At 45.3% G+C, this 121,896-nt stretch overlaps 1 protein-coding gene across 5 annotated transcripts; it reads left to right on the top strand.

The window, feature by feature from the left end:
* Window positions 1–426: 426 nt before the first annotated feature.
* NIN (ninein) lies at window positions 427–101,813 on the top strand. Of its 5 annotated transcripts, XM_083166209.1 has the most exons (31): window positions 427–666; window positions 15,801–15,995; window positions 19,706–19,787; window positions 35,233–35,402; window positions 44,136–44,175; window positions 47,278–47,465; window positions 50,141–50,287; window positions 50,443–50,610; window positions 60,044–60,180; window positions 60,728–60,868; window positions 62,251–62,425; window positions 63,962–64,072; window positions 64,335–64,424; window positions 64,523–64,661; window positions 65,975–66,096; window positions 67,854–68,377; window positions 70,352–73,348; window positions 75,644–75,769; window positions 76,437–76,506; window positions 77,900–78,115; window positions 78,821–78,919; window positions 79,066–79,188; window positions 80,435–80,548; window positions 81,743–81,889; window positions 82,795–82,974; window positions 83,450–83,599; window positions 84,013–84,105; window positions 89,423–89,602; window positions 97,897–97,974; window positions 98,546–98,659; window positions 99,321–101,813. In XM_083166209.1, the coding sequence occupies exons 2-31, from the start codon at window positions 15,822–15,824 to the stop codon at window positions 99,534–99,536; spliced, it is 7,311 nt and encodes a 2,436-aa protein (XP_083022335.1). In that variant the 5' UTR covers window positions 427–666; window positions 15,801–15,821; the 3' UTR covers window positions 99,537–101,813. The 5 variants fall into 5 exon arrangements, with proteins under 5 accessions (XP_083022335.1, XP_083022336.1, XP_083022339.1 ...); XM_083166210.1 differs by lacking the exon at window positions 97,897–97,974; XM_083166213.1 differs by lacking the exon at window positions 70,352–73,348 and having other exon boundaries at window positions 99,321–101,808.
* The last annotated feature ends 20,083 nt before the right edge of the window (window positions 101,814–121,896 follow it).

The raw sequence follows: 121,896 nt of genomic DNA, 5'->3' as shown, positions 1-121,896 counted from the left end.
CTGTTATTTCAGTGAGTATCCTGCAGAATAGTAGGGAGCTATGCTTATAAGGTCTCATTATTATGACCTTGATTATTCTAGGTTTTATTTGTCCTATGAAACAATAGAAATACGCAACAAGGGCCAATTGGGAGACCCCATAACTGTATAAAACAAACGCCATTCTACAATAGTGTGTATATATATATATATATATATATATATATATATATCACATCACCACCCCCCCCCCATATTGTCCAAATATCCTCTTACAGTAAATAACTCAGTAAACCTTATGGGTAGCAGGCTTAAGCTAGATACCCTCTGTGCCACTTATGGGTACCTGGCACGGCAGTGGCACCCTTGTCGTTATCACACAGCTGGTGTGGTGAGACACGACAAGAACCGTTAGCAGGACTGAAGGCTGCTGCTGTTACCGGTACTTGCCACCAGAGGGCGCGTCCGGGACACGGCCGCTGTGAGCATATGACGGATATAGGCGTCATCCCTCCTCCTCCTCCTCCTCCCACCACTACAGACCATTCAAACCTCCCAGTAAGAGATCAGTGAGGCCGGGGGAGCTGGGAGAAGAGACTCGGGGATCCGGCTTTTCCAGCAGCCATTGTACACCCAGCACCCCGGGACCCCCAGCATGAGACATCCCCAGACACTGTGACTATCGGGGTGAGTAACGGTCCTAGCATCCGGGGCAGGGAAGGAGGGGGCCTCCATGTCCACATCACAGGGAGCTGGGCACAGGCTTGGTGTCTGGTGGCGGGTACTGAACTTGTCACATGCACAATGGGGGGCATTCAGCTGCTGAAAGGCAAAGTGGTCATCACAGAATTGGTAATAGGGTAGTTTACTGCACTGGGCACTGAATGGGTTAAGGTGCGATGCACAAGGAGCGTCCCTGAATGGGTTAAAGGCTCAGGGGCGTCCCTGAATGGGTTAAAGGCTCAGGGGCGTCCCTGAATGGGTTAAATGCACACAGGACGGCACTGAATGGGTTAAATGCACACAGGACGGCACTGAATGGGTTAAATGCACACAGGACGGCACTGAATGGGTTAAATGCATAGGGGGTGGCACTGAAAGGGTTAAATGCAGAGGATGGTGCTGATTGGGTTAATTGCACAGACAATGCAAGTAAACTTGTTACAATGCCATCCCCTTGGCACTGAACTTGACACAGTGCCACCCTCTTGGTACTACATTGTAAATGCATGTTCGCTGTACCAGCTGAGTGATCACAGCGAGGGGGAGAGTCAGTGCCATGGGGGCTTCCTAGTGTCAGATACTGGCTTCCATTATTCCAGACTAATTATACTTTTAAACCAGTTTGATGCCTCTTGTCCACATAAGATGCCCCCCCCCCCCCTTGCCCATCCCCCCTAGCCCAGCCAATCCTTAGCACTACTGCCCAGTGCCACCACAGTCCCATTCTGTCATTGGTTTCCTATGTGATGACCATAATGCGGTGTCACATTAGCTGGTGAGGAATAATCACACCGTGACTTGTGCCATTAGTAAGTGGTACCCCGGGTGCAGCTATAATTGGGGAACCTTTATACCACAGTACTGGGGGCGGTGCAGGGCTATTGCTGCTGGTATAGATGGGTTAGAACTTGCATCATGGGTTTATCATGTGCTTGCTGACAGCACCCTGCCCGGGGAGAATCAGTCTTCCCCAGGAGGAGGTGTCTGCACAAGGTTTGGTTTGTGTGTCTGGTTGCCTAGGCTGTGCATGAAGTCTGTAGTGATGCTTGTGTGACAATAGCTCAGGTGCCCCAGCTGTCCTGTCAGTGTCTCAGGGGCCTAGAAAGTGGATTGAGGTTATCTTCTACCCTTTGTCACACCACCAAACTCCTGGTAGCGAGTGGATCCTTCTGTCGTTCTGAAATGTTTCTTTGTAGAACATAAGCTGTTTGTTATACGTTTAGTTATTTTCCGTTTATATTAGATGAAGGCTATAAGGAAATATTTCCCCACTGCGGCCCTGGTGGTCATAATAAAACGCTCTCTATGATACATAACCTGCAAATATTGACCCACTTACCTCCTCTGAGTGTACACATTGCTCTCAGTCATATACACACTACACGGAATTGTTCTGTTTCACATGGGATGCTATTTAGCACTTGTCTAGGTTGCCTATAGCAACCCAGAAGTTGCTATAGGCAACCTAGATAAGTGCTAAATAAATACTTCGGTACTCTTTACCTATCACGGCGTCCATCGCGGGTACATTTATGTCTGGCCGCGACGCGATGCCCGCGATTTCCCATTGAAACCCATGTTAAACATGGAAATCGCGTCGGTCGCGTCGCGGCCGGCCATAAATGTACCCGCGATGCCCGCGACGCGATGCACCCGATTTCCCATAGCAATCAATGTTAAATGGCCCGACCGACGCGATTTTACTGTTAAATGCCTCAATGGACCCGATGTGGCCATAGGAAACAATGTTAAATGGGCCACAGAGGCCAAATAGGCAACCTTGACTGGGAAATGGCCCCCCCAATTGTTACCGCCACCCCACGATCAACGTCAACCCGAAGCGTGGCGAGCGCAGCAGTACGCGTCCTCCGACCTTTTCATGCCCTACTATCCACGTCGGCGTGGAGTTGAGAATAGAATAGTGTGGCGAGCGCAGCGAGCCACCGAGCCCGAAGCGTGGCGAGCGGACGCGGATACCTTCACAGGTAAACGCGTCCCCTCGCGGGCTTCACAGGTGTCCGCGTCGCAACTGTGAAGGTATCCGCGTCCCCTCGCGGGGCTCGCTGCGCTCGCCACGCTTCGGGCTCGGTGGCTCGCTGCGCTCGCCACACTATTCTATTCTCAACTCCACGCCGACGTGGATAGTAGGGCATGAAAAGGTCGGAGGACGCGTACCGCCGACCCTCGCGGGCTCGCTGCGCTCGCCACGCTTCGGGTTGACGTTGATCGTGGGGTGGCGTAAACAATTGGGGTGGCCATTTCAGAGTTCAGGGTAAGTATTTAGGCTCTAAGGCCCATTTAACATTGTTTCCTATGCTAAAATCGGGTCCATTCAGCCATTTAACATGAAAATCGTGTCCATCGGGCCTTTTAACATTGATTCCTATGGCAAATCGTGGGCATCGCGTCGCGGCCATCGTGTGCACATTTATGGCCGGCCGCGACGCGACCGACGCGATGTCCATGTTTAACATGGTTTTCAATGGGAAATCGTGGACATCGCGTCGATTTACAAGATCGTGGGCGCCGTGCTAGGTAAAGAGTACCAATACTTCTTATTTATTTAGCACCTATCTATTCTCTTCTAGAAGGTGCTAAATAAATAATAAGTTGTTTCTGATTGGTTGCCTATAGCAACATCCCATTTGAAATCCCATTGAATCTTAGTAAATTCCCCTCTCTTAACCACAGCAATTACATTTTCATGTAGTTCTCCAGCTTCACTATATCCTGTCGAAGTGATCATCATGCAGACCTGGACATAATGATGACATGGTTTTCCTGTCGACAAACATTTTCTATCTAACAGTGATTCTATACTATTGTCAACATTTGTCCACTGTGTCGACATCCGAGTAAAAAAACGGTGAAAAACCCATGTCGACCGAAAGTCATGTTGACTGTTTCACCTGTACATTCTATATGTCGGTATTTTGACCTTGTCGGGATTTTGACCCTGTCGGGATTTCATACCGAATCTGTGTAATCCGCTGCATTTTGGGTGTGAGACTGCGGCTCGAACGTTCTGCCCTGTCCTCTTTATATGGGTGCTGCGGGCACCCAAAACAGTTGAATTGGCCCCATTGCACCCAAAAGTCTCTGGAAAGCTATTGGGGACACAGAAGGGGGTAAATGCTATTATTAAGCGCTATGGCGTCTGCTGGCACAATATAAATAAGTATTCATAATATTAGGCCTTATAAAGCAGCTAAATGGGCAAAACCATGTTGCAGTGCCGCTAGGTCTGATGTATTTATATTTGGGTGGGTTATATTTTTTCTGTGCAGGGTAAATACAGGCTGCACATCAAAGCCCCACCTGCACTGCTACGTGGTTTTGTCCAGTTGTGAGCTTTTTCATGCTTTGCTAACATCCGAATCAGGCCCAATGTGTCGTAAAAGTTGCAGTAGGCCGCACAGCGGGCAATAAATGAGTCCTCTGATGAGGGAAAGCCCTTTATGGACAATACGGCCGGAGGGACTTGTGTGTTCACGGTGTACAATGAAGGAATACTGGAAATGAGAGGTGTTTAATGTGGATCTGCCCTAATTCTTTACAGATTCGCTCTGACGCTCCTGTTGTTGCAATGAAAGGTTGTTGTTTATCTTTGGTTAACTTGTAGCGCACATTATACTGAGCTGTGTCAATGGAAGGGCTTAGCTGGCTTGCCTATAATTAAACAGTGTGCAATCCTATTAAGTACCGGTCCGCCTGCCTGAGTCTAGGTCTGAGTGCTGCGGGCTGGGTGTGTAATGTTTGTAGCAGGTAAATGCTTTTCTTACGGCTCACGAGCATTGCTCTGTTGCTAAGCGATACGATGCCTTGTTTTGTCCCTGTAGACAGCAGCTATGGCCCAGGTTGACAATGGAGTGTCCATGGTGCTGTCCTTGCTCTGGGGGCAGTGTGCTGGGACCTCCCAGCTGTGCTTGTGTGGCCTTGTTCCTGCTTTGACAATGTCTAAGTCGACCACCAATAGTCGGCACCTAAGAATGGACGACATACCATAGGTCAACAATGACAGAAAGTCAACAAAAGCTTAAGGTCGACATGAATATTGTCCTCGGGAGTTTAAAAAAAACCCTTTACTTTACTTTACTGTCCAAGTGGGGCATAGAGTGAGAGTATAAGGACATGTGGTACTTACACGTTATCCATGTCGACATAGACAAAAAAACACGTGAAAAACTCATGTCAACCTAAACCGTGTCGACTTTCTGTCAATGATGACCTAGGGTATGTGGACCATTCTTAGGTGTCGACAAAGTGACTGTCAACCTAGACTTTGTCTATCATCTATACCGGGGGTCGGGGAACCTTCGGCCCTCCAGCTGTTGTTGAACTACATATCCCAGCATGCCCTGCTACAGTTTTGCTATTTGGTCATGCTTAAACTGTTGCAGGGCATTCTGGGATGTGTAGTTCAACAACGGCCGGAGGGCCAAAGGTTCTATACCGTAACGTTCCGGCAGTAGCAGTAATACATACTTGCTGTTTAATGGTTTTCTCATGAAATCCGCCCCAGTGAATGTAACTGGTTTGGAAATGGACCGGTGTTCGGGACACATCTATTCGGCGCTGTTCCCACACCTCAGCGGTGGGTGTGGGTAAGAACAGGAAAATAAATGGTTAAATTATCTTTTTCACAGGTGCCCTATAGTCCCCAGCATGCTCATGGCTATTTTAATGCACGTGTCGACAGGAACAGCAATTTCCTATCCTTTTAATAAACCTTTCTAGTGTGTATGTATGGGCAATCAGGCTCAATAAAATCTTCCCTTAATTCATTCCGATTGCCTGTAGCTGCAGTGTGTACCCCATTTGAGACCACTAGTCCTACAGCGGGAGTGTTCAACATGTGGCCTTCCAGCTGCTCTAGAACACTACATATCCCAGCATCCCTTGCAGTGAATGTTGAGTACCCCTACCCTACAGTTATCACGTATCTTGTGCCTCATTCAAACTTGACCGCTAAGAGAATTTGTATTAGACTGTGAGGAGAAAGCCGCCGCCCAGAGGGTAAGAGAAAACGCCCCTTGCTAAATTGCGAGAGAATTGCGTATGGATCGCTAAGCGCAATCTTATCGCAATTCCCGCACCACTCTTGGTCGAACGCGTCTAGTTAGACGCCTAAAGAATTTCGAGAGCATCTACATCGGCAGTAATGAAAGTTAGACGCAAGTCTTAGATCAACGGGGGCGTTATCGAGTTACTAGGTTACAAGTTTTTCACGTTTTTTTTTATGGTCCCTATGTTGAGATTGTACACTTATTTGGTTACCATGTTGAACTATGTCCCCTCGCATGGCTCCATACACTATGATCATCTAACTGCCCACTTGGATGGCAAAGTGTGAACCAAATTAGTCTAAAGCAAAAAAGAAACCACTTGTGTCGACCTTCTGATTGTCAATTAGATTCCCGTCTAACGCTTGTGTCTACTTTTGTTACTAGACTCCTTAAATACAGTATATAGGAGTCCTTTATAATATACAACTTTTCTTAGTGTAAAATAAATGACATTAATTGGGGGGAGGGCTAAAAATATCCATGTCAACCCAAAGACAAAATGTAGACCGTTGCCGTCTGCTGACGGCGTTGGGCTATTTAAAGACCTTTGCACTGAGAAATAGACTAATCCTGATTATTTCTAAATATTCCAGTGTCTCCAAACGTAACGGCAGAAGTCGCGCTGCGTTCTTTATCCCGTATAACCCGAGCAAGGCGCGAGTGCTGCACAATATCGCCCGCAGAGCAGCCTCCTGATAATTGCTGTTTATTATCGCACGTCTTATTCATGACGACGCCGGTTACATGTGTCAGTCCCTACTTAGTAATTACGCCACGTCGATGACATTGGCTCATTAGAGCGGCATTGTGCTGCCTTCTCCGTTTTGTCTTCTCTATGCTTTAGGCATTTTACTATAAATATGTTGCATGTCTTAAATGTCATTTTATTGTTTAATGTGCAGTTTCCAGAATTCAGTTGTACGGTTATGTGCCTTTTATAACCCGCTCCGTAACGGGTAATGGGTGTCGGAAATAATGAATGTTTTGTGTATTTGGTTACCGCTTTAAAGATTTGGTGGATAATGTGTTTGTGATGCATTTTTCGTTATATATTTGTAAATTAAATGAAGAATGTAAATAAAGAGGAAAGCAGAGATTCAGGGGCCCCGATGTCAAAAAAATATTTGTTGATATTTCCCCTAAAACACCTGTTTTCAGGGGTTAGCCGCAAATAATTATCTGTGAATGTAGGTAGCATCCACGATACTAGGAACAGTTGTGGCCTATTGCCGGCAGAGGGTTCCCCTGTGATTGGGTGCCGGTTGGTTTGCAAGCCCTGATTGGCTTATAGGTGTGCCTAATTTAAACTTCTGCTGCCCTGTCACGATCAGAAGTAAGTCCCATTGGGCGACACATCACTGCTGTTGGTGTTCTGCAATTGCTGGGACCTTACTTTCAGTTCCAGCATTGACAGCCGGTTTAGACATCCTCTTAAGTGGGCAGTAGTAGTGTTCATTCTAGCACCCGCTATCTTTGAAAACCCATGCAGTTCCTCTGCCCTGCCTGGGGTGTCACTGTCTACTGTGGTGTTTCTAGCACAAGTCTGGTTTGCATATCAGTGCTGATATACAGACCACACTGTGCTAGAAGCACTACAGCAGACAGCGACACCCCAGGCAGGGAAGAGGAACTGCATGGGTTTTCAAAGATAGTGGGTGCTAGAATGAACACTATGAGTAGCATTCTAAATGATGGGTTTGGGGAATCCCAGCTTGGCGCTCGCCAAGAGTTCTCACAATGTGTAGACGGCAGAACCACTGGCACCAGATGTTGGCAACTGGTCCAATACGAGATACTTCTAAGATCTATTTGCTGCCGGGGAAATAATCTGCTGGTTGTTTAGCCTGAAAGAGATGTGAAAATAACTGTAATGATGTTTACTTTCCGGCTAATGCCTGATTAGTGTTTTGGCTTTTTGGGTTCTATTAAGCGCTTAGAACGCCGGCTAATTGCTGAGGATGGCGGCTTCCTAGAGCTGCGCAGGTTGCCACAATTGACTATAAATATGCAAATACTGGAGCTACTTATTTATTTATTTCATTCTTTTTTTTTTTTCCCAATCCACAATTCATATTCTTAAGGGTGTTTAAATATTCAAGAGAACGCAGTTAATTCGGCGCTATTAGCATTCATTCACAGCTGTTTATTTTGTTTGGGTATTGCTGCCAAGGGGGGTAAATCACTTATTATACAGTTCTTTGTTGGGAAAATGCTTTAGATAATTTAGCCTTAAACACAAGAGTTCATTTAGTACTTAGAGGCGGAATGGGCCTTACACATCCCTGGCAGTCTGCAGCTAATATGTCTGATGTTTGTGCTGTCTAGGCTAAAGTATACACCAGATATACAGCTAAAGCGTAAACACCCAGATAGACACCCGGTTTGGCAGCTGAAGCGTAAACACCCAGATAGACACTCGGTTTGGCAGCTAATGCATAAATACCCAGATAGACACCCGGTTGGGCAGCTGAAGCATGCACACCCGGTTCGGCAGCTGAAGCATAGACACCCAGATAGACACAAGTTTTTGCTGCTGAACTGGGTTTCTATCTAGGTGTTTATGCTTTAACTGGGAACCGGGTGCTTATCTGGGTGTTTATGCATTGGCCGTCTGTCTAGGTGTTTATGCATTGGCCATTTGTCTGGGTCTTTACGCATTGGCCGTCTGTCTGGGTCTTTACGCATTGGCCGTCTGTCTGGGTCTTTACGCATTGGCCGTCTGTCTGGGTCTTTACGCATTGGCCGTCTGTCTGGGTCTTTACGCATTGGCCGTCTGTCTGGGTCTTTACGCATTGGCCGTCTGTCTGGGTCTTTATGCATTGTTCATCTATCTGGGTCTTTATGCATTTGCCATCTTCTGTCTGGGTATTTATGCATTGGCCATCTTCTGTCTGGGTCTTTATGCATTGGCCATCTTCTGTCTGGGTCTTTATGCATTGGCCATCTTCTGTCTGGGTATTTATGCATTGGCCGTCTTCTGTCTGGGTCTTTATGCATTGGCCGTCTTCTGTCTGGGTCTTTATGCATTGGCCGTCTTCTGTCTGGGTCTTTATGCATTGGCCGTCTTCTGTCTGGGTCTTTATGCATTGGCCGTCTTCTGTCTGGGTATTTATGCATTGGCCATCTTCTGTCTGGGTCTTTATGCATTGGCCGTCTTCTGTCTGGGTATTTATGCATTGGCCGTCTTCTGTCTGGGTATTTATGCATTGGCCGTCTTCTGTCTGGGTATTTATGCATTGGCCGTCTTCTGTCTGGGTATTTATGCATTGGCCGTCTTCTGTCTGGGTATTTATGCATTGGCCGTCTTCTGTCTGGGTCTTTATGCATTGGCCGTCTTCTGTCTGGGTCTTTATGCATTGGCCATCTTCTGTCTGGGTCTTTATGCATTGGCCATCTTCTGTCTGGGTATTTATGCATTGGCCGTCTTCTGTCTGGGTATTTATGAATTGGCCGTCTTCTGTCTGGGTCTTTATGCATTGGCCGTCTTCTGTCTGGGTATTTATGCATTGGCCGTCTTCTGTCTGGGTATTTATGCATTGGCTGTCTTCTGTCTGGGTATTTATGCATTGGCCGTCTTCTGTCTGGGTATTTATGCATTGGCCGTCTTCTGTCTGGGTATTTATGCATTGGCCGTCTTCTGTCTGGGTCTTTATGCATTGGCCGTCTTCTGTCTGGGTCTTTATGCATTGGCCATCTTCTGTCTGGGTCTTTATGCATTGGCCATCTTCTGTCTGGGTATTTATGCATTGGCCGTCTTCTGTCTGGGTATTTATGAATTGGCCGTCTTCTGTCTGGGTCTTTATGCATTGGCCGTCTTCTGTCTGGGTATTTATGCATTGGCCGTCTTCTGTCTGGGTATTTATGCATTGGCTGTCTTCTGTCTGGGTATTTATGCATTGGCCGTCTTCTGTCTGGGTATTTATGCATTGGCCGTCTTCTGTCTGGGTATTTATGCATTGGCCGTCTTCTGTCTGGGTATTTATGCATTGGCCGTCTTTTGTCTGGGTATTTATGCATTGGCCGTCTTCTGTCTGGGTCTTTATGCATTGGCCATCTTCTGTCTGGGTATTTATGCATTGGCCGTCTTCTGTCTGGGTGTTAAAAAAAAAAAAAAAAAAAAAAATAAAAAAAAAAATAACTTTCATGTTCTGATCCCATGTTGATGCTTCTCTATAGCGGTCTACGTACTTGGAGAGAGTTAAAGTGTATGGCGAAAAGGTAACTCCTAACTGCCATGTTATATTCTGGTTTGAAAAGTGAAAATTGACAGCTAATTGGCTGAACATTTATCACTCTTTATCACTCTTGCGTTTATCTCTTTTTAAGGCTGAATACATCTGGCCCACAGCCTGTAATGTGACAGTTAGAGGCTGTTGGCTGCTACCTTATCTTCCTCCACTTTATCTCTCTCCAAGGCTTAGTACATAGACCCCTTATTAAGTTCACATATTATAATATTTTGATTGGTCCAAGTCATGGTCATGCTTTGTGTGCCCACACACTGCGAGATGTGTACTAGGTGTGATTTGAGCTATACAATGTGTGCTATGCCATAGACTACACTACAATACACTGTGCGATTCTGACTACACTACAATAGCAGGCGATACAGTACAGATATAATACCTTCATGTGTCATGTTATTATTTTATTGGGATAGTACTTACAGGGGTGGAGAATGGTCCATAGCTAAAACCAAATCTTTGCAGCTTTTTTTAGTGACCTAATTACGTCTCTCGTTGGCAGTAGCCACCCAAAATCAGCCGATGGGAACCGCAGCCCCCCTTTTTTTAATTTCTTCATTCATATTCTGGTCATGTCAGTCATGTCAGTCATAGCAGAACCTTCCTGTCTGTAATCTCGGCAAATGCCACTTATGCAAAGGAATTGCCATCTACATAAATGTGTGCTGCCCTGGGGCTTGTTTGTATTGGCAGCTGAAGCGGTTGCCTGCCGCACACTGCTAATTTATCTGGAACGTGAGCACAAAATTGACCGATATATGCACAGTACAGAGGCCTTAGGGGGCTGTAGACCCCCACGCGACAAGAGCCGAATGCTCAGCGGGATGGAAAACGGCACCTATTTATTCACCATACTGTCTGTATTTGCCACTTGTAATAGAAGCTTAATGTCGCTACTACCGGGTAAATGCTCAGCGGTTCTAATATTGGGGCAGATGAATTAAGCCTTAAAAAGAGATAAACACGAGGGTGATAGTGATAACCATTCAGCCCCCAACTGTCATTTTTCGGTACTTGTGTAGTTTTGCGGCAGCTTATGCTACGTTTGAAGCTACGTTATTAGCGTAGCCCAACGGCTGCCTTACTTGTGTAGTTTCACGGCAGCAGCCTAAGCTACGTTATCAGCATAGCCCAACGTAGTGACTCAGCGGCAACCCTGCGTAGTCAGCGTAGTGTCCCCGTGAGGCAGCGACTCACCGTACTGTTGCTGGGAACTGCATCTCTGTTCCCGGTGTCCCTGGCAAGCCTAGTGAGCGCCTCTCACACAGCGCCGGTGCCCGCATGATCCCCTCTCTGGCAGAGAGGGGATCATGCAGACGCTGCGGAGAGGCGCTCCATCTGTCTGAGACGCATGTAAAATTATCCGCGGGGCTTGGCGCGCTCGCCACACTTTATAAAATCAACTCCACACCGACGTGCATAGTGGGGGTATCAAAAGGTCAGGAGGACGCGTTACGCGTCCGCTCGCCACGCTTCGGGCTGCCGTGGATAGTGGGGGTTTTTCAGGAACACATTCACACTGCCATATCATAGATCTGAGACAGTAATGACAACATGTGTTAACTGGTAACTGGATTTTAGTAGATAATAATAATAATAATAAGAATAATAAGAAAGAAACTGTACTGACAGGCTGGCTCTGACAGGGACGCTGGCTACGTTAAGTGGCCGTGGGAACACTAAGCAAAGCTGATTCTGACAGGGACGCTTGTGGAAACACTATGCTACTTTTAACTACGCTGGCCGCGGGAACACTACGCTAGCCTCGGGAACACTACGCTAACTACGCTGGCCTCGGGAACACTACGCTAACTACGCTGGCCGCGGGAACACTACGCTCATTCTGACATGGATGCTACGCTGTCTGCATAACTGCCCCTGTGACACTACACAAGTACCCATTTTTCAAACACAACCTATGATGCACCAGTTAAGAGCTGATTGGCTGGACACGGACCATGTCTAGGTTCACATGCGCAAAGTCGACATTTTTAAAAGGTTGACACATCAAAGAGGCCAACATGAATTTTGGGGGATTTTTTTCCATACACGTGTACTCCAACTGGGAAAGATGTGCTTAGCGCAACGTGGCTCCTGTCCTGAAGCGTTTCAAGGGACGCGGTGCACTAATTGGGGGTCCGCGGCCTCAGATGTCAACAGTTATGCAAAAAAAATAAAAAAACTCCATGTCATGTTCTCTGTTTTGCCGACCTTTTGTCAATGTCAACCTTTTGCCTGTCGACCTAGGCATTGTCTGTCAGCTACACCATGCCCCACAGTCTTCTTGGGCATCCAACTCCCATTGCATTGCATTGCATTTAAGACGTATTTTCAGCTAAAAAAAAAAAAGATGCCGACATTAGCAGAAACACTGTCATTACCCGTCACCTTCTCTCGGATGGTCAGAAACGCCGTCATTACCAGTCACCTCCTGTCAGGTGGGCAGAAACGCCGTCCTTACCTGTTGCCTCTTGTTGGTTGTGCATGAACGCCGTCCTTACCTGTTACCTCTTGTCGGTTGTGCATGAACGCCGTCCTTACCTGTTGCCTCTTGTCGGTTGTGCATGAACGCCGTCCTTACCTGTTACCTCCTGTTGGGTGGGCAGAAACGCCGTCCTTACCTGTTACCTCCAGTTGGGTGGGCAGAAACGCCGTCCTTACCTGTTACCTCTTGTCGGTTGTGCATGAACGCCGTCCTTACCTGTTACCTCCTGTTGGGTGGGTAGAAACACCGTAATTTCCTGTTACCTTCTCTCGGGTGGGCAGAAGCGCCGTCCTTACCCGTTACCTCCTGTCGGGTGGGCAGCAACTCTGTCCTTACCTGTTACCTCCTGTTGGATGTGCAGGAATGGCATCATTACCCATTACCTCCTGTTGGGTGGGCAGAAACACCGTCATTACCCATCACCTTCTGTCGGGTGGGCAGAAACACAGTAATTTCCTGTTACCTTCTCTCCGGTGGGCAGGAGCGCTGTCATTACCCGTTACCGTCTCTCGGTTGGGCAGAAGCGCCGTCATTACCCGTTACCGTCTCTCGGGTGGGCAGAAGCGCCGTCATTACCCGTTACCGTCTCTCGGGTGGGAAAAAACGCTGCGTTATTCAGTTTTCTGTATCCTGATATTGCGTGACCCGGATTGTGGCTTGGTTGATGTTTATCATATTAGCAGAAAAAACTGTAAAATCTATTATCAGTCATAGAAGAAAAACAAACAATTTATTTTTTCCTTTCTGGTCACAATAACAGAAGACAAAGACGCGACTATTTCCGTGCTATGACTTAATCATGGTTGCTAATTACGCAGCGCTCATTGGCAGCCATTCAACCTTCGCTCGCAGACAGCCGGGGAGTAAAGGGTAATGCAATCACACGGGTTGGGGAAAACCTCTTTTGATTTTTTTCAAATAGAGTTGATTAAATTAACCCCCTAGTGCACCTGCCAGACCTTCGCCGTAATCCTTTATATCCCCCCTCCTCCTTAAGAAGCCAAAATAATGGAACCAACCCTGCTGCAAAACATTGAATAGGTCTATGCGTAAAATAGCTTTGTATTGGCCCATACCGCAGAGATAAATCTATATAATGCATAAATGTAATTTTTTTTTTTTTTTTATGGGAAGGTATTCAATCCCGGACAATTTTATTCGCCAGGTGAACAATCTGCGCTTTTAGTCCCAATTCAATCCTAGTAGAAAAATAGACCTAGGTAGAAAAATCCAGCACCTGCGAAAACCACGTAAATCTGTAAAATGTCTCCAAGTCCATGTGTTTTTGGTCAATTTGACGCCATTTTCGCCTGTTTTTGTGGCCGTTTTCACACCCTCCAAAAAAGTGAAATGGCATGGGCGAAAATGTACCTGAAAATGCCCGCGATTGAATACCGATAGGCCGTTTTTTTCACCTGGCAAAAAATTCTGCCGGAATTGAATACCACTTGTACCTGGGGTAGCCAACTCCAGTCCTCGAGAGCTACCAACAGTTAATGTTTTCCAGATCTCCTCACAGAATCACAAGTGAAGTAATTAGCTCCACCTGTGGATCTCTTAAAATGTGTCAGTGAGTAATGAGTGCACCTGTGCAGCAGCTAGGTTGTCTGGAGAATGTGAACTGTTGGTAGCTCTCGAGGACCGGGGTTGGCTACCACTGCCTTATACCATCTTAATCTCCAGACATTGGGTGTCCTCCTGTGTACATTGGGATTGCTTGGGGGTATATTTATATGTTACATACTCAGAAAGCTCGCTAGAAGGGTATTTATCATGGATAAAATAGAGATTGGATGAGGGAACCGATAACTGGGTAAATTGGAGTAACTGCGGGCTCTGCACCTCCTGGCGAGCTGTAGCCATGACAGCGGCGGGTGTATTATAATATATTGGTGTTTCTTTCTCTCCGCTACCCACTTAATATCCGGCCTCACATCGCAGCATTGTGTTGTCAGACTGAGAACAAATGATCGGGTGGCGATGGCCTAATTTACTGCGGCTGCAGACTGGTGCTCTATCTCTGTGATACATTGTGGTGGGGTGGTGGCAGCTGGGGGGTGGGGGTGCGGGGAAACCATCCATAAACCACCCATAAACCACCTTCTCCCTCAAGTTAGTCACGGTCCTGTTGGGATAGAAAGGATACCCAATACTCTAATAACAGCCCCAATTAATTGATCATCTCTTACAGTAATTGCTGGAATGTTACTGGTGTGATTTGAACATTGTTATACGCGTAATAAAACACTGACGCCTGAGTGGAGGTGCGCCACGTCCCAGTGCATTCCCTCCGCTTCCAGTCAGGGTCCTCACGCTGTCCGGGAAGATGAGCATCTGTCTTACTATTTGGGTTCTCCCGATCACTGGGTTGCGGGTTATGCAGGCCTGGATGACGCCACTGAACAATATCGTTCATGTATATGCACTTTATCATTCATCGGGAAAACATTGGCGATATCGTTTAAACACTATAGTCTAGTGTGTATGTGGCTAAGGTAAATATGCTGCATAATACTTACAGCAGTGTTTTGATGTGATATTTATGTGTAAACTATCCGGTCACCAGGAACCAGAATTGGTCTGCCGTAGGAATATCCGTGGTAAAATATGGAGATGTATCAAGAAGTGAAACGAGGGAACCAGTCATAGCAACCAATCAGCTTCTATTGTTCATTCTAGCACCCTGCATCTGTGGTTCTAGCACAGTGTGGGTTTGTATTTCAGCACTGATATACAGACCAGACCTGTGCTAGAAGCTCCGTAGCAGAAAGCGACACCCCAGGCAGGGAAGAGGAACTGCATGGGTTTTGGAAGATGCAGGGTGTTAAAATGATCACTACCTATCATTTTATGGAATGCAGTTAATAAATGCTACCTCAAAGCTGATTGGTTGCTATGACACTTTTCACTGACTGATACATGAATCTCTAAAAACGACACACTACGTACCTACAAAGGTTTGTGGTATTGTAAATCGGGGATGAGCGAGTGATAAACAACCAACCAATCAGCTCCTGCCTGACATTTTTAAAACACAGTCCGCGACATAGCAGGTAGGAGCTGATTGGCTGGCTGTTTATCACACTCCATTTTATCACTTTTGAAGCTTAGTGCATCTGGCCCATAGTGTTAATAACAGAGACAGAGACTGGAATAAATAAATAAATCCTTTTCAATGCAGCAATGTATATATGGATAATGCTGTTGTACTTTTTTTTATGAGGCGCCACAGTGTTCTGCAGCGCCGACCAAGCAGGGAAATGTTCTATATGATTAACATGCTGCCTCATTGTTGTGTTCCAGGACAGACCTGGCGGCTATGGGATGGAGCAGGACCAGTATGAAGCTCGCCTTAAGGAACTGTTTGATAGCTTCGACGCCACGGGCACCGGCTCGCTGGGACAGGAAGAGCTGACGGACCTCTGTCACATGCTACAGCTGGAGGAAGTTGCCCCGTCTCTACAGCAGGCCCTTCTGCAGGACAACCCGCTCGGCAGAGTAAGGAGCCCGCTCACGTAACACTAATGGGTAGTGACAGGAGTGGGGGCTGTGAGGAAGGGCAGGCAGCATGTCAGCCTTGCAGGAATGTATTATAGGGAGATTAATGCCCATTATTTCACCACAACAATCAAGTGATCGGTCAAGTGGGAACTATCCCTGGTGATCTGACTGCAAATAACTCTCACGCTGTTTATTGTGTATCATCTGCGTAACGTTCATGTTACTCTTTGTGAACGCTGCAATACTGTCCACTCAATATATTTAGTCACCGACCTTGAATCTATAAATATATTTCCTTATTACTAGTAGTATATGTGTCTGATAACTGGCAGTGACAGCAGGAAACCACAGACTGAGAGTTATATAGTGGGAAGAGCAGGGACCCCTGCAGCACAGAGTATATCAGGAGATGGGGGATGTGCCAGTAAGGACAAGGCTGCATGTGACAGGTGCAGTGACATGATGTGAGGAGGGGAATGGACACAGCAGGTAGATTGTAAGCTTGCGAGCAGGGCCCTCCTACATTTTGACTGTCTGTAAATACCCTGTTTTGTTGTATCACTGTCCCCTTTGTAAAGCGCAACGGAATATGCTGCGCTATATAAGAAACTGTTGATAAATAATAAATAAATAAACCAGACTGATAGTTATATAGTGGGAGGAGCAGGGTCCCAGCAGCACAGAGTATGTCAGGATGTGTCAGTGAGGACAGGGCTGCATGTGACAGGGGCAGTAACATGATGTGAGGAGGGGCAATAGACGTAGCAGGAAGCCACAGGCTTATATAGTGTGAGGAGCAGGGTCCCCCCAGCAGCACAGAGTATATCAGGAGATAAGGGATGTTAGTGAGGACAGGGCTGCGTGTGATATGATGTGAGGAGGAGAATGGAGACAGCGGGAAGTAACAGACTGAGAGTTATATTGTAGGAGAAGCAGGATCTCCAGCAGCACAGAATATAGTCTTGTGAGGTTCCTACTAAACTGATACAGATAAATTTAAGGGACAAAAGTAATCACTTCTGAGTTCTTCGGCCGTGCCGGATGGCGGACAAACTCTAATTTTTTTTTTTAAAGAGGCAATCCTTTACAAAGCAAAACTATGGCATGTAAATGATTTGCTACTTTACAGAAGCCTTCAGGGTTTGGGCGCCATCCCGCATGGCCAACCATATTGGAGGTGATTACTTTTGGCCGCAAGTATCGAACCTTTCATTATCCAAGTCTCTAAGAACGCTGGAAGCGGAGCAAATGCACTGGGAAGTGCCGCTTCTCCTATAGAACTACTATACGTCTTACTATGGGCCTGGCATATGTGGGCCACATGTAAAAGCAGCAAGTATTTAACCTGCATGCAAAAACAAATAAAAAAAAAAGTTTTGCACCCCTTCCATTGGAAGGGAGCACATTCTAAAACAGTGCCCGCAATAAATACATGTACCACTAAAATAGTGCATTTTTTTGTGTATGTATTATAAGTCTCCAACAGGCTGTATTGTAGAGGATTGGTGATGCTCCCTTCTTCGTGTGTGTGTGTGTTCCGGCCACACGTTCTAAGTGCGCCTCGGAGATTTATCCATTGCTGTTATGTTAGAGGTCACCTGAGCCGGTGCATCCATCCTACATAGGTCCCCAGAGAGGGTCAGCTACAGCTACTGTCAGTCCTAAATGAATAGGGGTAGATATACCGTTAGATTGCCATTGACATGAGTAAGTTCCACATCGGGATCCGTGATTTATTAATAGAAATATGAGAGACGGGGGCAGCACCCCGCTGATGGCAACAGCAATAATCCATTGCTATGTCATGTTACAGCTGCCGTACCTCTGATACAGTGTTGCCCTCTGTAACCCCCCCATCCCCCCCCCCCCCCCCACTCACACACACAGACTCCCACCCCCTTCCCACTGTCCTCATTTTGTCATCTTCTGTGCTAATACATATTCATGAGCTGTCTTGACAAATGCTTGCGTTATCCATGCGGCTGAGTGACATGTCTGTAAAAACAAAGAAATAAGGTTGCAGACTACGACGCTGGAAGGCGGAACGCTAGGCCGCTTGTAGTGTAGCTACATCAAGCAAAAATAAAGTGCTGCTGTTTCTTTAAATTTCCTTAAACATCCCCCCCCCCCAAACCTATCATCGCTTTCATAGAAAGCGTTTCATGAACCCTATATTCATCCAGGCTGGGTGCAATGGATAGGCAGGACAGGCTCCTGCATACGGCTGCACGTTCCACGGGGCACACAGATCTTACGTTCTCTTTCGGATCACACAGATTTTATTCCGGTTATGCAGAGTGAATGTGTGTTTTGTGGGGCAGTTTTATATGCGAGTCTCCTCCCTGTTACGTCGATATTATACAACATGATCCAACCCGCTGGGGATGCAGAACTACGTAGGCAAATGACCAGTGCCTGAGCGGGTACATGTGATCAAAGTGCTGTAATGTGTCAGGCTGGTTCTGGTATAACGGATCAACCGCATCTAGTTAGATGCCTGAAGATAGTCGACGGCGTCTAGATCAACAGTAATGGGAGTTAGACGAGCATTAGATCGATGGGACTGTGATTGACGGTCACAATGTCGACACGGGTTTTTCATGGTTTTTTGAGGCCTACGTTGACCTAGGTCAACATGGAGCCCAAATAAGTGCACAGTATCCCCTCGCAATGCACGTCATGCTTCGGGCACAGTATCTCACGGCACTCAGAGCACTATCCTAATCTAACTATGCCCACTTGGATGGTAAAGTATGAACCAAGTTGGTCTAAAGCAAAAAAAAAATGTGAAAAACTCTTGTCCACCTTGTGACCATCGATCACGTTCCCGCCGATCTATCGCTTGCCTCAAACTTTAATTGCTGTGGACTATCTTTAGACGTCTAACTAGATGTGCTCGGCCAAGAAATTGTCGCGCAATCAGCAGGCAAGTAGGTGGCAGCGGTGGTATGCAAACTGATGCAGCTGTTTCCAGAAGACACCCCCCCCCCCCCCCCCCAATACGTTCCTATGTTCACTTCTCACCTCTTGTCTGTCTGAAGTCGCAGCGTTAAGCTGTACTAATAGACTCCGAATACGGGCAGATAGCGTCAGCGCTCATTGTCTTTCCCTTCCAGCTGCACTTCTGCCGCGCTCCGCACCGTTGCATCTTGTATTAAACAGATTAGATTGCGCGCCTAATTTATGGCTGCCTCCATGTTATCAGGCGCTTGCCATGTAGTATAATCCCTTTGGGCTGTATCTGATCTGGTCACGGTGAAATAGCTCCAGGACTCATGAGGAGGCGCCATCTGTCTTTACGCACGCAGCTGTGTGACGCCGAGCCAGTGCCCAGATTGCATGGGGAGACATTCCAGCGTTGTCGCGCTCTGTCCAACACCCCAGCAATTACCGCGTTTCGTGAAGAATCTTGTATTATTGTTTTTTTAAATTTATTTATTAATAAGTTTGCATTTAAAAATAATGAGGATTGAGTTAATTATCTATCTATCTATCTATCTATCTATCTATCTATCTATCTATCTGTCATGACTGTAACCTATACTTGTGTGTAGTGACAAGTTATCCCCTTATGGTAACTGTTGCTGCTCTGTGGGTTTGTAGCCAGTATGTAGAGACACTTGGGTTCTGATAATCAGACCCCTGAGAACAATATTCCGGAAGGGAAGATGCAATGTACAGTAACAATGTCTTCTTTCTATTCGTAGATTCACTTTGACCAGTTTAAAGAAGCCCTCATCGACGCATTGTCCAACACGCTGTCCGGTAAAGAGAGCGGCCCCGATTCAGGTAACTTATCTGCCGATCGGTTTAAACGATGGCTTCTGATTGGCCACCATGACTTTTTCAATCCTTCCAGTGACGTTAAAGGGGAGACATCGCTCCGATTTTAACGATTATCTGGCACAGTCTGTAAGATGATAGCCGTAAGCTAATTGGGGGACGTCTCCACTTTATCGCTTTGAGTGGTGATAAAACACTTAAGGCCCCATGGCCTGGGCAGTTTGGGCTCTTTTCCCGGGTTTGCAGCAATTAATTAGAGGAAAAGTTCCCGATTGCAGTGAATGACCGCAGGTGCGACGCAAAGTCCCGCGCACCGGATGCAGAAGCTAACTCCATCTCTGAATAAGCATTCGGTCAACAATGGGAAGGTTGACAGTCAAAAGGTCAACATGACTTGTGTTGACAGGTGGTATTTATTACCCTCCCATCCACTATGGCATAGAGGGACATTATAGCAGTGTGCCGAGAGCAGCGAGGCACCATGCCAGAAGCAAGGGGACGCTGTACACTTACGTTGGCTTATGTCCACATTAGGGACAAAAATAGTGAAAACCTCATGTCGGCCTTTGAACTGTTGACCGCCCCATTGCCGGCCCATCCCGGGGTATGGTGCGGAGTAAACGGGTAATCCGGGTCCATCGACTCTGGTCCCTTCAAAGTATGGAGGAGGCAGCGCTGTCAGCTCCAAGCGCTGCCTCCTCCCCCTCATCTCGACGATGCGCCGTCACTCCCCTCTCCTGGGTGACATCACAAGGGGAACTTGCATACCACAAATGCCGGGTCGCTACTGGAATGGACTTGGGTCCTAATTCCGGGTGCGACACCAGTATTGGTGGTATGCATGGGCAACACCTATACAGTCCAAATCGAATGCGTTGTGCTTGCTGTTCCATTCAATCCCAATCGAATCAAGATCGAATTTAGGGCAAAATCGCACCGTGATGCATTGTAATACATTGTATTTATTTCTGGTATTGCACTTCTTGCCGGAACAAGTGAAATCAGCCCAAATCAAGTTAGTGTATGGGAGCCTTATGACTTTTGAAAGATCCGATGCAGAGGTGGTTTGCTGCACGTGTGTGTGTGTGTGTGTGTGTGTGTCTGTGTGTGTGTTACTGAAATGGACCAGAAGTATTTGGAATGTTTGCCATACTGAGCTATCCTTGGGATGGGTACAAGTCTAAACATGAAATACATGTGCGTTTTATATGCACCTTGTACGCACAGCCTTAGGGTCACATACAATACTAGTTACCTGCCCGTCAAAATGACAGAACAAAGTAACAGCCTGTTTATTAATATTGGAGGTTTTTAAAGCTCTGTACAGAATATATTTATCCGTCTTAATGGAGCTTTAAAAAAAAAACAAACAACAAAAACAAATATATATATTTCATTTTTTTTTTACTTTTTATGTATTTGTGCTATGTATCTTTGTTCTGCTTGCGCGGTTTCCTGGCTCCAGGTACTGGATGCTCTCCGGTCGGGCTCCCCAGCTGCTGGATAATTATTGACTTTTCCAATTAAACGTGCAAGCTGTTTGCATTGCAATGACTGAGTGAGTTTGGTTTACGTGTGTTGCCTGGCGACCAGGACTCATTAATGGTTACATATAGAACACGCGTCAGCCCGTGTTGTGTTCTCAGAAATGAATTGCAGGGATTTAATCTTTTGGCTGTTGTACATACAGTAATGGCTACGCATGGGGGGGGGGGGGGGGTTCTAGGAGGAAGTGTCAGGGCTGTGTGTGTCCCATCTGTGCCGCATTCATAGCACTGGTGATTACATAGGGAGTAGCCAAATGGAGGAAGTCAATTTGTGCGACACTCGCAGTGTCGACTATAACATTGTCGGCACCGTACAATATGCCGACACGGTACTAATCTTAGTTAAGCGACCTCTGAAGTTCATAACAAAAAAAAAATAGAAAAGTGAAAAACTCATGTCGACTTTTTGACTGTCGACCTTCCCATTGTTGACCTAATGTATGTTGACCTTCATACAGTCAACCCATACCTGTCAGCCCCCTTCTTACCAATCCCATGCCAATGAGGAGAGGCAGTGTGGCCTAAGACCCACAGGGCAGCCAGCACTCAGTGTGTGGGTACCGGGGAGACAATGGCACCCCCTGATCTCCACCCATGTACCGTATGTTCCCGTTTACTATATTTTCTGTGTGTGCCCCTCACACGGACTGTTTCGCAGTCTTGTATGATGACCCATGTTGATGTCATCTGCTGTCACTTGAAACGGTAGTAGGTGGCATAGCGGGTGCAGACGGGTCTAGTAATAGTGTGGGGTAATGTTCATTGTAACACAGATTGGTCTGTAGCTCTGAAATACAGTCCAGACTGTGCTAGAAGCACCACAGCAGAAAGTAACCAGAACAAGGGCCACTAGGTAAGTTGGTGGAAACACTGCAGTAAAAAGTTAGGAAATAGTTTCCTTAGCTGTTATGTAGTCCCGGGTATCCAGCCTCTGCTCTCATCCTGCAGTGGGGGGGGGGTTTATGTAGTCCCGGGTGTCCAGCCTCTGCTCTCGTCCTGTGGTTGGGGGGGGGTTACGTAGTCCCGGGTGTCCAGCCTCTGCTCTCGTCCTGTGGTTGGGGGGGGGGGTTATGTAGTCCCGGGTATCCAGCCTCTGCTCTCGTCCTGTGGTTGGGGGGGTTATGTAGTCCCGGGTACCCAGCCTCTGCTCTCGTCCTGTGGTTGGGGGGGGGGGGGTTTATGTAGTCCCGGGTATCCAGCCTCTGCTCTCGTCCTGTGGTTGGGGGGGTTTATGTAGTCCCGGGTATCCAGCCTCTGCTCTCGTCCTGCAGTGTGGGGGGGGGGGGGTTTATGTAGTCCCGGGTGTCCAGCCTCTGCTCTCGTCCTGTGGTTGGGGGGGTTATGAAGTCCCGGGTGTCCAGCCTCTGCTCTCGTCCTGTGGTTGGGGGGGTTATGAAGTCCCGGGTGTCCAGCCTCTGCTCTCGTCCTGTGGTTGGGGGGGTTATGTAGTCCCGGGTGTCCAGCCTCTGCGCTCGTCCTGTGGTTGGGGGGGTTATGTAGTCCCGGGTATCCAGCCTCTGCTCTCGTCCTGTAGTTGGGGGGGTTATGTAGTCCAGGGTATCCAGCCTCTGCTCTCGTCCTGTGGTTGGGCGGGTTTATGTAGTCCCAGGTGTCCAGCCTCTGCTCTTGTCCTGTGGTTGGGGGGGTTATGTAGTCCAGGGTATCCAGCCTCTGCTCTCGTCCTGTGGTTGGGGGGGGGGTTTATGTAGTCCCGGGTATCCAGCCTCTGCTCTCGTCCTGTGGTTGGGGGGGGGGGGGGGGGGGGTTATGTAGTCCAGGGTATCCAGCCTCTGCTCTCGTCCTGTGGTTGGGGGGGGGGGGGGGGTTATGTAGTCCAGGGTATCCAGCCTCTGCTCTCGTCCTGTGGTTGGGGGGGGGGGTTTATGTAGTCCCGGGTATCCAGCCTCTGCTCTCGTCCTGTGGTTGGGGGGGTTTATGTAGTCCCGGGTGTCCAGCCTCTGCTCTCATCCTGTGGTTGGGGGGGGTTATGTAGTCCCGGGTATCCAGCCTCTGCTCTCGTCCTGTGGTTGGGGGGGTTTATGTAGTCCCGGGTATCCAGCCTCTGCTCTCGTCCTGTGGTTGGGGGGGTTTATGTAGTCCCAGGTGTCCAGCCTCTGCTCTCGTCCTGTGGTTGGGGGGGTTTATGTAGTCCCAGGTGTCCAGCCTCTGCTCTCGTCCTGTGGTTGGGGGGGTTTTCCTTCTACAACAAGAACGGCTCACCCCCACGCAGGTGCTTGTTCACTGCACAGCTGCCTCCTGTAAGGCTATAGTGTGCTGCATTATAGTGATACCCTGCTACAGTACTCTGCAGAGACCGGCTCTCGTTGTGAAGAGGCCACTTACCCTCAGACAGCCAGGATAGATGGACACGCACAAGCTCTTCAGCTGATTGCAAGCTGTGAGCTCGCACACCGGCTGCCCCATGAATACAGGGCTTAGGGGCTGTTCTCACACACATTTCCCAGCCTAATCAGTGGTCCCCAATTAGGTGCATCCTGAAATAATAGGCGTCTGGTGTAATGATTTATATTGTAGGCCAGGAAATCATTTAAGGAGTACATGGGAGCCTCAGCGGCTATTCCCCCAGTCACAAGAGGACTCCTGTATAGAAGCCTTGCAGAATAGGAGCGCGGATACTTCCCAGCTGCCCCCCCTAAGTGCTAGCTCCGGTATAGAAGTGCCGGCTGCAGATAATGATTGCATAGAACTAACATACAAATAAGAGATATCACTGTTATATACATCAAGAAATATAGCAACCTATTAAGCAGTTGGTTATCAGTAATGCCCTGTCAATTATTGCTGCATTGTCTTAGATTGCAATTCTGATATCTCAGTCCTGAAGGTAAAATGCATTATTCTGATGTATATGAATGTAAGCTCTCAGGAGCAGGGCCCTCTGCCCCCATGTGCTTTTCTTTGTCGTACTTCAACCATCTTCTATGGCACCAAATCCTGCAGTTTTCTGCCACCCTGATACTTATGTCAGTGCCCTCTGCTGATGCAGCTGTGGTTATGTGCCCTGTACTTGTCCTCTATTGTATACAGCTGTAAGTCACTGTCTCCTGGGTTATGTACTATGTAATAGGGTACTGCGGATCCCTTGTTCTCTCCCACAATAATACTTATGTCAGTGCCCTCTGCTGATGCAGCTGTGGTTATGTGCCCTGTACTTGTCCTCTGTTGTATATAACTGTAAGTCACTGTCTCCTGGGTTATATACTGTGTAATAGGGCACTGTGGATCCCTTGTTCTCTGCCCCCTGATACGTATGTCAGTGCCATCTGCTGATGCAGCTGTGGTTATGTGCCCTGTACTTGTCCTCTATTGTATATAGCTGTAAGTCACTGTCTCCTGGGTTATGTACTATGTAATAGGGCGCTGCGGATCCCTTGTTCTCTGCCACCCTAATACTTATGTCAGTGCCATTGGCTTATGCAGCTGTGGTTATGTGCCCTGTACTTGTCCTCTATTGTATTCAGCTGTCAGTCACTGTCTCCTGGGTTATATACTCTGTAATGGGGCGCAGCGGATCCCTTGTTCTCTGCCCCCTGATACTTATGTCAGTGTCCTCTGCTGATGCAGCTATGGTTATGTGCCCTGTACTTGTCCTCTATTGTATTCAGCTGTAAGTCACTGTCTCCTGGGTTATATACTCTGTAATGGGGCGCAGCGGATCCCTTGTTCTCTGCCCCCTGATACTTATGTCAGTGTCCTCTGCTGATGCAGCTATGGTTATGTGCCCTGTACTTGTCCTCTATTGTATTCAGCTGTCAGTCACTGTCTCCTGGGTTATATACTATGTAATAGGGCGCTGCGGATCCCTTGTTCTCTGCCCCCTGATACGTATGTCAGTGCCATCTGCTGATGCAGCTGTGGTTATGTGCCCTGTACTTGTCCTCTATTGTATATAGCTGTAAGTCACTGTCTCCTGGGTTATGTACTATGTAATAGGGCGCTGCGGATCCCTTGTTCTCTGCCACCCTAATACTTATGTCAGTGCCATTGGCTTATGCAGCTGTGGTTATGTGCCCTGTACTTATCCTCTATTGTATACAGCTGTAAGTCACTGTCTCCTGGGTTATATACTATGTAATAGGGCGCTGCGGATCCCTTGTTCTCTGCCCCCTGATACTTATGTCAGTGCCCTCTGCTGATGCAGCTGTGGTTATGTGCCCTGTACTTGTCCTCTATTGTATTCAGCTGTCAGTCACTGTCTCCTGGGTTATATACTCTGTAATGGGGCGCTGCGGATCCCTTGTTCTCTGCCCCCTGATACGTATGTCAGTGTCCTCTGCTGATGCAGCTGTGGTTATGTGCCCTGTACTTGTCCTCTATGTATTCAACTATAGTCACTATGTTGCTTATTCTTTTGTGTACTCTGTCATTGGGCGCTGTGGATCCCTTGTGGTGCCATATAAAGAAAGAATAATGATAATAATACATATAGGCAATCAATATTATTATTAGTATTTATATACATCAGTATTTTACAGTGTAAGAGGTTTACTGGTCAGATGGTTCCATCCAGAGTGAGCAATGCTGGGGCCAGGACCATCAGGATACCTGGTTTGTGGCATAAAAATAGCTTGATTTAGAGGTGAGAGGTGGGAGGGGGGGGGGGGGGGTAGTGAGCTTTATTTATTTTTTTATCGCAGTCCCATCTCCAGGACCCTTCCGCTGCAGGAAACTTTGATGCTGTTATGACCTCACCAGGTGTCCGGGTAGTCCCCCACCCAAATCGAACACTCTCTGCACATGTTACATCTGCCCCACCTGCAGTGCAGCATGGTTTTGTTCACTTTGATAGCAAATTTGTCCCGTGATCAGGTCTGAATCCGGACTTTAGCTCCATGCACACGGTGTGAGCGTAATTACGGACAAGATGAGTCTCCTTCATCCATTCCAGGAGTGACAGCCGCCTCCTCTCCTCTCCCGCTGTCCGAGATTACAGGAGCCTCAGCTGGTACTTTGTTGAATACGCACCATAGTCCATTACATTTTAGATGTTCATCACCCAACTATCGGCTTCTTCGTTCCGCAGCGTGAAGCCAGCAGATTAAACTGTAATATGTATTTGATTCCTCCCCCCCCCCCCCCTCGTTATTGAGACTGCTGGAAACTCTACAAACACTTCAGTGAGGCCTCTCCTAGAAATACTGAGTATAATAGACCAAATCCCGCTGTCTGTCCTCGCCCCATCCTCCTAATGGTTACCATTAACGTTGTGCCTATAAAACAAGCACATTATTTGGGGATATTTATTTACAGCCGTTTAGCAGAGCCCGCCTGCACCCCGGGTCTGCGTTTTATGGGCCCCTGCACACGCTGCGGCTGGTGATCATGATTAAATTTGTTCATTGCTAATAAACGAGGGAGATTAATTTAAAGCTGAGAGGTGAGGGTTGCAGCTTGTGACCTCCCAGTAGCTTCGAGGGATCGGAGATTGAGGTAGGGAAGGGCGGGAGCTGGAAAATGGGTAGAATTTAATTTCGTACAAGGCTGCATGCTGCCTATAATTACAAATTAGTGTTTTGGCTCCGGCTGCACCTAGACTTTTTTTTTTCTTTCTCGAGCTGTAAAACCTTTTACTCCGCGATTAGCTGCGCCAGCCTGGGCCGCGTCTGCAACGCCACAGGAGATGTGTGCACGTACATCCAGTCTACTTTCACATTAAACAACCCTTGGCATGACTCGGTAGTGCCGCTTGTCTTTATTTATTTATTTTGTAACATTTTCTGTCAAGTAGCATCTTGTTTGCAAAGCAGAGCATAAAGGACACACAAGCAGCTTCTACGGATTAAAATGATAGTCTGTATTCGGTGTGTGCAGTTGTATCTGCGTAAGAAATGGAATGTTATTGTTTTCCAGGATAACACTGTCACATTCCATTTCTAATGCAGATACAGCCGCAGTCACACACACACATACACACACACATACACACACATACACACACACACATACATACACACACATACATACACACACACACATACACACACACACACATACACACACACACACACACATACACTCTCAGTATAGAGGGGTGTGGAGCATTAGGTCAACATGCTGAAAGGCTGACATGGGCATTGTCGACAGTCAAAAGATCGATATGGGGGTTTCACTGTTTTTTTACCCAAATGTTGACACAGTCGACATGGACACTGACGTGTAGCGCCGTGTCCCCTCGCATGGCCACACCCTAGTGGATGGTAGGTCATGAAATAATGCCTGTCGGCTCAAAAAACATGTAAAATCCCATGTTGACCTAATGCTTGTGTGGACCTAATGACCTGTAGACCTTGTCCCATGTCGACCTAATGACTGTTGACCAACACGCTGTCGACCAATTGACCGCATCCTGTATAGACATGGAACATTTTTTAATCAGCAGAAGCTGCTTTTGCACACTGGGCCTCGCTCACTCGCAAAAGCAAATTTTCACTGTAATGGAAAAAAAAATGTGCACTGCAGGTTGGGCAGATGTAACGTACAGAGAATGTTAGATTTGGGTGAGTTATTTTATTTCTGTGCAGGATAAATACTGGCTGCTTTATTTTTACACTGCAATATAGATTTCAGTTTAAAGTACAATCCCCACCGAAATCTTGTCTGCACATGTTACATCTGCCCCACCTGCTTTGCTTTTGCGAGTGAACCAGAATCGGTGGATCAAGATGTGCTCAGTTAATGAAGAGCTGCTGCCAATTGATACCAGTTTAGTACGAGGCAGCAAACACATTCGCACACCTTTGCATCATTACTGTACTCAGCCCGTGACTTAGTCCATGGAGTGTTCCACCTCTGTAAGCGGAGGGAGTAGCGAGCACGGACTATGGGGTATATTTAATAACGGTCGTTGTTCATCGATTTAAAATCACTCTTAATCGATGTTGGGCTTCCAGGTCTAAACAAAAACATTTACAGACTGATTAATTTTTTTAGATTCATTTTTTAATGTTAGTAAATGTAAATGTTCTAGACCTGGAAGTCCAACATCGATTAAGAGCGATTTTAAATCGACCTTCAGTATACACCACAATGCCAGTCATTTCCGATCGTAAAGCGCAACGGAATCTGCTGCGCTATATAAGAAACTGATAAAACTGACATTTAGAAATGTAGGGTTTTTTTATATATATATTTTTTAATTTATTTTAATTAGTGTTTTAATAATCTAGAAATTGTGGGGGGTCTGATGTTCTGGGTTTACCCATAATACCAGGATTTCTCCTACCAAATCTCCACGATTCCTGACTGTAAAATTCACTCTATAAAGTTGCAATAAAAGATGATTAAATCAGGATTTCCTGGGCTGCTCGCCGGCTTTGTTCCCACTCTGTAATGCTGTACAGCTATTATGAATTTGGATAAGGAAACACTAGTGTCACACCGAGCGCCTCCACGCGCCCCGCTGCTCACTATTTTATAGATACAATGTATTCCAGCCAAATAAAATACTTCTCAGTGTTGGATATTAAATAATGTATCTGGTGGCCTCTAGATAATACACTTCAAGCTCACATCTCACTATTAAAGGAATAGGTCGGCAGGAAGGGGTCTGATGGGTTTTTGAAGTGTTCTGTCCAAAGGGGGGGGGGGGCGCAATCTCCGCTCCCCATTGATGTGATAGCTGAATACATCTTTTGGTGGTTTTTTTTAATCACAATTAAACCTCAACCCCCTGCCCCCCTCCCCCTGCCAACACAGAAACACACTCAATCTTTTTTTTATCCAGGATCTTATTAATTTTCCATCGTCCAGACGTTTCTTTTGTCCTTGAAACTCACGGTGGGATAGAAATGAATATGAATGTGTAACGTGCATCACCTGCAGACAAAGCGGCTGATACAGAGTTGATTGACACGCGGATTTGCGGATGTATCTTGCGCCAGATCTGGCGCTGCCCGTATCCATCTACAGGCGATAGCACGAAGTAGGCCTGTCCTTTTTCATTTCTACTTTAGGATGAGTTATTACTGGTGGCTAATGGGGCACCCGCATGCATGCTAGGATGCTGAGGGTGGGTTGATGGAATGGTGGTCTGCGGCAGAGAGATTTGCGCACACATAATTAGACCTTTTTGCCGCACAAGACATAAGGCTGGCGCAAGTGCCCACAGATAATGGGCCAGATGCCCTAAGCTTCAAAAGTGATAAAATGGAGGGTGATAAACAGCCAGCCAAGCTCCTACCTGCCATGTCACAGACTGTGTTTGAAAAAATGTCAGGTAGAAGCTGATTGGCTGGTTGTTTATCACTCTCCATTTTATCACTTTTGAAGTTTAGTGCATTTGGACCAATGACTGCTATAAAAGCAAGGGGGCTGGCAGGGCGGCCCAGGACTGACAAAATTGGCAGGTCTCCCCATCCTCTGCTCGGACTCTGGCGTGCGGTTAACTTACTGCTTGCATTGGCCCATAGTACCCAGTCGTGTAGCTATAGCAGGGATGGGGACCCTCTGGCCCTCCCAGCATGCCCTGCAACAGTGTTGCTATTTGGCCATGCTAAACCTGTTGCAGGGCATGCTGGGATGGGTACTCTTTACCTAGCACGGCGCCCACGATTTTGATCGTGGGCATCGCAGGTAAAAAAATCGCAGGCATTGAATGCACTAAAAATCGGGTGCGACGCAATCGACGCGATGCCCGCGATTTCCCATAGGGAACAATGTTAAATGTCTCAATTGACCCGATTTTCATGTTCAATGCCTCAATTGACCCGATTTTTCCATAGGAAACAATGTCAAATGGCCCACAGAGGCCAAATAGCCACCCTGAAGTGTGAAATGTCCCCCACAATTGTTAACGCCACCCCACGATCAACATCAACCCAAAGCGTGGCGAGCGGCGGCGGTACGCGTCCTACGACCTTTTCATACCCCCACTATCCACGTCGGCGTGGAGTTGAGAATAGAATAGTGTGGCGAGCACAGCGAGCCACCGAGCCCGAAGCGTGGCGAGCGCACGCGGATACCTTCACAGGTATCCGCGTCCCCTCGCGGGGCTAGCTGCGCTGACGTCCATGAATTGTGTGGCGTTAGCCGTCAGTCTGGAGCCAGTGTGATCGATATCGCTGACCCGCTTGGTAAATGGAGCGTTATATCCGGTTTCTGAATTAACAACTGTGCGAAGATGAAGAGGTCGCGGCATCCTGTTGCCTGCACCAGGCACAGAGCACAAGGACAACCTCGCCAGTGTTCCGCTCCGGTGCAGCTGGATCCGATCTGTTATTATGGGATCATTCTGGTGACCGCTGATATAAGCACTCAGCGGTAGGAACCTGGTCAAAGTTCTGTCATCAGCAACAGTGGTACAATTACTACAATCACTTCTGAGAATAGTAATGTCAGTGTGTGCAGTGCAGATGGTACAGTAGTTACCATAGGTCCACCTTGTTAGACCATGTCCGGCCATGGGGTCACTCCAGTTACCCGCGGGTGCGACCAGAGCAGCACTCTATGGCAGTCTGACCTTGCACAGACCATCTTGCAGACCCTTAGGGCTATTTCACATGGTCCGGCTCCTGCCAGGCGGTGAAACCCCGCACAGCCAAGAAGTCGTGCCGCCCTCTGGAGTTTACAATGGAGGGGATGGCCACAGCCCGGCAGCCGTCCCTTCCAGTGGTGGGATGCAGCTGCAACCGGACGGCCGGGCCGTGGCCATCCCATGTGAATGACATTTGTGTCCATTATTAACTACTGTGTGCGGCTCGGCTTCCTGGCCGTGCGGGAATTTGCCGCCCGGCAGGAGCCAGAGCGTGTGAAATAGCCCATAGGGCTGCAAGTAAATATGTTCAAATTCGATGCAAGATACAGTGATGTCACCGCCACCGATGCATCAGCGGGTAATTAGGTTCACTAGCCACATTGGCACCGGTATGGGTCATAAGTTCGACTACAGTAAGTGAAGGTTGACCACTGAAGGTAGACAGGGCTCAGGTTAACAATGGGAAGGACGAAATTAGTTTTTCATGTTTTTTGTCCCAAATGTCGACATAGTTGGCATGGACACCGTCTAAGTGCACCACATCCCCTGCTTTGGGCGAGGTGCTTTGCTGCGATCGGCACGCTATTACCACGCCCTAGTGGATGGTAGGGTATGTAATGCCGCCTGTCGGCTAACAAAAAAAAACGTGAAACGTTTGGACTGTCTACCTTCCTACTCTGTTGACCTTAGCTACGTCGACCTATTTCAGGTGTCCATCTATGCACCTGATGACCTTTAGGGGTCTACCCAATGTATGTCGACCTTATTTGAGTTGACCGAATCCCTTTGCACCTTGGGTCTGATTTCAGATGTGGTTGGAATGAGCCATTGCTGCTGCTTACGTAGCGCTCCGATTGGGATGGGTAAAGTGTCCGGCGGGGCCTAGGCACCATGCCGGACGCACGACTAGCAAAGCGAGCTACACTAGTTGTCAACATTGGTACACAAAAACTGAAAATTATGTTGACATTTTGAGTGTCGACTTTGGTTGTAGACCTTTTCAATCCACACTCCTCGGAACAGGAATTGAATCGGACCCCCTGTTAGTACATAACCCTTTGATGCTCTCACACACCTGCTTGGTCTGAACTGTGTTTTATATCAGTCCTATGAGGTTTTATGTCTCCGATTAATATAGGCAGAAGTCATCTGGTCGGATTTTAGGACCTGGCTGTTTTATTTGTTCTCCGGTTGTCTTGTGATGGATGGGGTGGTGGTGGGGGGGGGGGGGGGCAGTTAGATATTTGCCTTGACCCAGAATAAGGACTCCCGCTTCTCATTACCGCTACGCAATTACTGTGGTGTCCGCTCCCATTTATTGTTCATGATGGATGTAAAGCTGTCTAGGTTACTAATGAATGTAATGCCCCTTCTCTTCCCGTCTCTTGTATCCTGTGTGATTAGTATTCTGGATTATATGCATGTCTGTTGTTATTTGTGCCTATACACCTGATTGTCCGCTAATTAGCGGGCTTGGAACATTTGTTTTTTTGTGCATGTGTAACAGTAATTACGCCCCTGCAGGATCAGACCCTTCCCCCATCATTCCTTTCCTATTTCCTGTTTTCTCCTAATTTCCTGCTAACTTTAGCTTAATCTTGTCTTCAGTAACCATGTGATAGACGGTAGTGGGAGTCTTTATGGTACAGAGCTATTATTTATTTATTAACAGTTTCTTCTATAGCGCACACATATCCGCAGCGCTGAATATTGAACAGTCACATCAGTCCCTGCCCCAGTGGAGCTTACAATCTATATTTCCTACCACATGTACATGCACACACAGACATTCTAGGGTTAATTTTGTTGGGATTAATTAGCCTACCAGTATATTTTTGGATTGTGGGAGGAAACCGGAGTACCCGGAGGAAACCCACGCAAGCACGGGGAGAATATACAAACTCTGCACAGTTAGGGCCATGGCCCCTACACCCGAAACGATTCCCTGACATTTTCTAAGCAATCTCACTAGATCGCTTAGAAAATACCCATACATCGCTCCGTGTGTAGGGGCCATGGCGATATCGATGTGCGGCGCTATCACCCGGCAATTAATGTCCAGCATTCTGGATAAATCTATAACCGCCAGAGTCAGTATTCTACATATAGAACACCGGCCCTGACAAATCGTTCAGCACACAGCGCTGACACAGCGCTGTGCGATCTTGCTGAGCGTTCTGAGTGATCTAGCATCGCTTCAGAACACCACTCAGCATCTCCCGTGTGTAGGCTCCTTTGCAAAACATGTTACATTAAGAAGGGATGTGGGTCATTAGGTTGACGCGTGAAAAAGGTCAACATGTGTTTTTTTGGTGTCTGTCATCGTGGACACCCATAAGTGCCCCGCGTCCGCTCGCCATGCCTGGGGCACACTATTATAATGTCCGCTTATGACCACTGGTTTGGTAAAGTATGAACAAATTGGTTTGACAAAAATAAAATCATGAAAAATTCATGTCGAAATTTTGACTGTCGACCAATAGTGGTGTAACTTTTGACTGTCGACCTAGACAGTCGCTCTAATGGCTGAATACCTTAAGAACCAGGTTTTATGCTTAATGTTACCGCAACATACTGGCCAGTAAATTTTCTAAAGCTTCTAAATTTTTTTAATGATGTTGCCCATAGCAACCAATCGGTTTCTATCATTTCTCTGTCTATACGGCAACAAGGAGCTCTCGCGATCTGACAGTTTTACATTCCCGCCGGTGCCTCCTTCTGGCCCGCCATATCACGCACTTGCGCTTTAACACAGATGCTTTGTTTGAAAGTAGCAGCAGGACGTGACGATGGCAGTGTGCATTTCACAAATATGTCCTTGTTGAATAATTTAGTATACGTGTGTAGGCCGTAAAGCAGGAATGTTCAAACTATGGCCCTCGAGCTGTTGTGAAACTACAAGTCCCATCATGCCTTGCCACATTTTTGCTATTAGGATAAGCTAAAACGAAGGCAAGGCATGCTGGGATGTGTAGTTTCACAACAGCTGGAGGGCCACAGTTTGGACATGCCTGCCATAAAATATGGAATCGCGCAGAATGGTTCTTTGCATGACGTTAAGTAAGCACATTGCCGACATCCATGGAGAGAACATGCACATGTAGTGTGACGCTTCAGCATGCTTCCACATTGAGGCGAGGAACTGGACAGCACAGAGTACAGAAACGGCGGTCAGGGGCAGAGCACGTAGGCAGGGGGTCTGACGCATGGTGGGAAGATCGTATGGGAAAAACAAAAATCATAAAAAAATGGTAGTGTAATGTTACACCCATAAGTGCCCCGCATAACATTGTTATTTATTCAATGTTATGCCAAGTTTTGTCTCCCTGTATTGTTCCATTGTACGGCGCTGAGAAACACTTGTGGCGCCTTATAAATAAAATTATAATAATAATAATATCCTCACAGCGCTAAGGTCAGAAGTGTAATTATGTTGTCTGTGTGGAGTTTGTATGTTTTCCAACATTTTTTCCAAATCCAATTAACCCGACTGATCTGAATGGCCTAGTCTCGGTGCTGCGATTCATACTTGGTGACGCTATATAAATGACACGAATAATAATGGCTGGTGCATAATTCATATACTGAATAGCAAATCGCTATGCTTTATGCATACTGTACACTAGCAGCCGTGGCAGAATTCTGATCCGAAGATACGTGGGTCAGCATGTTGGCGCAGATCCGTTATTTATGTATGCATTTTTTTCTCAAATTACACCCAGCTAAGCGTCTAGCCCTTTAAGGGATTCTTTACTGGAAAGTGGGCTGATACTGAGGGGGACAATTAATAGGATGAGAGAATCAGAAAGTGAGAGATTTGGTAAAACATCTCCAGTTTTATTTTAAAGCGGCAATCATTTACACTGCAAAACCAGTTTGATTTTGCAGTGTAAATGATTGTCGCTTTAAAATAAAACTGGAGATGTCTTACCAAATCTCTCACTTTGATTCTCTCATCCTATTAAATTTCACCCTTAGGGTTCTGGTTGCAAGCTTACTGGGCCTCACGTGTGAGTAGCCAAGTTGGGCGGCTGCACCTCTGTGGTCAGAGCACCTTGGAACGTTGGCATGGGGGATGGTAATCTTTTAGTAATGAAGTGATTATATTTATTCCATGTAACTGGAAAGTTCCTCTGAAGCTACTCTGGTACTGGAAGGTAGAAGTATTGGTACCACCTACAGAGCTGGTGGAGTTGCCTCCAGGGTAACCACACGGTCACCTTCTGAAAGTCGAGTGTTCTGTTTCATCAGTAACTTCCTTGTAATTAAACAACCTCCTTCTGAAGGGATTCTGCCTCATTATCTCTTTTTCCTGTTACAGAAACTCCGTTATCACCAAACGCCAGAGGTGCTTTCATCGATCTCCTTGAACCGCACTGAAACCTTTTTTTGTTTTGATTTCTGAATGTAGATTGCTCCCCTGAAGCCCAGCCCAAATATATCAAGGATGGGAAGCGGTACGGCAGGCGCTCCGTGCCGGAGCTGCAAGACTCCCTGGAAGAGTTTGATGAAGAGACTGTAATTAAACCTGAGGATGAAGGGACGAGGTCTGCGCAGGGCAGCCCCAGGAACTGCGATGAGGTAATGAATAGGGAGCGGGGGGAGGTTTGTCTTCATTTTGGGGGTGTACGTGGGGGGAGGGGAGGTTTCTTCTCTGAAATCTGGTTTCAGCTCGATTGCCATTGTAAAAAATAAAGGTCGCCACTTTGTGCTTTTTTTTTTCCCATCAATGCGCTTGAACTCTCCGAATTACTGGTGGTAATGTCTTGTAGCATAAAGGATGTGGGGCCTTATTCAGTAAGGATTGCAAATTATATAAGCTGCTCGCACAGGAAATTCCTGTCTGCATTTGCGATCCCCCGTTCGCTGTTTTGTGTAGCGATCGCAGGACCGGGTCCTGCACAGCCTCTTCTGGTTGCACCATACTTTGGTGCAACTGTTTTTTATTAAATAAATAGGACACACAAGCAGTTTCTGCTGATTAAAATATGTGGCATGTCTATATTCAGTGTGTGATGATGGCAGTATCTGCATATGAAATGTTATGTTACAGTGTTTTTCTTGGAAACGAACATTCCATTTCGTATGCAGATATAATTTTAGTCAGCAGAAAGTGCTTGTGCTTCCTATTCACTACGGAGTCACATGGGGCTCACATTACTGCTGTGTTATTGCAGCCATTTGCCTCGTACAAAGATGGCATGGCCACCAGACAGAATTACTGTCAACATCGAGTTAATATCATTAAACTTACTGAAACACTCAAGAAAAAATTAACATATGATGAATAATCGGTACTTGTTTCCTAGCACGGCGCCCATCGTATACCACTAATCAAGGTATGCGATTGGACCCGATTTTCGGGTCCTAAGAGCCGCACTGTACAATTTTAATATCGCATCGCATGCCATTACAATGGCATGTGATGCAATTTGTAATTGTACAGGCACCCTGATGAGTGATTACTATGTTAAATGCACCCCAATTGTTAATGCCACCCCACTATCAACGCCAACCCGAAGCGTGGCGAGCGCAGCAAGGCCGGGAGAGGCGGCGGTACGCGTCCTCCGACCTTTTCATACCCCCACTATCCGTGTCGCCGTGGAGTTGATTTTATATAGTGTGGCGAGCCGCCGAGCCCGAAGCGTGGTGAGGGGGCGCGGAACACATGTTAAGTAATCCGCGTCCGCTCGCCACACTATATAAAATCAACTCCACGCCGACGTGGATAGTGGGGGTATGAAAAGGTCGGAGGACGCGTACCGCCGCCCCTCGCGGGCTCGCTGCGCTTGCCACGCTTCGGGGTGGCGTTAACAATGGGGGCGCATTTAACATAATAATCACCCATCAGGATGCCTGTACAATCAAAAAATCGTTTTGATCGCATTGATTGCATCGCATGCGATCGGGTCACATGCGACGTCAAAACGGCATAAGATTAAAATCGTGGGCACCGTGCTAGGAAACAAGTACCGAATAATCTAATACATTCTGAATATTAAAGTATTAACCTGCAGATTTAATATATAAAAAGGAAGAAACTAAGGTTCAATCTCGTCCCTTCCCCCGACCCTGGCGCCACCCTCCCCCTCCCTCCATTCACACAGACCTTTGTAATGCTGTACACTGCACAGCGTCCATATACATTGTACCGTTCCCTTTAGTTTTCATTAAAAAAATAGTTTATCAACAAAAAGTCAGTCTTGGGGGATTATAATACTGTAAAAATGCACAATGTGCAGAAAATACACAGGTGGCAGCTGGAGTCAGGATGTGACTGCTGATTGGCTGCCTCTCCCATTGCGATATGCTGCGATTGGCCGTAGGGGGCCTCTGTATACTGCTGAATATTTGTTTTTGTTTTCTAGTGCGCTTTGTGTCGTACACAGCTGCTGCTCACACTGTGCTTAATTATGCTTCCTCTCCCGAGCTCGCTCGTCCCCGGATTGGCCTTTTTATAACAGGAAGGCTTGTGAGACTGTTCCTCTAACGGAGGGCCGGGTTTTAAATAACGTTAATTCTCCTGAACTAAATGACAGTCCTGACACGTGTTGTTTAATGTCTGTCGTTGATGTTATGCTACGCCATACTCTTCTGGCCAATGGGGAACTTGCCTGGCCATTCATCTACTGTGTGACTCATTAATATTGCAGCTTCTCGCACGCAGCGGGGTGAGAGGATTCCACGTCTCGCATTGCACGTATAATTCTTACGCTGTCCAACTGCAGACGTATCCAGTAATATGCCGGCACCAGCCGCATCTGCTGTGTACCCCATCCTCCCGGCCTAGCTCAGTGTCCACGTCGCAGCCTGCTTGATTAAAGCTTAGAGCAAGGCTTGTGTCACAGTTACAATAATGGACACCAGGCCGCCTCTTGCCCACTCCGTAAACGCCTCCTGTCTGCCGGACACGGTATAAAGGGTCGACCGGCAAAAGATGGAAAGTGTCTAGATTGATCCCAAATGGTCAAAATACTTGCCATAAGAAAAGGTTGACGTGTTTTTTATGGGGGTTAATTTTGGTGTCAATTTGTAGATTTGTGAACAAAAGGTGACCGCTCCCAATCGCATTCCGCATGTTAGTATGGTGTGGGGAAATTATAAAAAAACAACAATTTGGATTTTTTGTATGTCGACCATTGTCATGTCGGTATCCGGGTCCAGGGTTGACAATTTCTAGGTCGACCACTATTGGTCAGCAGTGACTAAGTCGACATCTAAGAATGGTTGACATATCTTAAGTCAACAATGATGGAAGGTTGACACAAGCTTAAAATGGACATGGTCGACACTAAAGGTCGGCATGAGTTTTTCATGTTTTTTTCTTCTTTAGATCAACTTGGTTCATACTTTACTCTCCAAGTGGTCATAGAGTAAGAATCTCATAGTGTGGCGGCACATGGAGGCATCGTGCCCTAAGCATGGCGCGGGCTGCAGTACACTTATACGGTGTCCAAGTTGACACAGACAGCAAAAACCGTGAAAAAATTTGATTGCCGACCTTAATCTTGTGTTCAGTTGTCAATGTTGACCGATGGTCTGTAGACCATTCTTCAGTGTTGACCCAGTCTCTGTCAGTCTAGATATTGTTGACCCCCCTATACCATACCCATCATGTCTCGGGATGCGGTCATTTGGTCTACAGCATGATGGTAGACAGTCATTAGGTTGACACCATTAGGTTGACATGGGTCTAGGTCGACATAGGAAAAGGTCGACATGGTTCTACGTCGAAAGTTCGACAGTGTCTAGGTCGACATTCAATGGGTCTACATGGGGTTTTTTCACTGTTTTTTGAGCCGACAGTCGGTATTTCATGCCCTACCATCCACTAGGGTAGGGCTGGGCAACACCGGCCCTCCAGATGTTGATCCCAGCATGCCTTGCATCAGTTTCAGCATGGCCACATAGCAAAACTAATGCAAAGCATCCTGGGATGTGTAGTTCATTAACATCTGGAGGGCCGGTGTTGCCCAGCCCTGTCCATGTCGACTGTGTTGCCATTCAGGTCAAAAAAACTATGAAAAACCCCATGTCGACCTTTTGACTGTCGACCTTTTGACTGTCGACCTTTTGACTGTCGACCTTTTGACTGTCGAACTAGTGACCTGTCGAACTAGTGACCTGTTGAACTAACGACCTTTCGACTTATAACCATGTCCACCTTTTCCCATGTTGACCTAACGGTGTCGAACTAATGACTGTCGACCATCATGCTGTAGACCAAATGATCCCAACCCCATGTCGGCTATATGGTGGTAACCTATTGACCCCCTCTTATTACTTGCGAATAAATAGTATTACCGTATCCCACGGAACGTCCACCCTTTGGTTTCTGCATTGTTCCATGTTGACAGGTGTTCAGGCCCCCCAACAGCCTCCCCCTCTAGGGGTGTAAAACCCTTTTTTAGTGGTGTTTTTGTCATACTCTTGATGGGTCACCCCCTCGCTTGTATCCATAGCGCCAGGCAATCACCGCACAATACACCGGCCGCACACCTGAAGCCGTGCGCCCAAGCTAATACCTATTGTATTCTGTGTCCTCTCCCGGTGAGAAGTGACTGACACTTATTGTGTTTCCACGCGGTGACTTTGATGTAATAGTAACGTCTATGTTACAGTGTAGGTGGAATCTCTTTCCTTAAAACGGTGAATCACACTTCAAACAACATTGGCTCTGTTCCAAGATGTGTCTCGTGTTCCATCGTTAATATTGCAGGGGTGGGGGGGGGGCGTTGGGCTGCTCATCAAGGCGCGGTGTTGAATTGCGCTCCCTTTAATTGTAACAAAATGGATTATGTAAGTAAGGGGGGGGGGGGGATAAAAGCCGTACCCCCCCCCCCCCCCCCCAGCTATTCCTGACTCGCAGCCATGCGGATCTGAAGCTGGAATTTTGTACAATAGGCATTTAACACTTGAGCGAGCCTTAAAGGAAAGTTGTCTCCATCAATTAACATATTGTAATTATATAGCACATTTTGAAAATACAGTTTTATATCATTCCAGCCATTTGTTCTAGTAATGATTACATGGTAAGTTATTTATATTGTCTTGTAACGGCGTTGGCGCTGAATACGAAGCGCGAGGGGGATTTGGGAGCTCAGGCGCACCAGGTAGTGACGGCAGCTTTCAATGTAACTTTGGAGCGGAGGATTGTAAAAGTAATTAAAGTTTTTTTTTTATGTTTAAAACACTAGAACGTCACATACAGAATGAGGCAGCATAATTACCCGGTTTGGGATCATTTGGTCTACAGCAGGATGGTCGACAGTCATTAGGTCGACATGGGAAAAGGTTGACGGGGGTCTAGATTGACATGGGAAAAGGTCGACATGGTTATAGGTCAAAAGGTCATTAGTTTGACAATGTCTAGGTCGACAGTCAAAAGGTCGACATGGGGTTTTTCTTACCTGAATGTCAACACAGTCGACATGGAAACAGTTTAAAGTGCACCGCATCCCCTCACAGTGCTCGCTATGCTCGGCACACTATTTTATTCTCCCACCACGCCCTAGTGGATGGTAGGGCATGAAATACCGCCTATCGGCCCATGTCGGCTCAAGAAAACAGTCAAAAACCCCATGTCGACCTTTTGACTGTCGACCTAATGACCTGTCGAACTAATGACCTTTCGACCTAGAACCATGTCGACCTTTTCCCATGTCAACCTAATGGTGTCGACCATCATGCTGTAGACCACATGACCGCATCCCAATTACCCTATCCTCCTAGCTATATAAAGGGGAGTAAATATACATCGGTACACGCAAGTGTCACTTTTAAACAATAAATTTATAATTATTGGGCGTGAGTTTGTAGAGACGGGGACGCCAGCTGTAACTGACACATTCCAATAGTAGCCTATTGCAGACTTTATTGTAAGTTTTTATATGTTGTATTTGTATCAATTTATGATTGTATCTCTGGTTAAAGTTGCTATTTGTTTGAAAGCGCTCAGGGCCCTGATTCAGTGTTGCAATATTGTGCAAGTAAAATTTTTGGGTCTGTTTAAAACAGACCCATTTTACTGTCCTTTTATCATTGCATTATTTATACCATTGTAGGTGTCATGTTGTGTTATTAATTGAATGCAATATTGCACAGGTTCTCAAACTCGGCCCTTCAGTGTACATTTTTTCAGTTCTCACAGAATCACAAGTGAAATATGATGCTGTAATCTCCCAGCGCTGGCTCAGACCCCGCCTCCGGTGACCTCACCCGCCGGCATTATGGGGACGCTGCGTAAAAGGAGTGAAAAGCCGGGTCCAAAAACCCTGGTGCAACGCGGTTTTTACATGTAAAAGGGGAATCATTAATGTGTTATTTGTTACTTCTAGCGACCCGCCCCGACTTCGCACGGGAAGCACTAATTATCTATAGCCAGGTGACTATGGTGGATGGATGGGGGCGGTCATGTGACGAAGTTTTAGCAGATATCTATAGGTACAGGGCCAATGGTCAATCTGGTTCCGTTGCACAACTTTGGTGCAAATAAGCATCACTGGTGATCCAACCTTCAATGTGTTAATACGTACGGTGGCATTCCGGGTGGTTCCAATGAATTTAAAAATTCAATCGGATAATTGACGGCTTGTTCTTCGTCCATTACTGTGGCGATCGATTTGTATTTGACTGTTTTGCCCGGCAGTTTCAATTGAATTTGCTCATTGAGCTTGTTGACATCATTTTTTGGTGCCAAAATTGCACGTTCGCACAGCCAATCCGGATATTTGTAGTTGGTTGTTAAATTTGGGAATACCTTGTCAACAACGGCTTGAATATTCAGTTGGCGCGATCAATTTATTGGCAAAAAACAGAAACAAAAATTCTGTTGATCCGGTCGCCACCAAACTTCACAGGATCTCCCGCTGGGCTAATCTGAAGATTGCCTGAAAATTTCATGAAAATCAGTCACGCCTTTTTGGAGTCCATAGGGAACATACACACATTGATTTATATATATATATATATATATATATATATATATATATATTACTTACATATGCCAGTTCCGCCTTTTCAGTGGTCACTAACGCTCGGCTACAGCAGTCGTTCATTTTAAATATGGAATTTATTACCTTCTCGCTAGCCAGACTAGTACTAGGCCGCCCATATTAATTTTGTTCATAAGCTAATAGTTATCCAGCTCCCCACGGGTGTACAGTCACCGACTGCATAATGAATGTGCTTGTGGCCCCGCTGTTTAATATTAATAGTCCACCCATCCTTATTTAATCAGCGAGAGCCAGCACACATTCATTATGTAGTCATTCCTATTTCTTACACCCATGGGGAAGATGCTTAGTAATAACTCGCTGGGATGCGCGCCTCGCATTCTGCTCGTCAACCTCCTTTAATTGCTTCCCGGTTTTATTTAAAGAATTTACGATTTATTTTGGATGGGGGTAAGTTAATGTGGCACGGGTGATAAGGAGCGATGGTGTCATTAAAGGCCTAGTTCCGCACGGATAAAATAGGTAAATACATATTAATAAAATGTCTAGAGGTGATTTGTACTCACAAGCTAAAACCTAATATGTCATTTCCAAATAATCATTATTATGATCTATTGAGTGGAAAATAGAAGAGCTGTATTGATTGGTTCATCCCTGTGTGCTGAGCGATCTTACTGAGCGATCTAGCATTGCACAGAAAGCTCAGCACATCTCCCCGTGTGTAGGCCCCTTAAGTGAATGCCTCTTCCTTCAGCTCCTTTATATAATGTCATCGGTGTGAGGGTGGATGCTTCACGTGCGACAGTGTAGGCGGCCATTTTGTTGTCTTCAATAGTATTGCAGCAGTGAATTTACTGGGAATCCGAGATACAAACATTACCTTGTAGGCGTCGCTAACGCCTACGGAATTTCTAGCCTTCGGGATTGGTTCAGTCCACAAAATGGCTGATTCTCATCCATGTCATGAGGAAAAGATGGACACATTATAGATGTAGGTTTTGTACGCAGCGGAGACCCCCCAAAAATGGGGATATCTTGGCAGTGAAAAAGTGGTGGGGATGTACCCTATTTCTCAAAATTGAGGCTTGTCGCCAGGGGATACAGTTACTAGGTTGATGGTCGAAAGGTCAGCATTAGTTTTTTGTTATTTTTCAGAAAACAGGCGGTATTTCATACCCTACCGTCCACTACGGCTTGGTGGAAGAATATAACAGTATGCCGAGTGCAGCGAGCCATGTGAGGGGACGGTGTTCATGTCCACTGTGTCGACATTTGGGGTGAAAAACTTGCGGCAACCTTTTGACTGTCGACCTTCAGTGGTCGACCCAATGTATGTCAACCTTCATTGAGTCGACCCTTTGACCCAAACCCGTCACCAGGGTGTAGGGGGAGGGAAGAGGCCGGGATCTCCATTGGAGGATGGAGCGCTCCGGCCTTCTTTCTTGTATCTGTGGCGGTCGGCACGCAGCCGGTGGATGGTGTTGGAGATGATCCGATACTTTGTCCTGGGACTCGGTTCTGATCAGTAATGTAGGAGGAGGTGCGAAGTCCTCCCGCTGCATTACCACATTAGTACTGTGGCTGCTGCCTCCATGTAACCAGCAGTCCTAGCTTCCACACCGCACTGTGGGTGAGGAAAAGAGAACGCGTGACCTGGGCCATAAGAACCGGCCGCTTACTTTACGCCCTAGTGAGTTCTTACATTAGTCTCCTGTCCTGCCGGGGAACAAAGGTCCAGTTCTTGGAGCAGATGGCAGAGCGCCTGTAACTTCTGGCTTGTCAGAGCGTGGAGCAGTGAGAAAATCACACGACGTTCAGATGCCGTCTTATACTACAATGGGGGGAGACCCCTGACCATCTGCTACGGAACGCTGCAAAGCCTGTGCGAGTCGCACAAAAGACCCTCAAAGCTCCCTCTCTTTTATGGTTGATCGATGTAATAAGAGTGACACACCCACCCCACCGATCCAGCTGCCGTGACAATAGCAGTGTGTGTGTGTTTGTAATATGTGTCGTCCTAGCAACCATTTCTGTTTGCCTTATGGTCTTGACACACTTTGGCGCCTTTTTTTTGTTGTTAGAACATCACTGACCTATGACCTTTTGAATCTTTTCTGTCAAGTAAAGAAAAAAAAAAGTGCCATCATGACCCGTCTATGGTAATATAGGGGGAAGAGCGTGCCTGTAGGATGAGGTCACCGAGGCAACCGGTGAGGGGGGTAATCTGTGATTATAGGGGGCTGGCTCAGTGAGCAGGTGCTCTCTGCCGGGGCACCACGCATAGCTTTTGCTGTTTTACTCACTGTCTGTAATGTTATAACATACGGGGGCTAATATTCTGCTTTGTTTCTGTTTCCAGCTTTGGAAGAATGAGGATGAGGAAGAATATGAGGCTGAAGGTGAGGACGTGGTAATGTGACACAACGCGCAATGCTATAAAGTCATTCAGTGACAAACATTAAGCCTCTTTTTATTATTTTCCTTTTCTTTAATGCACCGATTCATTGTAGCAGCCTTTTGGGGGGAGGGATGCACTAACATCTGCCGCCCCACATCGCCGCCATTCATAATAATCGCATATGTTAGTATTAGTAACGCAAAGGACAGCTCCTGCGATAAGAGCTGTCCTTTGCGATGCAGCTTCGGAGCTGGACCTCCGGTTCCGAGACAAGGGAATCCCTCTGCGCTGGTCGCAGGGTATGCTGGGAGGGATCCGCGACAAATCGCTCAAACAGCGCTGCGGAGAGAAACCCATAGGCTTCTATAGGGTGTCACCAGCATTTGCTGGCAATTCCCTCCGCAGCGGTACCCAGGCGGAGGACGTTTACTGCATTCGAAAATGCAGTAAAAAGCCTGAAAATGTGGTTCCGTTTAGAGGATCCCGCCCTTTGTTTGGATAACATCCTATATAATAAAAGGCTAACGGGGCTCCTCACCTCTATGGGGGGAATTCAAGTGTCAAGCGCCACTAGATGGTGATCGATGGAGCAATTTAAGAGTTGCTCCCTTCGGGTGCAAGCAGCCGCCCAATTACTACCTCAGAAGAAATTTCCGATAAATACCATTCGCGCCCTTTCTTCTCCTCACATGGCAAACACGGTCTACCCAAATCGGGCAAAACAAGGAATGATCAGGAAGCCCAACAATGGCACCATATTGACAAATCGGAATGTACAAGTCTTGTACATACAAAGTATGAACAAGTCGGTTTAAAAACAAAAATCATGAAAAACTCATGTCAGCATATTGCTTGTGTCGATCTTTTGACCATGTCGACTTATTTTTCATGTGGCGTCTGTCTGCCCATCGAACAATAGTGGTTGATGTATTGGCCATCGGCCAGGACACTGTATAGACCTAATGATGGAATAGCATTTAATGATGCCAGGGGGGAGGATTTAGGATTTCCTGACACATTCCCTATTATAGGCCTACTTGCCGATTTCGGTAAGATCCCTTCCGGGAGTGCCTAGAAGCGGAGAATCCAAGGGCGGAGTTGGGGCAAATCGCCATAAACGCATCACCACTACCCCAGTGTAGCAGTGATGGCACCGCGATAATGCGGAATGTAACAGATGACATCATCGCTGCCTTTCGTCCCACCACTAGTGTAGAATTGGAGGGGGTCCACCTTTGCTGGCGACCATGTACTAATATAGGCGATTAGTCTGGCGATCACCAGACAATCGCTACTAAGGGGGAGGTCACGTTGTTTGGAAGAGAAGGACTAGATCGACACTTTGATAATAATCAACAGGTAAAAGAATTATGAAATCAAAGCCAGCAGACTATTGTGTAACGACCTGGCCTGGGCTGTGTATATCTGTTGTATAAAAGAACAGGTTGGTCACATATTTGGCACCGGGACATTGCGGAGTGACGATAAAGCAAAGTGGCCATGAATAAAGCCACAATACACACCGTACGAGCCCAGCGCCGTTCCCATGCGCCACTGGTTACTTTGTAACATAAATACGTTCATGAGATTAGCGATAAAACCCATTGTGTTTGGAGTGTCCGGTGTTGCTGGGATATAAGAGCCGCCGTCCTCCCTGTTCCGAGTATCACTTTTCACACTGTTTACGGATTACAATTGGCCGCAATTATCCGCTCAAATAATTCCGTATTGTTATCGCTCTTGTATGTTTCATAAGACGGTAGCTCTCCGGTTACCGGGTGGCAGAGGATAATACTGTATGCTGCTTGTATCCGGCCCCTGGGTATCTGAGCTATGAAATATCATTGCGTCATTCTGTAAAGAGCATTAAGTGTATTTATAGAGCAGGATTTCGTTCGGATCAGCAAAGAGTAAATCACTAAGCAACTCTCTTGTAATGTATTGCTGGCTGCATCTTTTGTACCTCGCTTGTCCCAAGCCATCACCGGCGGTGCATGGTTTAGGGTTCCCCTTGCAGAAGAATATACTATTTGGCCATTAAATAGTCCTTGTACCATTGCTTATACATGTTAATAATGAGAAGTGTTGTTTAGCTGTCCCAAGGTGCTATGTTTAACATCAGTTGTGTTGATGGCGCCACCTGTGTGTCCACTTAAGTAACTGCACTCGCTTATTCCTAAAGAAATGCCTTTATTTTGCTGCACAATATTGGGTACTTGTGTAGTTTGGTGGCGCCCATCGCATACCATACCATAAGGCATGCGATGCGATATCGCGCGATATTGTACAATGCCATACAATTTTAAAATTGTATGACATTGTATATGGCATACAATGCCATGCGATGCGATTAAACATTGTATAAGCACCCTAATGGGTGCTTACAATGTTAAATGCACCCCCCACGCCACCCCCATAAACGTGAACCCGAAGCGTGGCGAGTGCAGCGAGCCCGCAAGGGGCGGTACGAGTCCTCCGACCTTTTCATACCCCCACTATCCACGTCGGCGTGGCGTTGAGAACGCGCAGCGAGCCACCGAGCCCGAAGCGTGGCGAGGAGACGCGGATACCTGTGAAGGCCGCGAGGGGACTCCGATACCTTCGGGCTCGGTGGCTCGCTGCGCTCGCCACACTTTCTATTCTCAACTCCACGCCGACGTGGATAGTGGGGGTATGAAAAGGTCGGAGGACGCGTACCGCCGCCCCTCGCGGGCTCGCTGCGCTCGCCATGCTTCGGGTTCACGTTTATAGTGGGGGGGGGTGGCGTGGGGGTGCATTTAACATTGTAAGCACCCATTTGGGTGCTTAAAAGCACCCTTTAGGGTGCTTATACAATCTTTCATCGCATAGGGGGCAAAAATCGCGTCGCATCGCATGCCATCGGGTGCATGGCATGCGATGCGATTAAAACATTGCGCGATGGAGATTGGGGGCGCCGCCAAAATACACAAGTACCCAATATTGTTACTCACATTTATTTTAAAGTGATTGTATTCAGCATGAGCAAGTTCTAATGGTTGTAGTCCAACCAGATTGTTAGTTTTCCTTAAATGGTGTCCTTTTCTTTCTGGACGACTTGACGTCTGTGTTTATCTTCCATCAGGCCAGTTACGGTTCTGGAATCCAGATGACCTCAGCGCTTCTCAGACGACGCCCGCGGAACAGGACTGGGTGGACGAGAAGCTGCAGCTCATCTGCGAAGATCTTGGCATCACCCGAGATGGGCACTTAAACAGGAAGAAGCTCATCTCAATCTGTGAGCAATATGGCTTCCAAAACCTGGGCAAGGAGGTGAGTCTTACCGACGCCTCGATTTTCTGGGTGAGCCTGGTAACGCATCCAAAATGGCCATGTCATTGTACCATCTACCACCACTCCCAGAATTCTCAGCTGGCCAATGGGAGTCTTGGCGTGGAATGGACAGTGGGCAGTAACCTTATAAGATATGTGTGCCCGAAGGCTAATTAGATTACAAATTGTGAGGGTGGGAATAGTTGCGATGCAGTAAACTGTGTAAAATGTACACAGATTTGGGGAATTTTTTATTTTTTGTGTCTGTAGTTCTGTAAAGTATTTTTTGCCTTTCTGCTATATTGCAAGCTTGGAAAACCAAGGTTTTACTAGTTCTCCTTTATTTGAGCAATGTTGAAAGTAACCTTTCCTGTTCGCGGTGGGGAGAGAATCATTCAAGGGGATGTTCAGAGACTACGCAGTGCTGTGGAGTTATTGACCCTGATAATTCAGTCGGAAAAAGCTGTTGCAAAACAGTTTGGTTCAGGTCAAAAGGAGCCCATACATGCTGCGTTCCCGCCAGCATCCCATCGCACAGTTCAAAAGGAATGTGCTACACAAACTTTTTTAACTAGCTTCGGATCGCATCGCACTCAAATCACATGCGATGCGATATAGCCTAAAACCCATGCGATAATCGCAGCATGCATGGGGACCTATAGAGGTGGGCAGCGCTGTTAAACTGGACACACATTAGACGATATCGTCAATGAACGATAACATTGATTTCCCTCGAACTGCCTGTTAACTCCCTGACAAATGATCTGGAACTAAATCGTTTAAGGATATCATCAGGGGCCACATCCAGGCGTGCAGCTGTCGTTAATGAGATATTCAGAATTTTGACTGCAATGTATCAATGATGTAGTGCAAACATAACTAATATGTCAGAAAATATTGTATTCATGCATATCGTCGCAAGCAGTGTTCTTTCACTGCTCAGCGAGCAAGTAAACGCGGCACACCGGGCAAGTGAACGCCCGCCCCCTGAGTGAGTGTCGGCACCTGCATGCAAATGGATGTGTATGTTTACACATCCATTTGTGTGCTGGTGAAAAAATTATTCGATCACCGACCATCGAATTATTTTTTATTTTTTTACCAGTTCACAAATAAGTCATGTGACGCCTGCCCCGTTTAGACTTCGACACGCCTGGGATCTCGTGGGGACACCCAGTGTTTTTCTGGGCACGCCCAGGAAACGCTCGTCATTCCCATGCGACAGTCCACTAACCGCCCCATTCCCACCTGGCTCTGTGCAGTTGCCTCGGGTCTGCGCGTGTGTATTTTCGCTGATAGGCATGCTCTGTAGTAGGGTCTTATTTCAGTCGCCATCCGAAGTTACACTTACTCAGCCAAAGATATGAGCTTCCCTTGCAAGTTTTATGTTTCATCATCTAAATAGATTGCAGTAATACTTTTCCCCACATTCAAAAAAAATGTGCTGCCCTCTAGTGGAAACGTGCATCATTGCAATATAGTTTTCTTTTGATCATACTAAATATTAACACGATGAAGTTATTTATGTAGCGCTACAGAATATTTAGTAATTCACACCGTTCCGTGCAACAGTGATGCTTACACTCTAATGCCTTGAAGCATGGGCGTATGGACCTAGCAGTAGGTTTTTGGATTGTGGGATAAAACCGTGGCACCTGATATAACATATGGGGGGGGGGGGGGACATACAAACTCCACAAATTTCCGACATTCGTTTGAATACATGCTATATCAACAGTGCTGTGAGGTAGCATTGCTAACCACTCTGCCGTCATGCACCATGGGATTATAATGAATATATCAGGGCTGTGAGACTATATTTTCCTCTGGGTTGGGTCCGCTGGTCCTTTTAATGCTGTTTAGACGTTCTATAAAAGGCATTGTGGAATCGGTACATCTGTCAGACCAGACTTAGGTCTACAGTCATTAGGTCGACCCCGGAAGGTCGACTGGCCCCACGGTCGACAGGGTTAAAGGTTGACATGGGTCAAGGTCGACGTGACTTAAGGTCGACATGGGCCAAGGTCGACATGAGTTTTTCACTGTTTTTTTACCCGAATGTCGACATGGAGACAGTTGGAGTTGAACTGCAGCCCCTCGCATCGCTCGCGATGCTTCGGGCACGGTGCCTCGCTACGCTTGGCACATTATTTTATTCTCCCACCACGCCCTAGTGGATGGTAGGGCATGAAATACCGCCTGTCGGCACATGTCGGCTCAAAAAACAGTGAAAAACTCATGTCGACCTAATGACTGTCGACCTAAACCCAGGTCGACAGTGGCCATGCCGACCTTTAACCCCGTCAACCTTGGGGCCAGTCGACCTTCCGGGGTCAACCTAATGACTTTCGACCTAAGTGTGGTTTGACAGATGACCGTCTCCCGGCATTGTACACCACACTGCTGACTGGGGGATGGGGGGGGGGGGGGGGTGTGATTTCACATACAGTGAGCACTTTCAATTCACCAAATGAAAGTGAAACCGTTTAGTTCCTAATATACAGACTTTTCTCTTAGAAATCTCCTATACTGTGAGTGTGACTATTATTATATAGATTTTACAGCAATAAATATATTTAGCTTGGATGAATTAAAGTTCTGTAATTGCATGCGGAACATGTTTGTTCCATTTCTAGCAACCCCCAATCTTCATTCCTCCCTATTGGTTATTCCAGGCCCTGGAGGACGCGTTGCAGAACTTGGATCACGACGACACGATGAGCCTACAGGATTTCTTCCATAAAGTCTGTAAAAACGCCAAATCGCTAACTCCGTCGTCTTCCACCCCATACCGTCAGCTCAAGAGACACCTATCTCTGCAGGTAAGTTTGCTGAGCTCTTCTAATGGGATTGAATATCTTTATTCATCTTAATTAATATCATGGTTACCGTGATGGTTTGGTGGCCTGAAGGGTCTCCTCCGTGACGCTGAGCTTCAGATTCCCACATGACGCCACCTCCGTCGCTTTAATTACAGCCTTATGATGAAAGCGGGAGGAGGACAGTGACTCCGTCTGCCATGGCTGGAACCATTGGCTTCCGCTTATTCTCCAAACTCGATGACGGAACAGGTTATGGGTCAGCGGAGGACATCGTAGACTTGTGGAATGAAGAAGGACTCGAGAACAGTCCAGCCATCCTCAAGGTATTATTTCATAGGAGCAACCGGTTTTATTCACTCTCTTTTATAAATATAAACGTAGCTCCTTTCATAGCCAAACAGGTGCTTTCCAGATGCATAACGACTAGTGATGAACACCTCTTGTACAACTATATTTATTTATTTATTAACAGTTTCTTATATAGCGCACACATATTCCACAGCGCTTTACAGAGAATATTTGAACATTCACATCAGTCCCTGCCCAAGTCAATTAACCTATCTGTATATTTTTGGATTGTGGGAGGAAACCGGAGTACCCGAAGTAAACCCACACAAGCACGGGGAGAATATACAAACTCTGCACAGTTAGTGCCATGGTGGGGATCGAGCCCATGATATATATCTATCTATATATCTATATCTATATATATATCTATATATATATATATATATATATATATATATATATATATATATATATATATATATATATATATATATATATATATATATATATATATACACAATGTAGAACTGAGCGCACAACACTCCCCAGCATAAACAGCCAACTGTGCCCGGTCAAAATAGCATATTCAGCACATCTCAAATAGAGAAAACCAGCAACAGTCTTTTTAAATAAAGAATGCAGTTTATTGTCCAATCAGGACATTTCCTTATAGATCATATCAATAATGCAACATGTTGAGCATGTACAAAACAACACCCAGCAGGCGATACTTATCGCACGTCGTCCTCGACGGCCCGTTTCGGTGCTCCCAGCACCTTTGTCAAGAGGGGTATCAATTACACAGCAATAGGAAATGCCTTATATTGAGTCTACCACGTAAACTCACCTGTCCACAATCAGGTCTAACGCCCGGTCACAGGTCCAGCGCTCCGCCTCACACCATCACATACTTACAGCGTGGCGCCGTGATGCCGGAAGTACCTCACGGCAGACGGAACCAACAACAGCAGTACTGTACGGCGGGGACTAGCACAGGGTTCCTATGTCCCGGAAGTCAACGCTGCAGCAGCGTGTATGTTACCATGGTAACCCGCTATCCTGGCTGCAATAATGAAGCATTAATAGTACATTGTTTATCGCTTGAGACTCACCATTAAGGTGCACGCCAATGGTGCACAAGCATTCAAATTATGATTGTCAACAGGAAAAAGAGGAAAGCAACAGTGTGCTGAAGCATTGTGTCACACCAGCAGCACATGCGCAGCCACATGAATATCGTAATCATGTACAGGCTGTCAATATCACTCGCTAAATAAACAAAGTCAATCAAATGCAAAATATACATGCAGACATATCTATATCTAAGCATCGGAGCAATGCAAATAATGAAATTAATAAGAAAATTAATTAATGAAAAAATCAATTAATAAAGAGAAGTAAAGAGTGAAAATTTTAAAAAGAGAAGTGAAAGGGTGAAAATTTTAAAAATTTTTTAAAAAAAATTATTCTAAACTTGGCAGACTGAAGCTGTTAAATGAATGGGGCCATTGTGAATTCCTCATTCAGTCCCATAGGTTGCATAGCACCCAATTCATATATCCAATAATTTTCTTTCTGTAACAAAGTCCTATGCCTATCACCTCCCCGTCGCATGGGGGGAACCTGATCAATAGGCATAAATGCAAAGTCTTTGATGGAATGTCCAGATTGTACAAAATGCCGTGCCACAGGCGGAGTAGTGGACTCAATGACTTTGTATGCTTTGTTAATAGACGACCGGTGCATGCCAATGCGTTCTTTAAGCATGCGTATCGTTTTCCCTATGTATATCCTGTTACAGGGACACCTGATGAGGTATACAACGTACTTAGATTCGCAGTCCATGCGGAATTTGACAAGATATTCTTTGCCTGTTGCTGGGTGTGTAAATTTGTCAGACCTGATTATATGGCGGCAATTGACGCAGCCAGAGCATTTAAACGAGCCATTGGATCTTGCAAGCCAATGTGCAGGGTGGTTGACCTTTGGGCTAACGTCTGAGTAGGTCAGCTTCTGTTTTAGATTTTGGCTACGTTTGTAGCAGAAGAGTGGTGGAGAACTGCAAGTAGAACCCAAAATTGGGTCTGTTCTGAGTATATGCCAGTGCCTCATAATTGACTCCTTGATGGACTTTGAGGCCACAGAATATGTACTGGCAAAATAGAGCCTCTCCTCACTCACTTCTTTTTGCTTAGGAAGCAACAACTCGTCCCTGCTCAGCTTCAAACATTTTTCTTTGGCATCGTATACCTCTTTCGGATCATACAATCGGTCAATAAAGCCTTGACACATAGCATCCAAGGCCTTATGCAAATCATCCGCATGTGACGTAATACGGACAGCACGTATGAGCTGCGAATAGGGCAACCCTCGTTTGAGGGGCTGGGGGTGAAAACTGGTCGCCAATAGCATAGTGTTTTTGTCCGTCGGTTTCTTATATAGTGAGGTAACAAAAGCACCATTGGATATAGAGATAGATACATCCAGGTATTGGATGCAACTGCTGCTACGGTTGCAAGTAAACCTAATCTTGCCAGGGATACAATTCAAAAGATTCACAAACTCATCGAGCATATCCCCAGTGCCAGTCCAAACAAAAAACAAATCATCTATGTATCTCACATAACAATTTACAAATTTAGAAAATTTCAAATTAGACAAAATGTACTGTGTTTCAAATTGATACATAAAAAGATTGGCGTACGATGGGGCCATGTTAGACCCCATCGCCGTTCCACGACGCTGCAAAAAAAATGAATTATTGAACAAAAAATAATTCTTGTTCAAAACCAAATCAATCAACAAAATCAAAAATTCGATGGGTGGACCTTTGTAAAACGGACTGGCACTGAGGATACCTCGAACTGCTCCGATGCCCTCCTCGTGAGTAATATTGGTGTATAAACTGGTGACGTCAAGGGTCACCAGTATACAATCCTTGGCTGGCTGGCCAAACAACTTGAGCTTGTTCAGAAAGTCAGTCGTGTCCCTAAGGAAATACGGACTTGCTTGCACTACCGGCTGCAAGAAGTAGTCTATGAATTGAGACACCGGCTGACTTAATGAACCCATGGAAGATATGATTGGCCTCCCAGGAGGGGAGACCAGCGACTTGTGCACCTTGGGGAGGCAATACAACAGAGGAACAATTGGAAAATCTTGTGTAAGAAAAGACATGGTATTCTCATCAATCCAATCGTTATCAAATCCCAATTTAATTATTGAATCAAATTCTTTTTTGTAACTTGATGTGGGATCATATGTGAGTTTGAGGTAGCAACTAGCATCCGCCAATTGCCCCTCAATCTCACCAATGTAATATTCTCTGTCTAAGATCACAATCCCCCCGCCTTTGTCGGCGGGGCGAATTATGATCTCAGAATTGTCACGTAGTGACCGTATAGCCAAGGTCTCATCTTTAGTCAAATTTGAGTAATACTTCTTAGGTTTTTTGAGAATAGGCATAACATCCTGTTTTACTAATCTCATAAATGTTTCAATCGAAGCATTCGGGGAGGGGGGGTCAAAATCACTTTTGGATTTAAATGGCAAAGTTGGGACCGATACAGGTCTATCAGGCTGACGTAGAAAGTAATCTTTAAGACGTAACTGTCTATGGAACCTGAACAATTCGGTTTCACATTCAAAGGGTTGTTGGCGATGTGTCTGCACAAAGGTTAACCCCTTGTTCAGTACTGACATTTCATGCTGCGTGGGGGAATACTTGGATAAATTGAAAACCATTATTTCGGCGGGCCTCTCCGACCTCTTCCCTTTTGATTTCCGATGTTTGATACCCCCTCTCCTGCAGCCCCCCTTGCGCCTTTTGATGCGTTCCTCGTGCCTGCCTTCCCACCTAAAAAAACGTTTTTATTGGACTGATCTGAATCAGATTGTGATGTCTGCGAATCCAAATCAGTGAAAATCACCTCCCTCCTTTTACGACTAGATACAAACTGCTCCCGCCAGGGGCGTCTGGTATTTTGCCCTGTCAACCAGGGATATACCCTCATATCACGATAATCATCCTTTACTTTCTTATATTTAGCCTTTTTAAAGGATAACAGCTCAGATTTGAAAACAGCTATCGATTCCTCAAGTTTGGCCAGCCAATCAACGGATGTGTCTGCTTTTAAAGTGACAATCCCTTCACCTTCACAAATTGCTATTTCTCTTTTGACACTTTCGATGTCAGTATTTACTTGTTGGACCACTAAAACAATTAAATCAAAGCTGCACTGATTCAGTATAGCGCACCAGCTTTTACAAAATTCCTTATTGGCCCGCCCTAGGGTTGGCTGGTTTTTTATTCTAAACCCCCTGGGTACAAAGCCTTCCCTATGATATTGAGACAGGGTTAGCCCATGCAATTCTAATTCGATCAGTCTCTTTTTTAGACGAAGTAGATCAGAATGGATCTCGGATGGACTGTCCACGTCAAAGGCTAACTCCCGTGTATCAGCAAAAAGAATTTTATTCACATCTTTGTCCAGGAACCTTTTTGTTCCAGTAAGATCACTAACATCAAAGTCCATAGTGTAGGTGGCAGATGGTAAAAAACCAACAATATAAGAAATAGTCTTGTAGAAAAAATTCCTTGTAGAATTCACAAAGCAACACAATATTTCATCCAGTGGTGCAGTCAGAAATCGCTCAAAAATGAACAGTATCCACAATGTAGAACTGAGCGCACAACACTCCCCAGCATAAACAGCCAACTGTGCCCGGTCAAAATAGCATATTCAGCACATCTCAAATAGAGAAAACCAGCAACAGTCTTTTTAAATAAAGAATGCAGTTTATTGTCCAATCAGGACATTTCCTTATAGATCATATCAATAATGCAACATGTTGAGCATGTACAAAACAACACCCAGCAGGCGATACTTATCGCACGTCGTCCTCGACGGCCCGTTTCGGTGCTCCCAGCACCTTTGTCAAGAGGGGTATCAATTACACAGCAATAGGAAATGCCTTATATTGAGTCTACCACGTAAACTCACCTGTCCACAATCAGGTCTAACGCCCGGTCACAGGTCCAGCGCTCCGCCTCACACCATCACATACTTACAGCGTGGCGCCGTGATGCCGGAAGTACCTCACGGCAGACGGAACCAACAACAGCAGTACTGTACGGCGGGGACTAGCACAGGGTTCCTATGTCCCGGAAGTCAACGCTGCAGCAGCGTGTATGTTACCATGGTAACCCGCTATCCTGGCTGCAATAATGAAGCATTAATAGTACATTGTTTATCGCTTGAGACTCACCATTAAAGTGCACGCCAATGGTGCACAAGCATTCAAATTATGATTGTCAACAGGAAAAAGAGGAAAGCAACAGTGTGCTGAAGCATTGTGTCACACCAGCAGCACATGCGCAGCCACATGAATATCGTAATCATGTACAGGCTGTCAATATCACTCGCTAAATAAACAAAGTCAATCAAATGCAAAATATATAAAATATATAATATAGAATTGCATGGGCTAACCCTGTCTCAATATCATAGGGAAGGCTTTGTACCCAGGGGGTTTAGAATAAAAAACCAGCCAACCCTAGGGCGGGCCAATAAGGAATTTTGTAAAAGCTGGTGCGCTATACTGAATCAGTGCAGCTTTGATTTAATTGTTTTAGTGGTCCAACAAGTAAATACTGACATCGAAAGTGTCAAAAGAGAAATAGCAATTTGTGAAGGTGAAGGGATTGTCACTTTAAAAGCAGACACATCCGTTGATTGGCTGGCCAAACTTGAGGAATCGATAGCTGTTTTCAAATCTGAGCTGTTATCCTTTAAAAAGGCTAAATATAAGAAAGTAAAGGATGATTATCGTGATATGAGGGTATATCCCTGGTTGACAGGGCAAAATACCAGACGCCCCTGGCGGGAGCAGTTTGTATCTAGTCGTAAAAGGAGGGAGGTGATTTTCACTGATTTGGATTCGCAGACATCACAATCTGATTCAGATCAGTCCAATAAAAACGTTTTTTTAGGTGGGAAGGCAGGCACGAGGAACGCATCAAAAGGCGCAAGGGGGGCTGCAGGAGAGGGGGTATCAAACATCGGAAATCAAAAGGGAAGAGGTCGGAGAGGCCCGCCGAAATAATGGTTTTCAATTTATCCAAGTATTCCCCCACGCAGCATGAAATGTCAGTACTGAACAAGGGGTTAACCTTTGTGCAGACACATCGCCAACAACCCTTTGAATGTGAAACCGAATTGTTCAGGTTCCATAGACAGTTACGTCTTAAAGATTACTTTCTACGTCAGCCTGATAGACCTGTATCGGTCCCAACTTTGCCATTTAAATCCAAAAGTGATTTTGACCCCCCCTCCCCGAATGCTTCGATTGAAACATTTATGAGATTAGTAAAACAGGATGTTATGCCTATTCTCAAAAAACCTAAGAAGTATTACTCAAATTTGACTAAAGATGAGACCTTGGCTATACGGTCACTACGTGACAATTCTGAGATCATAATTCGCCCCGCCGACAAAGGCGGGGGGATTGTGATCTTAGACAGAGAATATTACATTGGTGAGATTGAGGGGCAATTGGCGGATGCTAGTTGCTACCTCAAACTCACATATGATCCCACATCAAGTTACAAAAAAGAATTTGATTCAATAATTAAATTGGGATTTGATAACGATTGGATTGATGAGAATACCATGTCTTTTCTTACACAAGATTTTCCAATTGTTCCTCTGTTGTATTGCCTCCCCAAGGTGCACAAGTCGCTGGTCTCCCCTCCTGGGAGGCCAATCATATCTTCCATGGGTTCATTAAGTCAGCCGGTGTCTCAATTCATAGACTACTTCTTGCAGCCGGTAGTGCAAGCAAGTCCGTATTTCCTTAGGGACACGACTGACTTTCTGAACAAGCTCAAGTTGTTTGGCCAGCCAGCCAAGGATTGTATACTGGTGACCCTTGACGTCACCAGTTTATACACCAATATTACTCACGAGGAGGGCATCGGAGCAGTTCGAGGTATCCTCAGTGCCAGTCCGTTTTACAAAGGTCCACCCATCGAATTTTTGATTTTGTTGATTGATTTGGTTTTGAACAAGAATTATTTTTTGTTCAATAATTCATTTTTTTTGCAGCGTCGTGGAACGGCGATGGGGTCTAACATGGCCCCATCGTACGCCAATCTTTTTATGTATCAATTTGAAACACAGTACATTTTGTCTAATTTGAAATTTTCTAAATTTGTAAATTGTTATGTGAGATACATAGATGATTTGTTTTTTGTTTGGACTGGCACTGGGGATATGCTCGATGAGTTTGTGAATCTTTTGAATTGTATCCCTGGCAAGATTAGGTTTACTTGCAACCGTAGCAGCAGTTGCATCCAATACCTGGATGTATCTATCTCTATATCCAATGGTGCTTTTGTTACCTCACTATATAAGAAACCGACGGACAAAAACACTATGCTATTGGCGACCAGTTTTCACCCCCAGCCCCTCAAACGAGGGTTGCCCTATTCGCAGCTCATACGTGCTGTCCGTATTACGTCACATGCGGATGATTTGCATAAGGCCTTGGATGCTATGTGTCAAGGCTTTATTGACCGATTGTATGATCCGAAAGAGGTATACGATGCCAAAGAAAAATGTTTGAAGCTGAGCAGGGACGAGTTGTTGCTTCCTAAGCAAAAAGAAGTGAGTGAGGAGAGGCTCTATTTTGCCAGTACATATTCTGTGGCCTCAAAGTCCATCAAGGAGTCAATTATGAGGCACTGGCATATACTCAGAACAGACCCAATTTTGGGTTCTACTTGCAGTTCTCCACCACTCTTCTGCTACAAACGTAGCCAAAATCTAAAACAGAAGCTGACCTACTCAGACGTTAGCCCAAAGGTCAACCACCCTGCACATTGGCTTGCAAGATCCAATGGCTCGTTTAAATGCTCTGGCTGCGTCAATTGCCGCCATATAATCAGGTCTGACAAATTTACACACCCAGCAACAGGCAAAGAATATCTTGTCAAATTCCGCATGGACTGCGAATCTAAGTACGTTGTATACCTCATCAGGTGTCCCTGTAACAGGATATACATAGGGAAAACGATACGCATGCTTAAAGAACGCATTGGCATGCACCGGTCGTCTATTAACAAAGCATACAAAGTCATTGAGTCCACTACTCCGCCTGTGGCACGGCATTTTGTACAATCTGGACATTCCATCAAAGACTTTGCATTTATGCCTATTGATCAGGTTCCCCCCATGCGACGGGGAGGTGATAGGCATAGGACTTTGTTACAGAAAGAAAATTATTGGATATATGAATTGGGTGCTATGCAACCTATGGGACTGAATGAGGAATTCACAATGGCCCCATTCATTTAACAGCTTCAGTCTGCCAGGTTTAGAATAATTTTTTTAAAATTTTTTTAAAATTTTCACCCTTTCACTTCTCTTTTTAAAATTTTCACTCTTTACTTCTCTTTATTAATTGATTTTTTCATTAATTAATTTTCTTATTAATTTCATTATTTGCATTGCTCCGATGCTTAGATATAGATATGTCTGCATGTATATTTTGCATTTGATTGACTTTGTTTATTTAGCGAGTGATATTGACAGCCTGTACATGATTACGATATTCATGTGGCTGCGCATGTGCTGCTGGTGTGACACAATGCTTCAGCACACTGTTGCTTTCCTCTTTTTCCTGTTGACAATCATAATTTGAATGCTTGTGCACCATTGGCGTGCACCTTAATGGTGAGTCTCAAGCGATAAACAATGTACTATTAATGCTTCATTATTGCAGCCAGGATAGCGGGTTACCATGGTAACATACACGCTGCTGCAGCGTTGACTTCCGGGACATAGGAACCCTGTGCTAGTCCCCGCCGTACAGTACTGCTGTTGTTGGTTCCGTCTGCCGTGAGGTACTTCCGGCATCACGGCGCCACGCTGTAAGTATGTGATGGTGTGAGGCGGAGCGCTGGACCTGTGACCGGGCGTTAGACCTGATTGTGGACAGGTGAGTTTACGTGGTAGACTCAATATAAGGCATTTCCTATTGCTGTGTAATTGATACCCCTCTTGACAAAGGTGCTGGGAGCACCGAAACGGGCCGTCGAGGACGACGTGCGATAAGTATCGCCTGCTGGGTGTTGTTTTGTACATGCTCAACATGTTGCATTATTGATATGATCTATAAGGAAATGTCCTGATTGGACAATAAACTGCATTCTTTATTTAAAAAGACTGTTGCTGGTTTTCTCTATTTGAGATGTGCTGAATATATATATATATATATATATATCTATATATCTCTATCTATATATCTCTATCTATATATCTCTATCTATATATCTCTATCTATATATCTCTATCTATATATCTATATATATATATAAATCTATATATATATATATATATATATATAATTTGCTCTTTGCATGAACCCTTCGCTGGGCGCTAACTGGGTCCACTCTCCATCTTGTAGGCTCTTGATTTTGATTTAGAAGGGAAGATCAATCTGACGGAGTTGACCATGACGCTGGAGAACGAGCTTCTGATCACCAAGAATGAGATCTACCAGGCAGCGCTCATCAGCTTCCGCTCAGAGATACGGCACTTGGTGTAAGTTACGCCGCACCGGCCAGCGTTATCCAGCTACTGGCCAACGCACTTTACACCAAAAAAAAAAAGAAAATGTCCTTAAACCATTATTTAGTGCTGGTGTGGTATAGCTCACAGACAGTATCTAGGTCCTCGATGGTTAACCTTGACACTCCAGAACTACACATCCCAGCATGCTCTACTTCAGTTCTGCAATTTTGGCCATGCTAAATCTGGTGCAGAGCATGCTGGGATGTGTAGTTCAACAACAGCTGGAGTGTCAAGGTTAGCCATCAAGGATCTAGGTCAATAGGTTGATGGGAGTCCAAAAAGTATAAAACACTCCTGGGTTATCTGACATTATAATAACACAGAGCTCAGAAAGTGGACTTGTCATTTGAATTGGAGTAATCCTACATGGTCTTTAATGCTGGGAGATTATTCATTCTAGATGGAACATTATCTGGAAGGCGCGGTTTATACGTCCAGCCGGTAACACTGATTGGCATAGAACGCTTGTCTCGGATGATCCTACCATGGATTTTTAGCTGTTCTTCTCCCCCTACAGGGAACGTACTGACCAGACCTGCAGAGAGAAGGAGAAGCTGCGTTCGGATTTGGAGAAGAATGAAAAATTTAAAAGTCTGATGGCTACCGAAGTGGACGACCATCATGCCGCCATCGAGCGCCGCAATGAATACAACCTTCAGTAGGTTCCTCCATTCAATGCATTTATGTTCTTGGGCTCTTTCTTATAGCAAGTCTATCATGTAGCGGATATAGCATTTGCTGCTGGTCGTGCGACTGTCTGGTCTCATGCTCTGTACGGGATACGGTATTGTCGACATAGGTATAGGTTGACGCCATTGGGTCGACAGGCAACAAGGTCGAAATGGATGAAGGTCGACAGGTGTCTAGGTCGATTGTTTTAGGTCGTGAGGTCGACATGGGTTTTTTTCACTGTTTTTTGAGCTGACATGTGCCGACAGGCGGTATATCGGTATATCATGCCCTACCATCAACTAGGGTGTGGTGGGAGAATAAAAGTGTGCCAGGCACAGCAAGGCACCGTGCCCAAAGCATTGCGAGCCAAGCAAGCGATGCAAGGGGCTGCGGTTAACTTCCAACTGTGCCCATGTCGACTGTGTCGACATTCGGGTCAAAAAACTGAAAAACCCCATGTTGACCTGTTAACCTAACCCATGTTGAACTAACCCATGTCGCCCTAACCCATTTGTGACCTAAACCCATGTCAACCTTGTCTCATGTCGACCTAGTTGCCTGTTGGGCTGACCATACGATCCACACCCCTATGTACTAGCATTGGCACATTGGTAGTTTGCATCTTCTAGACATCATCATTAATCTTCAAGTGGACAATGCTTTTGGCTGATCACAAGTTGCGACACCTCTAAAGCTTCTCCTGGAAATTAATTCTCCCTCCCAACTGCATGAGCTGGTCTATTTAATAGTACCGGTCTTTAGCAGTTCCAATGAAGAACTCTGCTCATGCATTGCCCCTTGATCACAGGTTTTTGTTCACCCCACTTAGAGGTGCTCTTAAACATCCGCCATCTTGGTGCTACTGTATGTAGCCACTATACACTCACATTACAATATCTTCTTACATTGATTTCTTAGTTTAGACACTTGTTAGGTGACACAGAAGGGGCAACTCTATGGTTCTGTGTGTTAGTCTTCCTATTCTATACACAACCAGTCCAACCAATAGGCCAGGTGAGACTCAAGGAAGCTGTCAATCAATGTGATGAGTCTCCACGCTTAAATCTGCAAACACTCTGCAGTATCTACTCTAGGTGCGACAGTGAAGGGCCCAGGCAACCTTAAGAACACATTAAGTGGGGGTTAAGGAGATCAATCTGAAAGGCAGGGTAACTACGACTGCCAAGGTCGTACTCCGATCTGGTGGACAGTAGGTGGGGAGATACCCCAACTCGTTTAAATAGCTGGACCCAGAGCCGTGGTTTCCAGCCTCACGCGGGTTTATACCAGCTCCAGTTATGGTAGTAATTGTTAGCGTCCATGCAGTCGTGCCATCCGGTTACATGTGCCCCTCTGCCCTCTTTGCAGAAAGATGGATGAGGAGTACAAGGAGAGAACGGCTGCTCTGAGGAGTGAACTGAGGAAGGAGCGAGAGCAGATACTGCAGCAAGCGAACCGACAGCGCCTCGACCTGGAGCAGGAGCTCGATAAAGTGAAGATGGAAGAGAATTACCTGCGGGACCGGCTGACCTTGTCCATAAAGGTACGGGAGCTTGAATGGTCTTGCGTCGACACGTAGATCCCGGCAGATCCTGCATTATCATAAACAGATTGATTCACCCCACTAACATTGCTGCCTGTGCGCCGTGAGCAGGAATAAGGTTCCAGCCGATACGTTACTTTTGTAGTGAGTTGCGCAGTGCAACACTGGAGTAGATGCATTAAGCCTGAGAAAATTATAAAGTGGTGATAAAGGGGAAGGGGACATTGCACTAGCCAATCAATTCCTATCTGTCATGTTTCAAACACAGCTGATTGGCTGGCGCGTTATCACCTGACACTTTATCACCTCTTTATCACCTTACCAGGCTTAATACATCTGCCCCAGTGTTTAATAAATAAGTCACAGATAACTATTTCTCTGTAATGTTTAGTTTGTAGATGTCGTTGTAGCTTTTTATATGGGCACTTAGCCTGTGACTGTAAGCTTTTATTTAAACCAAACCTTATGGTGCCCATACACTTGTGCAAACGGAAGCGATGCGATTTCCCATCACATCTTAAGTGATGTCGCATGCCACCAGTGATGACACATTGGGTGTTTGAAGAGGGCTGGCGGGCGGCAGAGTAGGGAAGTGGGAGGGCTGGCACGTGGAGAGGGCGGCTGTAGTCAGCAAAGCTGGTGGCGGGCAGCAGAATTTGAAATATAAAATTTTAAAAAAGATTGGGTGGCCCTCTGGCTTCGCAGCAGATTGCACTGCGAGCAATCGCATATGGTTAACCACATGCAATCGCACATGCACTGCGATAAATAGTATGTGCAGCACATATCGATCGAAGCGAGATTAGACCGGCGGGACCGTGCATCGTGACGGGTGACGCATGCGATCCATGAGATTTGTAGCAATTTATCAAAACCACATGGCTCTCGTGCCATATATCACGTGTATGGGAACCCTTACTCTTTAATTGCTGCAGTCTTGTTAAAAAGCCCCTCTAGTCATGAGTATGCATCTTATTCACATCACTGTAAGGCACAAGCAGACTCTACTGATTAAAATGATATGCAGCGTTCCTATATTCTGTGCACCATTGCAGCTATATCTGCATACAAAATGCTACGTTACAATGCTGCCCAGTAAAACACTGGAACATAGCATTTCGTATGCCGATACAGCCCGCGTTGCATGATCGGCTCACTGAACATGAATGGGGAACCTTTTGGCCCTCCAGCTATTTTGAACTACACATCCCAGCATGCCCTGCTACATTTTTGATATTTGGCCATCCTTAAACTATTGCAGGGCTTGCTGAGATGTTTAGTTCACAATAGCTGGAGGGCCAAAGGTTCCCCATCCCTGCTTTACTGGGTAGCTGTCCCTTCCTGGTACTTACAAGTATTTAGATACAGCCACAGCCCGAACGCTAGCCGTAGCTGCCGCATTTTCCTGACCTGTACTTTCAACATTTTCACCATGTCGACATACTGGTGTCAACATTACTTACCATTGTTGGATTATCACAATTCATTCCAACAGGAGTATGTATTATATAGTCTGCAATCTCGCTGTCCCCCTAGGAGAACGGTCGTATGGAAAGGGAGTTGTTGGAGACCTCGGAGAAGCTGGCGGACTGCGAGTCTCTTACCATCAAGCTGCAGAGGAGCCTGGACAACATCCTGCGGGAGAAGGTCAGGGACACGGCGTGATGTATAGAGCTGTATGGGTAGCGGGGTGACATATAAAGGTTTTCGTTTGTGTTTGGGGAAACAATGTCTAATACATATAGTAAAATACATCCATCTGCAATACAGCCTGCATTCTCTCTCCATATTATTTAGCAGTGCTCCTCGTGGTGACTGTAGGTGTAAATTGTTTTTAATCATGCCGACGGGTTTTTATGTGGCTACTGTTTTTATACCACCGGTAAATAAACCTTGCTGTGTTTGACAGTTTGGTGACTTGGATCCGAGCTGCGTTGAGTTTTTCCTTCACGAGGAGAAGTTGATGCAAGTAAGGAATGAGTACGAGAGGCAGCACAGGGTGAGTACACTGGCGGCCGTCCAACAGTTATCGCATCTGCTAGCGGCCTCCTAGGGACGGGGCTGTAATTATTCCTGCTGTTCTGTCCGTGTCACCAGGAGCTGCAGGATCGCATCGATGAGCTGCAGTTGGAACTGGAAGATTATCGCACTCAGGGCGTCCGCGGCGTTAGATTGTCGCTGAAGAATTCCTTGTTTGATGAAATGGACAACAGGAACTCCATAGAGTATGACCCAGGTAGATGACCCTTTTGCATATCCAAATTTTTTTTTCCTCTTTTTTAATCTTCTGGAACGTAAATTAATCAATACATTAATTGGTTATTAGCCTTTGATCCACCCTCGGCCATAGCACAAGTTTCCCGTTACCGAGAAGCTTGGCAAAATAATTTTCCTTCTTGATCTTCTCTGTCCCGTCCGATAATGATCAATCTCTTCTATATCTTGGTGGGAGATTGCAGGGGTTCACAATCCTAAAGCTGTTCATACAATAGGCCAGGCATGGCTAAACTATGGCCCTCCAGCTGTTGTGAAACTACAAGCCCCATCATGCCGAGCCACAGTTTTGCTATTAGGGATTGCGAAAACTATTGCAAGGCATGCTGGGATGTGTAGTTTTACAACAACCGCACATGCCTGCACTAGGCAATATGGATACTTTTTATGTGACTGCAGCAATGTATTTGACAGCAGGCCCGATGCCATGCACAGTCCCGTGTAATCGTACGGGATCGCGTCGGAGACGTGCAGACTTGGCTGGGATCATCGCATGTGATATATCGTATGTGAAAAGGCCGCATACGATTTATCACATACGATCCAGTCTGGAAGGTCCTGGGAGGCTCAAGGGGGTCAATCATGGGCGTGGTCGGGAATAGCCAGGCAGCGTCTGAGCAAGTTCTCAGACGCTGCCCGACATTAGACTGCGCATGCACAGTCAAAGGGGGGGGGCTAACGCAAGGCACCCCACCCCACTGCCATCGCTGTCCCCAGCCATCCCCGGAAGTCTGCGCAGGCGCGCACCACTGTCCCCTGCACGGGGCCAGTGCATGCGCAGTACCTTCATTCATACTGCGCGTGCATATGCGCTGGCCCCAGCCTCCGGGGGCTGCCTTTGCAGCAGCCCCCGGAGGCTTGATCGGGTTCCCAGGTTCCGGCGCATACGCAGTTTGGTTGGTTGCACAGAGAGAGGCATCCTGGAGGGAGGGAACACCAGGGATTGGCCACCCTAATCCTGGTTATTGTTCTCTGATGCGTTATAAATTATAAATGACAGGAGAGAGCCGTTATAGTGCAGTATTAACAACAGAAGGGCATAACTTATATATATTATTTTGGTACGGTAATGAGTATCCATAAGTGATTTGAATTCTGAGTAAGGGATGTGTCTGTTCCCCATGTAACATCCGCACCACCCCTTACCCCCTAGTTATTTTGTTCAGTAAAGCCCCTTGTTGCTGTTGTAGGGAATGCTGGATGAACATGCTTAATACAGCAGGAAGGTACTTTACTAACTGTGTAATAGTAATATAATAATGCAACACTACATAGGTATTGGATCCGAAGACAGCCCCCCATTGAACATGAGCATAGAGGCAGAGTTGGCCATTGAGCAGATGCGGGAACAGCACCAGAGGGAGGTGGAGCAGCTGACCGTGGAACTGGAAACAAAGGTGCGTGACGTGGCTTTTTCTATATCGTATTGTAATAGTTGTTATGTGTACGGTGTGTTCCCCAAACTCCGAAAATGTTCCTGTGGAAATGGGGAAAAATGCATGGAAATTAGCGCACATGTCAGTGCCGCCCATTACCAGTACAGTCTATATACTGGGCAGAGACTTTTTGGTTTTCTAATGAAGCCGAGCCACAACATTTTATAATTTTCATTAAGTGCTTACAGGTTATATCGTTGTCACTTCAGCAGTAAAACCGGGTGATACCGGTGTCCTGTGCCTTTAAAATTGGGATTGTTTTTGGGGCATAATCTTATTGGTGCATTCGTGCCCAACTCTTTCTCCAATGTTCAGCTGAATCCTAAAATTAACCCAGCATTCAGTGCAACCTTAACAGCCAAAATAATTAAATCCCAAATCTACGTTCAGGGGTGTGACCACCATAAGGAGATAATTAACCCATTTTCCCGACCGCGGTCGCAAAAACGCATTGGGTCCTGGGAACTTGTCCTGGGAATGTATCCCAGATCCTATGTGTTTCTGGACGAAAACATGTCATTTTCGGACGAGATAAATAAGCTGCAATTGAATTGCTGATGATGAACATCGCCCAAAACTCGCCGTAAAGGGCCACCTTTTTGGTACAGAAAATATCCAGCGGTAACTGAGTATCCCCTTTAATCTGCTATTTTATAACCAGTCCTTTGCAACAAATGTTGTAATCCTAAATACAGTACTTAGGGGGGTAATTCCAACATGCTAGGTTAATGCTGCCCAAATCCCCTTGCTACGCCGTAATGGGATTTGAACGCTTACACAGCCGCTTGCATACGCCTGCACAAAGGAAAAATAATCCAATGGTTGCTCACCTTCGAATGATTTTTCCTCTTTGTAGATGAAAGGTTGCCCAGGAGCTAGTTTTTGCCTGCGTGTCAGCCACGGGGCCCGAGTAGGCAGGAGAACGCCTGCATGCGCAATCCCACACCAGAGATGGGGACGAATGCGTCTGATTCAGTCCCTTAGTACTATGGGGCAGATGTATTAAGCCCTAACAAGGGTGATAAAGAGAGATCAGCATCCAGCCAATCACCTGCTAACTACCACGTTACAGGCTGTGTTTGAAAAAAAGTCAGTAAGGAGCTGATTGGCTGGACGTTTATCTCTCATTATCACCATTGCATTTATCTTAATGGCTTAATACATCTGCCCCAATATTAGGTAATTAGGGGATAACACTTTGGAAAAACTTTTAGAGCATGGAAAGCACTACCCAGGCAGAGCGTTGCGACAGGCGCACCGCGCCAAATGTTGCAATAAGGAGCACTGTAAGAGGGCACGGTTGTGGTATTGAGAGTTTGGTTTATTTAATGCTGATTATTCCTGGTCAAATTCTACTGATTGACCTGGTCAACTGAAATTATTTGTGTCCACTTTGGCCCCATTGATGAAACCTGTCTTTAAGGGTCATCAGCCGAGTGGCTGAGTCCCTTCTGCTCCCACAGGCAATTGTCCTCTTCCATCTGCATTTACTGACAAACCAAATGATAATCTGATAAATGTCATTTGGGTTAGAATCCATTATTTAGATCATCATTGGGAACTGCATAATGACATATCAGGTTGGCCATGGTATTATGGGGGTTTGGTCATTACTTATTGTGACAATGGCTCTACTCCTCTTTCTGAGACTTGTGTAAAAGAAATAAAAACATTCACAAATCCACAGGAAAAATTCTAACGCGTTTTGTTTATCTCAGACAAGTCACTACGAAGAGAAGCTAAAGGAGGTGAAATGCGTGTTTGAGAGAGAACAGGAATCCATACGGCAGAAATTCAAAGACGAGATTCACAAGGCGGAGGAGCAAACCAAACTCTTCAAAATGAGGCACTCTGAACTGGAAGCGGACGTCCAGAGGCTGAAAGAGGACCAGCAGCGAGCGGAGAGTGAGCACAGGGACCAGGTGAGCAAGATGGAAGCTGAATTCGGCCAACAGAGACTCCATCTGGTGGAGCAGGAAGCCGCTCTCCAGTTGCAGCTGGAGGAAGCCAGGCAGACTTACCATCAGGAGAAGGAGGAACTGGTCCAGAGAGCAGAGGATGCAGAGAAGGAGGCAGAACGTAGGCTGGTGGAACTGGTAACCACGTATGAAGAGAAAAGGGATCAACTGGAACAAACCTTAAATGAGCAAATATCCAAATTTCAGGAAAGACACGAAGTGGAGAAAGATACCTTAATGAGCCAATTAGTCGAACAGCACGACCAGGAGCTTCAGGAAGAGAGGTGAGTCCCCAGCAGATGACCAATTGCATGAGCGGATACTATGCAAACCAATTGCAGAGCTTGTATACAAGCTATATAACCATTACTAGAAATGCAGTTATAATACACACACAAGACCGTGCCAACTGAACCCAAATGTTCAGTGTCGTTGTTGGCAATGTGGATGATTATTCATCAGGATTTCCCAAACTCGGTCCTCAAAGATCCACACAGTGCACGTTTCCCAGGTCTCCTCACAGAATCACAAGTGAAAAAATGAGCTCCATCTGTGAGCTGGAGTATTTTCATTTATGTCTGGGAGTAATAAGTGTACCTGCGCTCCTGCCGGGTGACCTGGAAAATATGAGCTGTTGGTGGTACTTGAGGACCAAGTTTGGGAACCACTGGTATGCGTGATGTGATCCTGTTCATAAGAGCTTACACTCTAAACGGGAGCTAAAAACAGAGAAAAGTGAGAATTATGTAATTTTAGATAAATAAGAGACCATAGAAAAGCAAAGCGGTTCGCTTTAGAGACTCGAATCAGCAATATACATAATCCAATTTAATACGTTTTAGTGGAATATACTATTTTCATCAGAGACAAATGTCAGAAATGAAATTCAAACTTGTTAATAGGAAATGCGGTCAAAAGCCCGGCATTTGGGATCCTGGTGGTCAAAATCAGGACATTCGGAATCCCGGTGGTCAAAGTCCCTATGGCTCCCAGAGGAAAGTACTGGGGTTGGTGTTAGGAACTAGGCTGAGAGAAGGGGCGTTTAGGGTTAGGCTGGTGGAGGGTGGTTAGGATTAGGGGTTCTTACAAGGATGCGTTGGGTTTCTGTCCATCGGAATTTCCCGGTCTGTCTTCTTACTGCCGGGATACAGACTGCTGAGGTTTCTTGACAATCCACCGACGGTTAATTCCCCTGACAACTGACACACCAGGGAAATCCGCAGCTGCAATTAAACCCACTACACATGACCACACTGTGAAATATGTCCAGTGTCAGACTACTTGCACACTTGCAACCTAACATCGACAGTCCTCCATTAAAATAAGTGGTGAAAAACACATTAATAATAAAGGAATTGCACCATAAAGCCATCAAACAGAAGTCAAACAGAATATAATTTGCAATACAGATGTGTCCTCATGCAAATGTGCTGCAGTTGCACCAGACAGCTAATATTGAATCTAGATGTATGAGGACACATCTGTAGCTTAGCACGCAACTCATTGTAGGTGATCATTTTAGCATTGTTGCATTAAATTGGATTGTGCGTTTTACCAATTAGTCTGACTGCCGCCATCTGTGTGTGTGTGTGTGTGCGCGCGCGCGTGTGTGTCTATATTTGTACACACATACATACAGGAAACAATGGCGACACTACCATCTCAACAGTAATCTTAACAGCTTCAGGTGTTCACATGACACTGTTGTAAAGATTATTATTGAGTCCGAAGTGCCGCCGTTGTTCCCTGTTTGTATTGGCGAGGGTAGATGGCAGTCACCTATGGAGGACACCCGGCGAGTACCAGTGTGGTGTTTTCCTGTGTGCCGGACCAAACAAGACTTGATTTACTTATGGGAACATGGGGGATGCTAGTGAAAGTGTGACCACAAAATTGTACATAAATAATAATGCCAGAGAATGTTGATTCCAAAATATTTCAATCATCATGGTGGAAAAAAAAGCTAAATTATTATGTTTTATTATGCATGGGGTCCAATTCCCCCACCCCCTTGAAACTAGTTATTGTGTGCTGATTATTTCTCTTTCAGTATTTAATTTGCAGCTTTCTACTGTACTTCTCATTTGTGATTCACGCTTTAAAATCAAGAATCTTTTTTAAGAAAGTAATTTTGCTCTAAAATTTGCTTGATTTAGTTAAAAATTGAGGGTCATTCCCCTAATACAGAAAACACATGTTACAGATGGCCTCAAGCTTGAGTCCAATTTTTTCCCATCTTCTATATTGACCATGTTTAGGGAAAAGATGGAAACCGAGTCTAATAGAAAAATATCAGAATTAGAGGCTCAGTTTGCAAAGGACTATGAATCTGCAATGAAAAAGTATGAAGATGACCTGGACGGTGTAGATGAAAAGTTCCAAAATGACCTTCAAGCGCTTCAAGATCGTCATGCAGAGGAGAAAGCTCAGTGGATGTTGGAGAAGAGCGAGCTTCATCAAAAGAATGTGCGGACACTTGAGAGACTGGAAAAACTGGAAGAAGAAAAATTAATGTCTTGTTCCGAGCTTTTGAAAGAAATAGATGCTCTTGAGAATACCTACAAGGAACTGGTCAATAGTCTACAGGCTGAAAAGGAGCAAGCACAAAACGAGCTGGACCAGCTACGCGTCACTGCCAAACAAACTCAAGACGTTCTTTCCAGCAAAATTATTCAACTAGAAAGTGATTTGCGGGAGGAACTGACCGAGCGAGATGAACAGTTGTGTCAAGCGGAAGAAAACCTACGACACCTCCAAGAGACCTTAGTAAATCTGCAGAAGCAATATAAAATTGCAAAAGAGGAACTCAATTTGAAATTGTCTGCTTCAGAGGCACTTTACAATAAAGCATGTGATAGGACAGAACTAAAAAGAACTGAAATGCTTGAAGAAATTGCTAGACTTCAAAGCACAATCGATGAATTGAAGCATGAGATCATGTCTTTGTCTAAGGTTCAGGCCCAGTGTAAATTGTTGGAGAATGAGAATTTAGATTTGAAAAATGTTGTGCATCAACTCCAGAACAGGGCTGCTGTCCTGGAGGAGGATAAATGTGTCCTCAAAAGCCTCCAAACGCTGTCTGAGCAGGCCATCAAAGAGAATGTTTCTTTACAGTCGGAGGTCACTAGGCTTAAGAAGAAGTTTGACTCGACTCTGATTGAGATTGGCAGTGATAGGGAAGAAGAGTATTTAGGCAAGAGTGAAGGAGTTAAAAGTCAATCGCTAGAGGCATTAGATAGGACACTGATGGGCCAAGATGAGCAGTTGGGTCGTAAGGAACGAAATTTCAAGAATCGGCACAAAATTATTGAAAAAGTTGAAAGAGATCATGTTTATGAAAAAGACGACCTCAAAGCCAAAATATCAGAGTCCGAAGTACTTTATAAAGAAATGTGTTGTCGAGGAGATGTGAAGCGGCAAGAAATGCTTGTAGAAATATCTAGACTACAAAGTACAATCCATGAATTGCAAAATGAGATCACATCTTTGTCTCAGATCCAGGCAGAGTATATGTTGATAAAGAAAGAAAATGTAGAGTTGAGAGAAATTGTAGCTGATTTACAAAACCGCTCAATCATTCTAGAGGAGGAAAGTGCTGCTCTCCAGAATCTGAAAAGTGCACACGAGCAGACCGTAAAAGAGAACATTGGGTTCTTGTCAGAGATCTCTGAACTTCAGGAGAAGCTGAACGTGATTGCTAGGGCTTACGATGAACTAAGAATAGCCAACAAAAACCCAATTACAGAGAAATTGCAGGAAGACTTAGCTGATCGAGATGAAAAATTGTTCCAAGCAGAAAAGAATGTTCAGCTTCTACGTGAAACCATAGAAAAACTAGAGATGGACCATAAATTTGAGATAGAAGCATTGCACTCTAACCTCAAACAGTCGGAAACACTTCATAAAAACATTTGTGTTGAGCTGGAGAAAGAGAGAGAAGAAATCATTAGACTTCAAAGTACAATCAAGAAACTGAAGACTGAAATTGCTTCTTTGTGTGAGATTGAGGGAGAGTATAAGTTGAGAGACCAAGAAAATTCTAAACCTGCTTCTCCGCTCCAGAATGGTTCACTGTTTCTAGAAGATGACAGGGATGTTTTGAGGAGCCTGCAAAATGTTCATGAACAAACTGTCAAGGAAAATGTTCGGTTATTGTCTGAGATTTCAAGACTACAGAAGAAGCTTCCCTCGAATGAGAAAAAGATGAGCAAAGACCATGTCCAAGTAAATGACCCCGAAGAAGAGGAAGACCAGTTTGGGGAGCTGGTATTTCAACTACAAGGTGAACATGAAGTACAAGATCTAATGTACAATAAGCAGTATATAAAAACCCTAGAAAATGTGAACTTAAAACTTAAAAATAAAACAAAGGAACTTGAAGATACCACAGATGTGTTATGCAAACTAGAAAAGGGCTATAGGGACGTGAAAGCCGAAAATGATGATCTCAGGACAAAGGTGGTCGCACTTCAAGGAAAGATAAATACTTTAACCCTAGAGTATGACCAGGTAAAAAAAGCAATTAACTTAGAAGAAATTACCTTGCCTGAACTGGAGGAAGCTCCCATGACCATATCGGGCCTAAAGCTTATCTTCATGGCTGCCCAAAAGGAAAATTTCCAGCTACAAGAAAAGTTGAAGTTCATAGACCTTAAAAACATGGAAGCGGTTGAAAACAACAGATTGCTGTCCTCAGAAGTCTCATGGTTGCAGAAAGAAATTCACAACATGGAGGAAATGACTGAAGCATCATTGAAGCTTGAACAATTATATGAAGATGCCAAAACGGAAAACCATGAACTTAAAGCACTTGTTCAAATAATGCAGGAGAACATCTTGAGAACGGAGAGAATGCACGCGGTGAAGTCAGTGTGTGCTAATAAAGAAATTCAAACTGCTGACCGAAACTGTGAAATAAAAAGTTTACAACAGCATCTCAATACCGAGACACATTCTCCGAGACACCAGCTGCAAAGTAGTAGTGTGGAAAATGGCCACATCTCACCAGATCTTGAATATTCTAGTGCCTCTTCGGGAAATCCAAAACACAGTACCTCTGAGGACCTTCCCGAAACGCAAAAACGGATGAGCAAAGTAAAGGGTCATAGAAATCTTAGAACTGATTTTAATACACCGAGTAGTCCTGGTGCAACTGTAGAAGCGGAGTCAAGTTCACGGCTGAATGTGGAAATGGAGCAGAAGGCCGGAGGGTCTGGACTGCATGATGAGTTCCCGAAGAGGTTAGAACATCTGAGGTAATATTAAAGAACAATTATATGGTGTCAACTTCATCGACAAGCTTTTTGCTTCAACACTGCTTTCTACGCTTCTAGAACTAACACTAACAGCTGAGAGGAACATCGCAACTTACCAAATACCAAGCCTACCTCCTTTATAATACGGCTTTGGCAGTGTCGTCCGTCTTGGTGCAGGGGGTTCATCTCTCTTTCTGCTTTAAGTCTCTTACTTGGTAACCTACTGCGTGGCTTTAAATCAATTAATTTTCTGCTGGCAATTTAAAACCCCGATTTTGCGTCTAACATGTTTTCTTCTTTTTAAACTGTAAAACAGTGGTGGGCAGCTTTAATATTACTCAGGATCCACACCAGTGACCCCACACATGGTCTCCTCTTTAACTTTGTGTGGATGATTACAGTCAGACTAGAACACCAAAATATTAAGCTTTTTTGTGTGTGGAATGGTTTAAACTTGGGCTGGCCAAACCAGTCCTCGAGATCTACCAATAGTCCACGTTTTACAGACCACCCAGCTTAATATCACATTTTCAAACTTGCTGCATTCATTCCTAAATGACGTTGTCTACAGATCCACAGGTGGGATGGAAAACATGGACTCTTTGTAAATATAGAGGAGCGGTTTGGCTACCCCTGGTTTTAACATTCCTATCAAACCCTATCCCAGTTCTGCACATCAGTCACCCATGGTCCTAACTAGGTGAAGCAGCAGTGATAGCTACTGTGGAGAGTAACTTATGTTTACCAGAAATTTGGTCAGATAACCATTCCTGGTCTAATCTGCTACATAGAATGTGGACACTCCACATACATTGAGAAGAAGGCCAAAAAGAAGTCCTAACTGGTCAGGAGGACTGCTAGTTGCTCACCACTGCTTTAGAGATTTCTACCAATCTAACTTTTATATTTACCTCAATATGATCTACTATTGCTTGTATGTTTAATCTTGCTGCATGCCTTCTAATGACCTTATTCCAATGTAAAGCTGGTTATCTCACTTGTTTAACAATAAATATTTAAATATATCTATTTTTTATCGTAAGCACATTCCGTTAACCTTCTCTATGCAATCCTTGTAAGGTCGTCACTGGAATATTGGGGTATAGAGGATCAACACTGAGGTTTGGCTCTAAAACGGAACTTCTCCCCCTGTGATGGCTTTTTTATTTAAGTAAAATTTGTATTTTTTACCAGCTGGATAACCGGCAGATCAAGGTGGAATCCACCATTCTTGTTATAAACCCATTTACAGAGACCTTATCATATCATGGTTGGGTCATCAACTAAAGATAGAAGAGGGTTTTTTAGCTGTGGGCTCTGTCCTGTAGATCTCCACTTCTAGTACTTCATGTAGACCTTGCTGCCCTTAGGACTGAACCTTTCTCTCAGCATAAAGTGGTCTCCAAGTTCCCCTGTAAATTGGGCCCTAGATTATGGAATGTTTCCAGAAGAGGGCTCTTTGCGCCAAGAATATTGGCAGGGAGGACCTATATCCATAGGACTTCTGATGTACAACCACAACAGATGATCTGTTGGTCCTCTAAGATGTCTACAAGACTCGTCAGGGTACAATACACTTGGGTCAATCTTGAAATTGTGACCATACTTTTGTAGCAGATCTGTTAGTGTCAGGAAGGCACAGAGCCTCGGCTGAGAATCCATACCATGGTCTTCCATCCATATGTTCACCAATGCTTCCAAAAATACCAATTTTGGGCGTAAGGTGCACTGCATGGAAACTTCCATGCATACACTACTGTAAGGTCAGCCGTGTTAATCACTTGATGAAAGACCAAACCAGATTTTTATTAAATCTTGTTCTCTGTGCCCACTGTGATCAGATCTATTGAATCTTTTTCTCTGTGCCCACTGTGCAACACTGTGTCTCTATTAGTCTATACCTCCTTTATTTAGTACATGGGAATTTGTTACTGACAACAGGGCTTTAAAGGTGATTAGTTTAGACTATAGAGTCAAATGTAAGTGTCCAAATCCAGTGCGGAGTCTATACCCCAGTGTTCCAGTGTCCCCCGATGTACTTGTGTAAATAGATACAACATAGGTATTAAAATTCCATTTTATACAGTTACCTTATTGAGCTTATGATCGTAAAAGAATATAATTGGCTAAAAAATCTGTACAATATTGCATTGATTTTTAATTAAGGTCTGCCTGCGTCCTGTTGCACAGTATAAACCTAGCCAATGATATCAATATTACCCCACGTGTTTCAGTGATAGACCTGTTTGTCGCACGTAGCTCTTAATCAATTACAAATTCATTTCTGCCTTGTAGATGCAAAAATAAGCACTTAAAGGAGGAAAATGCTGCGTTATTGACACAGATTAGTACTCTGAGAGAGGAGGGAGACGTCTGTAACCAAAAAGTGTCTGAACTTCTGGACGCCTGTGAAGAGATGTGGTAACTCTGCCTTTTTGTTTTTATTTACTTATTTATATTAGAATCGTTTGAACCCTTTGAGTGCCATCATTGCTGTGAGCGATCCACAAAATATCCGCTAAAAAGAACCGCTAAAAATGTCAACTTCTCTCCTGATCGCACAACAGACATAGTTTTCTATTGCAACAAGGTCGGCATTGAAAAAGGGTTAATACATGCAAAATGCCGACATAGCAATGATCAACAAATGAAAAGGTCCACGTAACTTCTTCCTGTTTTTTATGTTTATTCCCCCCCCCTCCCCTCATTTTGGATTTTTTTTTTTTTTATATCCATGTGGACTCAGATTAGAAACGGTAAAGTGGCCCACGGGTACGCGGTCAACATTCTCCAGTGTCGACATTGACATAAAATTTTTGAAAAACCCATGTCGATCTTTTCACGTTTCATTCTTATAATTGTGACTACCTTTTTGTCTAGGTCGGACTTGTGCATGTCGACACTTTGTCAATGTTGACTTTGCACATGTTGACCAAGACACTATCGACCCTATGATCCATACCCTATGAATGGGAACCACCACAATCCCACCGTTACAAATGTTTGGAAATATTTATGCTTATTTTACGCTTTAAGCACGTTCCGTCTGGCGCATTTACAGCACTGTTTATGGTTTTACCGTTCGCAGGGTGAACCTTGAAACCGCTCAAAAGGAAAAACTGGCTTTGGAGAAGATGGTCGATATTTTAACAAATCAGGTAGGTTTTCTTCTCGTTGTATGTCCTATTTCTCCTTCATCCACCAGTGACTGCAGGGAGCATGGGCACTTTAAGAATTGTCATAGACAGTGTGGCCAGCTCCTCCCCTTCTACTTCCCCCAGACAGTCTTATTTTGTGCCCTGTGGGAGCTGGGTGCACTTTTGGCTTGCTCCAGGGCAAGTTCAGGAGAATTACTTTCTTTTTTTATTTTATACTCTGCAATCAGCAAGAGGAGGGTCAGACCGCCTCTGCCTATTTTACAGAGTCTTCCGGAAACTGCTAAGAAGGATCGGCATCCATCGTCCAGTCTGTTTGTAGCAATGCTGGTGTTTTATTGAACTAAATATTATAGGATGTAACTGAGGTGTTGACCCCTCTGTAGTTGGGATGTACCAATCCTTGCTGATAGCTCATTGGAGACGATGCCCAAAGTAGCCAATCGGCTTCTTTGGAAGATATGTTACAGAAGCCGATTGGTGCTTTGGAGAACTTCTCCATATTATTTCTCTCCAATGCTTGATACATCACCCTCTATGCCGTTTGTGACAAAAAGGGAGCCTTCACAGGTTTCAATGTAAAGCAGAGGTTTGCTGTGTCTGGGGTAGCTGTTTTCAACGTATAGACTGTTATTTGGTGTTACAAATTCCATTGGACAGTGGAAGGTGCGGCCTCGGATCTGAAAATGGGGGGCAATCTGCTCCTGCTTTAGGGGCCCAGTATGTTAATGAAGCAAAACTGTCACCAATTACTGTAGCATCTAGAGAGGGGACAACAGGGCCGGTGCAAGGCACCGGAGCGCCCCAGGCGAGGGGGGGTAGGGCGCCCCAGTGCCTACGGGATGGGGAGGGTTCCTGCGGCGCTGTGTGATCTGGCGGCGGGGTCCCTGCAGTGATGCGCGCTATCCGGCAGCCAGGTGGCGGCGCGGGAAGCGCTGATGGGTTTGAAAACTCGCCGCACGCTGATTGGCTGAATCTCAGCCAATCACCATGCGGAATGTTTTCAAACCCAGCAGCGCTTCCCGCGCCGCCACCTGGCTGCCGGATAGCGCGCATCACTGCAGGGACCCCGCCGCCAGATCACACAGTGCCGCAGGTACCCGGCACGGACACCCCTGCAGCCTCCATGCGAGGGGCGAAGTGCCGCCCTCCATTGGCTGGCACCCTAGGCAAATGCCTAGATTTGCCTAGTGGTGGCGCCGGCCCTGGGGGACAGGAAATTGGGGTCTCCTAAAGAACTTCAGCAGGTACATTATGGTATCTATGGTCTTTATAGTACACAACAGTCAACCTATCCGATGTAACATTTTTTGGTAATATGCGATGGCTGTGTTATGTGTTGTTTCGCTTTAAGTTATGGGACTGGATTTTAAGAATTTTTGTTTCACACAACAAGGTTGCAGAATCGAAGTCCAGGAATGATCAGCTGGTTTCAGAGAATGAGGAACTGTACTTGAAGAACTCAAAGAACCAGGATGACCTCCAGGATCTGAACCATAGACTTATGGTTTTTTTGAAACAGAAAGATAGGAAGGATTCTGCTAAAGTCCTAGAGGAGTGGCAGAAGGAGAAATGTCAAATGAGCGAGGAGGTGGAAAGCTACAGGTCAAAGGTACAGATGTCATATAGGTCTATCCCCGGTGGTAATCTATGCTGGATTCTCTTGGACAGGGCCGGCTCCAGGCTTTCTGGTGCCCCGAGGTTGTGGGTGCAGAGGGCAATCTGGGACAAATATAGGGGGAGGCAGGTGGTACCTGGTCAGCGTGGGGTCCGGGCAGCGCCTTGGGGCTGTGGGTGCAGTGACGGTCGGAGCGGGCAGTCCACAGTGTCCGGGAAGCACTGAGTGAGCAGACACTGTGGACAGCAGTGGTAGAATTTGAAAATTCAAAAGATAGGCCGGCCGATGATTGGCTGAGAGATAAAGCACTCTCAACCAATCAGCAGCCGGCCTATCTTTTGAATTTTTAAATTCTGCTGCCGCTGTTCGCAGTGTCTGCTCACTCAGTGATTTCTGGACACTGTGGACTCGCCGCTGCACCCGCAGACCGGACCTCAGGCTGCCCAGGTACCACCTCGCCTCCCCCTGTAACCGCCCTTAGGAGTCGGTGCCCTATGGAGCATCCCCCTGCTCTTGGACACTCAGTCAGGTTGACGGGATTGCTAGGTCCCATTGCACTTGTTGCCTGGAATGATGGATCTTGCGCAATGGGACTTGAGTAAAAATGACACCACTACCCTGGTGTAAAATTAGCAGGCACCTAGGGAAAAGAGAATGGTCAACCCATACACTCACATAACATTAATCTTCCTTCTCTAGATTTCTGATTCGGAAGCAGAGCTGTCCAGGGTGAAAGAGCAGAATCATTTTCTAGAGCAGGAGAACGCTCTTTTGAAGCAGGAGATTGAGACCAAGCAGGTGAGACTTTTAGCTTCCAGATGATGGAGCTAAATCCTTAGGACCCCTCTTAGCAGACGTTTGTGAATAAGCCCCTATGGCCGGCGCAGTCTAAGGATGAATAAGGTTTTATTTTAACGTTCACTCTGGTGTGTCTGACCTCACAGCTTTCCAGATGTTCGGAGATCACCGACCTGAAGAAGGAAATGTCGCTCTTAATAAATAAAAACGAAAAACTGCTGAAAGAGAAGGAGACGCTGGAGGAGGAGTTAAATAGCTGCGTGGGAAGGGTGAGACCATAATAATTAACTTTTTTGCTCCTTTACTTGTTTTTTCGACTTTATTTTGAGGATTATCAATCTCACAATGATAAAGGGGGATATTATATCAGCAGCGAGGTTCCAGCGTTCTGACCGTTTCTCTGGCACGTTGCAACCCCCAAGATTGCAGATGTTTCCTTACACCCCATAAAGTTACCTAGGTAATATAGCTGCGCATTAATTATTGACGTTGTGCGATATAGTGGCCCAATATAGAGTAGATAATCACCACCTAAATAGCGCCCGCCTCCTATTCAATGCTGCTGTTTCTGACAGCATTGAAAGCAGTTATCAACAAAACCGATCCGACTTTAAAACAAATTGGATCTTTTTGTCGGAAACGGCCTGGGATTGTTGAATTCACTGTCTTTTCTCGATAATCAACGGCCATTTTCACCATCACGGCCACTTTTTGCCACTCGACAGGCAGACCATTGAACTAGTAGTTCACCGTGCTTGCTCATGAGCATAAATGCAGACGCTCAACATCGCTCCCCCGTGCAATTGCATGGGAGGCGTGTACAGACCAGAATAAGGGCCTCAGTGTATGAGCACCTTTACTCTTGCTGATGGGGTACTACACAAGGAGGCACAGCAGGTGGCGCTGTCCAGTGTCATATTGTGCCATTCCTGCTGCTTTAGCCTGCCAGACTCACTGCCAATAGGTGCAGCACTGTGCTCATAAAATGTAATTGTGTCTCTGGTGTTGGTAGCTCTCGAGGACTGGAGTTGGCTATCCCAACAGTTAACGTTTTCCAGGTCTCCTCACAGAATCACAAGTGAAGTAATTCGCTCCATCTGTGGATCATTTAAAATGTGTCCGTCAGTAATGAGTGCACCTGTGAGGTGAACTGTTGGTAGCTCTCGAGGACTGGATTTGGCTACCACTGCTCTAGTGTAATGCAGTTGATGGTAGGACTGGTGCTACGCTTTACGTCAATGCCATTCTCTGCAAGTTAGGGCCGAATGAATTTTAGTAACTGTGCCCGTTGCAAAAAAAGAGGAGGTTCCAGGGACAGTACCCACCACACTAGTCGGGTTAAGGAGGTGGGATAATAATAATTAAAACCGTAAACTGGAATTTCTCTTTTGCACTGTATAGAATAGTATGTATGCCGGGGACTATCCCAGTGCTGCAGCCTGTCACATGACTCCTGGTGTGTCAATGTCACATGACTCCTGTTGTGCCAATGGTGTGTTTGCCATCCCTCCCCAGTCTGCTCGAGCCGGCTGCCTGGAGAACAAGATTACAAGTATGAAGCAGGAACAGAAGAGCTGGGAGCAGCAGTCGCAGATGCTGAAATCTCAGGTGTCCCTGTCGCAGGAGAAGGTAACGGCAGACTGAATGTACTGTGTCACCATTGCCATCTGTGTGCCATCTGTGAAACTGCTGTTGGTGTTTCAATTAAACAAATACTGTAGCATTATATACGGTTATACTCTACAGGTGCGGCCTCACGTGTACTTGGCATATCTTTTTACCACTTACCACTGTTATACCCTGGTTTGCTCCCAGTATATCCGCCCTGTTCTATATTGTGCTTGCATGCACTTGCTGTAAAAAAACAAACAAAAAACTAACGACCATAGGGGGCGCGCATTGTCAGTTGTTCATACGATAGCGCTCAGAAGGGCCAACTTGAGCTATATTGTTTACATTGGGGTGGCCAAACCTGTCCTCAAGATCTACCAACAGTGCATGTTTTCCAGGCAACCTGTGGATCTATAGTAGTAATAAATGTAGCAGGTTTGAAAATGTGACAGTTAGTAATGACTACAGCTGTGCACCAGCTAGGTAACCTGGAAAACGTGGACCGTTGGTAGATCTCGAGGACCGGTTTGGCCACCCGTGGTTCACAATATAGCATAGTGTGTACAATTTCTTATCTATGCGTTTGTGTGTCGCCTGGGTATGAGTCATTGGACCCAATAGGAGATCGACATAAGTTTTTCAAATTTTTTTCCTGAATGTCGACATGGACACCATCAAAGTGTACCACTGCACTCGCCATGCTGGGCATGATGCCTTGCTGCGTTTGGCACAATATTTTTTTCCCACCATGCCGTAGTAGATGGTAATGCATGAAATACCGCCTGTTGGGGCATGTTGCTAAGGGGTGTTGCCTAACATGCCTGGAGGTTGCATGGTTCCATGCCACACAATAGAACCATAAGCCGTGACATCATCGTGCTTGCAGTTACTTAGGCCCCACGGTTGGATGCATTTATGTCCTCTTCCTAGTGGGAGGAGCTGAACACATTGAGGCGGGACTAGGCATGCCAATGCGCTTTGGAGGTGAAGGAGAATAGGCCTCGTCCTGTATCTTCAGTGGAATGCCATTAATCACTTTTATTGGGACATTTTTCATTGTAAAATTAAAAACTGTAAAATGTGCATTGTAGTCAGATCCGATGTTACGTTAATCTCAAAATTTTATTATGTGAAACCCCTCCGCTCAGTCACCCACCCCTCAGTCTCCCATTCGTCAGGAAGTTCAGTTGATGAATATCTCTCATCTTTTAGATCCAGAATCTGGAAGAGAATCTGCAAAGCGTCAATCTCCAGCTGTCCCGGATCAAGTCGGATCTCCGCGTTGCCCACCAAGAAAAAGAGGCTCTGAAACAGGAAGTGATGTCACTGCACAAACAGCTGCAAACGGCAAACACCAAGGTGATTTCATATGATACGGTCTTATATAAATTATTCTATAAATAACATTGCGGTAAGAGAGGAGAGCTTAACTATGGTCGTTCTGTGGGCCCAACCAATAAGGATATGAAAATTCAGCCTGTCCACTGGCCACAGAGACATGTCTACCCTTGCCTGCACTACTTGGTATTTATATCTGTACCCTAAGCTTAAACCACCCCTAAGAGCCTCTCACTTCCTGTTTTCAATACCATTACCTCTTATTTCCTTGTACACAATTAAGAACAAGGAGAGTGGTGATGGCTTGGTTACTACGCATTTTATCCTGCCGCCAGCACCGTGCGCCTCGCCCTGCCGCCAGCACCGTGCGCCTCGCCCTGCCGCCAGCACCGTGCGCCTCGCCCTGCCGCCAGCACCGTGCGCCTCGCCCTGCCGCCAGCACCGTGCGCCTCGCCCTGCCGCCAGCACCGTGCGCCTCGCCCTGCCGCCAGCACCGTGCGCCTCGCCCTGCCGCCAGCACCGTGCCCCTCACCCTGCCGCGAGCACCATGCCCCTCGCCCTACCATGAGCACTATACGATTCACTCTGCCGCTAGCACTATGCGCCTCACCCTGTCGCTAGCAATATGTGTTTCACCCTGCGGCGAACACTGTGCATTTCACCTTGTAGTTAGCAACATGCGTTTCACCCTGCTGCTAGCACTTCACATTTCACCCTACCGTCAGCCTATGGGGCACATGCTGTATATATCTCTGCACAGTGTTCAGACATGGATACATTTAATTGTAAAAGTATATTTTAATAATGATGTAAGATACTTGTCCGGATCTTGCAGTTGTATAGACGACCGCTCAGTTGGGTGCAGTTGCTGCCAATCCCGAATGATGAGATTTCTATATAACATGCGCCTGATTTGTCCCGTTTAGAAGCAGGTCCTGGAAATGGCCATGCGCTCCTCGGGGCTCCAGGGCCAGCAGAAGAAGCAGTACTGGGATGACCTGGAACAGCTCATGGAGCAGGAAAAGCAGCTCCTACGAAAGGAGAATGAGCGACTTCAGAGAGAGGTTCACAATACGAAGACTGATCTGGCACAAAGCAGGGAAAAGGTAAACGGGGGGTTAATATACCAGTGTGTGGGACACCACAGAAAGTAATTATATATTTATGTTTAAACGAGCAAATGGGATGCAAAATAAAGCAACAGGAATGATATTAGGTGCATGTAATATTACTGTACATCATATCGCTGCCCCTGACACATGCAACCATGTTGTCACTCACCTGCTGATATACTCTGTGCTGCTGGGGACCCTGCTCCTCCCACTATATAACTCTCAGTCTGTGGCTTCCTGCTGCCTCCATTCCCCTCCTCACATCACATCACTGCCTCTTTCACATACAGCCCTGTCCTCACTGACACATAACTTATCTCCTGATATCCTCTGTGCTCTGGGAACCCTCACTATATGCACACACTGCCCAATATGACCTGAAAGCTACACAATGAAGCTGTTTATACTGTACGCCGAGTCACAGTCACCCATCTCTTGCACGTTTGCCGTCCCTCCCTCACTGATACAGGTGCGACAGCTGGAATCCTCTGTGATCTCTCTGAAGCACCAGCGGCAACTCAGCCAGACCAGCTTGGTGAAGGCCTTGGAACAGGAGAAGTCCAGTCTGAAACGGGAATGTGAGCAGCTGCAGCGGGACCTGATGGCTGCTAACAGGAAGGTAGGATCATTGTGGGGTTACTACAGGGGGTTGGCATGGAAAGCACAGTGGATAGTCCCGCTGCCAGGTCCTCCTCCACAGGAGTACAAGGGCATCGGCGTAACATTACACTACACCTCCTGCAATGGGGGCACGTCCTTGTCTGTAGAGCATATCTTACCAAACTCAGAATCCCAAACAGTGCATGTTTTCCAGGTCTCCTCACCGAATCAAAAGTGAAATTCACTCTACCTGTGGATCTTTTAGAATGTGTCAGCGGGTAATGACTGTGCACCTACTGGGCGACCAGGACAATGGGACATGTTTGGGACCCTGAGGGGCGAGGCTGGGAACAGCTGCTGTAGAGGAACTGGCTGCAGTTGTTCTCTGCTGTGACCATTACTAACATAGATCCTCTCCCTTCTGGTTATCAGATAAGTGCCTTTGAACGAGAATCTGAAACCACTATGGCAGAAAACGAAGGTTTACGGGTGAAACAGGGGAAATTTGATGATCATATAACAGAAGTAAGTACCCAAATCTTTAATACTGTAGTACTCATATTTATAAATGTGTAGAGCATCTGATGCAGCACAGGGTGTATGTGTATTCGTTCTGATACCTTTTATTACAGCACTAAATATTCCAGGCAGAAGTAAACCCCAATCTGTACACCATCTTCTGAGTCTTTGTGGTGAGACCTTCAAAGTCAATGATTTAAATTAGGTGTGGGGTCTGTCAGCCCTGGGCCGAGTGAGGCTCTTCATGTGCTGTGAATCTACAGAGGACAGCTGGCAGTGCATGCTGGGGATTGTAGTTTTACAGCACCTGGAGAGAAACTGGTTGTCCAGGTCTACCGAACAGCAATGTTACATTCTAACGAGTGATGCAGAGAATCCCCAGTGCCCGTTGTTAGGATGTTTGTAGTAAGGGTGGGAGAGGTGTGGCACTCCAGCTGCTGCAGGACCACACATCCCAGCATACAGTACCCTGCCACAGTTTTGCGGTTTCGTGAGCTATAACTGTGTCCTGGCATGCTGGGACATGTAGTTCCACAGCAGTTGGCGTTCCACGAGATGCCTAATACTGTTGTCGCAGATCTTTGTCTCTTCCTTGAGAGTGTTTCTGATATCTCATATTTTGCCTGTTTTCCTGTCCTGTGCCTGCCCTCTGCCTAGACCTCAGGAAATCTCAGAGATGGGTGCACCTCCGATTCTGAGATATATGGTAACGGTACCTCAGTGTTTTGACTGCATCATTGCATGACCATAAGTCTATCGTGTGTTCCATTCGGTGTGTGTATTCTCCATTATGTCAAACAGCTGTTTTATCAAAACCTATCATAACTAAATAAGTCTGTGATCAAGCTGAAATCACGTGTGGGGGGGGGGGGGGGGGGGGGGATTTTACTCCTATGCATGGTGGTCTCTAAGCCGGCATCGCAGCCCATTCCATCTCTGACCAATAAACGAGAATAAGAACGAGTAGTAATCCACCAGCGTATAATGGGCCTCATTTTAGTTCACTCTTTCTGACAAAATCCTTCTTAGATGGACAAAACCATGTGCACTGCAGGTGGGGCAGATGTAAAATGTGAGAATTAGATTTGGGTGAGTTATTTTTTTTCTGTGCAGGGTAAATACTGGCTGCTTTATTTTTACACTGCAATATAGATCTCACTTTGAAGTAAACCCCCACCCAAATCTACTTCTCTCTGCACAAGTAACATCTGCCCCCCTGCAGTGCACATGGTTTTGTCCATCTAAGAAGGATTTTGTCAGAGTGAACTAGAATAAGGTCCAAATGTGCCAATCTCTTAGTGATTGGGAATCATCGTTTAATACCAGGAACTTATATTGGATCAGCAGCTATTGATGGTTTGGTGGCCCTTTGAATGAACATAAGCATAACAGCGCTGTATCAATTATGTCTATTTTATTACAGCAACATCTTTTTTTATAAATATTATAAATTGTGGCTTGGTTCTGTTCCTTTAGTGCAGGGGTGGGGAACGTCAGGCCCGGGGGCTGTATGCGGCCCCCGTAGCCGGTCTGAGTGGCCCTCTTACCCTCCCGGCGGCTTTGCCGGGAGTCAAGTACAAGGGAATTCTCACGAGAGGTCGGTAGTTCTTGTGAGATTCCTCTTAATCAACAGCAGCCATAGACTGTCAGTCCTATTCAGTGGCAGCCGCCGGAGCATGGGATGGCTGCAGCAGGACAATTTGTAAGAGACATTTTTTCATATGGCCCCAGAAGGATTTTTTCCCCATACAAATGGCCCTTGGCACAAAAAAGGTTCCCCACCCCTGCTTTAGTGTCTTTTTTGCGCCTTCACGGAACACCAAACCTTATGTAGTTATAGCTTCGGTAGTACAGAGTTTGGGTTTGGCAAAGGCAAGAGGTAATACCGGGTGAGGGTGACAGCCATACAAGGTTCTTGTGGAGACCAGGGAAAGCTGTACCACTAGCGAAGTCCAAATACGTACCATGAGAAGCTGAAGTAACACTGTATTATTGTAGTGTTCATTCTAGCACCCGCTATCTCTGAAAACCCATGCAGTTCCTCTTTCCTGCCTGGGGTGTCGCTGTCAGCTGTAGTGCTTGTAGCACAGTGTGGTCTGTATATCAGCACTGATATGCAAACCAGACCTGTGCTAGAAACACCACAGCAGACAGCGACACCCCAGGCAGGGAACAGGAACTGCATTGATATTCAAAGTTAGCGGGTGCTAGAATGAACACTACTATTGTATAATGGAGGACGGTGCAACGTATGAATGCCCAGATCACCATAATATCTCATACATGTGGTTAGTCTTGCAGAATACAAATACAGGTTGAGTATCCTATATAAAGATACCCCAAAACTGAAATATTCAGAAAAAGTAGGTTTTTCACTGTTTTTTTTTTTGTCCCGAATTTCGACAAAGTCGACGTGGACACTAAAACGTAGCGCTGCGCTCGCCATGCTTCGGGCACGGTGCCTCGCTACGCTCGGCACACTATTTTATTCTCTCCACACCCTAGTGTGGTAGGGCATGAAATACCGCCTGCCGGCTCAAAAACAAGGTGAAAAACCCCATGTCTACCTTTTGACTGTCCACCTTGCCCATGTCGACCCAATGACCTGTTGACCTAACCCATATTGACCTTCAGTCATGTCAACATTCAGTCAAGTCGACCTAGTGGTGTAGACCTAATGCTTGTCGACCTAGTGACCGTATCCCGTCGGGGACACTGTGGACATCATAAACATAATCTCTTTATCCAAAATGCTTGTGGTACCGAGCATTTCGGATAAGGGACACACAACCTGTAATAGTATTGGTACGTGGCTTATATGATTGGATCACCGTTACAGCATGACACCACATTTTCCGTAATGCTAATTTATGATTCTGTTAATGTTTTTGAGCATTAATGATCGGGATAATCTGGGGGCATACACACTGCAGTATGGGCCAAGTGCCCATTGCCAAGTGTACCACGGAAGCGTGTCGACAGCTTTAGGCTGGTCGGTATAAATAATAGTATGGGTACTCTAGAATGGCTTCGTTATACATTGATGCTGAGGTGGATAGTATTAAACTCCATTAATGAATACAGAGTTTATTCCCAATTCACTTGCGTAGAACGTAATGAACTAATAATAAAGTTTGGTACTTGTGTAGTTTCACTGCGCCAGCTTCCGCTACTTTTGAAGCTACTCTAATAGCGTAGCCCAACGGCTGCCTTACTTGTGTCGTTTCACGGGGCCAGCCTACGCTGATAACGCAGCTTACACTGCCGCCGTGAAACTACACAAGTAAGGCAGCCAGGGACGCTACGCTACTTCTGACTGACTACGCTGGGCGCGAGAACACTACGCTGATTCTGACAGGTATAAGCTGGCGCCGTGAAACTACACAAGTACTTAAAGTTTCTATGCTGTCTACAGTTTGTAATCTGGGGAAGATGTATCGAACATTGGTTAGTACTTTATCTCTTTCCAATCGGCTCTGAACTGTCATTTTATTAAAATACAGTCTGCAAATGACAGTTCAGAGCTGATTGGTTGGTATTTCATCTCTTTCTAAAATTTGATACATCTCCCCCTTTGTCACATACGCCACAATATTAATGCAGCATTAAAAGGGAAAGGTGGGGCGTTGCCCGTATCAACCAACAAGCTTCTAGATATCATTTTATCGAATTTACTAGATAAATGCTAGCTCGAAGATTAGTTGCTAGGGGCAACATCACTTGTTTTTGTTAGAAGATATATAATATATATTACCCTAGGACCAGGGTGGGGAATCCATAGCTGATTTGCATTTAGATTGTGTAACCCTGTAGGTGCTGTGATCTTGTAGGCCGTTCCCACTGTCATTTCCTGTAAGTCATTGGGGAATATGGAGTGTTGCATGTTTTAGCAGTGTGGTACTTGGTGTGACTTGCTGTACAGGACAGGAGCTGCATGTGTGTTCCTCCCACAGTCCTCTGTGTTTCGTGTTCAGTTACATTGTGACATCCGGGCAGTAAAGGGGCATACACACGGGGCGATTCAGCCTCATTTATAAGTAATGTGCATCACAATGTGTGCTGCTGAGCGATTGTGCGTAAGCGCGTTGGTCAGCAAGACAGCCTGGTCACCCCGTATGTACGGGGCTCAATATACGTTTCACTTTTCTTATTACGTTCCATATAAATACCACACAATGAACAAACCATTTCTTATGGGGCCTACACACTCGCTCAGCAAGATCCCTCAGCGCACACACAGCGTTGCATAGCGACGTGCCGCTGAGTGAACTGTCAGGGCCGGTGTTCTCCGGTTAGAACACGGAGACGGGCAATTTCTAAGCGATCTAGGCCAGGATGCACTAACACCTGCCTCCCCCCTCCGCCAGCTACCGCAAAGCATCTAGCGACCAGAGCTGCCCTTTGCGAATCAGCCAACAGGGGGTAAGTGGGTCCCCGCAGCTTTCCCCCCTCCTCCTACCCAGCTGCTGCAGGGCTCTCCCTCCTCCTCCCTGCACCCAGAAGGGGGAAGTACGGGCCTAGGCAGGAGGTGGTCGCTGCCCAACACAGATGTGGGTGGAGTGTGGCAAGAAGCTTTTGCTGGTGATACACACACACCCCCCCCCCCCCCCCCCGGTAACCTAGCGTGCCAAAATACGGTAAAAACCCTGCTAACAGGGTTTTTTACAGCATTTTTGTGATAGTGCATCCCGCCCCTAGTCAGATTGCTAACAAAATGCCCTGATATCACCCCGTGTGTCGGGGTCATAACTTATACATGATGCAATTAACTGACAGTGCACATAGGGGGTAAATGTATGAAGCATTGAAAAGAGTGGATTAGTTGCCCATGGCAACTGCTATTTCTTTTATAGAGTGTACTTTATAAATGTTACTTCAAAGCTGATGTGTTGTCATGTTCTCCACTGTCGCACTACTCCACTCTTAATACATCTACCCCATAGATTCAAGCTGGGATGGGCTGAGATGTTGCCCCTAGCAACCAATCAAATTGTACTTATTAAGCACCTTCTAGAAGAGAATGGAATCTGATTGGTTTCTCATAGCAACATCCCATCTTCAACAGAATGCACATCTTAGTACATTTACCCCAGGGAGTCCGTGAGGAACAAGGTTCTCGGAAAACTGCACCACAGGCCCGATCTATTACTGACCACCGCTCGCAGATCAGGGGATCCCAACAACCAGTGTGCACTGTATACCCTGCAGAGGCCATGCTGCCATATCTGGCCATAGAGAACCGTCAGCTTCATGCCGTGTATGCCCTGTGGCTCTTGTATCCTGTATGTTGCAGCACATGTAACGAGTATTCTGCCCTCCGCAGGTGATGCACTCGGCCAGCAGTGTGCCTCATAGTACCTCCCAGCTCCAGCAGCAAGCTTGTGTCACGGTGCCTCGGGAACAGTACCTGCAGCTCCAACACCAACTACAGCAGGCAGAGTGGCGCGGCCAACAGCTGCAGGCAGCAGTGGATCACCGCAGTGCGGAGAATGTCACCCCACAGGTGAGCGTGCATTCCTCTCACTGACGTAGTGCCTGTACTGTCTCTGGATATGTCAGTTCATTGCCGGCCACAATTGGCTACGTTGGTGCATGTTGTCATCTGTTGCTGAGAAATACATTGTGCCATTCATTCGTTCATTCATTGCAGTACACAATACACCTCAGGTTCTCAAAGTCGGTTCTCAGGACCCCACACAGTGCGTGTTTTGCAGGTCTCCTCACAGAATCACGAGTGAAATAATTAGCTCCACCTGTGGATCTTTCAAAATGTGTCCGTCAGTAATGAGTGCACCTGCCGGGTGACCTGGAAAACGTGAACTGTGTGTGCAGTCCTGAGGACCGAGTTTGCGAACCACTGCAATATATAGTAATCGCACTGATCAGCCTTATAAGTGGATTCAAAAGCTCCTGTGACGATCAGATTGGGAGGTTGGGATCTGGTGTCCTGCACATGCAGATCCTGATCCTATTATGGAGATCTAAAGAGAGCACATGCTGAGCTAGGTAGTGCTCACTGTGTACCGATCCGATAATCGCTCTGTCAATTCAGAACATTTCCCGCTGGCATTACCAACCTCAGTTCTCAAGGCACAGGACAGGTTTTTGTGATATCCAGGCTTTAGCACGGATTGTAAAATCAATATGACTGAGGTACTAATTAAGTCACCTGAGCTCAAGCCTGGATATCACTATAACTTGGACTGTTGTGGGTAAATTTACTAAGATGGGATTTCTATCGAAGATGGGATGTTGCCCATAGCAACCAATCGGATGTCACTTTATATTTGTTTAGCACCTTCTAGAAGATAATACATAGAATTTGATTGGTTGCTCATAGCAATACAACTCCCATCTTAGTAAATTTACACCTTAGTGGGCCTTTAGGACCGAGGTTGGGAATGCCTGGGTTATCGGATGGGCAGAATTTATCGCACAGTGGGGTACATGCATGAAGCAGTGATCAGGGAGGAGAAGTGAGCCAGAGGAGACGTGCCCTCCCATTGCAACCAATCAGCACTTAAGTAACATCTATAATTTGCATAATATAGACTTAGGATATTACAAAGGATAGTGGGAAAAAATTGTGCAACCAATTATGGTGATGCAGCCAGCTGATTCATAAAAGAGGTACACCACCTCTAGGTACAAATACAACAAGATTAATGAACAGCTCTGGCGCAAGACCATAAAAAATGTCTTCAACAAATGTGCAGAATATTCTTTATTTTCCAAATACAATTGAAATACTTAATATCAGGACCACGTTCCAAAATCATGCAGTAAATGCCGGGATATATGCAATTATACCTCACCCTGAATGTGGGCTGCGGTGGGCTATGCTTGAGTCCAAGTCTGCGGCACCACCGCAGAGGGCTTAGGGCGTCTGGCTCCCGGTCAAAAAGTGCTTGTGCATGAAAGTGCTGAGTCCATATAAAGTGCATCAGTGTCCAATAGCAACGCGTTTCAGAGAGGTCCACTCTCCTTCCTCAGGCTGAATAGTGTGCCTGTTCACTCGTGGTCATATTTATACCACTGTTCTGATGCTCTTGATTGAAAGGCAACCAATCCGAGCGCCAGCTGCATCCGCGCCCCCGGAAGTTCCCTGCGTTCCAGGCCGCACTTCCGGGTTTGCGTTCCAAATGCCGCTCAGTGACTTCCATTTTCTGCGCTGTTCTGTGTTTCAGCGTAAGATATACATTTCCTTCAATCTTTTCCATCTTTTGAACACAAGCATTCGTCTCCCAAAAACTTATTTATTTCTTTATTGTGGCTCCACGGGTCTTTTTTCTATTCATTCCTGGGATTCTTTGTATTCTTTACCAGGGTTCCCCGGCGGCCATCTTGGTTAAGGGATAGACGATGGGCAAAGCTTCAGAAAGCTAAGAAAATCCAAGGGTACACATCTCTCTCCTCAAAATACCTGCTATACTGTACTTTGTATTCCAGTAAAGTCCGTCCCTATTTACCGGGAGAGTGATGTGTCCCTTCTTGTCATTCCTTGCATCTTTCCATAGGAACATGTAAAATGGAAAAAGTGGGTACAATTTATAAAATGGAAAAAGTGGATACAATTGATAAAACAAAAGGAATATCATATAGTAAAACATCCACAGGGGTTATTTAAAAAGATCATAAAAAAATGGAGGAATAAATTATTCTAAAAACCATTTTAGCTCAAAATCTACATTATGTCCGTTGGGTAGCAGTGTATTTAGAAGGAAGATCCACCTCATTTCACTCCTTGCTAGTCTTACTTCAAGATCTCTGTTTTTCCAATGGGGAAAGATCTGTGAATCTATGAATCTTTTTATTGCCCCCTCACATTTATTATGGTGTTTCAAGAAGTGTTCTGACAAGGGATGTGCAGCCCACATTCAGGGTGAGGTATAATTGCATATTACCTGGGATTTACTGCATGATTTTGGACCGTGGTCCTGATATTAAGTATTTCAATTGTATTTGGAAAATAAAGAATATTCTGCACATTTGTTGAAGACATTTTTTATGGTCTTGCACCAGAGCTATTCAGTAATCTTGTTGTATAATATAGACTTATACAGAGCAGCTGATTGGTTGCCATGGGCCACTTCTCCTATGGCTCACTTCTCCTCCCTTACCACTGCTTCTTACATCTACCCCAGTATGACCAGAGCTTAAGCTCAGTCATTTGAAATCGCTTGTGGGGTAAACAGGAATGAACCGTCTTTCTGTTTCCCAGTCAATGAGTGCAGGGCGGGTGGCCAAGTTGTACTTCATCCCTCTTTGGGTGTTTAAACTCATAGGGAGTGGCGGAAATGACCACCGCTTGTGCAGTGTTTAATGAGGACGTGTCTGTTGAATGCAGTAGATAGTAATGACGATTTACATTTTTTTAAAGTGTCCGTTGTCCACTATTGGTTTATTAGATTGTATTAGTGTAAATGTAGGTTTTATTGTATTACCGTGCATGATCCCACTGTCCATACACCTGCATGATCCCACTCACCATGCAGTAACTGCTTGCTGTAGCTAACATCATATATACAGTATATATATGTCCTCATGCTTCAGTAGAATAGCTGTTTTTGTGCTGATGTTTATATTGCTTGTGTTATCCTTGCTCTATTAATCTTTTTAGTATATATCATTCATACCGATGTTGTCAACTTCCAACTATTTACTATTATTTCCGAGTTTCCATCTACTCACAACTTTTGCTATGTGTAGTAGTGTTCTACATTAGTCTCCAAGGGCCAGATGTACTAAGCTTAAAAAGTGATAAAATGGAGATTATTACACTGGTCTTAGCCCATAGGTGAGCCCATAGCTAAACACCCCCCTGCCCCGCCCTGCCAGCAGAGATGGTTTCCAGGTTCACAAGGGGGTGGGGGGATTTTCCATCCCTTCAGTATTATTTCCCACTTATCTGGCCCACAAGAATGGACACAGCAGCCATTTTGTAGAAGCCGGCAGCAGTTCTTTCTCCTCCCCTTGTGTTCCTCCATCTGCAGGAAAAAAAGTGGGTTATGGTCTTCCCTGGCCTATATATGTTTTGCCGAACCACGCCATTCTCGGTTGTGCAGCTGAAGATGTCTTTCTCTTCCCTCATTTTCTGTCTGGGAAGAGGAATACATCGAGGGCTCAGTCTGGACAAGGAGTTGTGACAAACGTTTTGCTCCACATGTCCCTCCATCTTGAGCAAGTAATGACATAATATTTTAGGGTGGGTGTTTTTCAGACTCTTCTTACAGCAATAGGATTTTGTTTATGCTTCTTTCTGCAAATCTAGACCTTCTAATTCTATCTCTTTCATCTTTTGGAAGTTGACACCAGAGGTCGGAAACAAAAAAGTAAAAAAAAAAATCCAAAAAATGTCTTTGCACTTTTATCACCAGAGGTCTGCGGCCTATTCGCCAATGGCCCCAGTGTAGAAAGTGCGTTTTGTATTTGCGAGTTGCAGCGATGTAAAATTGGGGTGAAAAGTACCAATTGCATTTTTCCCCTCAGGCCTTGCTTCCGGAGCAACGAGCGCTGCATGCAGACTCTTACAGACGGATTGGCCGCCTCTGAAAATATGGCTTCTAATCAGCACCTAACGCTAACTTACCCTAACACTACTACTGGCATAAGCTGGGAATACTTGTGAGGGCTGCAAGCCCTGCTGTTGGCTGTACCTTTGTCTTAACCTTTGCAGTATTAATATATACTTCCTGTCTATACACCGTGGCAGCAGCAATATTTTGCACTGAACCAATATCAATAAGCACGCAGCCTATCCCTTTGCTAGGAACAGGTAACATCACTGAGGCACTTCTACCTCAGTGAAGTCACATGGAAATAGTGACATCACACTGAGGAAAAATATTTATGATCATGAGGCTTATCCGTTCACCCAGTATCCTACCTCAGTGTTGGTTGTCCCGAACAATGGTTCAGTAAACAAAATGTCCACCTCCATTAAAGCATCACACCCGTAATCACTGTGTAATTACTGATATAGACTTCTGACCGAGGAACCATATTCGTTCACTAGGGTCTATTAACCCGACAGAGGCATGAGGCCACCCCTACCTCAGTGATGTTATTTGGTTGTTCTGAATATTGGTTCAGTGAACAAAATGGCCGCCTCCATTATGTGTAAGCAGCAAACACCCGTTAATCACTGTGTAATTACTGATGTAGAAATAAATTGTGTACATTTCTGATGTAGAAAATGATTGTTGTAAAATACCTTATTTAAAAGAAGATAAGAAATCCGTTTTCTGGTTTTGAGATTTTATGTATTTATACTATTTATTAGCCATGATTTCCACACTTACTACTATATTTATATTTTATTTTTTTCATTTTTTTTTTTTTATAATGTAACATTTTGAATGAAAACACATTTTATACGAGGCCCAGGGGAGACTTATGGGGCCTATTTATACTGAAGTTTGTAAGATACTTTTGCAAAGAGAGACCGATGTTTTCATGCCGCTGGGAAATAAAATTGTTTTAACAGTAAAAAGATTTATTTTATTGTTTATTCTTAATATATTTATAACCTATTTGACATGTAAATAATGACATTTATTATTATGAACTAGAGAATGTTAAATGTATTCTCATTATAATTATTTGGTGCAGAAACCGTATGGGCAAAGTAACTTACAGCACAGAACCTAAGGGTTGGATGCCGTTGTAGGCAGTCGGGAGTCAGATGATAGACTAATGGTGCCCATACACTGTGCGAGCTTAATAAATCTACCCCTCAGTGTGGTACATCGGTTATGGTATAAAAAAAAATCGGTACTTCTTTCCTAGCACAGCGCCCATCGTGGGTCATCGCATACCTTAAGTTAAGCATTTTTTTTTTTTTTTTTTTTTTTTTTTTTTTTACCTTAAGTTAAGGTTTGCGATGGATGCGATTTTGGGCTATTTTTAGCCTTTTTCCCGACAATTAGAAAATCGCATCCATCGCATGCCATTATAATGGCATGCGACTGACGCGATTAAACATTGAATGCATTGTACCCAATGTTAAATTCCTATGTAAAATCGGGTCCATTGTATGCCATTATAATGGCATACAATGCGACCAATGCGATGGACCCGATTTTACATAGGGAACAATGTTAATGGGGCTAATGTACCTGATTTTTTTTATTGTATACCCACCCTGATGGGTAATTTGTATGTGAAATGCGCACCCCCCCATTGTTAACGCCACCCCACGATGAACACCAACCCGAAGCGTGGCAAGCGCAGCGGTACGCGTGCTCCGACCTTTGCATACCCCCACTATCCACGTCGGCGTGGAGGTGATTTTATATAGTGTGGCGAGCCACCGAGCCCGAAGCTGGCGAGCGCACGCGTAATACCTGTGAAGTAATGCGAGGCTCGGTGGCTCGCTGCGCTCGCCACACTATATAAAGTCACCTCCACGGATAGTGGGGGTATGAAAAGGTCGGAGGACGCATACCGCCGCCCCTCGTGGGCTCGCCACGCTTAGGGTTGGCGTTCATCGTGGGGTGGCGTTAACAATGGGGGTGCATTTGACTCATCAGGGTGGGTATACAATGAAAATTGGGGTCTGGGGGGCATTTAACATTGGGCCCAATGTAAAATCAGGTCTCAGGGACCATTTTACATTGGTTCCAATGTAAAAATCGCGTCCATCGCATGCGATCGACGCAATTTTTTAGGACCCGATGGATACAACTAAAATCGCTGGCGCCGTGCTAGGAAACAAGTACCAAAACATCTACAGTGTCTAGGTCTACAATCATATGGTTGACCACTAATGGTCGACATGGTCAAAATGTTGACATGATTTTTTAAAAATGTTTTTAGGGTGTCGTGCCCCCACGCATGGCTCGCTGCGCTTGTCCATGCTTCGTGCTCGGCACACTATTTTATTCTCCCTCCACGCCATAGTGGATGGTAGGTCATAAAATGACACCTGTCGGCTGAAAATTTAGTCAAAAAATGCATGTCGACCTTTTGACCCGGTCGACCATATGACTGTCTATCATGAGTCAGTCTATGATCAGTCCTGAAACCTGGTACATTGGGTTAGGATGAGTGTCGGCTGGGCAGGATTAAGTAGAGTCAATTTGAAGTTTTGTAGAGCGGTGGAGATACTAATGGGGAAAGAGGGAGAGAGTTCCAGAGGTAGGGAGCAGCGCGTCCAGACCTTTCGGAGGTAGGAGTGAGAGGAAGAGTAGGCAGCAGAGGTGGCATGCATTAGCGGAGCGAAGAGTACGGATAGGTGTGTAAAGGGAGATCAGGTCAGAAATGTAGGTGGGTCGGTAGCCCAGTCTGGAGATGACCAGTGAGTGGATGAGGGCCTTGGTAGCATTCAAGGTGAGAGGTTAATTTAGTACATAACTATGGACTAACTAATGTCTTAATCTGCCCTTCTTATTTAGCGCCGACATATTGATCAGCACTGACATTAGTAACGCACACAGACATTAGTTCCATAAGATGCCAGTAAACCGCTTGAAATGTGGATAGATGCTGGCATATCTGGGGCAAGATGCAAACCCTACACAGATCAGCCCTGGTCATAATGGAACCCATGATCCCAGTGCTGTGGCACACCAATGCTAACTACTGTGCTACCAACATAGATCTAACTGGAAATGGACAATTTATTGCAACCATCAGGTCATTCGGTATTATCCTAAGGTAATATGAATACAAGAGAGTCGCGGGTGGGATAATACACAAATACTACGTACATAAGCCTATGCAAAAAACATTTCCTCAGGTTGCACATGATGGTAAATTCAGCTACATGTTACATTGGACAATTGAAATGGTCAAACACCATCCCAGCTTTGGAGTACTGTATGGGGGTTTTAGCATCTTGTAGCTACTGCAAGACAACCTGTGTCCATTCCCCCATCAGCAGGACAATGGTCCCACAGCCACCGCAACACTGGCATGGTTGTACAAAGCTGTGAATGTTCTACAATGGGCAAGTCCACATGTCCGTCCAATCAAGAAGCTGCGTCACTATTTGCAAATTACTATAGAAGGTTCCATTGCCTTCAGAGGTGATTCTCTAAAATTCTGCGGGGGTTGAATACTTTTACAATCAATTTATCCGTTTTTAAAGATAAATACCTGCAGATAATAATGTAGTAGGAGTTTGAAAATGTTAATAAGTGTCTGGCATAACATGGGTAAGTGTTATTTGTATTATAGACAAACGGGTAACTCATTAGATGGATCAACACTTTTGGAAAAGACTACATATAAAAAAATGACATACTAGTGCCCCATATAATCACCAAGTAACACATGTACCGGGAAAAATGAGTTGACCTAAATGCCCTGGCAGAGATTATCCTGGTACAGAACCTTTTTTGTCACTTCCAATTGTTCCCATCCTATATATCGTCACAGCTCGTACAGGAAGTTATTTAGAAGTTGGTCACTTTACGCTGCCATTGTCGCCACCTTCCTAGTCACACACTGACCAGACTTTATACAGATGGCATTTACCAGGATTAGACAATTGTCTAATACAGGCACGGCCAGACTTTGACCCTCCAGCTGTGGTGAAACTACACATCCCAGCATGCCTTGCCATAGTTTTAGCATTCCCAAATAGCAGCACTGTGGCAAGGCATGATGGAGGGCAATTGTTTGGCCATGCCTAGTAATAGGTCCGTGAACACTGCATCTTTTAGTGAGGGAGATGTTTTTAGCTTTGGAAAGCGATAACGTGGATGCAGATGAAGTTGCAGGTTGTGTTTTTTAAAAAAATGACAGGAGCTGATAGGTTGGTAGTTTATCTCTCTCTGTTTTATCACTCTCCAGGACAGCCGGCTTGTCAGATCGATTACATCCAATTGTGCTCTGGTGCACTGTGAACTTACTATATCATCCTACAGCCAGGTGACAGGAATGGGGGTTGCTACACTGGTCTTACCCAAAAGAGAAATGCACAAGAACTTTAGAGCATTAAGGGGACTGCTTCTGAGTTGCAGGGATCGTCACACAGATGCAAATGGCGAGTGATTGCGTATAGCACAGAAGCAACGCAGTGCATTTTTGCATGCATCCGTTCTATTGTTATTTGGAGTCTGACATATGTCAGAAATAGGCTCCATCTTCCAATGTATCTCATCAACCTGATATTAGGCTGGTGCAGATGGCAAGGCTAATGGAGACTGTTGCAGCAGTCAGCAGAAGATCTATGGGCAGCATTGGTTGCTGCTTGCACACATATACAGTCACTTTGCCTGCGACTCAGAATAAGCCCAAATTATTCCCATGTGCTGAAGGAACTTATGTCCCTAGAGAAGTTTTATGTATATTTGGGTTTCAGTAGGAGAGCGCCCGTTATATGTTAGGATTCTGATTCTCGGTTACCCCCCATCCTGGTTCCCAAGGCATGGAAAAACTGCCTTTGCTCAAGTACTTGTTATTGAAACCCATGTTATATTGTCACATTTGCCTCAACTAGAGCGACCAGGAAGAGCTGCTGAAAAAGATGGAAGTGCGAATGCTGGAAGTGGAGCAGAAACTAAGAATTGTGAAGATGTTTTTACAGGAAAAAGTAAATCAGCTGAAAGACCAAGTGAGTTTTTCTCGACCATGTAATTTGTGTTTCTACAGTAGGTGGCGCTGCAGCGACAAGGCTAGTTGTCTAAGTCGTCGTCCTTTTTTTGGGGTGTGGGGGGGGGGGGGTAAATTTGGTAAAACGCTGAAGAGTATCTGATATTTTCTCTATACCAGGGAACAATCGCTTGTTAATTTAACGAAGAGCATTTTTCAACAAATGCTAAAAGGTGTCCCTTGATAAAAAGCCCGAAACTCCATCAATCCTCCAAAAACAAATGCTTTTCGGAGGGTTGGTCAATGTTTATTTAATAAATGCCTTATTGTATTACATTGATCAAGAATATGCAACTTAATAGAAGTTAAGAGGATGCAATATTTGTCTCATTACCTGACTGTCCAATAACATTGGCAGTAAAACAGCAAGGGCATGGCCAGCCTGGTAGCTGATATTTCCCTCACTGTAGGGGTGTAGCATCAGCGGATCCAATTGCATTATGCATATATTGCACCCACCCCTGAGAGTATAAGATGGAATTAATCTTCTGCCATCATCTCAGCTATTGGTCAGTTAACTGTGCCCCAGGAATTGAGGCAAAAGAGTTTCCAAACTATGACACAAATAGATTTGCCAGTGATTGGCAGCTTTTATGTAACTCGATTTCCTCTTTATCCTACAGGTCATCAAGAACACAAGAGCAGATGCTACGATAAAAGATTTGTACGTGGAAAATTCCCAGTTACTCAAGGCTCTGGAGATGAGCGAGCAGAGGCACCAGACGGCAGAAAAAAAGAACTACCTACTAGAGGAAAAGATCTGCGGACTGAGTAAAATAGTGCGAGACTTGGCACCGAGTGACCTGGGCGCAGTCCTCTCCCCTCATCGGAAATTATAGATCAACTATGGAGGTCCACCAAAACTTTAGAAGATGCAATGCTGCTTTATGGTAACATATCACTGCCTCCCAGTACTCTGAATATTCTAATGGAAAACCACAACAATGAACATTCTAGATCATAACCTTCTGACACACAATCATCCCTTAAAGGCCAAACCCAAGACCATCATAAGATCATAAAAGTGCAATGTGACACCAATGTCACTGACTTGCTGATGTCTTGGTGGTTGGTGGGATGGTTGCTACTGATCTATTAAAAAAAAAATAAAGATTGTTTTCAAGGACCCTTTACGTGATGAACTGTTGTTCCCGCTATGGATAACCGTTGTAGTACTGTAAATGTGGATGGAAGATTAATAACAAGATATGGTTATAGGCCTTGCTGGACAAGTCCACCTCCGCCGTAGTGTCACTTATATCAAACTATGTGACCAACTTAATGCACTGTATACTAAAACTGCCCAAACACCTGACTATTAGCTTTAAAACCAGCCAACAATTTTTTCTGTGACTATGTACTTTTACGGCATTTGGGAGCAAATGGTATATTATCATTTGCTCCCAAATATAACCAGATTTTTGGTCCAACCAGTCAACCATTGGTCTGGTTGGCAATATGATCTTTAGGGGTGTATCCAACTTGGTTCTTCAACTTATTTTAACCATGGCCCAATGAAGTTTCCGCTTTTGCTTTTTAACTCACCGCACCTTTATATCTGGCAGAGTTGTTTGTGTTCATTGGCTTTGTATACAACACAGAACTGCTCTGTGGCTAATATTTTCGCCAGAGCTGCTTTGTGTGGTATCCAAGAGTAGCGGAAATTGGAAGTTCTTGTAAAAACCAAAGTAGCCAATCTGCTTTTTATAGAGTTTGCTAGATGTTTGACAGAAGCTGATTAGTTGCTTAAAGCAACCAATAACAGCCATTCATCACTGGAATCAAATATTAATTTATTTTAGCACTTTTAAAACCATGACAATATGGGCTGGATGTATCTAGCTTCCAAAAGTCATAAAGTGGAGAATGATAAACAACCAGCCAATCAGGTCCTACCTGTCTTGTTACAGGCTGGGTTTGAATAATGACAGGTAGGAGTTGATTGGCTGGTTGTATATCACTATCCCTTTTATTATTTTTTGACGCTTGATACACCTGACCCTATATGTTGTGAAGTGCAAGCTATTCTATGTAGCGTGAATAATGGTTCAACCAACAAAATGGCCGTCGGAAAACATTGGGTGGATGGTGAGTGATTGGTCCTATTTCACAGGCCTCAAATCAGATATTTTATCTGAATAAAAATAAATTGGAGATAAGACTTTTCAGGTGTAAAGTCCAATTTATTACACAAGTGTATATACATATTTATTTGTCACTGCCATTATGTCCTGTCTTTGACCTTTGAAACCAAGTGAAGGAAACAATTTATGATCTTTATATTTTATTAAATTTTTTTTTTTTTTGTAAATATAACAAAACCAGATGTAATTATGTATTTTGGAAAAAAGTTTTCTGTCAGATATTGTGCCTACTGTGGCAATATCCAACATGTCTGATTGGGTAGTCTGCACCCCAGAAGGCGCTCATTAGGAATACTGAAGCACTTAAGTGTCACTGAAATGTTGGCAAGGGCTGACTTCTGAGGATAGTCTGCCAGAGAAATCCGTGAGTAACATGGCCGATATCTTACAGGTTCTGCTTGCTAGTGAATAGATGGTAGGTTATATTGTTGGTTAAGCTAACAAAATGGCTGCCGCTGTGTTTAGTTGATTCTCTAAGGCAGGCTTGTCCAAACTATGGCCCTCCAGCTGTTATGAAACTACAAGTCCCATAATGCCTTGCCACAGTTTTGCTGCTAGGGAATGCTAAAACTATGGCAAGGCATGCTGGGATGTGTAGTTTCACAACAGCTGGAGGGCCACAGTTTGGGTATGCCTGCTCTAAGGCAGGCTGTCCTCCATGCTTGACTTATCATGTCGGCTCAAAACTTATACTGCCAACGGGGTTAAACAAGGCTTGAAATAACATTACCACTGTGTCTGCATGGCTGACATTAGGGCACACTGAATGTCGACAGATCATGCTAACCCTCTGGTTTAAAATAAAACGTATACATTCTTAGATGTACTGAAGGTCTCTCTGCCACCATGATACAGGCTTGTGTCATATCAGTACTACCAGGTTTGTGTAATGGTTTTGTTCCTGAATAAAATCATTTTTGGTCAATTTTGTTTTTTATGGTTTCTCAGTTTGGCAATAAAAGTACAAAATATGCATCATCTTGCTGTTGCTCAAGTCATTTGTTTGATTTCCCAACCTTTATTTCTGGGGGGTGGGGGTTAGTTAGCAAGAGTTAATAAAGCACAGATCTCTCGGCAATCAGCGCTGCACCAGTGATGTGTGCGGAGCAATCTGTCACAGCCAATGTTCCCTGGTGAGAACATGACTAGATGTATACTGCATGCAGGATAAAGCCTCATACACACTAGGCCAGGCCTAGCCAACCTGTGTATCTCCAGATGTTATTCCCAGCATGCCTTGCCACAGTTTTAACAAATCCTTATAGCAAAACTGGGGCAAGGCATGATGGGATTTGTAGTTTCACAACATCTGGAGAGCCACAGGTTGGCCTGGCCTACACTTGGCGATATTGTTTGCAGTATCGCCTAGTGTGTTCACTCCCTGTCATTAACGATGCACACTCCCCCTCACCATTAACGAGGGAGGTCATCGTTAAAGACGGCCATGCCGCAGTATGGGGCTTAAATCTAGTTATGCAAAAGCGACGTGGGGCCATACACACGGAACAATCCGTACTCCATTTCTATGGGGCTGTAACAGACCTTGTGTGCATGCCCCAAACTTAAGTAGCTTTCACTGAGACACAAGGAAATACAGTTCTGTAATGGGAACCTTATGCAGAGTGATCTATAGACAACCCTGATTTTCTACTTTAACATAACCAAATCCCCCATTGCCCTATGCACTGAGTACTGTACAATAAAATCACCAGTTACTGGGCAAAGTCTATATCATTGTGTGGACAAAATGTAAAACGAGAATATACAACACAGCCACCAAGGTGACACGGGATACGGTCATATTGTCTACAGCATTTAGGTCTACAAGCATTAGGTCTACACCACTAGGTCGACCTGCATATAGGTAGACATACATTTAGGTTGACATGAATGAAGGTCGACAGGGTCATTAGGTCGACTTTTAGAAGGTCGACAGGCAAAAGTTTAAAATGGGGTCATTTGACTGTTTTATGAGTCGACATGTGCCGACAGGCGGTATTTCATTCCCTACCGTCCACTAGGGCGTGGTGGGAGAATAAAATAGTGTGCCAAGCGTAGCGAGGCACCGTGCCAGAAGCATGGCGAGCGCAGCGAGCCATGCGAGGGCACGCGGTGCTATGTTGACTGTGTCGACGCTTGCAAAAAAATAAAAACCCATGTCGACTTTTTCACTGTCGACCTAATGACCCTGTCGACCTAACACATGTCGACCTAATGACCCTGTCGACCTAACCCATGTCGACCTTCAGTCAGGTCAACCTAAATGCAAGTCGACCTAATGGTGTAGACCTAATGGTGTAGACCTAATGCTTGTAGACCTAAATGCAGTGTGACGAATGATCCCATTCCGGTGACACATTTATCCTCGATGAATACACTTAGGGCCTGATTCTGGTTGGATTGCTAAGCAGCCGTCGTTCACTGCTTAGCGAGCCTTCTAACGGCACCCGCTGGGCGTGCAAATGCCCCCGCCCCCCAGCAAATATATCTGCCGCACTACGATGGATGATTTGCATACACAGCCATTTGCAGAGTAGCGTGCGAGCCCGAAATCATTCACTGGTCGCCGACCATCGAATGATTTCTACAGTGCTCGCAAATCTAAGTCAGTCTCCGCTGACTGAGACCGGCGGTGTTGTCTGAGAACTGGGCGGGTGGCTGACTTCCTGTAAAGTCCGTCGCTATCCCGCAGGTGTACGCCCAGGCTTTTGCATACAAAGGTCCGGCAGATAAGGAAGCGCACCGCTCTATCTAAGTCGTAGAGACTGACACATTCAAAATAACATTTCAATATTAACCCCTTACCGCCGCAGCCTGTTTTTGCCTTCCTGACAGAGCCCTTTTTTTCAAATCTGACATGTATCACTTTATGTGGGGATAACTTTTTATTGCTTTTACTTATCCCAGTGATTTTGAGATTGTTTTCTCGTGACACATTGTACTTTAAGTTAGTGGTAAATTTTGGTCGATACAGTCTGTTTTTTTTTTGTGAAAAATACCAAAATGTCGTAAAAAAAATAGAAAATTTTGCAATTTGCAAAATGTTAAATTTTCTGCTTGTGAGACAAATAATCATACCACTCAAAATAGTTAATAAGTTTTCTGCTTGTGAGACAAATAATCATACCACTCAAAATAGTTAATAACTAACAAAGACCATATGTATACTTTATGTTTCCATCATTATTTCAACCTCCTTTTAATTTTTTTGGACACTAGGAGGCTTAAAATATGAATAGCAAATTCTCAAATTTTCAAGAAAATTTCAAACACTGATTTTTTTAGGGACCAGTTCAGTTCTGATGTGACTTTGAGGGACTTGTATGTGAGACACCCCCATAAATGATGCCATTTCAAAAACTGCACCCCTCACAGTATTCAAAACAGCATTTTGGAAGTTTGTTAACCCTTTAGGTGTTTTACAGGAATTAAAACAAAGTGTAGGTGAAATTTCAAAATTTAATTTTTTTAGCAGATTTTCAATTTTAATACATTTTTCTAATGAACACAGTAGATTTTACTAGAGAAATGTGACTAAAAATTGATTCCCCCAATTCTTTTGTTTTCATAAATATCCTATATGTGGCCCTAGTGTGCACGTTGACCAAACCACAGGCTTCATAATAGAAGGAGCACCTACTTGATTTTGGAGCCTCCTTTTTATGAGATTATTTTTTAGGCACCATGTAGGTTTCTAGGCACCATAAGATGCTAAAAGTTAGGAACCTCCCCCACAAGTGACCCCATTTTGCAAACTACACCCCTCAGGGAATTCATCTAGGGGTATAGTGTACATTTCAAACCCCCAGGGGTTTCACCAATTTTGGTACAACTGGGCTGTGAAAATGAAAAATTACATTTTTTTTACACAAAAATGCAGTTCTGGCTCAAAATTTTTCATTTTCACAAGGAATGAAGGAGACAAAGCACCCCAAAATCTGTGCCGCAATTTCTCCCGAGTACGGCAATGCCTCACATGTGACCAAAAAATACCATTTGGGTGCATGGCAGGACTCAGAAGGGAAGGAGTGATATTTGGATTTTGCAGCACAGATTCTGGTGGAATGAATGGTGGGTGCTATGTCGCATTAGCAAGACCCCCGAAGCACGGTGAAATGATGAACCTAATAATCCATAGATGTGTGGTATATTTTAAAACACTCCTTCATACATAGGCCGGGTTTGTCGGGGCAAGTTTCACAGTGGAAAATAGTTTGCTTTCTTATTCCCTTTTTATAGCAAACTTTGCACCTTTTTTGTGTCCTGCCCTTTTTTCCATTGGAGGGGATTTCGTTAGGAAAATGCTGCCCTGATACAATACGGGGGCCAGTACTAGAAGTACTGGGGCCAGTACTAGAATCTGAGCTGCAAAATCCAAAAATCACTCCTTCCCTTCTGAGTCCTGCCATGCACCCAAATGGTGTTTTTTGGTCACATGTGAGGCATTGCCGTACTCGGGAGAAATTGGGGCACAGATTTTGGGGTGCTTTGTCTCCTTCATTCCTTGTGAAAATGAAAAATTTTGAGCCAGAACTGCATTTTTCTGTAAAAAATTACATTTTTTTACACAAAAATGCAGATCTGGCTCAAAATTTTTCATTTTCACAAGGAATGAAGGAGACAAAGCACCCCAAAATCTGTGCCCCAATTTCTCCCGAGTACGGCAATGCCTCACATGTGACCAAAAAATACCAGTTGGGTGCATGGCAGGACTCAGAAGGGAAGGAGTGATATTTGGATTTTGCAGCACAGATTCTGGTTGAATGACCCCCGAAACACCCATACAGTGGAACCCCCCCACAAGTGACCCCATTTTGCAAACTACACCCTTCAGGGAATTCATCTAGGGGTATAGTGTACATTTCAAACCCCCAGGGGTTTCACCAATTTTGATACAACTGAGCTGTGAAAATGAAAAATTAATTTTTTTCATTTTCACTGCCCAGTTGTACCACAATTGGTGAAACCCCTGGGGGTTTGAAATGTACACTATACCCCTAGATGAATTCCCTGAAGGGTGTAGTTTGCAAAATGGGGTCACTTGTGGGGGGTTCCTAACTTTTAGCATTTTATGGTGCCTAGAAACCTACATGGTGCCTAAAAAATAATCTCATAAAAAGGAGGCTCCAAAATCAAGTAGGTGCTCCTTCTATTATGAAGCCTGTGGTTTGGTCAACGTGCACACTAGGGCCACATATAGGATATTTATGAAAACAAAAGAATTGGGGGAATCAATTTTTAGTCACATTTCTCTAGTAAAATGTACTGTGTTCCTTAGAAAAATGTATTAAAATTGCAAATCTGCAAAAAAAATGAAATTTTGAAATTTCACCTACACTTTGTTTTAATTCCTGTGAAACACCTAAAGGGTTAACAAACTTCCAAAATGCTGTTTTGAATACTGTGAGGGGTGCAGTTTTTGAAATGGCATCATTTATGGGGGTGTCTCACATACAAGTCCCTCAAAGTCACATCAGAACTGAACTGGTCCCTAAAAAAATCAGTGTTTGAAATTTTCTTGAAAATTCGAGAATTTGCTATTCATATTGTAAGCCTCCTAGTGTCCAAAAAAATGAAAATGAGGTTGAAATAATGATGGCAACATAAAGTATACATATGGTCTATGTTAGTTATTAACTATTTTGAGTGGTAAGATTATTTGTCTCACAAGCAGAAAATTTTTGCAAATCGCAAAATTTTCCATTTTTTTCCGACATTTTGGTATTTTTCACAAAAAAACACAGACTGTATCGACGAAAATTTACCACTAACTTGAAGTACAATGTGTCACGAAAAAACAATCTCAAAATCACTGGGATAAGTAAAAGCAAAAAAAAGTTATCCCCACTTAAGTGATACATGTCAGATTTGAAAAAAAGGGCTCTGTCAGGAACGCAAAAACTGGCTCTGTCAGGAAGGGGTTAAAATGTATAAGTGACTCGTCTACACAAATGAATTTTTGGGGGATGTACATCTCAGCAAATTTGGCGCTGAAATGATCAATGACCGGCCTGACTTTGAATAGCCGGTCAAAGGTGGGATCATCTCTAGGTGGGCACTGTGCATTATCATTGTAATGCAAAAATTTAAGGATCGTCTCAAAACGAGTCCGGGTCATGGCCATACGATGAAGTGGGGTGCTGTACAGAACATCTGTACTCCAATATTGCCTAATTTCTGGCTTTTTAACTATGCCCATATGTAACACCAGACCCCAAAACGTCATCATCTCTACTGCATCTACAGGGGTCCACCTAGCAAATGATGACGTGGGGTTTTGGGCAATAAACTGCTGGGCATATAAATTACTTTGGTCCACCATTAAATTTATAAAATCATCAGAGAAAAAGACTTTGAAAAAGTCAATTTCTTTGAGGCCTGTAGTATCAAATTGGATTCCTGGGTTGGCCAAAAACTCAGGAACCTGGGGCTCAAAATTGTCTGGTGGTGGGGTCCATACGGGATCAATCATTTGGGGGGGGGGGTCTCAGCTGCTCTACGGGGGCGTCTTTGAGGGGGTCCCTCATCACTAGAGGAGGAAGAGGAGCTTAAGACGAATGCAAATTCATCGCTTACTTCACTGGCTGTGTCAGTGTCAGAGGCAATAAGGGCATATGCCTCCTCCGCTGAAAACAGTCTTTGGGATATTTTTATTATTTTTGTGTTTGTGTAAGTGTAGTGTTTCAACACGTGTATAGTGTAGGGGGGGGGGGTACAAACTTTATTTCAACACGGGGGGTATGTAGTGTGTATGTAGTGCTTTAACACGTGTAAGTGCAAAGAAAAAAAAAAAAGCTCCTGCGCCAAAAATTGAGCACAGATGTTGGTCAGTAACGTCCGTCACTGATCAGCGCTCAGCGGCCACAGGACACCCACAAAATCACCGTGGGTGTAAAAAAATGTTTAAAAAAAGACCACACAACACCCTCCAAAAAAATTTTTTTTTCAAAAAGCTGCTGATCAGTCAAAGGCAACAGGAATTTGATCCAAAAACAAAAAAAATTAGATCAACCCTGTGCCAAAAATGCTGATCAGTGATGTACGTCACTGATCAGCGGCCACAGGACACCCACAAAATCACCGTGGGTGTAAAAAAACACAGCACCCTCAGCACCCTAAAAAAAAAAACTGCTGATCAGTGATGCAACACTGATTAGCAGTGAGGGGCAGCAGGCACACAACTTTTGGTGCAACCTGACGGGGTATATATATAAAAAAAAAAAAAAACCCTGCACCCCAAAAAAGTTGCTGATCAGTTAATTTATACTGATCAGCACAAAAGGGGGGCAGCAGGGGGCAGCAGAGACAAAATTGTATTACACAATATTATATTATATGACACAATGACGCTGCAGCAGCAGCAGCACACCAAGCAGGAAGCACCAACAACCAGGAAGCACCAGCAGCTGGCAGCACGGATGCCACCAACGCTGATCAGGTCAGTATAAGTGGACAGATGGGCACGGAGACCGCTCTGCACGCTGTTCCTGACCGGAATGGCGGCTGCAGGGCTGTCTCTGTTATTTTCTGTGAGGTGTAATGGCTGTGATTGGTCCGACGGACCAATCACAGCCTTGGGGGCAGGTGGGGTGAGGTGGGGTGACCACCAGTGACCCCTTTACACCTGGTGGTGATTGGTGCTGTACTTAACAGCACCAATCACCACCGATCCCTGTGTTACCGAGCGTCGTTATTCGCCGGTACACAGAAAACGCTGCAATTGGCTGTTCACATTTGAACAGCCAATCACAGCGATCGCCGATGGGGGGGGGGGCATCGCTGCCCCCCCTGGGCCACGAGGGAAGATGTCTGCTGTCAGGGACAGCAGCCATCGTCCCTCTGTCACCGCGTCTATAGACGCGGTGACACTTTAAAGTCATGACGTACATTTATGCCATGCGTCGGGAAGTACATCCCGACCATGAAGTAAATGTACGTCAAATGTCGGGAAGGGGTTAATCAGAGGTATGACAACAATACCCCACTCATGTGAAGCCCCGTGAGCGGGGGCATTGTTGTCATACCTCGGATTCATTTTGAAATTAAAGTTACTGATGAAAATACACTGTGTCCATTAAATTATAAATTGAGGATACTTAATATTGTATCTATACTTGATATTATAATAAAGTATTAAACCAATGTTTACATCAGATTCTGCGCACCCACATTCTTTATCAGGATACAATAAAGGTATTATTGACCCATTTTCCCCCGCCACCTCAGGATTGTTATATCCTTCTTAAATTGTCCAGCAGTGTCTTATTGTTGTATGTATGCTTTAACATTTCCACAGCTCTTAATTTGACAATTAAAAGTTATACTTTAATAATCCGTCTTCTTAGCGCACCGCGCATAGACATACTTTTCTTTAAACCCTGCATTTTACAGATACATTTATATTAACGTGTTACATTGCAGCTTGTCCTCAGGAGGGCGCTGTTGTACCAATTGTGTCTGGTCAGGGAGTCTAGCACCTGTATCTTGCTGTTCTAATCTTACGCCACCCTCCTTTCCTGGGGTACGGTCATTAGGTCACCAGCAAGTTGTTAGACAGTCATTAGGTCGACATGCGTTTAGGTCGACATGTGTCTAGATCAACATGCAGGAAGGTCGACAGGGTCATTAAGAAGCTGCTCACATCTCCGGCGCCAGTACCTCTGACTGCACTTAAGCGCCCCGGGTCTTTTAGAGGTAGGGAAAGATTGTCGGGCAAGAGACTATTCAACCACTCTATTAAGAGTGTAAACATTATTTTTACCACCTTTATACCATTTGTTTTTTCCGTTTATTTAATTATTTTAGGTGCTCACTATCCTCCCATTTCCTCTTATTCTATATGCACATTTTCTGTTTGAGCAGCTGTAGCACAGTGCCCACCACACATCAGGGTCATTAGGTTGACATGGGGTTTTTCACAGTTTTTTTTTTGAGCCGACAGGCGGTATGTCATGCCCTACCATCCACTAGGGCAGGGATGGGGAACCTTTGGCCCTCCAGATGTTGTTGAACTACACATCCCAGCATGCCCTGCTACAGTGTTGCTATTTGGCCATGCTAAAACTATTGCAAAGCATGCTGGGATGTGTAGTTCAACAACAGCTGGAGGGCCGGAGGTTCCCTATCCCTGCACTAGGGTGTGGTGGGAGAATAAAATAGTGTGCCCAAAGCATGGCGAGTCCAAAGCATGTCGACCTTAGGACTGTAACAACTTGCTGGTGACCAACTGATACACACCCGCTTTCCTCTGGGTATGGATCGGCAGTGTCTAGGAAGGTCGACAGTCATTAGGTGGACCACTACTGGTCGACGTGGTCAAAAGGTTGACACAAGCAAACAAAGGTAGACATGCTTATTTTCACTTTTTTGGTGCCTATGTCGACACAGGTCAACATGGACACTGTCTAAGTACCGCTGCACTCGCCATGCTTCCATCACAGTCCATTTCTCCCTCTGTGCCCACTGATATCGTAAAGTCTGTTTTTAAAAAGAGAAAAATATCATGAAAAATCCATGTCAATCTTCAGCGCGTGTCGACCTTTTGGACATGTTGATCTAGTGCATGTCGACCTTTTTGCTGCATCAACCTTTTCCCTGTCCACCAATAGTGGGCAATCTAATGACCGTCGGCCTTTTCACTGTCGACCATTCAACCGCATACCTTTTAATCCCTGCACATGTGCGCGTTGCATTTACTGTACTGTAGGATTATACTGGGAGTTGGAGAACACTGCAATCTATTGGAGGTCCAGCCCCCAGGGGTATACTGTCATTAAGACAACCCTATTTAGGTGGACATGCATTGGGTCGACAGGCCATAGGTAGACACCTGAAATGGGTTGACCCAAGCGCATAATGTCCACAATGGGAGGTATTAAAATATGGTACAATTATTGGTACTCTTTACCTAGAAGGGCGCCCACGATTTTGATCGTGGGCATCGTTAGTAAAAAATCGCGGCCATCGCGGGCATTGAATGCACTACAAAATCGGGTGCGATGCGACCGACACGATGCCCGCGATTTCCCATAGGGAACAATGTTAAATGTCCCAATTGACCCGATTTTCCTGTTCAATGTCTCAATTGACCCGATTTTTCCATAGGAAACAATGTTAAATGGGCCACAGAGGCCAAATAGGCACCCTGAAGTGTGAAATGGCCCCCCCAATTGTTAATGCCACCCCATGATCAACATGAACCCGAAGCGTGGCGAGCCCGCGAGGGGCGGCGGTGCGCGTCCTACGACCTTTTCATACCCCACTATCCACGTCGGCGTGGAGTTGAGAATAGAAAGTGTGGCGAGCGCAGCGAGCCACCGAGCCCGAAGCGTGGCGAGCGGACGCGGACAGCTGTGAAGCCCGCGAGGGGACGCGGATACCTGTGAAGGTATCCGCGTCCGCTCGCCACGCTTCGGGCTCGGTGGCTCGCTGCGCTCGCCACACTTTCTATTCTCAACTCCACGCCGACGTGGATAGTGGGGGTATTAAAAGGTCGTAGGACGCGTACCGCCGCCGCTCACCACGCTTCGGGTTCATGTTGATCGTGGGGTGGCGTTAACAATTGTGTGGGCCATTTCACACTTCAGGGTGCCTATTTGGCCTCTGTGGCCCATTTAACATTGTTTCCTATGGAAAAATCGGGTCAATTGAGACATTGAACAGGAAAATCGGGTCAATTGGGACATTTAACATTGTTCCCTATGGGAAATCGCTGGCACCGCGTCGGTCGCATCGCACCCGATTTTTTAGTGCATTCAATGCCCGCGATGGGCGCCCTTCTAGGTAAAGAGTACCCAATTATTTTGTTAGCCGGGTGATGCGATGGGGGGGGGGGGGGGTGATGCAGCGGCCCCGAGTCGCTCCAGGGGGTGGGGAGGAGTTGTGGCTGTAACCAGCGGTGCTCACCTCCATCCAGGGGGGGGGGGAGGGGGGGGCTACAAACTGCCGCCCTCCAGTGGCTGGCGCCCTAGGCAAATGCCTAAGGCTGCCTAGTGGTGGCGCCGGCCCTGTATGCACTGGGTCTGCCCCCAAGGAAACAATAAGCCCCGTCCCTGTTCCATGCGGCCATGCCCACTTTTCACGTGCAAAACTTTTTAGTACCTAGAGCGGACAATAAGGTCCTGTACTCTTCCTCCACAGCTGACGCTGTTCAGCGTGACCTCGCTCTTTACGAAATGAGTTACTGAGTTTACAGTAGGAGGAAAGCACCTTCACAGCATATGTCCTCCTAACTATCTAAACATCCGTCTAAACTGTCCACTAAATAAATGTTTATGGCTCCACCGTAAATCCACAACGCTATACAAAATATGTAATGAATAAACTATTTGTGATGTGTGGGATTTTATGAAAACATGTCATGTTCAGGCGAAGAGTAATGTTCCGGCGAATGGGTGTAATATTGTCCAGAAGGCTGCAGGGATCCTGTACACCGCTATCAGGGTGATCTATGGACGCAGCGTTACATACATACAGCAGTGTGAGAACAAACACTAACACTCTGCTGTATCACAAACCGGCTAAGGGTCAAACCCACAAATATATGGATGTTTATATAAAACATTTGCAGTTCTCTGTAAAGAACCAGAGATCAGATAGGATGACGTAAATCATACAAAAACCACAAAGAGGGGATCACATAGAATGGGGGCATAGAAGGAAGGAGTCTGCTGCGATTTTCTAAAAGATAGTAGGCCAACAGCCCTTTGTGCAATTATTATTTTTTTCCAAAATGTTTTTATTGGGAAATGGCATGTTTAACACATTGTATAAAAGAATACAAAGGACATTGAAACATCAAATATCTTTTCAGTAGGGGGCATGATAACCCAGCAATGTACAGACATGTAAATCAATACCAAAAGACATTAAAATTGAGTTATCTCTGTGAGTTTTTCCAAGTGTCACTGCGACAGAAATATAATACATGAATAAAGTGGTATATCTGCTTGGCGGTCATTAGTATGTGTCTAATAGAATCAAACTCTAGCGTCTGGTACAATGTATGTCAAAAAGTGCCAAAAATATCATCAAATTATAGCATGTTACACATACATTTTAGTAATTATCTTGAGCTATAACTAAAATATTTAACAAAACAGTACAAAACAAAACAAAACAAAACGAGTCACCTTCTATCCAGATCTAGGAGCCATCGATCCATCCATATGAAATCCATCCAATACAGGTTAGGTAAAAGATAGGGAATACTAAGATAGTTATTTAGGGAGGTATAGGGTCGTTGTTAGCCAATAATTGGTAAGAGTACCATGTGGTGTCCTGGAAGCAATTTCGTATTGCTAATTTAGTTTGAGGGGGTAGGGTCTGTATAAACTTTTCCCAACATCGGAAGAGGGATGGTGTGAGCTTTTCTTTATGTAGGGTTGTTTCGAGCCAGTCCATAGTAAATAAAAACAAGAGTTTCGTCGTAGCCATATGGACAGTGGGGGCAGCATTATGAATCCATTGCTGTAGCACAGCTTTTCTACCCACTGCCGCTAGGATAACAACGAGCTTCTTGCTATATTTGGGGATTTGGGGTTGGTCAGTTAAGCTACCAAAAAGTGCCCAAGAGACGGTGCATTGGAAAGAGATATTTAATGTTGTGGTGCTATAAGAACAGAGGTCTTTCCAAAATTCTTGGATATATTGGCATCCCCAGAAGCAATGTAAAATATCAGCATTTTCTGTAGAGCACTTAGGACATTTAGAGTCTGTAGAGAGGCCCATGATATGTCGTTTTTTGGGAGACAAGTATGCTCTATGGAGCATTTTATATGTCATTTCTTGATATGTACTTGCTGGGATCAGCTTCAAATTGAGTTCAAAAGATTTCATGATTGCCTCTGGGGAAATAGAGGGGATTTGATTCGACCACTTAATAATTTCCGGGATCTCTGTTTCTGGGTCAAGTTCGGTGCGAATGCGTGAGTAAATAATAGAGGTTGAGTATAGTGTGGTGCGATGTAAGGAGTCAAGAGGATTTGTGGTATCTTGAGTATGCAGCTTAGATAATATGGAGCGAAGATAGTGAGATGCTTGAAAGTATGCAAATCTATGTCTAGGCTGTAAATTATATTTCTGTGAAGCTTCTACGAACGTAAGCGGAGTATTGGAGCTATCCACTAGATTCCGCAGGGTCACAATCCCTGCACGTTTCCATTCCGTAAAGGGGGATTTAGCTAAGCCCTGTTGAAAGTCTAAATTGCCCACCAAGGGTAAAAATAAAGAGTAATGGTGTTGGAGTTTTAAAGATTTTCGAATCGTCTGCCAAGCCTGTACAGTCGTGGTTAGGAGTATGTTATCTTGTGTTAGGGTTCCCAGAATAGAGGGTTTAGCATGTAAGAGATATGTCAGGGAATAAGGGGCGCAAAGTTGAGAGTCTATTGTTACATCTGTGTAGGTACTAGATGTCTTGATCCAATCTAAGGCGAAGCGCGCCAGACAGGCCAGGTTATATTGTTTGATGTTAGGTAAATTAGTGCCTCCTCTAGTAGGCGTCTGTGTCATTTTTTTGTAACTAATTCTCGGGCGTTTCCTGTTCCAAATAAAACGTGAAATAGCTGTTCTCAAAGATGTCAGATCTGGTTTGGTTAGTAAAAGGGGAGTCATTTGTAAAACGTAGAGCAATTTAGGGAAGCTTGCCATCTTGACCAAATTGCATCGGCCCAACATATTTAATGGTAAGTCCTGCCAAAGAGTGAGCTCTGTCTGTATTTTGTGTATGACTGGAGTGATGTTATGGGAATATAGGTCTCGAGGGCGTGGAGTAAGGTCTATGCCAAGAAAAGTAATTTTGGTTGTAGCCCATTTGAAAGGGAAGGAGGTAGTTATGTGCGATTTCGCTTTCTCAAATATGGCTAGAGCTTCTGATTTGTCTAAGTTGATCGTGAACCCGGCGAAAGAGGAGAAGCTGTTAATAGTGGATAACAGTGTGGGGATATCCCGGTTTGGGTTGGACAGAAGGACTAGCAAGTCATCTGCAAATGCTATGACTCTCAGTTCTCTATTCCCTACCAGTATTCCAGCATAATTCTGCATTTGGGTAATCACTCTAAGAAAGGGTTCTAGCGCTAGATTAAAAAGCAGCGGGGAGAGGGGGCATCCCTGTCTTGTTCCCCTTTCCAATTGGAAAGAGGACGAAAGCATATTATTAACTAGTACTTGTGCAGTGGGAGTAGTGTATAGGGTTGAAATGAGTTTGCAGAATGTGTCTCCAAATCCTTGATATTGAAGCACTCTGGTTAAGTGTGGCCAGGCTACCTTATCAAACGCCTTTTCTGCATCTAGATTAATAATAATATTGTTTTCTTCGCGATGGGAGTATGTGTGTGAGATTGCAGCAATGGCCGCGCGAATTCCCTGTACTGACTGTCTGCCCTTAATAAATCCCAATTGCACGGGTGAGATCAGGCGTGTCAGGCACCGCTGCAATCTGTTAGCCATGAGCTTAGTCAAGATCTTGAGATCCTGGTTTAAGAGCGAGATGGGGCGATACGAACTTGTAAGTGACGGATCTTTACCAGGCTTTACGATAACAATAATCCTAGCTTCATTAAATCTGATGGGAGTTATCCCTGAAGTAAGGATGTGGTTATACAAGTTGGTTAGGGTAGGTACAAGTTCTGTATTAAGCATTTTGTAGAACTCTGGGCCAAAGCCATCAGGGCCAGGGCTTTTGCCATTAGGGAGCGATTTGATAGTATTTGCGAGTTCTAGTTCAGTTATTGGGCCATCTAGAAAGTCTTTTTCTTCCTGGGTTAATGTGGGCAGGTTAGCTTTTTGTAAGAAAGAAGACCCCTCTAGTTTGTTATCCGCGTCAGCAGCATATAAATTTTTATAGTAATGCATAAATTCTTCGCATATGTTTGTAGGGTTGGTGATAATTTTATTTGAAGTGTTAATAGCGTTAACCCAAGTTCTACATTGGTGTCCTTTGGCCAGGTTTGCTAATAACTTGCCCGATTTGTTACCCCAACGATGAAATTTATTTTTTTGGTAATTGTATTGTGTTTGGGCTTGTTCTGTGAGATATGTGTCGTAAAGTGTTTTTGCTGTAATATAGGCTTCCCTATGGATAGGATCATCGTGTAATTTATAGGCTCTATAGGCTGCGGTGAGTGTGGTGCTTAGAGTAGAAAGTTGATTTGAGAATTTCTTGCGTTTAGAGTGGACATAGGATATTATATGGCCTCTGAGGACGGCCTTTGAAGCTCCCCAAAATAGTGGGGGGTCTGCTTCATGAGCTGAGTTATCAGATGTATATTCACGCCAAGCGTGACGTAGGTGTAAGAGGAAGTCCTCCGATTGCGCTAGATAGGCGGGGAACCTCCAGCTTTTTGAGAAAAATTGGGGCATAGTGAGGTGGAGTGCTAGTGAGATAGGCGCATGATCGGATATGATGATATTATTGATAGAGGTGTTAGCAATCTTTGGGAGGAGATGTTGAGATGTAAATATGTAGTCTATTCGTGAGTGAGAGGAGTGTGGGTGTGAGAAGAAAGTATATTCTTTATGAAGAGGATGGTACGTCCTCCAGGGATCTACCACGTTGAGTTGGGAGCAAAATGCAGAGAGAAGGATATCATTCGTGCCAGGGGTATGTGAGCTTACCTTGGATCTGTCCATGGATGGATCGATGGCTCCATTGAAGTCTCCTCCCAAAATCAGATTTGGGTTTCCCCAAGATAGGATTTCCTGTAAGAGTGCTGCATAGAAAGTTTTGTTAGAGGTATTTGGGGCATATACATTAACTAGCAAATAGTCAACATTGTCAATGGATATTTCAATTAGAATATATCTACCCTCCGGGTCTATGAGTTTTCTTTTACAAATATAGCGTATATTTCTATTGAAAAGTATAGCTACTCCCCTGGTTTTGTTAATATAGGGGGGTGCAATTATTATTATCGCGTTACTTATATAGCGCATACATATTCCGCAGCGCTGTACAGAGAGTATTTGGCCCCATTTACATCAGTCCCTGCCCCAGTGGAGCTTACACTCTATGAAGAGGCATGAGCAAACCCCGTCACACTCCTGGCAGTTTGCACATTAGGGGGCAGACATGGAGCGAAGGCAGGGGGAACACCCAGCGTTTTGTGGACGTGCCCCTCTACAGGTGTGTTGATGCCTGCTTGGGGTGGGCATCTGACATCACATGATGTCAGCACCCGCACCCCCTTTTTTTTTTGCCATCTCCGCCAAGGATAACAGTAAGTATAGACTTACTTTTATCTACGAACGGAGGGGGATCGTTCAATGGGGAACTACCATCGATTTTTTTCCTCCATGCGGCAGCATGCGAGTGGATGTGTAAGCGTACACATCCACTTGCAGGCTAAGGTGCTGGGCGCTGGCGGGGTGGGATTTTCCTGTTCGCTAGGCTGCGAATACACGTAGCCTAGTGAGCCGTTCTGAATCACCCTCTATATTGCCTACCACACGCACACACAGTCATTCTAGGGTTGATTTTGTCGGGAGCCAAGTATCTGGAGGAAACCCACTCAAGCGCGGGGACATAGTAACATAGTAATTAAGGCTGAAAAAAGACGTTAGTCCATCGAGTTCAACCTATCTGACTTGTAACTACTGACGTAAGTCATATCTATAGGATTCCCTTAGTGGCCAAAAATTCATCATTCAGTTTTTTAATTCATTAACAGTAGTTGCTGTAACCACCACACCGGCAATGAGTTCCAGAATGTTACTGCTCTAATGGTGAAGAATCCTCTTAATCCAGTACGGAATTCTTTTCCTCGAGCCTCAGTACATGCCCGCGTGTCCTAAGTATAAATCCATACCGCTTTTAATGCATGCCAGTGTCCAGTTTGCTTTTGCTGCTGCACACTCAATGACCTTATGCTGTGAGGCAGTAAGGATAGACATTACCTTTTACACACCTATCACACCTAGTATAAATACTTCTACCACGTGCATCGACCCGGTACTTGGCTATGGGTGAGATGTACTCTGTGGCATAACAATAACACAACTGTTCAGGCGCTGCAGTAACGCTAGGTCTCTACAGATTGCATGCAGTCTGGCCATCCAAATGGAATCCAATGAAAATGTCCCTTCAGAAATGCCTGCCGTCTTGGAGCAGACAGATGCTAGAGGTCCTACTGGGGACATGCTGATTGGTCAGAGCGCAGTTACAGCCGCAGTTATGTGGTTCTTCAATGTTGTAGAAACGTAAGAACTAAAAAAGAATTAAAGTCCTGGTGCAGAACGTCCACATTTCAAACACATACCATGGGCAGAATGTAATATGGTACAAGCATGGTAAAGTAGTCATGACTCAGCTGGCACCGCAGATGTTTGTACTGTAAAATATGGGTACTTGTGTACTAGCACGGCACCCACGATATTAGGTCGCACGACATATAATCGCATTGCATCGCATGCCATACACCGGATGCAATGAGATTTTAAATTGTAGAAGCCCCCTATGTGATGTTTAATTGTATAAGCACCCTAATGGGGGCTTACAATGTTAAATGCACCCCCACTATGAACGCCAAGCTGAAGCGTGGCGAGCGCAGCGAGCCCTCGAGGGGCGCCGGTACGCATCCAACGACCTTTTCATACCCCCACGTTGGCGTGGAGTTGATTTTATATAGCGTGGCGAGCCCGAAGCGTGGCGAGCGCACGCGTATTACTTTACATGTATTCCGCGTCCGCTCACCACGCTTTGGGCTCGGTGGCTCGCTGCGCTTGCCACACTATATAAAATCAACTCCACGCCGACGTGGATAGTGGGGGTATGAAAAGGTCGTAGGACGCGTACTGCTGCACTCGCCACGCTTCGGGTTGGCGTTGATAGTGGGGGTGCTTTTAACATACTAAGCACCCATCACGTTTCATTAACTTATAGGGGCCACTTTTAACATGGGAAAACCCATTAGGGTGCTTATACAATTTCAAATCGCATACCATTGTATATGCGATGGAATGGCATACAATGCCATACAATGCGATGGTATACAATTTAAAATTGTATAACATCGCATACCATCGCATGCCTTATGGTCTGCGATGCGATGGGCGCCGTGCTAGTACACAAGTACCAAAATATGTATCCACCATATGTAATAGCTAGGTGAAAAAACAATGAAAATTCATCACACATTGGACAGGCCTCGCGAGGAAGCTGCTGATGGTCACAGGGAAAGGTCTACCATAAATATAAGCCAAGCGGCGGCCCAGTGACATCACTGCCCACTCTCACGCTGATAAGCTTCATAGTGGTCAGAGCAGGAAAGTGGATGTCTCCAGTGGGTGATATGTGACCCTTATTCAGGGGTGTAACTATAGCACCGCAGCCCCCGCCACCGCGGGGGGGGGGGGGGGGGGGCGCTGTGCATGTGGGGGCGCCAGGGGCTGCGGTGCTATAGTTAAACCCCCCCTCAATCCCCCGCAGACTTACCTATCGCGCTGGTCCCGGCGGCTCCGTTCTTCTACTGAGGACCACCACAAAATGGCCGCCCCCATATAGCACACAGTTCTCTGAAACTGTCTGCTGTATGGGGACGGCCATTTTCTGGTGGTCCTCAGCAGAAGGACGGAGCCGCCGGGACCAGCGCGATAGGTAAGGCTGTGGGGGATTGAGGGGTGGTTTGCATGGGCGGCGGGGTAGGGGTGCTCGGCGGGGCGGCGACGGGGGGGGGGCGCCCCCCCCTAACGGCGGGGGGGGGGCGCCCAAAACGTAGCTACGCCACTGCCCTTATTATAGGAATAATACACACGTAGATGGCCTGCAAAACTGAATCTGGAAATATATTATGACTGTCTGGCTGCAGAGCGGCTGTACACCGTGGGCTGGCTGCAGAGCGGCTGTACACCGTGGGCTGGCTGCAGAGCGGCTGTACACCGTGGGCTGGCTGCAGAGCGGCTGTACACCGTGGGCTGGCTGCAGAGCGGCTGTACACCGTGGGCTGGCTGCAGAGCGGCTGTACACCGTGGGCTGGCTGCAGAGCGGCTGCACACCTTGGGCTGGCTGCAGAGCGGCTGTACACCTTGGGCTGGCTGCAGAGCAGCTGTACACCGTGGGCTGGCTGCAGAGCAGCTGTACACCGTGGGCTGGCTGCAGAGCAGCTGTACACCGTGGGCTGGCTGCAGAGCAGCTGTACACCGTGGGCTGGCTGCAGAGCAGCTGTACACCGTGGGCTGGCTGCAGAGTACACCAGTTTGTAAAGCGTATTTTTGCACATCACATTCCATGACCCTATCACCCTTCGTGCAAATGTTCCTTATGTCACCTTTCTGTCTTCAGCTCTTGTCTGATATGTTTTGTTATCCAGCCCATGAACCAATGTCCTCACCCCTCTCTCCAGTATTTCCTGCTATTAATACCTCTCTGAATATTTCACTGGCTATTCCCACTGCTCACTACACTGCTGGCTCGTTACACTAATCGCTGACTACACTGCTGGCTCGTTACACTAATCGCTGACTACACTGCTGGCTCGTTACACTAATCGCTGACTACACTGCTGGCTCGTTACACTAATCGCTGACTACACTGCTGGCTCATTATATTAATCGCTCACTACACTGCTCACTTGTTATACTGCTCGCTCATTACACTAATCATTTACTACACTGCTCGCTTGTTACACTCATTCCCTTACCTACGTACTCACTACACTGCTTATTCACTAAACTGCTGGTTTACACTAATCACTCACTACACTGCTCTCTCATTACAATGCTGGCTCATTACAATAATCACTTTCTACATTACTCGCTTGCTACACTACTTATTCCCTCACCTGCTCACTACACTGCTCACTTGTTACACTATTCACTCACTACACTGCTCGATCTCCAAACTGCTGGCTCAATACACTAATAGCTCACCACACTGCTCATTCACTAATCTGATGGCTTGTTACACTAATCACTCACTACACTGCTCATTCCACAAACTGCTGGCTTGTTACACTAATCACTCACTACACTGCTCATTCCACAAACTGCTGGCTTGTTACACTAATCACTCACTACACTGCTCATTCACTAAACTCACTGGAACTTATTGGCATACTCATTAAACATGATAAAATCATGTTAGATAGACATGCAGTGGAGATTGCCAAACTAAGCAGCAAACTCAAGGAGTTTGAAGGCTTGGATAAATTCCAAAAGATTTACCACAAATTCAAACTGGAAATTGAGGGAATAGAAAAGGAAACAATAAGCAGAAAGAAAAACAAGCTCCAGCGAGACATAGAGGATATAAGAACCAACAAGGTGTATAGATGGAATGCCTCCTTCAAAAAGAGGACACCATCAACCAACCCACTCAACTACAGTACCTCCGATATAGATTCATCAGAGAATGAGACCAACTCTGATACCTCCCTGAGAAACCCACAAAGGAATTTTTTAGGGGTGAGCCCCAGAGACACCAGGGAACGCCTAGGTTGGGATACCGCAGGACAAGGAGGGGGAAGAAGAAAGAAAAGATCAACAAGAGAATGGAGAGAAGATCCAAGAGAATACCAGAGATACCGGAAGCAAACTTAGACCCAGATTCTCTTAAAATAATAAATCTCTCTGATCACAATCTCACCGATATACAGACCAAAGTATTACAAAAGGGTCTTTCCTTCTCCCCCACCAGCTCCTTCAATCGATTTGACATGGAAAAAGACCTAAATCTATTTGCTAGGAAATTATTATTAAAAAAGTTTTTTTCCATGCAAAAAAAGACCATATTGAAGAAAGAGGCAACAACAGCCAAGATACCCCCACCTGCCCTACTTCGATCTGGAGCAGGGATAGGGTTACCACCTAGTCCCTTTAATTCCGGACACATATTAATTACACAGGTTCTGTGGCTGGCTGACTTCAAGACTCCACTTTACCTGATTTTAAACTGCCACAGAACCTGTGTAATTAACATGTGTCCGGAATTAAAGGTCCTAGGTGGTAACCCTAAGCAGGGAGGAGGATGAAATTGTCCAGATTTTGGAAGACCTACAAGAGGGTGAACCCCCGTCAACACTGGATGACAATATTGACACAAGTGTCGACCGTCAAACGATCAAAT

Source organism: Crinia signifera, chromosome 12, assembly GCF_055691185.1.
Source record: "Crinia signifera chromosome 12, ASM5569118v1, whole genome shotgun sequence".
NCBI classification, from domain to species: Eukaryota; Metazoa; Chordata; class Amphibia; order Anura; family Myobatrachidae; genus Crinia; species Crinia signifera.
The sequence above is the reverse complement of the archived record's forward strand: the minus strand, read 5'-3'. Positions and strand labels throughout refer to the sequence as shown.

Excerpts from the sequence above, each read along its gene's own strand:
- NIN (XM_083166209.1), top strand. The coding sequence starts at position 15,822 with ATGGAGCAGGACCAGTATGAAGCTCGCCTTAAGGAACTGTTTGATAGC. Across the intron at positions 60,869-62,250 it reads CGCAATGAATACAACCTTCA|AAAGATGGATGAGGAGTACA; the intron begins GTAGGTTCCTCC and ends CCCTCTTTGCAG. Across the intron at positions 78,116-78,820 it reads TGGAAAGCTACAGGTCAAAG|ATTTCTGATTCGGAAGCAGA; the intron begins GTACAGATGTCA and ends TTCCTTCTCTAG.